This window comes from Drosophila miranda (assembly GCF_003369915.1).
Source record: "Drosophila miranda strain MSH22 chromosome Y unlocalized genomic scaffold, D.miranda_PacBio2.1 Contig_Y1_pilon, whole genome shotgun sequence".
NCBI classification, from domain to species: domain Eukaryota; kingdom Metazoa; phylum Arthropoda; class Insecta; order Diptera; family Drosophilidae; genus Drosophila; species Drosophila miranda.
Genome location: NW_022881603.1, coordinates 21,905,001 through 22,019,937, shown reverse-complemented (window position 1 = coordinate 22,019,937; position 114,937 = coordinate 21,905,001). Strand labels below are relative to the sequence as shown.

The 114,937-nt window shown below is 47.4% G+C and overlaps 4 protein-coding genes and 2 long non-coding RNA genes across 7 annotated transcripts; 4 read left to right on the top strand and 2 right to left on the bottom strand.

Annotated features, from left to right (window-relative positions):
- The first annotated feature begins 17,978 nt into the window (after positions 1 to 17,978).
- On the top strand, positions 17,979 to 19,963 carry LOC108164620. The gene is made up of 2 exons (XR_001775873.2): positions 17,979 to 18,402; positions 18,470 to 19,963. It is a non-coding gene; the product is annotated as an uncharacterized LOC108164620 (long non-coding RNA).
- Positions 19,964 to 27,793: 7,830 nt separating this feature from the next.
- On the top strand, positions 27,794 to 29,770 carry LOC117189723. Its single transcript, XR_004473520.1, has 2 exons — positions 27,794 to 27,886; positions 27,960 to 29,770. It is a non-coding gene; the product is annotated as an uncharacterized LOC117189723 (long non-coding RNA).
- Positions 29,771 to 61,765: 31,995 nt separating this feature from the next.
- Positions 61,766 to 66,530, top strand: LOC108160468 (protein phyllopod). Its single transcript, XM_017294485.2, has 2 exons — positions 61,766 to 62,227; positions 64,984 to 66,530. Exons 1-2 carry the CDS (start codon positions 62,036 to 62,038, stop codon positions 66,424 to 66,426), a joined length of 1,635 nt encoding a protein of 544 aa, XP_017149974.2. The 5' UTR covers positions 61,766 to 62,035; the 3' UTR covers positions 66,427 to 66,530.
- Positions 66,531 to 82,849: 16,319 nt separating this feature from the next.
- Positions 82,850 to 87,239, bottom strand: LOC108160845. Its single transcript, XM_017295100.2, has one exon. It carries the CDS (start codon positions 86,436 to 86,438, stop codon positions 83,874 to 83,876), a length of 2,565 nt encoding a protein of 854 aa, XP_017150589.2. The 5' UTR covers positions 86,439 to 87,239; the 3' UTR covers positions 82,850 to 83,873.
- Positions 87,240 to 101,555: 14,316 nt separating this feature from the next.
- LOC108160394 (stress-activated map kinase-interacting protein 1) lies at positions 101,556 to 103,770 on the bottom strand. The gene is given in 4 exon segments (XM_017294383.2): positions 101,556 to 102,423; positions 102,425 to 102,590; positions 102,593 to 103,199; positions 103,342 to 103,770. Coding segments are annotated over 4 exon segments (1,647 nt in total). The 5' UTR covers positions 103,627 to 103,770; the 3' UTR covers positions 101,556 to 101,834.
- Positions 103,771 to 103,953: 183 nt separating this feature from the next.
- Positions 103,954 to 105,294, top strand: LOC108160395 (zinc finger protein 239). Of its 2 annotated transcripts, none has more exons than XM_017294384.2 (4): positions 103,954 to 104,052; positions 104,113 to 104,209; positions 104,268 to 104,827; positions 104,883 to 105,294. In XM_017294384.2, exons 2-4 carry the CDS (start codon positions 104,141 to 104,143, stop codon positions 105,088 to 105,090), a joined length of 837 nt encoding a protein of 278 aa, XP_017149873.2. In that variant the 5' UTR covers positions 103,954 to 104,052; positions 104,113 to 104,140; the 3' UTR covers positions 105,091 to 105,294. The 2 variants fall into 2 exon arrangements, with proteins under 2 accessions (XP_017149873.2, XP_033251750.1); XM_033395859.1 differs by having other exon boundaries at positions 104,035 to 104,052; positions 104,116 to 104,209.
- Positions 105,295 to 114,937: the final 9,643 nt, after the last annotated feature.

Here is a 114,937-nt window from a genome sequence, read left to right as displayed (position 1 = left end):
CCGGAAAACTTGGTGCTCGTGATAAACACAACCGCACTTGGAAAACACTAAAACGCATCTCCTCCGTATGTGTATTTGTGAATGTGTGTGTGTGTAAGGGAATAAGTTTTTTTTTTTTTATATTCATATACTTATTTATTTGCTCTATAATATATACTATACAATTTATATTTACCTAAATTTAACGGACAAGAGTATGTTGGGACAAGGGGCCCCGCGGACTGCGGTACTGCCGGAAAGCATTGCTTCGCAGTGGCGTGGACACCTACTCCGTCTGCTCCTTCCGCCTTCTCTCCAAGGACCTAAGCGTTCGCATCACGCTAGAGGCGAACTCCGCGGCCGCTTCCCACACCTTCGGGTCTGCCAGCATCAGCGGCACCAGAGTCTCGGTGCTGACCCTAGACCCTGCTGCTGTCTCCAATGTCTGACGCTCGAGGTCAAACCTGTGGCAGTCGAAGAGGACGTGGCGAGCGTCCTCCTCTATGCCTGTGCCACACTCGGGGCACCAGTCCTCTGTCTCGTGGCCGAAGCGCTTGAGGTAGCCGCGGAAGCAGCCATGTCCGCTCAGTGCCTGGGTAAGGTAGAAATCCACCTGGCCGTGCTTCCTTTCAACCCAGCATGCTATGCTTGGGATGAGGGTGTGGGTCCATCGGCCTTTGGGTGAGTGGTCCCATCGAGTCTGCCATCTGTCTATGCTGGTCCTTCTGGCGGCGTCCTTAATTTCTGCTTTGGAGCGTACCTCGGCTGCACTGTCCGTCATGGCATCATGGATCTCCTTCCTCTCCCTTATCAGCTCCCTGAGCGGAACTTGCCCGGCAATGACTAACGCGGCTTCGTCTGAGATGGTCCGGAACGAGCACGCGATCCTAATGGCGCACAGTCTGTACGTTGCCTCCACTCCTCGCATGTAGCTCCTCACCTTCGCGGCTTCTGCCCACACCGGTGCGGCGTAGAGCATCTGCGACGTCACGACGCTCGTCAGCAGTTTCCTCTTTGCCTGCTTTGGCCCTCTGGTGTTTAGCAGCATCCTGGATAGCGCTCCCGCGGTCCCACCGGCCTTCGTGTGGACGGATTCCAGATGCTCTTTGAAGGACAGGCGCGTGTCGATGAGGACTCCAAGGTACTTGATGGACCTCTGCGATTCGATCGCGGTCCCACCAACCTGCACTATGGTGGGCTCGACCACTTTACGGCTGGATATCAGGACCGCCTCCGTTTTTTGGGCCGCCAGTTCCAACGTCGTGCGACGTCGTCAGCGAAACCCACCAGGTTAGTGTTGGCTGGCATCGGGAGGCGTAGGACCCCGTCGTACATGGCGTTCCAGAGCAGAGGTCTCAAAACGGAGCCCTGCGGGACTCCGGCTGAGACTTCGTATGCCCTAGAGCCCTGACATGTGTCCATTGTCAGCACCCTATTGCTGAAATAGCTGCGCGCTATATTCAGTAGGTAGCCCGGGTCCAGTCGGCCGATTTGAAGGCGTTCCTTATGTCCAGTGCCACCACCAGACAATAGGACTTGGTTCCGCCTCTCCACCTAGTCCCAGCAATGGCTTCCTCCGCCGTTTGTACGACCCTCAAGATGGCGTCCAGCGTCGACATCCCTTTCCTGAACCCGTATTGGTTCTGGGAGAGACCGCCTGCTGCTTCGAACCCTTTCGAAGACTTTTCCCATGAAGTCCAGAAGGCAGATGGGCCTGTAGGAAGAGGCCACCCCTGGCGGCTTGCCCGGCTTGGTTAATAGTAGCAGCCGTTGCCTTTTCCACCCCTCGGGGAACGTCCCCCCCTGGAGGCATTTGTTGAAAAGGCCCGCAACTTCCCTCGGGAGTAGAAGAAGTGCCAGCTTCAACGCGCTGTTGGGGATCGCATCCGGACCCGGAGCCTTCCTAGGTATCAGGTTTCTGCCTGCCTGCAACACCTCGGCTTCCGTAACCTCGCAGATGTCGCTCGGGCTATGCTCGAATCGCAGGGAGCTAGGGATCTGCCGTCCTCGAGGAAACAGTGCCCTGACTATACCCTCCAGTGCCTCTGGATCTGTTGGAGCTTTACTGCCCGCGTTCAGCCTCTTCACCACCATCCTGTACGCGCCTCCCCAGGGGTCCTCTTCGGCGGCATCACACAGCTTAAGAAAGCATTCCCTCTTGCTGTTCCTTATGGCGGTCTTCAGATCCTTCATCGCCGCTTTGTAGGTCTCACTGCATCGGGCCAAGCGCGGTGTGCCTCTGGCTCGCTGGAGCAGCCTTCTGGCCCGGTGGCAGGTTCTACGGAGAACCGCAATCGCTTCGCTCCACCAGAAAACTGGATCCTTGTGCTTCCGGAACGTCCCTCTCGGTAGCATGCTCTGGTCGCAGGCGCCTTCAAGTGCGTCCGCCAATTTGGTCGCCATATCGTTGGCTCCGTCTGCATCGTTTGCAGAGTAGCTCTCAAGGGCGCTTGCGAAGGCTTGGGCCCTCAGCGTGTCCTGGCGGTACGCCTTCCTATGCCGGAACGGGGTACCTCTCGATCGGGCAAGGGTGCCCAGGGTGCATAGTATGGCCTCGTGGTCGCTGGCAGTATATACGTCGCTGATCCTCCATCGGGCGTGCCGGGCCAGCGTGCTGCTGGCATAGGTGAGATCGATGATCGACCCTACACCTGCCCTGCTGAAAGTTTGTTGGGACCCTTCGTACAGAAGGACGACGTCCAGAGAGGCAAAAGCCTCCAACACCGTGCGGCCTCTGGCGTTTGTACGGGAGGACCACCATTCCAGGGCCCAGGCGTTGAAGTCGCCTCCGACTACGACGTTGTTCCGTCCTCGCAGATCGCAGCTCAGCTCGTCCATAATGCGGCTGAAGGTCTCCAGTGAGAGGCTGGGTGCCAGGTAGCAGCTGTAGAACCATATGCCGCCTACATACCCTTGGACAAACCCGTCTGCCGACTTGGTGTCGCGCAATTGTGGCGCGTCGACGCCACAGAGCCACAGGGCCGCTTTGCCAGTAAGGTCCGTGGCCCAATCGCTGCTGCTGCCCACCTTATGTGGTTCGCTGAGGAGTGCCACCTCAGAGCCAAGCTCGCGCACCGTCTGCGTCAGGAGATCCTGTGCGGCCCTGCAATGATTCAGGTTGAGTTGAATCAACTGCATGTCGTCCTGGTTTTGCCGACCCAGCTTCGCGTGGCTGGGCAGTTTTTAGTGCCTGCCTGGTGCGTGACCTCCTTCTTTCCAGCTGCTGAGCAGATGAAGCACGCAGGCTCTTTTTTGCATTCGGCAACTTTGTGCCCTTTCTCCCCGCATTTGATGCAGCAGCCACTCCTGTCAACTGTACTCTTGCAGTTCCGTGCGATATGTCCGGGTTCCAGGCATCGGTAGCACCTTGGGAGTCCATCTCTTTCCCGGATCCTACATATGGTCCAGCCGATCCTCACCTTGCCGCCTTTCAGGACCGCTTGGCCCAGGGAGAAGGGCAAGCTGACCACCGCCAGCTAGGACTCCGCGTATTCGCGGCGCAGACTGCGGACTCTTACTCGAGCCTCGTCAATGTTGAATTGGCGAGTTAGAGCGGCACAGATCTCCTGCTCCGTCGCGAGGGAGTCGATGTCCCGTATCTCCAATATGACCACCTTCGAGTCTTCCGTCATTGCGCGCACAGACGCTCCATCGCCGAGGACACGTGCGATGCTGGCTTTCATGCCCTCAGCACTCTCCACGCTGTCTTTTGCCACCTCCAGCAGAAGGTTGCCGTTTATGGTGCGGCGTACCTTGGAGACGCAGCTTCCCAGGTCGGAAAGCTGGTTGTCGTGTCGTCTGGTGACCATTGCCAGAACCTCGCTGTACGACTTCCCGGGGGCCTGAACTATGACCGCGTCTGGGCGAGCGCGGCGTGCTGCTCTCGGCCTCTTGGCCACCACGCTCCATTCGCTGTCCGGGATTCCGGGGCTCTTGGGCTGCCTCATGGCGCTGGTCGTCGCCACGTCTCCGTGTGGCCGCAACGGGGCCTTTTTAAGGGTCCTCTTGGTTGCGATAGCTCCTTTTCGCTGCCATGGGCGCGTAGGTGGGGTTCCCGGCTCCCCCATTGGACCTTCGGCCACGGATGGCTGGCTAAGTCTACGCCACGGTTCGGTTTGCGCTGCGGCATCTTTCCTCCAGACGGTCGTTGTCTGCTGCTCCTTGTCTGCGCTCCGCGTGCTCTGTGAGCATTTCGGGCACAGGCCTTGGGCGTCAGAGCCTTCCTGCAGCGCGCTTCTACCCGCTGCAGCCTCTTGGCTCGATTCGATGATGTTCGAGTGCAGCTCCTTCATGCGCACGAACAGTGCTCTGGTGGGCATGTTGATGTGGCGCGTATTTTTGTCCATCATCCTGGTCTGAACCTCATCAAGGATTTTTCCCAGCTCCGAGAGGTCCTCAAGGCAGGTAACCTCCTGGTGGGCCTTGCTCTTCTTGGGCTGCGTTTGCCTCTGGGAACTTCCCGGGCTGGCTGGGTCCCGAACCCTCTTGGGGGTCTCCCTAGAGTCAAGGTCCCGACTCTGCGCCGCTGCTGCTGGAGATGGAGATGGCTCGCGTGCCGGCGATCGGGCGAGCATGCTACCCTTCCTGAAGGCGAGCTTTTCATCCTCCTCCATTCCTATCGTTTACTTTAGAATTTGAATTTCGAAATTAAAATCTCCCTCCGTTGGCGCGCAACTCCAGCTCTCTCCAACACTCTGGCAGCCCTGGGTCGATCGGGGCTGTCTGGCAGCACCGTCCGTGTGGCAACTCTACGCGATCACCTGTCTGGCGGCGCGATCAGCTGCTGTGTGTGAAGCTCCGGACGAGAAGAAGAAGAAAGAAGAAAAGTTGAGTGAAAATTCCTTTTTTCCCTCCACCAACAATGTGGAAAGTGGAAGTGGAAGGCGCCAAAAACAAGGGGTCACCCCCCCTTCCCCCGCTGCCTGGAGCGCACTGATTGTGCCCCTGCAACAGAGCGGGATGCCGGTGGGGCCGGCTTTTATACGCAGTACGTACCGGTGCGACAGCAACCTGCTCTCAAAAGCTTTTCTTCCAGGTAACACGCGCAGCGCGGATGCTAAAAACGGAAAATCAGGAGCCCGTGATTCAAAACAACCGCACTTGAAAACGCTCAACTCTCTCTCCAGGGAATAAGTGCTATATGTGTATGTGTGTGTCTGGGGAGCACAAGTGCCCGACAGTGAGAGTGTGTGTGTGAGCGTTTCTTACTTGTTTTTCGGCAATGAATGGCATGTTTTTAAGCGTTTTACTCAAACATCCACTCAACACCACTACCACCCATTACCTCCACCCAACCAATCCCAACGAAAAGGTGCGCGTTCTTCCACACATACACCCATTCACCACTGCGAACACACACACACACACACACACACACACACACACACGAGGTTTAGTTGGATGATTTTCATCTATCCTTCATTTGCTGCATCGCCTTTTGGTACTGCGGGCACCTCGAACTCGTCGTTTGGTGCTTCGGGTCCTTCACCCGGTGGCGCTTGCAAAGAATGCAACTTGGTTCGTCTTTGCAATCTTTGGCCTGGTGGTCGGCTCCTGCGCAATTGTAGCAGCACTTCGTGAAGTCTTGGCTGCTCTTACAATTAGGCGCGATGTGGCCAAATTCCATGCACTTGTAGCATCTTCGGGGAGTTGACTTGGGTCGTATTCTGCAATACCCCCACCCCAGGCGAATTCTTCCTTTCTCCAGGAGGGGCTTTGCTATAGCCGGTGGAACTTTCAGAGTCAGGGTCTGCGTGCTCCTATAGGCTGGTCTGATGGAGATGGCTGCGGCCTCGCAGATTTCCACCCCTGCCTGCGCTTTGAGTTCCGCTAGGACTTCCTCTTGGGTGGACACTTCGTCTATGTCCCTTACCTCCAAGATGACAGTTTCGGTAAGACTCCTTACTTCAACCGTGCTTCCTAGCGCTTCCTTGACTGCTGCCTGCATCTCGTGGGTTCTCGGGTCCGCCGATTTTTCCAGCATCAGCAACAGCTCTCCTTTTGCCGTGCGTCGCACCCCTTGCACCGATTGCCCTAGCTTTTTAAGACTTGGCTCTGTCTTGACCTTCCTTAGGATGTCTGCATATGAGACAGTGCTGGTGGCGGCGATGACTATTGCATCGCTGCGTGGCGGTCTTGGTCGTTGCTGCTGCTTTGGCTTTGGCCTTTGCCTAGCTACGACCTTCACCCACCCCACATCTCGATCCTTTGGGGTGTCCTCCGGTCCCTTGCGAGCTACGGCGTCCCTCATTTGGCCTTCCTGCGGTTTCTTCTCCGTTTTTTTTGACTTTTTGGGTCCATGTTTTGGCTTCTTCGGCCTTGGGGACGGGGACGGGGACGGGTGGGTGGTGTTCCTGGGCTCTGGCCGTGCCCTCTTTCCCGCCCTCTCCGTCACTGCCGGCTGTGTAACCTTGGCTACAGCCTGCTCCGCAGAGATCGCCTGCCAGCACGATTCCAACTCTCGCTGCAGATATTCGATCTCATCCACCAGATCCCTCATTGGGTTCGTGATGGACCTCTTTGGGAGCACCATCAGCTTCCTCAACTCTCTGGCCTTTTGGCCCAAGCTCGCCAAATGCGCCATGGCCCTCTCCTTCTGGTCTGCTTGCTCCTCTTGGGGGCGCTGCTGCGTTGGAGGAGAGGATCTTGCGCGCTCCTCCACTGCTTCCGCCAGCTGGTTTGGCGATCGCGCCAGAGCATTTTTCCGGCGAAAGGGATTCTCCTCATCCCAGGCGAATGAGCTTGTCAGTGGAGTGCTGCAAGCCGCAGCTTGTTCCCGCTGATCGCTCATCTCCGATCTGGCCGTTGATCTGGCAACTCCGGTTGCTGTGGCCGCGCCCTCTATTGGCCAGACGCTGTCGTTTTCCCGCACTTAGCTCCGTGCCTTTAGTCAGCTGTTCTTCCGTCGTTATCCAACACCACTTGCGGTGTGCTTGGCCAATTTTGCCCAAAAACAAAAAGAAGGCAGCAACCAACAAGTGGCGCCAAGAATCACAGCGAAGAAGAATAGGAAAACAGGCACTTACCTGCTGTTCCTTCCCCCCCCCCTTCGGCCTAGGGCTCGACGGCGTCCCACTGGGATTTCGGCCAGTACTATTGGCCAGGTGGCCGCTTCTCTGCTTGCGGACTTGCGTTCCGCGCAGGTAAGTAACGCAGCACTACTATGGCTCGCGCTAACAACTCTTTGCCTCTTTTCCAGGCTAACTTCCGACGTTTTCCACTGAATTATACGGAACGATTTAAAAACACGACCGCACTCACTAGAATACACACTACAATACAACTAAACCTCAACCACTGCGAGATGGCACAGCAGCTGCTGGACCAGACCATAAGGGAGCACCGTATTGATGTAGCAGTCATAAGCGAGCAATACCGGAATCGCAACTCGGGAGAGTGGATTGCGGACTCGAGCAAGAAGGCAGCGATATGGAGCTGTGCGAGTCCCACACAGCAACTACTGCAAACATACGTCGGAGACGGATTCGCCAGAGCCCGGATAAATGGAGTGCACATATATAGCTGCTACCTGCCCCCGAGCCTCAGCCTACAGCAGGCGACGCAGGCACTGGAAAGGATTGCTGAAGATGCGCGGGAGAAACACCCTACGCTCATAGCCGGCGATTTCAACGCTTGGGCGACGGAGTGGGGATGCCCGAGAACGAACCCAAGGGGACAGGCGCTCTTAGAATGCTTTGCGACGTTGGATGCCGTACTGCTGAACACAGGCACACAGCAGACGTTCGGCAGAGCTGGAACGGGGTCTATAATAGACCTTACGTTCGTGAGCAGCAGCCTCAGCCGCAGGACAACGGGGGAAGTTAGTGGCTTATACACCGGGAGTGACCCCCAAGCCCTCATATGTGAAATCCAGGAAACGGGCGCACCTAACCCGTTCATTGGTAAGCAGATCGGTTATAAGACCGAAACGCTAGAGCCGGATATGGTCCGGGCCATGTTTGAGGACTATGAGACCAACGGTACGGCTGACGAGAGAGCACGCCAACTGGCTATACATACGCTGGAAGCATGTGATGCCTCCATGCTAAGGAAAAGAAGAAGCCTGAACAACCGCAGGCCAACGTATTGGTGGAACGCTGCAATAGGTAGCGCCAGGCAGGAGTGCCAGCGGAAAAGACGACTATACCAGCGTTCGAGAGGTTCCCCGGAATTCGAGAGGCTCCAAGGAGAATATAAGGAAAGCAGACGCTGCTTGAAGAGGCAGATCAAGGATGCCAAGCGCAAATGCTTCGAAAAGCTCTGCGATGACGCAGATGCGAACCCTTGGGGCTACGCATACAGGCTGGTAATGAAGAGACTGCGAGTGTTCAGTCCCCCGCCGCCAATGTGTGCAGATCTGCTGGTTAACATAGTAGAAACCCTATTTCCAGAGAAAGTGGCAGCCCAGAGGGTGATGGATAGAATACCGCCACCTGAAATAGAAGCCACCACGGGAGCAGAAGTCCTCGAAGCTCTACAACGGATCAAGAACGGCAAAGCACCAGGACCTGATGGGGTCCCAAATGCCGTTCTCCGCACGGCTATTGAGACCAATCCACAAATGTACGTGGATTTATTCAATGCGTGCATGTCCGAAGGGACCTTCCCCAGACCATGGAAGCGACAGCGGCTAGTCCTCTTACCCAAGGGGAACAAGCCGACCGAGGAGCCATCATCCTATAGACCACTCTGCATGCTCGACACAGTGGGTAAGATCCTCGAGCGCATAATCCACACCAGGCTGGAGAAGGCAGTAACGCGTCAGCTCTCACCGAGACAGCACGGGTTTCGCAAAGGCAGGTCCACGGTGGACGCAATCGGCGAGGTATGTGAGATAGCAAAGCGAGCTATCGATGGCACCCGATGGATGTACGGGACCAAAGAGTATTGCATAGTGGCAACACTCGATGTCCAAAATGCATTCAACTCTGCCAATTGGGATCACATACTAGAAGAATTGAGAAACTTTCAAATACCGCCGTATCTGCAGAATATCATCGCGGACTACCTAAGAGACCGAGTGCTCATATATGAGACGGATAAAGGGACACGTGAGCACCAAATCACTGGAGGAGTTCCCCAAGGATCGGTCCTCGGCCCGCTGCTGTGGAACATCATGTATGATGGAATCCTCAAGATGGATATGCCAATGGGCGCCACGGTGATAGGCTTTGCCGACGACATAGCAATAGTCGTAGTGGCAAAACAGAAAGAAGCGGCGGAAGAAATCTGCAACGACGCGGTAGAGAGAGCCAGAACATGGCTATCAGGGAGGGATCTCTCATTAGCCACCCACAAAACGGAGGCGGTGCTCATAAGCAGCAGGAAAGTAGTGGAGACGGCCACGATCCGAGTAGGAGACTGCACTATTAGCTCCAGTCCAAGCCTGAAGTACCTGGGGGTCATGATTGACCACAGACTCAGCTTCAAGCATCACATGGCGTATGCAAGCAGCAAGGCAGGAAAGACGGCAGTGGCCCTATCCCGCATCATGGCCAACACCGGAGGCCCGAAACAGCCAAGGCGAAAGCTACTAGCGAGCGTAGTTGGCTCAACGCTAATGTACGCTGCACCAATATGGGTTGATGCAATGAAGCATAAAACATATGCCCGAGAATGCAACGCAGTCCAGAGGCTGTGTGCCCTGAGGGTGTGTTGCGCATTCAGAACGGTATCCCAAGACGCCGCACTTGTGGTCGCAGGAATGATTCCCATCCATCTGCTGGCAAGAGAAGCCGCAGGAATCAGGGCACAGCGAACCCTGGGGACTACGGACCAGGACACCAGAGGTGCCTTGAGGCAGCGCACAATCCTGCAATGGCAAGATTCGTGGGATAACAGCAGCAAAGGGCGATGGACCCATAGGCTAATCCCAGACCTGAAGAGTTGGCTGAACCGTAGCCATGGACAAGTGGAGTATCACCTGACACAACTGCTGACAGGACACGGTTGCTTTAAAGCCTACCTGCATAGGTTTAAGCACGAGGACGACCCCTTCTGCGTGGTCTGCGCAGGGGTCATCGAAGACGCAGAGCACTGCTTCTTCGAATGTCCAAGATTTCGGCAAGAACGAGAGGATCTAAGCAACAAGCTTGGAAGAATGCCAGCGGTGTCAAACCTGGCAGAATGCCTGCTGGAGTCGGAAGGAAACTGGGCCTCGATTAGACTCATGGCCGTAACTATGGCTACCAAACTGCGTCGCGAAGAAAGAGCACGCAATGCAAGGAGATAAAGGATAAAGGAGATTATTAAGAGAAGAGCCCTACGGGCATCTCCCCCGGCGAAGTAATATCTCGCGACAGTACCGCCGGGATCCGGGATAGGTGTGGTTGGTTTTAGAGCGGTTAGAGTCCCTCACTTCGGCTTCGGCTGAGTCGGCATGAAGCTTTCCTGTAGTCACACAACAACAAAAAAACAAAAAAAAAAAAAAAAAAAAAAAAACACACACACACGACAGGTCACACCCGCGAATTTTTCGAGTGCGGACGCGCCAAACAGCTGCTCTGCAAGACACAGACAAATCGCGAAAGATACCTGGAAAAAAATACCCGAAATTAGCTCAAGCTCTTGCTGACACCGCGTGCTCACCTGGGAGGATCGAGTCTCACCCCGACTGGCTTCTGATCCGGGCTGCGCGTTGAACTTCCACGGTCACCCAAAGGGGGCAGGGGCGCTGGGGCCCATCGTGAGTGCTTTGGACGGCGCTTTTCACTCGTCACTTGGAGATTCCCACCTTTTTTCATCCTTTCTCTCCTTTGGGCCGGTTCTCCCGTTCTTCTTCTTCACTCCAGGCCTCGCAGCTGATCGACTGGGGTACCAGGGCTGGATAGTGCAGGCCACTAACCAGCTGATCGACTGCAGTCCACAGCAGCTAGCTTCTGTCAGCGACCGCACCTGAGGGAAGGTACTGCCTAACTCCTAGGCGGGATCACTTGCAAACCGCACACACACCTACGCATAAGTTCGATCCCAAATTCACACGCGTGGAGGAATCCTGGCGCAATCCTGGACGACCTACTCTACCAGATGAACGAGAAGGGCCAGAGGTCGATCAACATGGCCATCAAGAAGATGGTAGCACGCATGAAGGAGTTGCAAGTGGAAGTCAAATCCCATCTGCAGGCGCCAGAGGATAAAAGGGCAGCGCCACCAGGATGCCAGTGCCATGATCACACTGCAGGCCCAACTTGCCCCCTACCCAGGATGACCAAGCCCAGCGCGACCAAGGCGACGCAAACGGCATCAGGAGCCCACAAGAGCGAGGCAACACCCCGAACTGAGGAGAAGAGCGCGCGCGGAAGGCCCAGGCAAGGACACCAAGCTGACGCCACTCGACAAGAGGAAACCAAGATGCAGTGCGGCAAGGCGGAAGACACCAACCCTACACAGAGGTGGAGTGAGGTGAGAGGCAGGCGTGCGAAACGCAAGCAGACAGGCCGACCAGACGCAGTGCTGGTCAAATGCACCGAGGAGGCATCATACGCCGACATCCTCAAACTGGTGAAGGCAGCACCAACGCTCCAGAGCCTCAAAAACAAGGTTCAGGGCATCAGGAAGACAGCCTCGTGCGAGCTGCTTCTAAGGATGCAACAATCCTCAGACCCCGCCACCCAGGAGCTGCAGATGGCCATCCAGGCAGCGCTTGGGGATAAGGCAGCCGTGAAGGCCATGCAGGAGACAGTCGCGGTTGAGGTACTCAACATAGACGAGCTCACGATAGGCGACGAGGTATGTGAGGCCATAGCTGCAGCGATCGACGGCGACTTAACACAAGGAGCAGTGCCGTACATGCGGAAAGCATATGGCGCAACGCAGGTAGCTACGCTGAACCTTCAGCCCGCACTCGCAAAGAAGCTCCTGGAGCTCGGAAAAGTTCGAATCGGCTGGGTTGTCTGCCGCGTGCGGCAACGGATTGCGCCAACCCGCTGCTTCAAGTGCATGGCCTATGGACAAAATACAGCCAGGTGCAGATCCAAGCGGCCTGTGTCAAGCAATTCATGCTACAAATGTGGTGGGGAGGGGCACAAGCACAACCAGTGCAACAACCCGCCAATGTGCATACTATGCGCTGGCAAGCCAGGAGACGTCCGCTCAGCAGCCCACTCGGCCCTCAGCCGCAGCTGCCCTGAGTATAAGAAGGCACTAGCAAAACTGGTTGATGGTTAAGCTCCTGCAGCTCAACCTAAACCACTGCCGAGCTGCTCAGGATCTGTTGGCGCAAACAGTCCTGGAGCAGAAGATCGACATAGCGCTACTCAGCGAGCCGTACGGCAAAAAACACGAAGGAGTCTGGCAGCAAAGCTCAGACGGAGGAGCAGCAATCTGGAGCTGTGGCCCACAACCAGGCCAGCTTACCCACAGAGCATTCAGAGTGGGATATGTGAGAGCTAAGCACAGCGGCACTTTTGTCTACAGCTGCTACATAGCACCAAGGTTCACGCAGCAGGAGTATGAGGCGATCATCAGCAACATCGCTAACGACGCACGAGGCAAATCGCCGGTCCTGATAGCGGGCGACTTTAACGCCTGGGCCACGACTTGGGGCAGCGCCAAGAACACACCCCGTGGGACATCGCTCCTGGCCGAGTTTGCAAGCCTGAAGGTCGGTCTCCTCAACACAGGAACCACACCAACGTTCAGCAAAGCAGGGCGGGAGTCTATTATAGACCTCACCTTTGCAAGCCCAGAGCTCGCACGCCACGCGTAGTGGCAAGTGCTGAGTGCTTACACCCATAGCGACCACTTAGCCGTAAAGACGGAAACCTTTGCACCCAGGAACACAACAAGGATACAGCGGGCGCTCCAGGCCGAGTACAAGGAGGAAAGCCTGAGCAGAGCCGCGCTCCTCTCGGCAGCAGAAAACCTAAGCGCCGCCGGGGATGCTGAAGCATCCGCGCTTGCCGTTTACAGGACCGTCAAAGCGGCCTGTGATGCAGCCATGAAAAAAAGAAAGATCGGAGGAAGCAGGCACCGGCCAGTACCGTGGTGAAATGAGCACATTGCCAAGGCCAGGAGGGAGTGCTGCGCAGCTCGGCGTGCCTACCAGCGAGCAAGAGGCTCCGCCCAATTTGGCAGAAATGGCGCGGCATTCAAGGCCAAAAGAAAAGAGCTGAAGGAGGCCATCAGAAGCAGCAAACTCAAATGCTTCAAGGAGCTCTGCGATGCGGCCGATGCGGAACCTTTTGGTGGAGCATACAAACTAGTCATGGGGAGATTAAACAGACAGCCTATGCCCAAGGATCCGGTGCATATGAGAGAGATAGTCGGCACCCTATTCCCTAGACAACCACCCTTACAAGAGAAAGCTAGGGTAGAAGGAGCTAGCCTGAGGGACACCACCACCATCATCACTGCCAGAGAAGTACTGGAGGCCACGGGTAAGCTGAAGATCGGGAAAGCGGCAGGTCCAGATGGAGTCCCTAATGCAGCACTAAAATGCATAATTAGAGCCCATCCGGAAGCATTCGCCACAATGTACACCCAGTGCCTAGCGGAGCGGACAGTCCCACGAGCATGGAAACGGCAAAGGCTGGTTCTGATACCCAAGCCAGGCAAAGAGCTCAACGACCCATCGTCATACCGGCCGCTGTGCATGCTGGATACCATGGGCAAGATTTTCGAGAGGATGGTATGTAACCGACTGGAGGCGGAATTGGCTGAGCGTCGCGGACTTTCCGACCTCCAATTCGGGTTCCGCAAGCAGAGGAGCACCACTGACGCCATCGAGATGGTGACAAACCTTGCCAGGGAAGCCATGGCAGGAACGCGATGGGCTGGAGGCGACAAAAAGTACTGCCTAGTATGTACACTAGACGTACGAAACGCCTTCAACTCTGCCAGCTGGAAGAGCATCCTAGAGGCCCTGACCAGGAGGGGTATATCTAAGCAAATCACACGGACTCTGCGAAGCTATTTCACGGACCGCGTCCTGATCTACGACACGGAAGAAGGAGCAGAACATCACCAAATCACCGGAGGCGTCCCACAGGGCTCGGTCTGTGGAACGTGATGTATGACGATATCCTGCGGCTTACATTACCGGAAGGGTGCACCCTGGTGGGCTTCGCCGACGACATAGCACTGGTGACAGTGTCGAAACACGTAAGAGACGTAGAGGAGAAAACCAACGTAGCAGTCGGGATGATAGTGGCCTGGCTCGCAGCCAACGGGCTAGCGTTGGCGGAGAAGAAGACGGAGGCTGTGCTAATGAGCAGCAGAATAAAGGTCGAGCAGGCATGCGTGAGAGTCGGTAGCACGATCATCAGGACCAAGCCTGCGCTAAAGTACCTAGGGGTAATGATGGACCAGAGGCTGAACTTCAAGGCCCACCTGGAATACGCCAGCGCAAAAGCGACTGCAGCAACGGCGGCCATAAGCAGGATGATGGCCAATACAGGGTGACCACGGCAGCGTAGCAGGCAGCTCATCGCTGGGGTGGTCACCTCCATAATCTTATATGGATCAGCAGTGTGGGCACCAGCAATGATGGTTTCCACATACAGCAGAGACTGCAGAAGCGCATATCGACGCTGTGCCCTGAGGGTTACATGCTGCTTCCGGACGGTGTCTGAAGACGCCGCACTTATTGTGGCAGGCATGGTCCCACTGGATCTCCTGGCAGCTGAGCGGCAGAGCGGAGTGGAGGTAGCCAGCGAGCGGCGAGAGCGCACTATAGCCCAGTGGCAACGGCGCTGGGACCAAGCGGCAAAAGGGAGGTGGACCAGACGTCTCCTTCCCCAGCTTAGCCCATGGCTGCGAAGAAGGCACGGCCAAATGGACCATTATTTCGGCCAACTGCTGACGGGGCATGGCTGCTTCAAGCAGTACCTGCATCGCTTTAGGCATGCTGACGACCCGTATTGCAGCTGCTGCGGGCCTGGAGTCGACGAGGATGCAGAGCACGTCTTCTTTGTATGCCCCCGCTTCTCGCAAGAACGAACGAGGCTAGGGGAGACGCTTGCAGAAGTGAGTGTGGACACCGTCACCGACCAGATGCTAGCCGATGAGCAATCTTGGAACGCGGTCGCCTACATGGCAGCAAGCGTGATCAAGGAGCTGCGCAGGCTGGAGCGAAGCCGGACAAACTAAGCCAGAAGGATGACCCCACAGCCCGCACCGCGAAGTAATGCCTAGCGGCAGTCCCGCGGGAGCGGACCCCACCCCCCCCCCCCCCCCACCCACCCCTTCCCAGCCATAATTGTTATTTTATAAATATAAATTGTTTTCCCAATAAAAAAAAAAAAAAAAAAAAAAAACACACACACACACAGATGGAATCCTCAAGATGGATATGCCAATGGGCGCCACGGTGATAGGCTTTGCCGACGACATAGCAATAGTCGTAGTGGCAAAACAGAAAGAAGCGGTGGAAGAAATCTGCAACGACGCGGTAGAGAGATCCAGAACATGGCTATCAGGGAGGGATCTCTCATTAGCCACCCACAAAACGGAGGCGGTGCTCATAAGCAGCAGGAAAGTAGTGGAGACGGCCACGATCCGAGTAGGAGACTGCACTATTAGCTCCAGTCCAAGCCTGAAGTACCTGGGGGTCATGATTGACCACAGACTCAGCTTCAAGCATCACATGGCGTATGCAAGCAGCAAAGCAGGAAAGACGGCAGTGACCCTATCCCGCATCATGGCCAACACCGGAGGCCCGAAACAGCCAAGGCGAAAGCTACTAGCGAGCGTAGTTGGCTCAACGCTAATGTACGCTGCACCAATATGGGTTGATGCAATGAAGCATAAAACATATGCCCGAGAATGCAACGCAGTCCAGAGGCTGTGTGCCCTGAGGGTGTGTTGCGCATTCAGAACGGTATCCCAAGACGCCGCACTTGTGGTAGCAGGAATGATTCCCATCCATCTGCTGGCAAGAGAAGCCGCAGGAATCAGGGCACAGCGAACCCTGGGGACTACGGACCAGGACACCAGAGGTGCCTTAAGGCAGCGCACAATCCTGCAATGGCAAGATTCGTGGGATAACAGCAGCAAAGGGCGATGGACCCATAGGCTAATCACAGACCTGAAGAGTTGGCTGAACCGTAGCCATGGACAAGTGGAGTATCACCTGACACAACTGCTGACAGGACACGGTTGCTTTAAAGCCTACCTGCATAGGTTTAAGCACGAGGACGACCCCTTCTGCGTGGTCTGCGCAGTGGTCATCGAAGACGCAGAGCACTGCTTCTTCGAATGTCCAAGATTTCGGCAAGAACGAGAGGATCTAAGCAACAAGCTTGGAAGAATGCCAGCGGTGTCAAACCTGGCAGAATGCCTGCTGGAGTCGGAAGGAAACTGGGCCTCGATTAGATTCATGGCCGTAACTATGGCTACCAAACTGCGTCGCGAAGAAAGAGCACGCAATGCAAGGAGATAAAGGATAAAGGAGATTATTAAGAGAAGAGCCCTACGGGCATCTCCCCCCGGCGAAGTAATATCTCGCGACAGTACCGCCGGGATCCGGGATAGGTGTGGTTGGTTTTAGAGCGGTTAGAGTCCATCACTTCGGCTTCGGCTGAGTCGGCATAAAGCTTTCCTGTAGTCACACAACAAAAAAAAAAAAAAAAAAAAAAAAAAAAACACACACACAGACACTAACCTGGTGGGTTTCGCTGACGACGTCGCAATAGTGGCGGTAGCGAAGGAACTTGCCGCAGTGGAGGAGCTTGCCAACGTCGCCATACAAGCCGTCGAGGCGTGGCTAGCCGCCGCGGGGCTGGAGCTGGCGGCCCAAAAAACCGAGGCGGTCCTGATATCCAGCCGTAAAGTGGTCGAGACCGCCAGAGTGCAGGTCGGTGGGACCGCGATCGAATCGCAGAGGTTCATTAAGTACCTTGGAGTCCTCATCGACACGCGCCTGTCCTTCAAAGAGCATCTGGAATACGTCCACACGAAGGCCGGTGGGACCGCAGGAGCGCTATCCAGGATGCTGCTAAACACCAGAGGGCCAAAGCAGGCAACGAGGAAACTGCTGACGAGCGTCGTGACGTCGCAGATGCTCTACGCCGCACCGGTGTGGGCAGAAGCCGCGAAGGTGAGGAGCTACATGCGAGGAGTTGAGGCAACGTACAGACTGTGCGCCATTAGGATCGCGTGCTCGTTCCGGACCATCTCAGACGAAGCCGCGTTAGTCATTGCCGGGCAAGTTCCGCTCAGGGAGCTGATAAGGGAGAGGAAGGAGATCCATGATGCCATGACGGACAGTGCAGCCGAGGTACGCTCCAAAGCAGAAATTAAGGACGCCGCCAGAAGGACCAGCATAGACAGATGGCAGACTCGATGGGACCACTCACCCAAAGGCCGATGGACCCACACCCTCATCCCAAGCATAGCATGCTGGGTTGAAAGGAAGCACGGCCAGGTGGATTTCTACCTTACCCAGGCACTGAGCGGACATGGCTGCTTCCGCGGCTACCTCAAGCGCTTCGGCCACGAGACAGAGGACTGGTGCCCCGAGTGTGGCACAGGCATAGAGGAGGCCGCTCGCCACGTCCTCTTCGACTGCCACAGGTTTGACCTCGAGCGTCAGACATTGGAGACAGCAGCAGGGTCTAGGGTCAGCACCGAGACTCTGGTGCCGCTGATGCTGGCAGACCCGAAGGTGTGGGAAGCGGCCGCGGAGTTCGCCTCTAGCGTGATGCGAACGCTTAGGTCCTTGGAGAGAAGGCGGAAGGAGCAGACGGAGTAGGTGTCCACGCCACTGCGAAGCAATGCTTTGCGGCAGTACCGCAGTCCGCGGGACCCCTAGTCCCAACATACTCTTGTCCGTTAAATTAAGTTAAATATAAAACACAGACAGCGTGGAGAGTGCTGAGGGCATGAAAGCCAGCATCGCACGTGTCCTCGGCGATGGAGCGTCTGTGCGCGCAATGACGGAAGACTCGAAGGTGGTCATATTGGAGATACGGGACATCGACTCCCTCGTGACGGAGCAGGAGATCTGTGCCGCTCTAACTCGCCAATTCAACATTGACGAGGCTCGAGTAAGAGTCCTGTAGGGGGCATGAATCGCCTTTGTACGTGTTGGAAGGTGCCTGCCGATCAGCTGCCTGGGCAGCTGACCGCAAGATTGACAATTATCGAAATCAGCCGAGGTCAGGGTTGCTCCAATTTGGCAACCTAGAGGGCGTAACCTCCCCATGCAAGAGTGCATGCAAATGTCAAGTGGCCAGAGCAGGTTTCCGGCTTCGATCTTTTCCTGTGCGATAATCAAGCCGACGAGTCGTGTTTTTTCCAATCAGTGAAAAGTTTTACATCCGCGCCTAATTCCACTAAATATAGTCGAAAGTGTGTACAGTGCCGGAAGGGTTATAAGTGTGGCCGTTTTCTGCGGGAGCAACCTCTTCTGTGGGCGTTCTAACCCCGAGAACCGCCAGAGGCTGGATTAATCTGTGTACATCCACGGATACCGCCGCCACTGCGGTAAGATAAATGTCGATCCCCGTTCTCCGGGCGAATATCTAATAGAGGTAACTCGTATTTTCCGCAGCAAAAGATTTCCTGCGGAAATTGTGGACCAGCTCCTCGGGAAGACGCCGCCTTACGCGCCCCAGCCTAGCGCGACACGTGCTAAGGCGCCGTAAGGCACCCCACGTTTGCGGCACCAAAAAGTGACCAGCAAAGTGGAGTACTTCGACCCGCCTGGAAATCGCAGGCGTCTGCATACTGGTTCATCGTTTTTCCCGGATCCGCCGAGAGGCTCCGTAGATTCCACGTGCCGCATCAACAAGCCGAGACCGCGTCCACTGCTCGTGGGCTGATATTCTCGTTCCGTCGGCCGCTCCCCGTCCCCAACCGGCGCCCATGTCGCCCGGCGAGGAGTTTGTGCTGGCAAAACCAGGCGCATTCGAGCCCTGCAACGTTTAATGTTCTAAAGACTTGCAAAGAAAATACGATCTACCGTTCCCGCTTCAACAGACCCCTGTATTAATAGAGTTTCGTCGACGTAGAATCCAGATCTCGGTCCGTGTTTCAAAAATGGCGCAGTAAAGCCGGTGTTGAAGAAAGACACGGCCCGAGAGCAGCCCAGCAGAATTAAAATTAATAAATACGCTCTTCGGACCCTGATTTCAGTCCCGCCTATCCTCTCCTTGGCAGGCAGTCCGATGCGATTCGCCCAACCCAGTTAAAAAGTAATTGAGCTGCAGGCCATCCGGTCGAATTCGCCAGAGACTCGAACCAATGAACAAGACTCTAGAATCGCTCCTTTGAGCAAACAAATGAAGCTCCTAAAATTTAGCTTAAATATCAGTTAGGCCATTCCGTCGAATCCGACAGAGACTCGAACCCATGAATAAGACTCTAGAATCGTTCCTTTGAACAAACAAATGAAGTTCCTAAGATCTAGCTTTAAATACTAGTTGTACCCGTTCTAATTAAGAATTTATATGAAATATTGGAAAGAATTTAGAGGAAATTGTAAGAAATCTAAAAAGCACCCGAAACAAAACAGAAATTGATTGGATTTAGATCTAACCCCGCCTGAGGGAAATCAAAGGTCTCGAAAGCACTAATGTAAACGAAAGAAAAAGGATAACGTTCTATTTCAGCAGTTGCCGGAAGATCGATCTTTCGCCGATGGAGAAACGTAATTGCGTGAGTAAAATCCTGCGACTTTCGTTTGGTTCTAGCGGGCGCGCCCAATCCTAAGCTCTCGAAAAGTAAATAAGAAACGAATTTACGATGAAATCGCTAATGCATAGCAGCAATCTTACACTTTCCTCACTATATCCTATATTGCCAGTTGTATACAAGCAACCGAATTGAAAGAAAATTTGAATGAATTTGTGCCAGGAATACCCTGCTAACCTTAAGATACACCTTAAGTATTAACCCCACCTCATATCACTTTATATACGCCTCAGAATCTCTCATATACATATACTCGCTGTAGATCTCTAGAATTAGAAAAATATGCCATCGCTGAATATATTAGTTTTGATCGTTTATCGAACAAATATATAATGGAATTTAGATAAAGATACAAAAGGATGAACTCTGTGCCGGCGTGCGTGTAACCGCGATCTAGCTAAAGGGCCATCTGAAACTTCCGGTTTCGAGGAAGATGGTCATAGGTTGGGCGGGCAAAATAAGCTACCACACTGACATCCGTGGGATAGCAACCGATATCTCCTCCTCTTTCCCTCACTCTTCACTCTCTTTCTACTTTCCCTCTCTCTCTCTCTCCCTCATCTTCTCCTTCCTTCTCTTCTGCACTCTCCCCTATTCTTTACGGAGCGTTTCTTTTATCTTTTCGTCGATCTACCGGTAGTTCTAGCACCGTATAGTCGCAGCACGCTCAATTCTTAGGAAAATAAATCGTTAAAATTATCGCGTGATAGTGTTGCTAAATGGAGACGATCTGTACGCGCAAGAACCACCACCCCAACGCTCGTCTACGCTAGACGGACAGGAGGGGCGATCTGCAAAGGCGGGGCACGCTTTAAATGTTCCGGCTCTAGCTCGTCGGCTTTGGGGTGGTGGTTCTTGCGCGTACAGATCGTCTCCATTTAGCAACACTATCACGCGATAATTTTAACGATTTATTTTCCTAAGAATTGAGCGTGCTGCGACTATACGGTGCTAGAACTACCGGTAGATCGACGAAAAGATAAAAGAAACGCTCCGTAAAGAATAGGGGAGAGTGCAGAAGAGAAGGAAGGAGAAGATGAGGGAGAGAGAGAGAGAGGGAAAGTAGAAAGAGAGTGAAGAGTGAGGGAAAGAGGAGGAGATATCGGTTGCTATCCCACGGATGTCAGTGTGGTAGCTTATTTTGCCCGCCCAACCTATGACCATCTTCCTCGAAACCGGAAGTTTCAGATGGCCCCTTTAGCTAGATCGCGGTTACACGCACGCCGGCACAGAGTTCATCCTTTTGTATCTTTATCTAAATTCCATTATATATTTGTTCGATAAACGATCAAAACTAATATATTCAGCGATGGCATATTTTTCTAATTCTAGAGATCTACAGCGAGTATATGTATATGAGAGATTCTGAGGCGTATATAAAGTGATATGAGGTGGGGTTAATACTTAAGGTGTATCTTAAGGTTAGCAGGGTATTCCTGGCACAAATTCATTCAAATTTTCTTTCAATTCGGTTGCTTGTATACAACTGGCAATATAGGATATAGTGAGGAAAGTGTAAGATTGCTGCTATGCATTAGCGATTTCATCGTAAATTCGTTTCTTATTTACTTTTCGAGAGCTTAGGATTGGGCGCGCCCGCTAGAACCAAACGAAAGTCGCAGGATTTTACTCACGCAATTACGTTTCTCCATCGGCGAAAGATCGATCTTCCGGCAACTGCTGAAATAGAACGTTATCCTTTTTCTTTCGTTTACATTAGTGCTTTCGAGACCTTTGATTTCCCTCAGGCGGGGTTAGATCTAAATCCAATCAATTTCTGTTTTGTTTCGGGTGCTTTTTAGATTTCTTACAATTTCCTCTAAATTCTTTCCAATATTTCATATAAATTCTTAATTAGAACGGGTACAACTAGTATTTAAAGCTAGATCTTAGGAACTTCATTTGTTTGTTCAAAGGAACGATTCTAGAGTCTTATTCATGGGTTCGAGTCTCTGTCGGATTCGACGGAATGGCCTAACTGATATTTAAGCTAAATTTTAGGAGCTTCATTTGTTTGCTCAAAGGAGCGATTCTAGAGTCTTGTTCATTGGTTCGAGTCTCTGGCGAATTCGACCGGATGGCCTGCAGCTCAATTACTTTTTAACTGGGTTGGGCGAATCGCATCGGACTGCCTGCCAAGGAGAGGATAGGCGGGACTGAAATCAGGGTCCGAAGAGCGTATTTATTAATTTTAATTCTGCTGGGCTGCTCTCGGGCCGTGTCTTTCTTCAACACCGGCTTTACTGCGCCATTTTTGAAACACGGACCGAGATCTGGATTCTACGTCGACGAAACTCTATTAATACAGGGGTCTGTTGAAGCGGGAACGGTAGATCGTATTTTCTTTGCAAGTCTTTAGAACATTAAACGTTGCAGGGCTCGAATGCGCCTGGTTTTGCCAGCACAAACTCCTCGCCGGGCGACATGGGCGCCGGTTGGGGACGGGGAGCGGCCGACGGAACGAGAATATCAGCCCACGAGCAGTGGACGCGGTCTCGGCTTGTTGATGCGGCACGTGGAATCTACGGAGCCTCTCGGCGGATCCGGGAAAAACGATGAACCAGTATGCAGACGCCTGCGATTTCCAGGCGGGTCGAAGTACTCCACTTTGCTGGTCACTTTTTGGTGCCGCAAACGTGGGGTGCCTTACGGCGCCTTAGCACGTGTCGCGCTAGGCTGGGGCGCGTAAGGCGGCGTCTTCCCGAGGAGCTGGTCCACAATTTCCGCAGGAAATCTTTTGCTGCGGAAAATACGAGTTACCTCTATTAGATATTCGCCCGGAGAACGGGGATCGACATTTATCTTACCGCAGTGGCGGCGGTATCCGTGGATGTACACAGATTAATCCAGCCTCTGGCGGTTCTCGGGGTTAGAACGCCCACAGAAGAGGTTGCTCCCGCAGAAAACGGCCACACTTATAACCCTTCCGGCACTGTACACACTTTCGACTATATTTAGTGGAATTAGGCGCGGATGTAAAACTTTTCACTGATTGGAAAAAACACGACTCGTCGGCTTGATTATCGCACAGGAAAAGATCGAAGCCGGAAACCTGCTCTGGCCACTTGACATTTGCATGCACTCTTGCATGGGGAGGTTACGCCCTCTAGGTTGCCAAATTGGAGCAACCCTGACCTCGGCTGATTTCGATAATTGTCAATCTTGCGGTCAGCTGCCCAGGCAGCTGATCGGCAGGCACCTTCCAACACGTACAAAGGCGATTCATGCCCCCTACAAAGCCCCCCACCAGATCAGACTAGGGGTGGTTACATCTCCTAGACTGATACCGCATGAAGCGACTTGTTATTGTCGTATGTCCTTTGCGTGGTAGTTACCCAGCAGGCGTCCTTGCAGATCTTCCAATTCGTAGTAGGAATTACCTATCTTCCTAAGGACACGGGCTTTTAAAAAAGCAGGCCCAAACTTGGCGTTGTAGCCGGACTGAAAACAACTTTGCTTAAAATTTCTTCTAAACACTTCTTGACCTACTGCGAACGTTACTTCGCTGGACCGTAAATTGTATCGCTGCTCGTTCAGCTTGTGACTTCGTTGCATTTGCTTTCCAGCGCTCTGGCGTACTATTTCAAAGGAATCTTGCTTATCGAACCACATCGATCGATCCTCTAGCATGTTCAATTTTCTTAATAACGAATATGTCGAACCACTCGTAATCATGTGTTGACCGAAAGCTAAATAATACGGAGTCGTTCCTACGCTGGCATGTCTCGCCGATCTTAACGCACACGCTATTCTGTTTAAGCACTCGTCCCAGTTTTTCTGGTCGGGTCGTATGTAAGCCCGGATACCAGCAATCACGGAACGGTTTACCCGTTCGGAGGCGTTCGCCTGAGGTGAATGGACTGCCGTCAGGGTGTGCGTTACTTTGAACTGGGTCAAGAGTTTTCGGAACGTTTCAGATCGAAACTGCGATCCATTATCGGACACGATAGTTTCGGGTACACCAAATGTCATGAACAGCTCTCCATCGAGGTACTTGACCACCACATCTGCGCTAATTTTCTTCACCGGTTTCAGAAATACGTATTTTGAGAAATGATCGAGCACAATAAAAATGCCAATATTCCCGCTTCTGGACCGGGGATAGGGCCCCAAAAAATCAACGAATAGCCTTTGGAAAAACCGGTGGGTTTCTGGTGCTTTCCCCAACGGAGGTCGGAGAATGCGATTCGGAGCCTTAGTCATTTTACACACGTCACAGGAGTTGATATGCGCCTTGACATCCGAAACCAAACCTGGCCAAAAGTAGTGACGCCTTACGCGTTCGATCGTTTTGTGGATTCCTCCATGAGCAGCTAGCGATCTATCATGCGCTCGAACTAGGATATCCGGAACCAAACTCTTTGGCACCCAGAGCTTCCAAGCATACTCGTCGTGGATTTGCTCTCCAGACAGGTGCTCTGCACGACGGAATACGAAGACGCCGTCAGTTTTCAAATCAGGCAGCTTATCCCTATTGGTTTCTACTCGACTAACTAACTCGGTGTACTCGGGTGACTTGAATTCTGCCGATTCCAGATCCACCAGCGATCCTTCGGGTGATTCCAAAGCAGCCACCATCTCTTCATTAACCCGCGACAAGGCATCAGGAACCACGTTCTGAGTACCTTTACGATGCTCAATTTTGAATCGGTATCTTTGCAATCCCAGTGCCCATCGAGCTAGCCGAGAACTGAGGTCGGTATTAGACATGAGCCATTTTAAGGACGCGTGATCCGTTATCACGGTGAATTCGTGCCCTTCTACGTACGCTCTGAAATTCTTCAGTGATACTATGGCGGCTAAACATTCTTGCTCCGTTACTGTATAATTTCGTTGAGCTTTGTTTAGCTTTTTTGAGACATAAGCGATCGGACATTCGTCCCCTTCTTCAGACAGCTGCACCAGAACTCCCCCTACTCCTGTTTTGCTAGCATCACAGTGGATGTAAAACGGTTTCGTGAAATCAGGGCTCCTTAATACCGGGGCTTCGCAAAGGCACCGCTTCAATTCATTGAAGGCTTCTATGGCTTCCTTTGGAAACATAAACTTCCTTTTGGTTGTCATGACGTCGGTCAAGGGCGAGGCGAGTGACGCAAAATTTGGTACGAACTTGCGATACCACCCACACATTCCTATGAAGCTTCTCAGTCCCCTCAGGTTTTTCGGAACTGGGAACTCGGCAATAGCCTTTATCTTGTCGGGATCGGTTCGGACTCCTCCGTCTCCTATTATGTGCCCCAAATACTTTACACGGCGCATGCAGAAATGGCTTTTACTGATGTTGATCGTTAATTTCCCACGCCTGAGTTGCTTAGCCATCTCTAATAGTACTTCTAGATGTCGTTCGAAATTTGAAGAAACTATCAACAGATCATCTAAGTAGATGAACACTTCGTTTCGAAGGTTACAAGGAACTATTTTGTCCATTAATCGTGACATGGTACTGGTGGCGTTGCACAGCCCGAAAGGCATCGTCTTGAATTGGTAAAGGGGACGCCCAGGGACTGTAAAGGCCGTCTTATCCCGGGACTTTACATCCAACGGTACTTGCCAGTACGCATCCTTCAAATCAAGACTGGAGATGAATTCTGCTTTCGGCAAACGGCTCAGGATCCCGTTAATCTGAGGCAAGGGATAAGCATCCTTTTCCGTGAAACTGTTTACTTTCCGACAATCCAAACAGATGCGGATTTTTCCCGGCTTGGAGACCAACACTATTGGCGAGGACCAAGCGCTGTCTGACTCCTCTATTACTCCCAATTGGATCATCCGGTCTATTTCCGAGTACATCGCCTTCTCTACAGCTGGCGAAACAGGGAAATGTCTTTGTTTCACTGGCCTAGCGTTCCCCACGTCGATAACATGTGTTATCAAGTCGGTTTTTCCTAAACCTTCTTGAGCAAATGAGGGATAACACTTCAGAACATTGGATAACTGATCCCTTTGTTTCGGCGTCAGCACGTGCTGTTCAACCCCGCTTGTCTCCTGGGTCAACATATCTATTTCGGACACTCGCAACTGACTGGGCAACAGGTCATACAGCTCCCAAAAGTCAATTCCTAGGTATAGATCATGTTTGAGCGAAGGAATTAAGTATAAATCAAGAGACTTCTTCTCGTCTCCATATTCCACGTCCACTCTCATAATTCCCACTATCTCTTGAGCCTTACCATCCGCCGTTTTGGCTTTATCATTGATACGTTTGTATGGTGCATCGGCAAGAACTAATTCCTTAGCCAACTCGCCTCCAACACAACTGATAGAGGCTCCGGAGTCTAACAAGCCATAGACGGTTCGATTGAACAAACGGATTGGTAAGAACGGACGAGGATCCCTCTTTATGTCGGAGAGCGCGCTCAGATACTTAATTCCTGACCGGCATTTCTTTACCTTTTGCCAAAACCGAGTCATTCGCTTCCCTTTTCGCGATCTTGTAGCCCCTTTCCCTATATAAAACTCAATTCCGGTATTTAAATCGTCCAATCTGGTTGGGTCTGTGCAATTCAACAGTGAGCTGTCGTTGCTTTTTTGTAGGTCTGGGTAAGTCGTGGTCACTACTGGTAGTGGAAGTACATCTAATCGGTATTGGTGCCTTGATGGCGTAGCACACACGAAGTCTTCTGTTTGAACGGCAACTTCGGCGTGCTGAGCTTGGAGTTTTTTGAACATTTCTCGCAACTGGGCTTGTATGTATTAGAAGCACCACAGCCATAGCAGAAAATTCCCCGTTCAGAAACACAATCTTGATATCTGTGTCCCGTCTTCCGACAATTCCAACAGATCAATGCAATTGCGTCTACTTCCATCTCCCTTTCACTCTCTGAATATTCTTGATCCTCCATGTTCTGTTTTAGCTCCGATATGTCTCGACGAAAAGGCATTGTTTTCGCATACCCATGCGAAGTTTTAACGTCCTCTAAGAAGATTTCGCGTCTTCGACAAATTTCCCTGAGCTCCTGTACCGTTCTGATTTCTACGTTCAACAGTTCATGGCGAATCTCCGGACGCAGGTTATTCTTCAATACCCGAACCAACTTCCGAATGGTCCAGGGTACCTCCAACTGATCGGTCAAGCTAGAGATGCTATCGTAAAACCCATCGAAAGTCTCGCTTGCCTTCTGCTTCCGGTTTCGGATCAGTTCTTCGATGTCAACGTCATCTTTTTCTTGGCGAAATTGCAGTCGTAAGGCAGCACATAAAGTATCCCATTGAACTTCAACTACTGCCTTGTGATGTCGCCAGTAGAACTCGTTAGCTTTTCCTTCAAACAAAACACTCACATTCCGGCAAAGCACGGAAAAATTTCCTTCCAAAGTTTGATGGGTCAATGCCTCTACTCTATATATGAAGTTATCTATCGATACCCCGACTCCCGAGAACTTAATTTTCCATCCATTGAGTATATGGACCACTTTGTCCGGTCTCTGGGATAAATCAGAGAAACCGCTTCGCAATGGTGACGGATGACCTATGCTTTGGGGTGCTTGTCTATGGCCAGGACCAGTTCCCTCTCCATAGTTAGTTGCTTGCAACTGCTCGGACAACGGCGTTGGAGAACGGTCTAACGCTGCGGTGACAGTGGACTGACTTGAGGTTCGGGTTACCTGTTGCATTGAATCAACTACCGAGCTTTGAATCAGCTCTGCCATTCGTTTACTTAGCGAAGCGAGCAATCTCTGTTCCATTGCCAACAGATCTATATTTTTAGAAGAACTCGCTTCTTCTCCCCCTTTTGCACGTTCCTTGGACTGAGCGCGAGTATTTTGCGCTACTACCTTCGGCACAGCCCCGCTTGCAGTTCTACACCTGCTTTTACATACCGGGCAAACATTGCTAGTCTTTAAATATGTGGTCATACAGGGAAGATGGAACTCGTGCTCGCAAACCGATCGGAATACCTCATCTGTGGTCTGTATGGCTTTCTGGCACAGCGCGCACACAGGTCTTACACCTTCACCTGCCCCTTGGGCTTCCTTTCCGGGAGATCTGTCCAAACCCATGGCAAGAAAATGCTACTTATCTCGGTTGTTTCCTATCATCTATGTAGTATGGGATTGGTTTGGCAATACTACTCTGAAAGTCGTGACTATAATTCGTCCTAACTTTGTTTTATTCAACTAAAATTTCGATACTAAGTTTTGATACCAATAATGAACTCTATGACCGACGCTCGCGCACCACAATCTACATTCTACTCTTTTTCGATATCTCCTTTGAAAGGTTTACGTTTAGTTCGAACGCGACTCGCATCTACGGATCGACACTGATTCCGACAGTGGGTACCCAGATTGTTCGCCGCCGGCAGCGGACAGTAACCGATAATAAAACCTGATCTATCTGTTTTCCAGCTTCCGACAGCTAACTCTGAGACCACCGTCAGTAATTCTGGAATAAATCTCTTCTCTCCATCGTGGATAGAGTAACGCTCGAAAGCAGAATATCTATGTTCCAATGCGCTGGAGTCGAAGAAAACTTTTACTTAATAGGATGGTGTGAACACTAACGCGGTATTTCCCGCAGGGTCAGGCGGTCGACATTCGTCATTCTCGCTCTGCAATTCCACTGAAGGATTTAGCCTACGTCGCTTCTAGTTAATTGAGCCTCTTCTTGCTGACTGTCATCTGGGGTCAGAAAGGAATAACTCTGCTCCTTTATCTGGTTTCCACTTCAGATGACTAGTCCGCAAGGGATAGCGAAAGCACTTTAACGGAAAAGGAAACTTTTGTAAACGCGGAAAAGAAAATTTCTATCTAATCATCCACGGGTCCAACCGAGTATTTGAATCTACCCTGTCGGGCCCCACGTTGGGCGCCACTTATGAAAATTTCTTTAATCATTTAATAAAATTATCTTTTTAGTTATAATATTATTATAACTGTAACGTGTAACGCTCGTCTACGCTAGACGGACAGGAGGGGCGATCTGCAAAGGCGGGGCACGCTTTAAATGTTCCGGCTCTAGCTCGTCGGCTTTGGGGTGGTGGTTCTTGCGCGTACAGATCGTCTCCATTTAGCAACACTATCACGCGATAATTTTAACGATTTATTTTCCTAAGAATTGAGCGTGCTGCGACTATACGGTGCTAGAACTACCGGTAGATCGACGAAAAGATAAAAGAAACGCTCCGTAAAGAATAGGGGAGAGTGCAGAAGAGAAGGAAGGAGAAGATGAGGGAGAGAGAGAGAGAGGGAAAGTAGAAAGAGAGGGAAGAGTGAGGGAAAGAGGAGGAGATATCGGTTGCTATCCCACGGATGTCAGTGTGGTAGCTTATTTTGCCCGCCCAACCTATGACCATCTTCCTCGAAACCGGAAGTTTCAGATGGCCCCTTTAGCTAGATCGCGGTTACACGCACGCCGGCACAGAGTTCATCCTTTTGTATCTTTATCTAAATTCCATTATATATTTGTTCGATAAACGATCAAAACTAATATATTCAGCGATGGCATATTTTTCTAATTCTAGAGATCTACAGCGAGTATATGTATATGAGAGATTCTGAGGCGTATATAAAGTGATATGAGGTGGGGTTAATACTTAAGGTGTATCTTAAGGTTAGCAGGGTATTCCTGGCACAAATTCATTCAAATTTTCTTTCAATTCGGTTGCTTGTATACAACTGGCAATATAGGATATAGTGAGGAAAGTGTAAGATTGCTGCTATGCATTAGCGATTTCATCGTAAATTCGTTTCTTATTTACTTTTCGAGAGCTTAGGATTGGGCGCGCCCGCTAGAACCAAACGAAAGTCGCAGGATTTTACTCACGCAATTACGTTTCTCCATCGGCGAAAGATCGATCTTCCGGCAACTGCTGAAATAGAACGTTATCCTTTTTCTTTCGTTTACATTAGTGCTTTCGAGACCTTTGATTTTCCTCAGGCGGGGTTAGATCTAAATCCAATCAATTTCTGTTTTGTTTCGGGTGCTTTTTAGATTTCTTACAATTTCCTCTAAATTCTTTCCAATATTTCATATAAATTCTTAATTAGAACGGGTACAACTAGTATTTAAAGCTAGATCTTAGGAACTTCATTTGTTTGTTCAAAGGAACGATTCTAGAGTCTTATTCATGGGTTCGAGTCTCTGTCGGATTCGACGGAATGGCCTAACTGATATTTAAGCTAAATTTTAGGAGCTTCATTTGTTTGCTCAAAGGAGCGATTCTAGAGTCTTGTTCATTGGTTCGAGTCTCTGGCGAATTCGACCGGATGGCCTGCAGCTCAATTACTTTTTAACTGGGTTGGGCGAATCGCATCGGACTGCCTGCCAAGGAGAGGATAGGCGGGACTGAAATCAGGGTCCGAAGAGCGTATTTATTAATTTTAATTCTGCTGAGCTGCTCTCGGGCCGTGTCTTTCTTCAACACCGGCTTTACTGCGCCATTTTTGAAACACGGACCGAGATCTGGATTCTACGTCGACGAAACTCTATTAATACAGGGGTCTGTTGAAGCGGGAACGGTAGATCGTATTTTCTTTGCAAGTCTTTAGAACATTAAACGTTGCAGGGCTCGAATGCGCCTGGTTTTGCCAGCACAAACTCCTCGCCGGGCGACATGGGCGCCGGTTGGGGACGGGGAGCGGCCAACGGAACGAGAACATCAGCCCACGAGCAGTGGACGCGGTCTCGGCTTGTTGATGCGGCACGTGGAATCTACGGAGCCTCTCGGCGGATCCGGGAAAAACGATGAACCAGTATGCTGACGCCTGCGATTTCCAGGCGGGTCGAAGTACTCCACTTTGCTGGTCACTTTTTGGTGCCGCAAACGTGGGGTGCCTTACGGCGCCTTAGCACGTGTCGCGCTAGGCTGGGGCGCGTAAGGCGGCGTCTTCCCGAGGAGCTGGTCCACAATTTCCGCAGGAAATCTTTTGCTGCGGAAAATACGAGTTACCTCTATTAGATATTCGCCCGGAGAACGGGGATCGACATTTATCTTACCGCAGTGGCGGCGGTATCCGTGGATGTACACAGATTAATCCAGCCTCTGGCGGTTCTCGGGGTTAGAACGCCCACAGAAGAGGTTGCTCCCGCAGAAAACGGCCACACTTATAACCCTTCCGGCACTGTACACACTTTCGACTATATTTAGTGGAATTAGGCGCGGATGTAAAACTTTTCACTGATTGGAAAAAACACGACTCGTCGGCTTGATTATCGCACAGGAAAAGATCGAAGCCGGAAACCTGCTCTGGCCACTTGACATTTGCATGCACTCTTGCATGGGGAGGTTACGCCCTCTAGGTTGCCAAATTGGAGCAACCCTGACCTCGGCTGATTTCGATAATTGTCAATCTTGCGGTCAGCTGCCCAGGCAGCTGATCGGCAGGCACCTTCCAACACGTACAAAGGCGATTCATGCCCCCTACAAAGCCCCCCCACCAGATCAGACTAGGGGTGGTTACATCTCCTAGACTGATACCGCATGAAGCGACTTGTTATTGTCGTATGTCCTTTGCGTGGTAGTTACCCAGCAGGCGTCCTTGCAGATCTTCCAATTCGTAGTAGGAATTACCTATCTTCCTAAGGACACGGGCTTTTAAAAAAGCAGGCCCAAACTTGGCGTTGTAGCCGGACTGAAAACAACTTTGCTTAAAATTTCTTCTAAACACTTCTTGACCTACTGCGAACGTTACTTCGCTGGACCGTAAATTGTATCGCTGCTCGTTCAGCTTGTGACTTCGTTGCATTTGCTTTCCAGCGCTCTGGCGTACTATTTCAAAGGAATCTTGCTTATCGAACCACATCGATCGATCCTCTAGCATGTTCAATTTTCTTAATAACGAATATGTCGAACCACTCGTAATCATGTGTTGACCGAAAGCTAAATAATACGGAGTCGTTCCTACGCTGGCATGTCTCGCCGATCTTAACGCACACGCTATTCTGTTTAAGCACTCGTCCCAGTTTTTCTGGTCGGGTCGTATGTAAGCCCGGATACCAGCAATCACGGAACGGTTTACCCGTTCGGAGGCATTCGCCTGAGGTGAATGGACTGCCGTCAGGGTGTGCGTTACTTTGAACTGGGTCAAGAGTTTTCGGAACGTTTCAGATCGAAACTGCGATCCATTATCGGACACGATAGTTTCGGGTACACCAAATGTCATGAACAGCTCTCCATCGAGGTACTTGACCACCACATCTGCGCTAATTTTCTTCACCGGTTTCAGAAATACGTATTTTGAGAAATGATCGAGCACAATAAAAATGCCAATATTCCCGCTTCTGGACCGGGGATAGGGCCCCAAAAAATCAACGAATAGCCTTTGGAAAAACCGGTGGGTTTCTGGTGCTTTCCCCAACGGAGGTCGGAGAATGCGATTCGGAGCCTTAGTCATTTTACACACGTCACAGGAGTTGATATGCGCCTTGACATCCGAAACCAAACCTGGCCAAAAGTAGTGACGCCTTACGCGTTCGATCGTTTTGTGGATTCCTCCATGAGCAGCTAGCGATCTATCATGCGCTCGAACTAGGATATCCGGAACCAAACTCTTTGGCACCCAGAGCTTCCAAGCATACTCGTCGTGGATTTGCTCTCCAGACAGGTGCTCTGCACGACGGAATACGAAGACGCCGTCAGTTTTCAAATCAGGCAGCTTATCCCTATTGGTTTCTACTCGACTAACTAACTCGGTGTACTCGGGTGACTTGAATTCTGCCGATTCCAGATCCACCAGCGATCCTTCGGGTGATTCCAAAGCAGCCACCATCTCTTCATTAACCCGCGACAAGGCATCAGGAACCACGTTCTGAGTACCTTTACGATGCTCAATTTTGAATCGGTATCTTTGCAATCCCAGTGCCCATCGAGCTAGCCGAGAACTGAGGTCGGTATTAGACATGAGCCATTTTAAGGACGCGTGATCCGTTATCACGGTGAATTCGTGCCCTTCTACGTACGCTCTGAAATTCTTCAGTGATACTATGGCGGCTAAACATTCTTGCTCCGTTACTGTATAATTTCGTTGAGCTTTGTTTAGCTTTTTTGAGACATAAGCGATCGGACATTCGTCCCCTTCTTCAGACAGCTGCACCAGAACTCCCCCTACTCCTGTTTTGCTAGCATCACAGTGGATGTAAAACGGTTTCGTGAAATCAGGGCTCCTTAATACCGGGGCTTCGCAAAGGCACCGCTTCAATTCATTGAAGGCTTCTATGGCTTCCTTTGGAAACATAAACTTCCTTTTGGTTGTCATGACGTCGGTCAAGGGCGAGGCGAGTGACGCAAAATTTGGTACGAACTTGCGATACCACCCACACATTCCTATGAAGCTTCTCAGTCCCCTCAGGTTTTTCGGAACTGGGAACTCGGCAATAGCCTTTATCTTGTCGGGATCGGTTCGGACTCCTCCGTCTCCTATTATGTGCCCCAAATACTTTACACGGCGCATGCAGAAATGGCTTTTACTGATGTTGATCGTTAATTTCCCACGCCTGAGTTGCTTAGCCATCTCTAATAGTACTTCTAGATGTCGTTCGAAATTTGAAGAAACTATCAACAGATCATCTAAGTAGATGAACACTTCGTTTCGAAGGTTACAAGGAACTATTTTGTCCATTAATCGTGACATGGTACTGGTGGCGTTGCACAGCCCGAAAGGCATCGTCTTGAATTGGTAAAGGGGACGCCCAGGGACTGTAAAGGCCGTCTTATCCCGGGACTTTACATCCAACGGTACTTGCCAGTACGCATCCTTCAAATCAAGACTGGAGATGAATTCTGCTTTCGGCAAACGGCTCAGGATCCCGTTAATCTGAGGCAAGGGATAAGCATCCTTTTCCGTGAAACTGTTTACTTTCCGACAATCCAAACAGATGCGGATTTTTCCCGGCTTGGAGACCAACACTATTGGCGAGGACCAAGCGCTGTCTGACTCCTCTATTACTCCCAATTGGATCATCCGGTCTATTTCCGAGTACATCGCCTTCTCTACAGCTGGCGAAACAGGGAAATGTCTTTGTTTCACTGGCCTAGCGTTCCCCACGTCGATAACATGTGTTATCAAGTCGGTTTTTCCTAAACCTTCTTGAGCAAATGAGGGATAACACTTCAGAACATTGGATAACTGATCCCTTTGTTTCGGCGTCAGCACGTGCTGTTCAACCCCGCTTGTCTCCTGGGTCAACATATCTATTTCGGACACTCGCAACTGACTGGGCAACAGGTCATACAGCTCCCAAAAGTCAATTCCTAGGTATAGATCATGTTTGAGCGAAGGAATTAAGTATAAATCAAGAGACTTCTTCTCGTCTCCATATTCCACGTCCACTCTCATAATTCCCACTATCTCTTGAGCCTTACCATCCGCCGTTTTGGCTTTATCATTGATACGTTTGTATGGTGCATCGGCAAGAACTAATTCCTTAGCCAACTCGCCTCCAACACAACTGATAGAGGCTCCGGAGTCTAACAAGCCATAGACGGTTCGATTGAACAAACGGATTGGTAAGAACGGACGAGGATCCCTCTTTATGTCGGAGAGCGCGCTCAGATACTTAATTCCTGACCGGCATTTCTTTACCTTTTGCCAAAACCGAGTCATTCGCTTCCCTTTTCGCGATCTTGTAGCCCCTTTCCCTATATAAAACTCAATTCCGGTATTTAAATCGTCCAATCTGGTTGGGTCTGTGCAATTCAACAGTGAGCTGTCGTTGCTTTTTTGTAGGTCTGGGTAAGTCGTGGTCACTACTGGTAGTGGAAGTACATCTAATCGGTATTGGTGCCTTGATGGCGTAGCACACACGAAGTCTTCTGTTTGAACGGCAACTTCGGCGTGCTGAGCTTGGAGTTTTTTGAACATTTCTCGCAACTGGGCTTGTATGTATTAGAAGCACCACAGCCATAGCAGAAAATTCCCCGTTCAGAAACACAATCTTGATATCTGTGTCCCGTCTTCCGACAATTCCAACAGATCAATGCAATTGCGTCTACTTCCATCTCCCTTTCACTCTCTGAATATTCTTGATCCTCCATGTTCTGTTTTAGCTCCGATATGTCTCGACGAAAAGGCATTGTTTTCGCATACCCATGCGAAGTTTTAACGTCCTCTAAGAAGATTTCGCGTCTTCGACAAATTTCCCTGAGCTCCTGTACCGTTCTGATTTCTACGTTCAACAGTTCATGGCGAATCTCCGGACGCAGGTTATTCTTCAATACCCGAACCAACTTCCGAATGGTCCAGGGTACCTCCAACTGATCGGTCAAGCTAGAGATGCTATCGTAAAACCCATCGAAAGTCTCGCTTGCCTTCTGCTTCCGGTTTCGGATCAGTTCTTCGATGTCAACGTCATCTTTTTCTTGGCGAAATTGCAGTCGTAAGGCAGCACATAAAGTATCCCATTGAACTTCAACTACTGCCTTGTGATGTCGCCAGTAGAACTCGTTAGCTTTTCCTTCAAACAAAACACTCACATTCCGGCAAAGCACGGAAAAATTTCCTTCCAAAGTTTGATGGGTCAATGCCTCTACTCTATATATGAAGTTATCTATCGATACCCCGACTCCCGAGAACTTAATTTTCCATCCATTGAGTATATGGACCACTTTGTCCGGTCTCTGGGATAAATCAGAGAAACCGCTTCGCAATGGTGACGGATGACCTATGCTTTGGGGTGCTTGTCTATGGCCAGGACCAGTTCCCTCTCCATAGTTAGTTGCTTGCAACTGCTCGGACAACGGCGTTGGAGAACGGTCTAACGCTGCGGTGACAGTGGACTGACTTGAGGTTCGGGTTACCTGTTGCATTGAATCAACTACCGAGCTTTGAATCAGCTCTGCTATTCGTTTACTTAGCGAAGCGAGCAATCTCTGTTCCATTGCCAACAGATCTATATTTTTAGAAGAACTCGCTTCTTCTCCCCCTTTTGCACGTTCCTTGGACTGAGCGCGAGTATTTTGCGCTACTACCTTCGGCACAGCCCCGCTTGCAGTTCTACACCTGCTTTTACATACCGGGCAAACATTGCTAGTCTTTAAATATGTGGTCATACAGGGAAGATGGAACTCGTGCTCGCAAACCGATCGGAATACCTCATCTGTGGTCTGTATGGCTTTCTGGCACAGCGCGCACACAGGTCTTACACCTTCACCTGCCCCTTGGGCTTCCTTTCCGGGAGATCTGTCCAAACCCATGGCAAGAAAATGCTACTTATCTCGGTTGTTTCCTATCATCTATGTAGTATGGGATTGGTTTGGCAATACTACTCTGAAAGTCGTGACTATAATTCGTCCTAACTTTGTTTTATTCAACTAAAATTTCGATACTAAGTTTTGATACCAATAATGAACTCTATGACCGACGCTCGCGCACCACAATCTACATTCTACTCTTTTTCGATATCTCCTTTGAAAGGTTTACGTTTAGTTCGAACGCGACTCGCATCTACGGATCGACACTGATTCCGACAGTGGGTACCCAGATTGTTCGCCGCCGGCAGCGGACAGTAACCCATAATAAAACCTGATCTATCTGTTTTCCAGCTTCCGACAGCTAACTCTGAGACCACCGTCAGTAATTCTGGAATAAATCTCTTCTCTCCATCGTGGATAGAGTAACGCTCGAAAGCAGAATATCTATGTTCCAATGCGCTGGAGTCGAAGAAAACTTTTACTTAATAGGATGGTGTGAACACTAACGCGGTATTTCCCGCAGGGTCAGGCGGTCGACATTCGTCATTCTCGCTCTGCAATTCCACTGAAGGATTTAGCCTACGCCGCTTCTGGTTAATTGAGCCTCTTCTTGCTGACTGTCCTCTGGGGTCAGAAAGGAATAACTCTGCTCCTTTATCTGGTTTCCACTTCAGATGACTAGTCCGCAAGGGATAGCGAAAGCACTTTAACGGAAAAGGAAACTTTTGTAAACGCGGAAAAGAAAATTTCTATCTAATCATCCACGGGTCCAACCGAGTATTTGAATCTACCCTGTCGGGCCCCACGTTGGGCGCCACTTATGAAAATTTCTTTAATCATTTAATAAAATTATCTTTTTAGTTATAATATTATTATAACTGTAACGTGTAACGCTCGTCTACGCTAGACGGACAGGATGAACTCTGTGCCGGCGTGCGTGTAACCGCGATCTAGCTAAAGGGGCCATCTGAAACTTCCGGTTTCGAGGAAGATGGTCATAGGTTGGGCGGGCAAAATAAGCTACCACACTGACATCCGTGGGATAGCAACCGATATCTCCTCCTCTTTCCCTCACTCTCCCCTCTCTTTCTACTTTCCCTCTCTCTCTCTCTCCCTCATCTTCTCCTTCCTTCTCTTCTGCACTCTCCCCTATTCTTTACGGAGCGTTTCTTTTATCTTTTCGTCGATCTACCGGTAGTTCTAGCACCGTATAGTCGCAGCACGCTCAATTCTTAGGAAAATAAATCGTTAAAATTATCGCGTGATAGTGTTGCTAAATGGAGACGATCTGTACGCGCAAGAACCACCACCCCAAAGCCGACGAGCTAGAGCCGGAACATTTAAAGCGTGCCCCGCCTTTGCAGATCGCCCCTCCTGTCCGTCTAGCGTAGACGAGCGTTACACGTTACAGTCCGCAGTCTGCGCCGCGGATACGCGGAGTCCCAGCTGGCGGTGGTCAGCTTGCCCTTCTCCCTGGGCCAAGCGGTCCTGAAAGGCGGCAAGTTGAGGATCGGCTGGACCATATGTAGGATCCGGGAAAGAGATGGACTCCCAAGGTGCTACCGATGCCTGGAACCCGGGCATATCGCACGGAACTGCAAGAGTACAGTGGTCAGGAGTGGCTGCTGCATCAAATGCGGGGAGAAAGGGCACAAAGTTGCCGAATGCAAAAAAGAGCCTGCGTGCTTCATCTGCTCAGCAGCTGGAAAGAAGGAGGTCACGCACCAGGCAGGAACTAAAAACTGCGAAGCGGGGTCGGCAAAACCAGGACGACATGCAGTTGATTCAACTCAACCTGAATCACTGCAGGGCCGCACAGGATCTCCTGACGTAGATGGTGCGCGAGCTTGGCTCTGAGGTGGCACTCCTCAGCGAACCACATAAGGTGGGCAGCAGCAGCGATTGGGCCACGGACCTTACTGGCAAAGCGGCCCTGTGGCTCTGTGGCGTCGACGCGCCACAATTGCGCGACACCAAGTCGGCAGACGGGTTCGTCCGAGGGTATGTAGGCGGCATATGGTTCTACAGCTGCTACCTGGCACCCAGCCTCTCACTGGAGACCTTCAGCCGCAATATGGACGAGCTGAGCTGCGATCTGCGAGGACGGAACAACGTCGTAGTCGGAGGTGACTTCAACGCCTGGGCCCTTGAATGGGGGTCCTCCCGTACAAACGCCAGAGGCCGCACGGTGTTGGAGGCTTTTGCCTCTCTGGACGTCGTCCTTCTGAACGAAGGGTCCCAACAAACTTTCAGCAGGGCAGTTGTAGGGTCGACCATCGATCTCACCTATGCCAGCAGCACGCTGGCCCGGCACGCCCGATGGAGGATCAGCGACGTATATACTGCCAGCGACCACGAGGCCATACTATGCACCCTGGGCACCCTTGCCCGATCGAGAGGTACCCCGTTCCGGCATAGGAAGGCGTACCGCCAGGACACGCTGAGGGCCCAAGCCTTCGCAAGCGCCCTTGAGAGCTACTCTGCAAACGATGCAGACGGAGCCAACGATATGGCGACCAAATTGGCGGACGCACTTGAAGGCGCCTGCGACCAGAGCATGCTACCGAGAGGGACGTTCCGGAAGCACAAGGATCCAGTTTTCTGGTGGAGCGAAGCGATTGCGGTTCTCCGTAGAACCTGCCACCGGGCCAGAAGGCTGCTCCAGCGAGCCAGAGGCACACCGCGCTTGGCCCGATGCAGTGAGACCTACAAAGCGGCGATGAAGGATCTGAAGACCGCCATAAGGAACAGCAAGAGGGAATGCTTTCTTAAGCTGTGTGATGCCGCCGAAGAGGACCCCTGGGGAGGCGCGTACAGGATGGTGGTGAAGAGGCTGAACGCGGGCAGTAAAGCACCAACAGATCCAGAGGCACTGGAGGGTATAGTCAGGGCACTGTTTCCTCGAGGACGGCAGATCCCTAGCTCCCTGCGGTTCGAGCATAGCCCGAGCGACATCTGCGAGGTTATGGAAGCCGAGGTGTTGCAGGCAGGCAGAAACCTGATACCTAGGAAGGCTCCGGGTCCGGATGCGATCCCCAACAGCGCGTTGAAGCTGGCACTTCTTCTACTCCCGAGGGAAGTTGCGGGCCTTTTCAACAAATGCCTCCAGGAGGGGACGTTCCCCGAGAGGTGGAAAAGGCAACGGCTGCTACTATTAACCACGCCGGGCAAGCCGCCAGGGGTGGCCTCTTCCTACAAGCCCATCTGCCTTCTGGACTTCATGGGAAAAGTCTTCGAAAGGGTGATCGGTGAGAGGCTGAGCGCAGCCATCGAAGCAGCAGGCGGTCTCTCCCAGAACCAATACGGGTTCAGGAAAGGGATGTCGACGCTGGACGCCATCTTGAGGGTCGTACAAACGGCGGAGGAAGCCATTGCTGGGACTAGGTGGAGAGGCGGAACCAAGTCCTATTGTCTGGTGGTGACACTGGACATAAGGAACGCCTTCAACTCGGCCGACTGGACCCGTACGCTGGAGGCACTGAGGTCCTTCAACATCCCGGGCTACCTACTGAATATAGCGCGCAGCTATTTCAGCAATAGGGTGCTGACAATGGACACATGTCAGGGCTCTAGGGCATACGAAGTCTCAGCCGGAGTCCCGCAGGGCTCCGTTTTGGTTCCTCTGCTCTGGAACGCCATGTACGACGGGGTCCTACGCCTCCCGATGCCAGCCAACACTAAACTGGTGGGTTTCGCTGACGACGTCGCAATAGTGGCGGTAGCGAAGGAACTTGCCGCAGTGAAGGAGCTTGCCAACGTCGCCATACAAGCCGTCGAGGCGTGGCTAGCCACCGCGGGGCTGGAACTGGCGGCCCAAAAAACGGAGGCGGTCCTGATTTCCAGCCGTAAAGTGGTCGAGACCGCCAGAGTGCAGGTTGGTGGGACCGCGATCGAATCGCAGAGGTCCATCAAGTACTTTGGAGTCCTCATCGACACGCGCCTGTCCTTCAAAGAGCATCTGGAATACGTCCACACGAAGGCCGGTGGGACCGCGGGAGCGCTATCGAGGATGCTGCTAAACACCAGAGGGCCAAAGCAGGCAAAGAGGAAACTGCTGACGAGCGTCGTGACGGCGCAGATGCTCTACGCCGCACCGGTGTGGGCAGAAGCCGCGAAGGTGAGGAGCTACATGCGAGGAGTGGAGGCAACGTACAGACTGTGCGATATTAGGATCGCGTGCTCGTTCCGGACCATCTCAGACGAAGCCGCGTTAGTCATTGCCGGGCAAGTTCCGCTCAGGGAGCTGATAAGGGAGAGGAAGGAGATCCATGATGCCATTACGGACAGTGCAGCCGAGGTACGCTCCAAAGCAGAAATTAGGGACGCCGCCAGAAGGACCAGCATAGACAGATGGCAGACTCGATGGGACCACTCACCCAAAGGCCGATGGACCCACACCCTCATCCCAAGCATAGCATGCTGGGTTGAAAGGAAGTACGGCCAGGTGGATTTCTACCTTACCCAGGCACTGAGCGGACATGGCTGCTTCCGCGGCTACCTCAAGCGCTTCGGCCACGAGACAGAGGACTGGTGCCCCGAGTGTGGCACAGGCATAGATGAGGACGCTCGCCACGTCCTCTTCGACTGCCACAGGTTTGACCTCGAGCGTCAGACATTGGAGACAGCAGCAGGGTCTAGGGTCAGCACCGAGACTCTGGTGCCGCTGATGTTGGCAGACCCGAAGGTGTGGGAAGCGGCCGCGGAGTTCGCCTCTAGTGTGATGCGAACGCTTAGGTCCTTGGAGAGAAGGCGGAAGGAGCAGACGGAGTAGGTGTCCACGCCACTGCGAAGCAATGCTTTGCGGCAGTACCGCAGTCCGCGGGGCCCCTAGTCCCAACATACTCTTGTCCGTTAAATTTAGTTAAATATAAATTGTATAGTATATACTATAGAGCAAATAAATAAGTATATGAATATAAAAAAAAAAAAAAAAAAAAAACACACACACCATGTGTATTTGTAAACGTAATAATAAGCGTCGTCCCCTTTGACCCATCAATCCGTCGCCACTGCCTCCCCCGTTTCTGTGCCCCAACGCTTGCCACATTTCCAGCTCCCAAACGGCTACTATGCGTGTGTAGAGGGCACCGCTGAGCAGCAAGGGAGGTGGCAGAATGGGTGGGGGTGCTGGGAGCTTCGGCTGGGGCTGGGGTTGTTGTTGGAGCTTGGGGGCGGGAGTTGGTAGAAACAAAGCGCGCTTGCAACTTTTATAATAGCCATGTATGTATGTATGTTTGTGAATGTGTGAATGTATGTGTGTGTGTGGTATTAAAAAAATAATGAAATAACAAACCCGAAGGTGTTGTTAAAAGCGCAAACAATAAATTTTATCAATAGTTGCAAAGCAAGAAATAAATGTCAGACACACTGCCACCAAGAAAGAAAGATGGCCCAGCGATCGTTCAGTGTTGGTAAGTTCATTAAATGAATTAAATAAATTATTAACAGATCTCTGATTATAATAAATCTTTCACTGATTCTCGGCTGGAAACTAGAATTGCATCTCCTGTGGCCGAAAATTTGGCCTCCAGCCTTCATGTTGTCGGAAAGGACACTATATTTTTCTCTCAGAAGAGATCATCCCTCTGTCAAGCTTTGAATAATCCAATTAGCTTATGAAATAAATCTAAATACTTAAGGAACTCAAAAACTCGTTTCCTGCTAGCAGAGAAGTCATTTTTGCATCCCTATCAAAATTCTTTAAGCCAAAGCCAAACTACTCCTGAACTCATTTGAATGTCTGTGTGTGTGTGTGTGGGGAACCCTGTTAAGGAATCCTTAGAGCTGTCAAAATGCCACCACCATAGTTACCCTTGTTGCTGCTGCTGCTTTCCCAAAGGTCCCAGGATACCTTAGGAGCCCACACCACACCATAGCAACCCGCTCCCCATACGAGTACTCATTGCCATCGCATCGCCCACAGCAGATTATATTTACCACACTAGTTACCGCTAGACGCAGCCAATATCCCACATTATGTACACCAGCAGAGCAGAAGCCATTGCACATGGCCTATGCCCAGAGCGGATTCCTGCTGGCTCCTGCTACTCCTGCTTTTAGTCCTGGCTGCTCTTGGTGGCTGTTGTTCTTGGTGTTACTGCTATTTTTGGCGCGCTTTCGCCCTGCAATGGCAAATATTTTGCAAAAATACACAAAGGACTCGCGCTCACGTTGACGATGAGTGGGGATTGGGTTGGTTGGTATGCGATGGTCAGGCAGGGGCATGGGGTGACCGTGGAGAACGATGGCGAAAGGAGCCTGAAGGCAACGACAACTTATGGCAGCTGGAATCCTAAGCCTTTTGCCCAGCTATGGGAATTCGCAACAGCAGGACCTGGCATTTTAAAGCATTTTGTAACCGCACAGTGTCTGAAAATAGTACTCAGCCCTTTTTGAGAATGTTTCATATAAATTATAGGTGGAGTGAAGAATTGCAGACACCTATACTTAGCTCTGATGCCAACACATGTCTGGGCGCATACTTGTTGCGGACACTGTACATATTCGAGAGGTGCAAAAATAAAGGCATTTCTTTGGTGTAAAATTATGTCTTTTCTTTGATTTTTTTGCGGGTTGTCAATAAAATTACCTTTAATTGTGGGTGTGTGTGTTTGGGTGTCTGCACACATACCCGCATACATATATACATGCAAACTGGCTGGCAGCGCCGTCAGCAAATGAAAATCCCCCAGGGAGTTGGCGCATGTTTGTTGCTGCTGCCACTGTGCTATGCCGCACTGCTGTTGCTGTGGATGTGGCCCTGCCTCGTCGTTGCCTCGTCGCTTGGGATCCCATGGGATTGGCCGGAGAGCCTGTTGCCGACTCCCCCGAGAAATACATGGCAATGGGTTTTCTGTGTTTTGTGCTTTTTTCCCGCGCCGCACACACGACCAACAAAGGGGGCAGAACGAGGCATAGAGACAGAGAGAGAGGGCGAGTGAGAGAAGAGCAGAAAAAGAGCAAAGCCAAAGTTCGTTTTTTTATACTTTGGGGAAGTTTTCGTGCCCCAGCATGAGGATATCTCTCGCTCTCCCTCTCTGTGTCTCTGTGTTTGTGTAAATTTGTGTGTGCGCCAGCTGTCTTTGGGGGCTTCGAGCAGACGAGATCCCTAGCCCATCCCGCATTCAATACCCTTCTCCACACCCCCCACTCTACCCCATGCCCCATGCCCCATGCTGCATGCACATGTGTGCATTGGATTTATTGTCAATTTTATTTGTTATCATTGTTGTTGCCGTTCTCTGCTGTTTCTGCCGCATCTCACTGCTATTACTTACCCTGACACAATTTCAAATTGTATTAAAAATTAACGGCACTTTGGTTGCCTTGACTGGGCGCCCGGCAGCCGTAGGAACAGGAACAGTAAATTGAACTGTAACCCCTGGAACCCCCAACAAGCAGATCACAAAAATGCCCAAGCTGCAAGCTGCGTTTGGGCCAAACAACTTTTTATGGTCCTGCAGTGAAAGGTATTATAGGGAGTTTTTTTTTTATACCCGATACTCAAAAGAGTATTGGGGTATATTAGATTTGTGGTAAAAGTGGATGTGTGTAACGTCCAGAAGGAATCGTTTCCGACCCCATAAAGTATATATATTCTTGATCAGCATCAATAGCCGAGTCGATTGAGCCCTGTCTGTCTGTCCGTCTGTCCGTCCGTCCGTCCGTCCGTTCGTCCGTCCGTCCGTCCGTCCGTCCGTTAGTCCGTCCGTCCGTCCCCTTCAGCGCCTAGTGCTCAAAGACTATAAGATCTAGAGCAACGATGTTTTGGATCCAGACTTCTGTGATATGTCACTGCTACAAAAATATTTCAAAACTTCGCCCCGCCCACTTCCGCCCCCACAAAGGACGAAAATCTGTGGCATCCACATTTTTAAAGATACGATAAAACCAAAAACGCAGAATCGTAGAGAATGACTATATGTTCTAGAGTGTAAGATCTCAACCAGATCGTATAATTATTATAGCCAGAATCAAGAAAATAATTTCATTCTTTCTCGCTCTGTCTCTCTCTAACACACAGGTTTCATGGTCGGTTTTGTCAATTGCAAAATATGAGTTCAAGGATCTCAGAACCTATAAGAGCCAGAGCAACCAAATTTGGTATCCACACTCCTGTGATATCCGACCTTGACCGTTTCCTGTCCAAATTTCGAAACACCCCCTTCCGCCCCCGCAAAGGACGAAAATCTGGGGCATCCACAAATCTCAGAGACTATTAAGGCTACAGTAACCAAATTTGGTATCCGCACTTCTGTTAGATCTCACTATAAAACGTATATCTCAGAATTTCGCCCCACCCTTTTCCGCCCCCACAAAGGAACAAATCAATTTGCACTGGCTACGCAGCGCCCGACGTCCCGCTCAGACTGATTTTCTGTCTCTCTCGCACGCACTCCTTGTCGTGTCGTTTAATATTAGCGGCGTCTGCCGGAGGAGAGCCATACTGACTTAGTATCGGGTATAACTGTAGAGTTGCGGTCTCCGCAGCAACTCACAACGTTCCCCCTCGTTTTTATACCCGATACTCAAAATGAGTATTGGGGTATATTAGATTTGTGGTAAAAGTGGATGTGTGTAACGTCCAGAAGGAATCGTTTCCGACCCCATAAAGTATATATATTCTTGATCAGCATCAATAGCCGAGTCGATTGAGCCCTGTCTGTCTGTCCGTCCGTCCGTCTGTCCGTCTGTCCGTCCCCTTCAGCGCCTAGTGCTCAATGACTATAAGAGCTAGAGCAACGATGTTTTGGATCCAGACTTCTGTGATATGTCACTGCTACAAAAATATTTCAAAACTTCGCCCCGCCCACTTCCGCCCCCACAAAAGACGAAAATCTGTTGCATCCTCAATATTGCACATTCGAGAAAACTAAAAACGCAGAATCATAGATAATGACCATATCTATCAGATTGCTGAATCTGGATCAGATCAGATCATTTTTATAGCCAATAGGAACAAATCAATTTGCAGTGGCTACGCAGCGCCCGACGTCACGCTCAGACTGATCTTCTGTCTCTCTCGCACGCACTCTTTGTCGTGTCGTTTAATATTAGCGGCGTCTGCCGGAGGAGAGCCATACTGACTTAGTATCGGGTATAACCGTAGAGTTGCGGTGTCCGCAGCAACTCACAACGTCCCCCCTCGTTATACCCGATACTCAAAATGAGTATTGGGGTATATTAGATTTGTGGTAAAAGTGGATGTGTGTAACGTCCAGAAGGAATCGTTTCCGACCCCATAAAGTATATATATTCTTGATCAGCATCAATAGCCGAGTCGATTGAGCCCTGTCTGTCTGTCCGTCTGTCCGTCCGTCCGTCCGTCCGTCCGTCCGTCCGTCCCCTTCAGCGCCTAGTGCTCAAAGACTATAAGAGCTAGAGCAACGATGTTTTGGATCCAGACTTCTGTGATATCTCACTGCTACAAAAATATTTCAAAACTTCGCCCCGCCCACTTCCGCCCCCACAAAGGACGAAAATCTGTGGCATCCACATTTTTAAAGATACGATAAAACCAAAAACGCAGAATCGGTGAGGATGACCATATCTTCTTCAGTGCAAAATCTGACCCAGATCGAATAATGATTATAGCCAGAATCAAGAAAACAATTTCATTCTTTCTCGCTCTGTCTCTCTCTAACACACAGGTTTCATGGTCGGTTTTGTCAATTGCAAAATATGAGTTCAAGGATCTCAGAACCTATAAGAGCCAGAGCAACCAAATTTGGTATCCACACTCCTGTGATATCGGACCTTGACCGTTTCGTGTCCAAATTTCGCCACACCCCCTTCCGCCCCGCAAAGGACGAAAATCTGGGGCATCCACAAATCTCAGAGACTATTAAGGCTAGAGTAACCAAATTTGGTATCCGCACTTCTGTTAGATCTCACTATAAAACGTATATCTCAGAATTTCGCCCCACCCTTTTCCGCCCCCACAAAGGACGAAAATCTGTTGCATCCACAATATTGCACATTCGAGAAAACTAGAAACGCAGAATCATAGATAATGACCATATCTATCAGACTGTTGAATCTGGATCAGATCAGATAATTTGTATAGCCAAAAGGAACAAATCAATTTGCACTGGCTACGCAGCCAGTTGCGGTCTCCGCAGCAACTCACAACGTTCCCCCTCGTTTTTTTTTATACCCGATACTCAAAATGAGTATTGGGGTATATTAGATTTGTGGTAAAAGCGGATGTGTGTAACGTCCAGAAGGAATCGTTTCCGACCCCATAAAGTATATATATTCTTGATCAGCATCAATAGCCGAGTCGATTGAGCCCTGTCTGTCTGTCCGTCCGTCCGTCTGTCCGTCTGTCCGTCCCCTTCAGCGCCTAGTGCTCAAAGACTATAAGAGCTAGAGCAACGATGTTTTGGATCCAGACTTCTGTGATATGTCACTGCTACAAAAATATTTCAAAACTTCGCCCCGCCCACTTCCGCCCCACAAAGGACGAAAATCTGTGGCATCCACAATTTTAAGGATATGAGAAAACCAAAAACGTAGAATTGTATAGAATGACCATATCTTTAAGACTGCGGAATCTGAATTGGATCGTATTATTATTATAGCCAGCATCAAGAAAACAAAATCATTTTTTCTCATCCTGTCTCTCTTTAACACACAAGTAGCATAGGCGGCTTTGCTTAGAGTAAAAGATTAGCGCCTAGATCTCAGAGACTACAAAAGCTAGAGCAACCAAATTTGGTATCCACACTCCTAATATATCGGACCGAGACGAGTTTGTTTCAAAATTTCGCCACACCCCCTTCCGCCCCCGCAAAGGACGAAAATCTGGGGATATTCAAAAATCTCAGAGACTATTAAGGCTAGAGGAACCAAATTTATTATTCGCACTCCAGTTAGATCTTACTATAAAACGTGTATCTCAAAATTTCGCCGCACCCCCTTCCGCCCACACAAAGAACGAAAATCTGTTGCATCCACAATATTGCACATTCGAGAAAACTAAAAACGCAGAATCATAGATAATGACCATATCTATCAGATTGCTGAATCTGGATCAGATCAGATCATTTTTATAGCCAATAGGAACAAAACAATTTGCAGTGGCTACGCAGCGCCCGACGTGATGCTCAGACTGATTTTCTGTCTCTCTCGCACGCACTCTTTGTCGTGTCGTTTAATATTAGCGGCGTCTGCCGGAGGAGAGTTATACTGACTTAGTATCGGGTATTACCGTAGAGTTGCGGTGTCCGCAGCAACTCACAGCGTTCCCCCTCGTTATACCCGATACTCAAAATGAGTATTGGGGTATATTAGATTTGTGGTAAAAGTGGATGTGTGTAACGTCCAGAAGGAATCGTTTCCGACCCCATAAAGTATATATATTCTTGATCAGCATCAATAGCCGAGTCGATTGAGCCATGTCTGTCTGTCCGTCTGTCCGTCCGTCCGTCTGTCCGTCTGTCCGTCCCCTTCAGCGCCTAGTGCTCAAAGACTATAAGAGCTAGAGCAACGATGTTTTGGATCCAGACTTCTGTGATATGTCACTGCTACAAAAATATTTCAAAACTTCGCCCCGCCCACTTCCGCCCCCACAAAGGACGAAAATCTGTGGCATCCACAATTTTAAAGATATGAGAAAACCAAAAACGTAGAATTGTAGAGAATGACCATATCTTTAAGACTGCGGAATCTGAATTGGATCGTATTATTATTATAGCCAGTATCAAGAAAACAATTTCATTTTTTCTCGCCCTGTCTCTCTCTAACACACACGTAGCATAGGCGGCTTTGCTTAGAGTAAAACATTAGCGCCTAGATCTCAGAGACTACAAAAGCTAGAGCAACCAAATTTGGTATCCACACTCCTAATATATCGGACCGAGACGAGTTTGTTTCAAAATTTCGCCACACCCCCTTCCGCCCCCGCAAAGGACGAAAATCTGGGGATATTCAAAAATCTCAGAGACTATTAAGGCTAGAGGAACCAAATTTATTATTCGCACTCCAGTTAGATCTTACTATAAAACGTGTATCTCAAAATTTCGCCGCACCCCCTTCCGCCCACACAAAGAACGAAAATCTGTTGCATCCACAATATTGCACATTCGAGAAAACTAAAAACGCAGAATGATAGATAATGACCATATCTATCAGATTGCTGAATCTGGATCAGATCAGATCATTTTTATAGCCAATAGGAACAAAACAATTTGCAGTGGCTACGCAGCGCCCGACGTGATGCTCAGACTGATTTTCTGTCTCTCTCGCACGCACTCTTTGTCGTGTCGTTTAATATTAGCGGAGTCTGCCGGAGGAGAGTTATACTGACTTAGTATCGGGTATAACCGTAGAGTTGCGGTGTCCGCAGCAACTCACAGCGTTCCCCCTCGTTATAGATAATGACCATATCTATCAGATTGCTGAATCTGGATCAGATCAGATCATTTTTATAGCCAATAGGAACAAAACAATTTGCAGTGGCTACGCAGCGCCCGACGTGATGCTCAGACTGATTTTCTGTCTCTCTCGCACGCACTCTTTGTCGTGTCGTTTAATATTAGCGGCGTCTGCCGGAGGAGAGTTATACTGACTTAGTATCGGGTATAACCGTAGAGTTGCGGTGTCCGCAGCAACTCACAGCGTTCCCCCTCGTTATACCCGATACTCAAAATGAGTATTGGGGTATATTAGATTTGTGGTAAAAGTGGATGTGTGTAACGTCCAGAAGGAATCGCAAAGGACGAAAATCTGGGGATATTCACAAATCTCAGAGACTATTAAGGCTAGAGTAACCAAATTTGGTATCCGCACTCCTGTTAGATCTCACTATAAAACGTGTATCTCAAAATTTTGCCCCTCCCCCTTCCGCCCCCACAAAGAACGAAAATCTGTTGCATCCACAATATTGCAGATTCGAGAAAACTAAAAACGCAGAATCATAGATAATGAATCATATCTATCAGATTGCTGAATCTGGATCAGATCGGATCATTTTTGTAGCCAAAAGCAAAAAATCAATTTTCAGTGGCTACGCAGCGCCCGACGTCACGCTCAGACTGATTTTCTGTCTCTCTCGCACGCACTCTTTGTCGTGTCGTTTAATATTAGCGGCGTCTGCCGGAGGAGAGCCATACTGACTTAGTATCGGGTATAACCGTAGAGTTGCGGTGTCCGCAGCAACTCACAACGTTCCCCCTCGTTATACCCGATACTCAAAATGAGTATTGGGGTATATTAGATTTGTGGTAAAAGTGGATGTGTGTAACGTCCAGAAGGAATCGTTTCCGACCCCATAAAGTATATATATTCTTGATCAGCATCAATAGCCGAGTCGATTGAGCCATGTCTGTCTGTCCGTCTGTCCGTCCGTCCGTCTGTCCGTCTGTCCGTCCGTCCGTCTGTCCGTCTGTCCGTCCGTCCGTCTGTCCGTCCCCTTCAGCGCCTAGTGCTCAAAGACTATAAGAGCTAGAGCAACGATGTTTTGGATCCAGACTTCTGTGATATGTCACTGCTACAAAAATATTTCAAAACTTCGCCCCGCCCACTTCCGCCCCCACAAAGGACGAAAATCTGTTGCATCCACAATATTGCACATTCGAGAAAACTAAAAACGCAGAATCATAGATAATGACCATATCTATTAGATTGCTGATTCTGGATCAGATCGGATCATTTTTGTAGCCAAAAGCAAGAAATCAATTTTCTGTGGCTACGCAGCGCCCGACGTCACGCTCAGACTGATTTTCTGTCTCTCTCGCACGCACTTTTTGTCGTGTCGTTTAATATTAGCGGCGTCTGCCGGAGGAGAGTTATACTGACTTAGTATCGGGTATAACCGTAGAGTTGCGGTGTCCGCAGCAACTCACAACGTTCCCCCTCGTTATACCCGATACTCAAAATGAGTATTGGGGTATATTAGATTTGTGGTAAAAGTGGATGTGTGTAACGTCCAGAAGGAATCGTTTCCGACCCCATAAAGTGTATATATTCTTGATCAGCATCAATAGCCGAGTCGATTGAGCCCTGTCTGTCTGTCCGTCTGTCCGTCCGTCCGTCCGTCCGTCCGTCCCCTTCAGCGCCTAGTGCTCAAAGACTATAAGAGCTAGAGCAACGATGTTTTGGATCCAGACATCTGTGATATGTCACTGCTACAAAAATATTTCAAAACTTTGCCCCGCCCACTTCCGCCCCCACAAAGGACGAAAATCTGTGGCATCCACATTTTTAAAGATACGATAAAACTAAAAATCGTAGAATCGTAGAGGATGACTATATGTTCTAGAGTGTAAAATCTCAACCAGATCGTATAATTATTATAGCCAGAATCAAGAAAACAATTTCATTCTTTCTCGCTCTGTCTCTCTCTAACACACAGGTTTCATGGTCGGCTTTGCCAATTGCAAAATATGAGTTCAAGGATCTCAGAACCTATAAGAGCCAGAGCAACCAAATTTGGTATCCACAATCCTGTGATATCGGACCTTGACCGTTTCGTGTCCAAATTTCGCCACACCCCCTTCCGCCCCCGCAAAGGACGAAAATCTGGGGCATCCACAAATCTCAGAGACTATTAAGGCTAGAGTAACCAAATTTGGTATCCGCACTTCTGTTAGATCTTACTATAAAACGTATATCTCAGAATTTCGCCCCACCCTTTTCCGCCCCCACAAAGGACGAAAATCTGTTGCATCCACAATATTGCACATTCGAGAAAACTAAAAACGCAGAATCATAGATAATGACCATATCTATCAGATTGCTGAATCTGGATCAGATTGGATCATTTTTGTAGCCAAAAGCAAGAAATCAATTTTCAGTGGCCACGCAGCGCCCGACGTCACGCTCAGACTGATTTTCTGTCTCTCTCGCACGCACTCTTTGTCGTGTGGTTCAATATTAGCGGCGTCTGCCGGAGGAGAGCCATACTGACTTAGTATCGGGTATAACTGTAGAGTTGCGGTCTCCGCAGCAACTCACAACGTTCCCCCTCGTTTTTTTTTATACCCGATACTCAAAATGAGTATTGGGGTATATTATATTTGTGGTAAAAGCGGATGTGTGTAACGTCCAGAAGGAATCGTTTCCGACCCCATAAAGTATATATATTCTTGATCAGCATCAATAGCCGAGTCGATTGAGCCCTGTCTGTCTGTCCGTCCGTCCGTCTGTCCGTCTGTCCGTCCCCTTCAGCGCCTAGTGCTCAAAGTTTATAAGAGCTAGAGCAACGATGTTTTGGATCCAGACTTCTGTGATATGTCACTGCTACAAAAATGACCATATCTTTAAGACTGCGGAATCTGAATTGGATCGTATTATTATTATAGCCAGCATCAAGAAAACAATTTCATTTTTTCTCATCCTGTCTCTCTTTAACACACACGTAGCATAGGCGGCTTTGCTTAGAGTAAAACATTAGCGCCTAGATCTCAGAGACTACAAAAGCTAGAGCAACCAAATTTGGTATCCACACTCCTAATGTATCGGACCGAGACGAGTTTGTTTCAAAATTTCGCCACACCCCCTTCCGCCCCCGCAAAGGACGAAAATCTGTGGATATTCACAAATCTCAGAGACTATTAAGGCTAGAGGAACCAAATTTATTATTCGCACTCCAGTTAGATCTTACTATAAAACGTGTAACTCCAAATTTCGCCGCACCCCCTTCCGACCACACAAAGAACGAAAATCTGTTGCATCCACAATATTGCAGATTCGAGAAAACTAAAAACGCAGAATCATAGATAATGACCATATCTATCAGATTGCTGAATCTGGATCAGATCGGATCTTTTTTGTAGCCAAAAGCAAGAAATCAATTTTCAGTGGCTACGCAGCGCCCGACGTCACGCTCAGACTGATTTTCTGTCTCTCTCGCACGCACTCTTTGTCGTGTCGTTTAATATTAGCGGCGTCTGCCGGAGGAGAGCCATACTGACTTAGTATCGGGTATAACCGTAGAGTTGCGGTGTCCGCAGCAACTCACAACGTTCCCCCTCGTTTTTTTTTATACCCGATACTCAAAATGAGTATTGGGGTATATTAGATTTGTGGTAAAAGTGGATGTGTGTAACGTCCAGAAGGAATCGTTTCCGACCCCATCAAGTATATATATTCTTGATCAGCATCAATAGCCGAGTCGATTGAGCCCTGTCTGTCTGTCCGTCTGTCCGTCCGTCCGTCTGTCCGTCTGTCCGTCCGTCCGTCTGTCCGTCTGTCCGTCCCCTTCAGCGCCTAGTGCTCAAAGACTATAAGAGCTAGAGCAACGATGTTTTGGATCCAGACTTCTGTGATATGTCACTGCTACAAAAATATTTCAAAACTTCGCCCCGCCCACTTCCGCCCCCACAAAGGACGAAAATCTGTGGCATCCAAAATTTTAAAGATATGAGAAAACCAAAAACGTAGAGAATGACCATATCTTTAAGACTGCGGAATCTGAATTGGATCGTGTTATTATTATAGCCAGCATCAAGAAAACAATTTCATTTTTTCTCGCCCTGTCTCTCTCTAACACACACGTAGCATAGGCGGCTTTGCTTAGAGTAAAACATTAGCGCCTTGATCTCAGAGACTACAAAAGCTAGAGCAACCAAATTTGGTATCCACACTCCTAATGTATCGGACCGAGACGAGTTTGTTTCAAAATTTCGCCACACCCCCTTCCGCCCCCGCAAAGGACGAAAATCTGGGGATATTCACAAATCTCAGAGACTATTAAGGCTAGAGTAACCAAGTTTGGTATCCGCACTCCTGTTAGATCTCACTATAAAACGTGTATCTCAAAATTTTGCCCCTCGCCCTTCCGCCCCCACAAAGAACGAAAATCTGTTGCATCCACAATATTGCAGATTCGAGAAAACTAAAAACGCAGAATCATAGATAATGACCATATCTATCAGATTGCTGAATCTGGATCAGATCGGATCTTTTTTGTAGCCAAAAGCAAGAAATCAATTTTCAGTGGCTACGCAGCGCCCGACGTCACGCTCAGACTGATTTTCTGTCTCTCTCGCACGCACTCTTCGTCGTGTCGTTTAATATTAGCGGCGTCTGCCGGAGGAGAGCCATACTGACTTAGTATCGGGTATAACCGTAGAGTTGCGGTGTCCGCAGCAACTCACAGCGTTCCCCTGGTTATACCCGATACTCAAAATGAGTATTGGGGTATATTAGATTTGTGGTAAAAGTGGATGTGTGTAACGTCCAGAAGGAATCGTTTCCGACCCCATAAAGTATATATATTCTTGATCAGCATCAATAGCCGAGTCGATTGAGCCATGTCTGTCTGTCCGTCCGTCCGTCTGTCCGTCTGTCCGTCCGTCCGTCTGTTCGTCTGTCTGTCCGTCCGTCCGTCCGTCCCCTTCAGCGCCTAGTGCTCAAAGACTATAAGAGCTAGAGCAACGATGTTTTGGATCCAGACTTCTGTGATATGTCACTGCTACAAAAATATTTCAAAACTTCGCCCCGCCCACTTCCGCCCCCACAAAGGACGAAAATCTGTTGCATCCACAATATTGCACATTCGAGAAAACTAAAAACGCAGAATCATAGATAATGACCATATCTATCAGATTGCTGATTCTGGATCAGATCGGATCATTTTTGTAGCCAAAAGCAAGAAATCAATTTTCAGTGGCTACGCAGCGCCCGACGTCACGCTCAGACTGATTTTCTGTCTCTCTCGCACGCACTCTTTGTCGTGTCGTTTAATATTAGCGGCGTCTGCCGGAGGAGAGTTATACTGACTTAGTATCGGGTATCACCGTAGAGTTGCGGTGTCCGCAGCAACTCACAACGTTCCCCCTCGTTATACCCGATACTCAAAATGAGTATTGGGGTATATTAGATTTGTGGTAAAAGTGGATGTGTGTAACGTCCAGAAGGAATCGTTTCCGACCCCATAAAGTGTATATATTCTTGATCAGCATCAATAGCCGAGTCGATTGAGCCCTGTCTGTCTGTCCGTCTGTCCGTCCGTCCGTCCGTCCGTCCGTCCCCTTCAGCGCCTAGTGCTCAAAGACTATAAGAGCTAGAGCAACGATGTTTTGGATCCAGACATCTGTGATATGTCACTGCTACAAAAATATTTCACATATTTGCCCCGCCCACTTCCGCCCCCACAAAGGACGAAAATCTGTGGCATCCACATTTTTAAAGATACGATAAAACTAAAAATCGTAGAATCGTAGAGGATGACTATATGTTCTAGAGTGTAAAATCTCAACCAGATCGTATAATTATTATAGCCAGAATCAAGAAAACAATTTCATTCTTTCTCGCTCTGTCTCTCTCTAACACACAGGTTTCATGGTCGGCTTTGCCAATTGCAAAATATGAGTTCAAGGATCTCAGAACCTATAAGAGCCAGAGCAACCAAATTTGGTATCCACAATCCTGTGATATCGGACCTTGACCGTTTCGTGTCCAAATTTCGCCACACCCCTTCCGCCCCCGCAAAGGACGAAAATCTGGGGCATCCACAAATCTCAGAGACTATTAAGGCTAGAGTAACCAAATTTGGTATCCGCACTTCTGTTAGATCTCACTATAAAACGTATATCTCAGAATTTCGCCCCACCCTTTTCCGCCCCCACAAAGGACGAAAATCTGTTGCATCCACAATATTGCACATTCGAGAAAACTAAAAACGCAGAATCATAGATAATGACCATATCTATCAGATTGCTGAATCTGGATCAGATCGGATCATTTTTGTAGCCAAAAGCAAGAAATCAATTTTCAGTGGCTACGCAGCGCCCGACGTCACGCTCAGACTGATTTTCTGTCTCTCTCGCACGCACTCTTTGTCGTGTGGTTCAATATTAGCGGCGTCTGCCGGAGGAGAGCCATACTGACTTAGTATCGGGTATAACTGTAGAGTTGCGGTCTCCGCAGCAACTCACAACGTTCCCCCTCGTTTTTTTTTATACCCGATACTCAAAATGAGTATTGGGGTATATTAGATTTGTGGTAAAAGTGGATGTGTGTAACGTCCAGAAGGAATCGTTTCCGACCCCATAAAGTATATATATTCTTGATCAGCATCAATAGCCGAGTCGATTGAGCCCTGTCTGTCTGTCCGTCCGTCCGTCTGTCCGTCTGTCCGTCCCCTTCAGCGCCTAGTGCTCAAAGACTATAAGAGCTAGAGCAACGATGTTTTGGATCCAGACTTCTGTGATATGTCACTGCTACAAAAATATTTCAAAACTTCGCCCCGCCCACTTCCGCTCCCACAAACGACGAAAATCTGTGGCATCCACAATTTTAAAGATATGAGAAAACCAAAAACGTAGAATTGTAGAGAATGACCATATCTTTAAGACTGCGGAATCTGAATTGGATCGTATTATTATTATAGCCAGCATCAAGAAAACAATTTCATTTTTTCTCGCCCTGTCTCCCTCAAACACACACGTAGCATAGGCGGCTTTGCTTAGAGTAAAACATTAGCGCCTAGATCTCAGAGACTACAAAAGCTAGAGCAACCAAATTTGGTATCCACACTCCTAATATATCGGACCGAGACGAGTTTATTTCAAAATTTCGCCACACCCCCTTCCGCCCCCGCAAAGGACGAAAATCTGGGGATATTCAAAAATCTCAGAGACTATTAAGGCTAGAGTAACCCAAATTTGGTTTGGAGATTTTACTATTAGATAGTAGCCCCACCCCCTTCCGCCCACACAAAGGACGAAAATCTGTTGCATCCACAATATTGCACATTCGAGAAAACTAAAAACGCAGAATCATAGACAATGACCATATCTATCAGATTGCTGAATCTGGATTATAGCCAATAGGAACAAATCAATTTGCAGTGGCTACGCAGCCCCCGACGTCACGCTCAGACTGATTTTCTGTCTCTCTCGCACGCACTCTTTGTCGTGTCGTTTAATATTAGCGGCGTCTGCCGGAGGAGAGCCATACTGACTTAGTATCGGGTATAACCGTAGAGTTGCGGTGTCCGCAGCAACTCACAACGTTCCCCTCGTTTTTATTGGGAAAACAATTTATATTTATAAAATAACAATTATGGCTAGGGAGGGGGTGGTGGGGGGGGGGGGGGGGGTGGGGGTGGGTCCGCTCCCGCGGGACTGCCGCTAGGCATTACTTCGCGGTATTATAGGGTGTATAAATTCGGCTTTGCGCTTTGTAAAGTGAATGATAACTGCTTCTTCGGAAGTGGATTTTAAGGATTAAAAAAGAATATATATGTGCACTGTAGTTAATAACAGTCAAAAAGCAGTTTCTATAAAGGGTTTCCGTTAGTCGTTGCCGCTCAGAATATCTATCCATTTACTTGTTGGTTCACCAGAACACTCAATGTTTCAACCTTTGTTTTGGTTTGTTTGGTTTTTCAGGGTCTCTGAGCGCACAGCCCCCCCACACTCTACACCAAAACCCCACTCTGGGGGCTCCACTGCCATGTCTGTCCATCTCTCTTGCTCTCGCTGGCTCTCTATCACTGACAGTTAGGTGTGTGGGTCCCCAGGGATTGGCCAATGCCTGCAAGCTGCAGCATGGTCGGTCGGGCGGAGAGACTTCGGAGTAGGAGCTTCAGCTGGAGCAGGAGCATAGCACCGGACGGAACGGAAAGGGACGGTGCCTCATCGCAGGCGGAGGCCATTTGCATTTGTCACATTTTGTGGTCCCGCGAGCAAAGTTTGGCAGAGTAATGCTGTGTCCTGTGCTGTGTCCACGTCCACCCCCACTTCCCTATTTCCCCACTCTTCCTGTATCCGCCCCTGTCCATGTGTCTCCTAGGGTTATGAAAGCAAATCAATCAGATGCACACCAGCCCACACGGCTACGTATGGATACACGGCACACAGGGCACAGGACACAGGACATGGAGTCGATGTCAGGCCAGGTTCACTGGGGAGCAACTGACCAACCAATTGGGTTTGCCCAACTTACGTTTGAGACAGGCGCGCGGCTTGGCCTGTTTGCGTCGGGACATGGCCAGGATGAAGGCGTCTCTGGAGGGTTAGCACTATGCAAATCACTTTTTAACACACAATTTCCTTATGCCTATATCGGTATAGGTCTCGGTTCATCAGCTGATATCGTTTCGCGTTGTTTTGGTTTCGATGGGAATCCTGGCAAGCGCTTCGGATATCCTTGCGCCTTCAGCGTCGGCAACTGACTGAATGGTGTCCGCATCTTTGCCCACAACGTCGCGTTGCCTGGCTCTCTGGCATAACATCACACATCCAGAAACAACCGAAACAGAAGCAGAAGCTCTTAAAACAAAATGGAATTCGCACAGAGCAGTCGGAGTGAGAGTGAGAAAAGAGAAGAGAAGCCACGACGAAGAGCCCGGAACGGGGAGAGGAAGCGGGAGAGGTAGAGGCAACAGCCACCCAAGCCCTCCCATTCCATCCATGCATGTATCAGAGCTAGCCGGCAACTGAACCTTTTCCCCAGAGGGTTGCTTCTGTTTCATCCCCTAGAGACTTATGCGACCAGCGAGTCTGGGGCGCGCACCAATCGTGACGTTTCTGGGTGCCGCATTGCTCTGCCACTGCCACACGGAACCTCATGCTGGCCGGGCACAGTAGGCGACGCAACCACCGTTCTTGTTCGTCTGTTGCAATTATAAAATCAAGTCAATTATTTTATAGCTACCGCTGGGCAAGGGGCGCGATCTTGTTGAGTAAGTCCCAAGGTGCCTCCCGAATTGCCATTTCTACTACCAGGTTTCTCAGCAGCGGGATAACATACGAACACACGTAACTCCTTGGTGGGCCGTGAGAAACGTGGCCAAAGGAGGGACACTCCGAAGTGAGAGTCGAAGGAGAAGGTAATGCTCTGGCAGCGGGTGACGACATTGAGGATTAATCTTTTGTTGTGATTTCCACTCGACTTTCGAACCGAACGCATGGCTTACGAAAGTTGATGTAGTAGTCTTGATATCGGGATATTAATAGAAGTTCTATAGCCGGAAACTGGCGGGAAAGAAAGAAGGAGAATAGTGAAAAAGTAAATTTTAATCACTGATCGAAAATTATATTCCTCGATTTAAATATGCGGCTTAGTATTACTAGCTAATTTGGACCCTCAACACTAAACATATACATACATATTTGTATCCGCTAAATTGATCAGTTTTCTTTAATATTGGCTCCGCTTTGCTGTATGCGAGGCCCTCGTGACATGTTTTAGACCCATTATGCATATAATTAGTTTTCTATAAATGTAACTTGATCCCATTCACATTAGGGTACAAAAAATGCAGTTTCAGCGGCTAAACTGTGTAGGCTTACTGTAGCCGGCATACATGGATATATTGTGTGTGTGTGTTGGTGTCTTACTGAAAACCTTAGGAAAAATAAGATGTCAGATGTAAAACCTTAAATGTTGGTACATGATTTATACGTTCTTTCTACATAGCGACACAACCTTTCCACTTTTCTCAGTGGCGACCCCTGACAGATGGGTCTTTGAATATTCAACCACAGATGGCGTCACTCCAAGTCCAACGAGCGATTTTAAATTCAAATTTATATTATCCAACTGGAAAATTATAAATTCAAATTTAGTTTAAATTGAAGTTTTGTGATATACTGATTTTCCTCGAATTTTAGTCTATCATCTATCTTTTCTGTTTGTATGTGACCGGTTCGGTTATATGCGTCGCTCTTCATGCGGCAGCGATCGGATTGGCGGGAGGGGATTTTCTTGGGATTCAAGCGTAGCACGCTTCGGCTTGTTGTCCCATATCCCAATTGATGTCACAGTCATTGAATAAATTACAAAATAAAAGAATGGTTCATTAATCATATTAGATAATTACATATATGTACATATCTTTATAAGTTAACACCTTTAAAGTCTTAAAACCACAGATGGCGTCACTCCAAGTCCTACGGTCGATTTTAAATTCAAATTTAAATTATCCAACTGGAAAATTATAAATTCAAATTTAGTTTAAATTGAAGTTTTGTGATATACTGATTTTCCTCTAATTTTAGTCTATCATCTATCTTTTCTGTTTGTATGTGACCGGTTCGGTTATATGCGTCGCTCGTCATGCGGCAGCGATCGGATTGGCGGGAGGGGATTTTCTTGGGATTCAAGCGTAGCACGCTTCGGCTTGTTGTCCCATATCCCAATTGATGTCACAGTCATTGAATAAATTACAAAATAAAAGAATGGTTCATTAATCATATTAGATAATTACATATATGTACATATCTTTATAAGTTAACACCTTTAAAGTCTTAAAACCACAGATGGCGTCACTCCAAGTCCTACGGGCGATTTTAAATTCAAATTTAAATTATCCAACTGGAAAATTATAAATTCAAATTTAGTTTAAATTGAAGTTTTGTGATATACTGATTTTCCTCTAATTTTAGTCAATCATCTATCTTTTCTGTTTGTATGTGACCGGTTCGGTTATATGCGTCGCTCGTCATGCGGTAGCGATCGGATTGGCGGGAGGGGATTTTCTTGGGATTCAAGCGTAGCACGCTTCGGCTTGTTGTCCCATATCCCAATTGATGTCACAGTCATTAAATAAATTACAAAAGAAAAGAATGGTTCATTAATCATATTAGATAACTACATATATGTACATATCTTTATAAGTTAACACCTTTAAAGTCTTAAAAGCTTCAAAATATGTATATCTTGTTGTTGGCAGTTGGCGAATATGTGTTTCCATTTACAACGAGGGGGAACGTTGTGAGTTGCTGCGGACACCGCAACTCTACAGTTATACCCGATACTTAGTCAGTATGGCTCTCCTGCGGCAGACGCCGCTAATATTAAACGACACGACAAAGAGTGCGTGCGAGAGAGACAGAAAATCAGTCTGAGCGTGACGTCGGGCGCTGCGTAGTCACTGCAAATTGATTTGTTCCTTTTGGCTATAAAAATTATCTGATCTGATCCAGATTCAGCAGTCTGATAGATATGGTCATTATCTATGATTCTGCGTTTTTAGTTTTTTCGAATCTGCAATATTGTGGATGCAACAGATTTTCGTTCTTTGTGGGGGCGGAAGGGGGTGGGGCGAAATTTTGAGATATACGTTTTATAGTGAGATCTAACAGAAGTGCGGATACCAAATTTGGTTACTCTAGCCTTAATAGTCTCTGAGATTTGTGGATGCCCCAGATTTTCGTCCTTTGCGGGGGCGGAAGGGGGTGCGGCGAAATTTGGACACGAAACGGTCAAGGTCCGATATCACAGGAGTGTGGATACCAAATTTGGTTGCTCTGGGTCTTATAGGTTCTGAGATCCTTGAACTCATATTTTGCAATTGGCAAAGCCGACCATGAAACCTGTGTGTTAGAGAGAGACAGAGCGAGAAAGAATGAAATTGTTTTCTTGATTCTGGCTATAATAATTATACGATCTGGTTGAGATTTTACACTCTAGAACATATAGTCATCCTCTACGATTCTACGATTTTTAGTTTTATCGTATCTTTAAAAATGTGGATGCCACAGATTTTCGTCCTTTGTGTGGGCGGAAGTGGGCGGGGCGAAGTTTTGAAATATTTTTGTAGCAGTGACATATCACAGAAGTCTGGATCCAAAACATCGTTGCTTTAGCTCTTATAGTCTTTGAGCACTAGGCGCTGAAGGGCACGGACAGACGGACGGACGGACAGACGGACAGACAGACATGGCTCAATCGACTCGGCTATTGATGCTGATCAAGAATATATATACTTTATGGGGTCGGAAACGATTCCTTCTGGACGTTACACACATCCACTTTTACCACAAATCTAATATACCCCAATACTCATTTTGAGTATCGGGTATAATAATTCAATTACCGCTTTTGATTTTGGATTCTTTAAATTATAATAAACTTTGCTCTCCCGGTTAACCCCGGTCACGGTCCCGATCCCAGCCACCAGCAGCTTGGCTACTTCATTGCCAGATTTCTTCCAGATATGGAAATTTGCTACGCATATGCCAAGAAAAACGAATGAGAGGATGCGTTCGTTCCGCTGCTCGTTCGGCGACTCCTTCCCAGCCAGCCAGCGCCCATCGACCATTCATCAATTCATTCATGAACAAAATCGAGGGTTAGTGAGTGGAGTGTTTTACTCCTTTGCTTACTATAGACCCAAGACGAGTAGTGCGAGGCGAGTAAAAGTAGCGGCAGGAGGCGCAACGTAACCCAGTCCCCGAAATCAAGGTGGAGGCGCAAAACGAAGAAGTCGCAAAGGCGAAGAAGGTAAAAACGAGAGAAAAGGAAGAAAACATCTGTCGCCAGCAGCAGCTGCCGTCTGTTGTCGCTGCCGATGTCGCTGTCGGTGCATGGATGAGTCGCAGTCGCAGTGGCGGTCGGAGGCAGAGGCACAGTCAGAGCTGAGATGGGGACAGGGACAGACAGCCTGTTGATGAGCCCACAATGCACACATGCTCAATGCTCCATGCCACACGGTGTTGCCGTGTCTTCCATAATGATAAGTCGTAGTTGAGGAAGCCGGCCGACACATTAAATTTGGAGTATTGTCGCTGGGCAACAGCAGCAGCAGCAGCTGCTCGTGGGGCTTAGGACCCCCGAGCCTAAAGAGGTAACTCGAGTGGCAAAAGTTCAGATAGGTCAAGTAAGCATTGGGTTGTCAAAATATTTGGGGATCGATAATGATTCCCTAATCCTGACAAATTGGGTGTTCAAAGGAACGTCAAGTTATGATTTTACAAAATATTCCCATTCCCTTCCACTCTACGTTTACACTTTTAGTACAGAAAACTAATCAATTACGATTCTGTAACTAAATAAGTTGAAATAAAAGCTACAGTATGCTCAAATAATTTTCAGTACAATTGCCTAAATATTTATGCTGGCATTTCGTTTCCTCTAATATGAACATATGTTGGCAATGCTCTCAGTATTCGCTATTCAAACCCAATCCAGAAACAAACAGCGATGTACGAAGTCCTCCCAAGGTATATAGGGCACAAAAACCCTACCTGCCTGTTGCGATACCTTTAAAAAACATACTTCACCTCTTCGGTGAAAACGCAAAGAAGCAAAGAAGAAAACGAAAACCGAAGACAAACGTGCCACATTCAAAATTTGTGCGTGGAATCGAAAGGACGTTCTGCTCCGTCTCTCCGTACGTGCTCGCTCTCTTCTCTCTCTGTGCGATTCGGTGGTATACGACCTTTTTGTTTGTCTCGTTTCGCGCCACCAACCCACCCCCGTCGGACACAGTAACAGTTACGTTGGGCAACTACGGTTACAGCTCGAGTTACCGTTAGTTCTGTAGTAACGTCAAAGGCCGACGAGGACGTGTGTCAGTGCGAAAAGCGTATCGAGGAAGTTGCAAGTGTCGCCAAAATGTCTGCCAACAACCATCACCAAGTGGAGCCAGCCGCAGCAGTGGCCACCGCCCAAAAATCCGCCTCCTCGGAATACCTGAAGCGCACCTGCCTCATCTGCGGATGCCACACGAATCAGACCATCAATATCTACGAGCCGCGCTCCGGGACCAACATAGTGCAGTTGATCCAGGCGAAATTCAAGTTTCAGGTATGGAGTATGGATTTTTCCCATCTAACAAAAATCGATATTTGTACACGGCTCGTCAGATGAGTCATCGTCTTGCAACAACAGCATGACAGCAGCAGCAGCACCGTTACAACGTCCTTCGGCAAAAGTTCTCTGCCTCTTGTATGTGTGTTGTGTGTTGTGTGGGAGTACGCGTGTGTGCCTATTTGCATGTGTGTGCGAGTTTTTGGGTTAAAAGGGGATGAACTCCACCAGAGGCTGGGGCTCAGCAAAAGGGTGGCACGACAAGCCGACAGGCCGACAGGTAAAGGTAGCTCCCACATCATCCCAGCGCTCTCCGAAAGTTTTCGCTGTTTTTCCGCTCTCTCCCAGAGTGCATATCCTGTCGGGGACAACAGGAGCAGTAGTACGGTAGGAGCAGCTGGTGCATTTCTCTTCGGTAATTGGACACTTTGCATATGCCGCCACTTAGATCGATCCGGTGCCTTTCCCATATTCATAATTCCCAACAGCTTTTTCTAATGTGTGATGGGAATGAAAAGTGGAACATGGAAACGATCCTTGACCCGATCCTTGGTTTATTTTCTGTGGAATTGAGTTTCGGGTATTGGATTACACAAATACACTCTCCTACCTGTTTCCGAACCTGCTCAAGGGCTGGGGGCAGTGGCAGATGCAGATGCACGACAATTCGGCCACTTCCCAGTGGGAAGGAGAAGTCGAGGAGCATTGATTGCTCCAATTTCTGCGGGCAGTGAACCTCAACCTCAACCTCAACACATCAGGGTTCCAGTGCTTCCCTGCTGCTGGCTGCTTTATCGGTTCCCTCTTTGGGTTGTGTGTTTGTTATTATCGCATATCAGCTATTGAATACCTGAGGCTGTGTCTGGGTTTTATAGTGTGTGTGCACTTCAACGAAAATTACCGAGTGATTTTGGGTTAGACGGAACTATGTACATACAGCCATGCATTCATACATATGTATATACGGGACACGGTGGTGGTTGTGTCCTGAACAATGCCAAAAACCTGAAAGAGATTCCGGTTCCGAAAAAGGCGCAAATCCAAACAAAAGTTCTTAAATATCCCTATCCCTATCCCTTCAACCCCATAAAACAAATAACTTCTAAGAAATTCTTTTTGATTTAGATTCTCTGCATTTCCCAGCAGAAGCCTTAGAAAGGAGCCTCAGAGTGCCCAAAACAAAACAAAGCCCAAACTAGTCTTGCCTCCTATTTTAAGGTCTTCGTCTACTCTGTTATTTCGGGGGCGCATCTTTTCTAGGGTTTCTTAGATATGGATTAGGATTCCCCAATCACAACGGAATATGGGGCACTGACAGCTGAAGGAATAACAGTATCCTACTCAAGCACAGGAGTATTTTTGAAGTGGTTGCAAAAAGATTGAAGTGGGAATCCTATCAAAATACACTTTTAAACATTGTAGAAGCCTGAAGTTTAACTGCGCTTAAGTTAAATATGTATTAATAGAAATTATCCAGTAATTCTTATGATCATAGGAGTAACTGCCATGTGTCCACTACTCACAGAACCTCCCTCTGTTCTCACCCCTTAAAAAAACATACCCGTTAAACATACCCTGTGGCTTTGCCCTCGAGGATCGTTGATTGCTTAGAGCCATTGTTGCGAAAGCATATACCACCACCTGCCGCGATCGTAGCGTGGCAACCAGAACTCCACCCGCACCCTCGTAAGCCACCCTGCCGCCGCTTGAATTCAGGGAAACCCAACTGAGACCGTTCTCTAGCGTGTGCTGTGCTGGGACAATACTCATAAAGCCCACAATGACATTGCTATAAACTTCAGTTGCAATCAGTTGTCTGTCTGCTCCTTACCGCTAGCCTCCACCGCCTGCTCCCTCCATCTCTCTCTCTTTGCTACCTTCTCTTGTCTCCCGTCTCCTCTGGCTCTGACCGTGTGCGTGTGTGGCTGCCTGGATGCCTGCTGCTGTCTGAATTGCACCTGGCCTGCAATTTGCATTATTATACCGTTTACACATGGCTCTTTGAGCTCACCTTTTCATGTCCGAGCAAAGGTAAACAGGGATCGACAATCGTTCCTGATCCTGGCTCCCTACAGTACCCCTTCTACCCTTCCTTCCTTATCTAATGCGCCGAGCAGCTGTCGCGCCTGCGCGTGCCTAATGCCATAGTTCTCGTTCACCCAGTTCCCGGCGCGGTTCCACTGCGATTCGACGGGGCGCGTGTCCGTTGGAGAAACGGGTTTGCTTCTGGCTAACCGAATATCCCTTTGGCTTTGACTGGTTTTTGGGCCTTTTGGGCCAGCTGCTTCTGCCTCTGCCGCGGCCGCTGTTAATGCTGCCTGGGCTCTTCTTGGGCAGGTGCACGAAATTATTGATATCCGAGGAATGTTGGCTCTTGGGTAATTAATATGCCTGCCCTGCTCAAGGCTCGCCTGGCAGTCGCTTCAAAATTGCTATGATATGTTTTGCACCTTTGACTGCAGATACATAGTTCTCCACGGTTCGGTTCGAGCTCGAGCCTCATTAGTGGTCACTCGGAGAGCGATCACTAAGTGCATTGGCGTATCGTAATTTTCGAAAGGTTTATTCTGTGGTTATGCTTGGCTAGAGGTGACAGGACATGAAATGGGGAGGACTAACGACACTTGGGTTACCAAACATTCTAGGATTACAAATGGTTATGCAGCTCGACGATGAATCGAATACGAGTATCGATCTATTTACAATCTATTATCTTTCAATGTCTCACCCGCATTCTTCTTCTCCAATTACAGCCCCTCAATGAGGATAAGTTTCTGTGCTTCAGCTGCAACAACTGGCTTATCAATTGGCACTCCCTGCAGGCTCTCAACAGCAACGATGCCGACAGCCAGAGTCGGAGCCCCTCCGCCCAAATGGGCAACAACAGCAGCGGCAGTCTATTGCCGCAAGACAGGGCGCGTCGGATGGGTCGTCCGGTGGCCTATGTGCAGCCACAGGTACGCGTTAGTCCCCGGTCTCAGCCTCTGGTCCGCGTCCAACCCCAGCCACAGCCCCAACAAATGCGAGTACGCGTCCAACCTCAGCCGCAGCCCCAACCACAATTCCAGCAGCAGCCTTTGGTACGAATCCAGCCCCAGACACAGTTCCAGCAACAGCCCCATATACGTGTGCAGCCCCAGGCGTTGTTTCCGCAACATCCCCAGCCCCAGCCACAACAAGCACGTGTGCGCGTACAGCCCCAATCCCAGCCAAGGATTCGCACCCAGTCCCGGGTTCGCGTGCAGCCCCGATTACGCGGCCCGAACCAGTCACAGCCCCGTAACAATGTCAATCTTGCTCCGGCGGCCATCACCTACAGAAAGAGGAGTAGCAGCAGAGGCTTTGGGTCCGTCGATGGTATGAGCAAGATTCTCCGCCAGTGCTACCTGGAGAGCGTCAAGTTCTGGTCGCAGCCAAAGAAAATAACCCAACAGTCGCTTAATGACCACCTCCGACAGTTCCAGGAGAAGAGTAATCTTCTGGGAAAGGTGCAAGGTGTGGCGCCTCGGCGGAAGCCAGCTGTGGTGGCCATGGAGAGGCCAGCAGCAGGTGCCACTGCTCACCAGTTAACCAATGAGGACACCTTACCACCGGCACCGGCAGCGGCACCGGATACGGCACCTGCTCCGACTTCAGCTCCATCTCCGACTCACCAAAGATTCGCCCAGCCGAGTGTCGATGGCAAGGTGGTGGCCATGTTCCGACGATTGGGTACCACGCTCAGCAGAGAGAGCTCAATGGATGGGGAGCCATCAGAATCGTCAGCACCCACCACCTCAACCGCATCTCCACCTCCCCGCCCTCCGCAAATAATGAGCCCCTCCAAGCAGCGACCGCGCTGGACGCGAACCATCGACGATGATGAAGTCCTGCTGGAATTCGATAGCGTCATATCCGAGGTCCTACCAGCACCAGTGGCGTCATCATTGACAACATCCCCAACGTCAACCACCGCAAGGCGATGCCTCCGCTATCCAATTACCAATGAAAGGGAGGAGGACGAGGATGGGCAAGGGACAGCAAACGAGTTGGAGGAAATGGAAGTGTTGCAGGAACAGGAAGTGCAACTGGAGCTGGACGAGGAAGAGAAGCCGCAGAGCCACGACGAAGAAAGCAGCGTGGAAATTTCCCACCAAGCCAGCCTAGAGCATTCTGGCCTGCGGCTGCCCCGAGGTCTGAGCATCAGCCTGATCTAAGGGGGCAGATCGACTACGCACACACGGGTGTGGGTATCAGTAGGAGTAGGGTCCCCCAAGTGGGCCGAAAACCATCAAAAGAATAGTCAAATTGAATGCACAAAGCATAAGTATATTAATAGGCATTAGCTAATGTCGTATCTATTTATTTATTTATTAAATTAACAAATTATCTGTTAATAATGGTACTTAGTTACTAAAGGCAGAAAAAGATAAGTTAAAAGTTAGCTAAATTTAAATGATTATAAATATTGCATGCAATTAGTTTAAGAGACAGTTCAGGGGATAGGGTTAGACAGAGGGAGTTATAATTATGGCATAAAACCCTAAAAGGTTCATGATCAGCATAATTAGACCTACATATGGGTAGACGGATAGGCCTAAAAGTACGGGTAGGTCTGGATGGAACGGCCAAGTCAATCTGACCCAAAAGAGATTGAGAGTAAACAGACCCAAGCAGCAGCTTGTGCACGAACATTACGCCATTGCATATTCTGCGATGGTGCAACGACGGCAGGTCAATAAGATTTAGCCTAGACCGGTAGGGTGGCAAGATTCTACCCGAGTCCCAGTTAAAGTTCCGAAGGGCAGAAATTAAAAATTGCTTTTGCACGGATTCAATAACAGCCTGCTGCTCTTTATACTGCGGGCTCCACACACAAGAACAATACTCCAATATAGGACGTACTAACGAGATGTACAGTTGTTTCGTAACGTACGGGTCGTCAAACTCCTTGGACCAACGCTTGATGAACGCTAAAACACCCTTAGCTTTATTTACAGTTGCAGCTATATGGGTGTTGAAACACATCTTATGATCAAAAAGGACTCCGAGGTCATTTGAACTCGAAATTCGCTCAAGGACATGATTTCCTAGAACATATGAGACAAAATGAGGAGCGCGACGGTAAAATGTCATAAGTTTGCATTTGGAAAGGTTCAGAAAAAGAAGATTAGTTGAACACCACAATAGTAGTTCACTTAGATCAAGTTGAAGGCGTGTGTGCAAATACCAATCAGAGTAAGAAAGACAGATTTTGACATCATCAGCATACATTAGTGTAGTAGAGTATGTTATAACTTGAGGAAGGTCGTTCACAAATAAAATAAACAGAAGCGGGCCCAGATGACTTCCCTGTGGCACACCTGAAGTAACATTAACAGTATTTGACAACACGTTAGAAAACAAAACACGTTGAGTACGGTTAGAGAGATAGGACAAAATCCAATCTAGAAGATTCGTTGGGAACCCTAATAAGGAGAGCTTTTGAATAAGCAGAGCATGGTTCACAGAATCGAATGCCTTGCTGAAGTCCGTAAAAACTACATCCGTCTGCAAACCAATTTGAAAACCACGGTGGATTAGGTTAGAAAACTCAAGAAGGTTAGTCGATGTTGAACGATGTCTGAAAAAACCGTGTTGCGACGGAGATATCAAGCTGCAACAAAGATGTTGCAGTTGCCGGGTGACCAGGAACTCAAGAAGCTTCGGGATGGCGGAAAGCTTTGCGATACCACGATAGTTTTCAATGTTTGATCTTGAACCTTTTTTGTGAAGCGGAATGATGTAGGACTCATTCCAAATTACTGGGAGACAAGACTGTTCCAAGGAGAGGTTGAAGAGAAAGGTCAAGGGCTTGCAAAGGGACTGGGCACAGTGTTTTAAGATGCAACTTGGTACCTTATCTGGACCCGCAGAAAACGATATGTCCATAGATGACAAACCTTCAAGAACAACGCTTTCCTCGAAAAAGGGCAGAAAAATACTGTTAGCTTGAGGTAGCTGGTACGGATACGGAGTGGATGCGTTGTAAATATGAGACGAGTACGTTGTTTGGAAAAAGTTAGCGAATAAATTTGCAATACCAACAGCAGAAGCTTCTGTTTTGTTCTGGTAATGAAGGGACGGAGGAAAAACGTTTGACTTGCGCTTAGAATTAACGAACGAATAGAATTTTTTAGGATCACTACGAAAATTACTACTACATTGTGAAAGGTAATGATTATAACACTGACTATTGACGGCAAGGAACAGAGAGCGAGCGGAGGAGTATAGAGCTAAGGCCAACGTGGAGCCCGACTTCTGGTACTTTTTATAGAGCCGGGATTTATTATTTTTTAAGTATGACAAATACTTGGAGAACCAGGGAGGCTTGGACGATACAGGTACAGTGATATCTGGAACAAACGTATTAAGGGCGGAGTAAATAGAACTATAAAACGAGTTAACAGTTGCATCTATGTTCGGTAATGAATAAAGAAACGACCAATCAACACGCGAGAGATGTAGATCTAAATCAATAAAGTTTGTTTTGCGAAAACACTTTATGTGACAAGGAGCCATGGAACTGTCAGCACCTCCAGATTGTGTACACTCCAGTGATATCAACAAAGTTGGATGGTAAGGATCTTCAGGGAGAGATATTGGGCTTGCTCTAGATACAGTAGTAAGAGAACCATCGTTAACAAAAACGAGGTCAAGAAGTCTGTCCCTAATGTTTTTAACGGCATTAATTTGGACAAGGGAAATATCCGTTAGCCCATTGATAAAGTCATTATGGCAATTGGGAAACAACAGGTTAGCGTCATTACAAGGCAGCCAAGAAAGAAATGGGAGGTTAAAGTCCCCCATGACAATAATTCGATCATTGCACCCTAATGTAGAAACAACATTATTAATTGCTGAAAGGTGGTGTAAGTAAAGCTCAGCATCAGACCTGGGAGGAATGTAAGAGCAGGTTAAATAGAAAAATGCGGAGCCAACACGAACTTTGACTGCAACAAATTCAATTCCATGAATGTTATTGAATGGGAATAACTCAGATGAGAAAACAGATTTAACTGCAATCAGAACCCCACCTGCAAAAGATGGGCGGTCCATTCTATAAATAGTGTAACTATCAATGAAAATTTCGTGATCATTGACAGAGGAGTTAAGCCAGGTTTCGGTAAACGCGATGGCATCGAAATCAAAGGACGCGCTATTAGTATGAATTTGACGCAACTTTCCCAGCAAACTGCGAACGTTCTGATAGTGCATGGAAAAATAGTACATTAGTTTTTTGGAGCATGTTCGGTAATTCTTGGATTCGAGTTCGAATCTTTGAGAAGGAACTCATGCACAATTGTATGCTCAGGCCATATTGACGGTTCTAGAGAACAGGATAGTAAAGAATCAGGGAGAAGAATTTTAAATGATGATATGTTGCGCTTATGTTTAAATGAAAATTTAGTCACAACTATATCAACAGGCGAAGTGTTAAGTTTAGTGGCAAGATGTTGTTTAACATCCTCCGTTGTAGCCTCAGGAATAAGACGAGAAACAAATATTGCTTTCCGAGGGACCACTGCTTTAAGTTGAAGTCCCGAGCGAGATCGAGATGGTGGAGCCACACCTAAAAGAGATCTCGGTACAAGGGCAGAGGAATTGGCAGCAATGGCTGTAGCAGGAATTGGAGTAGGAATTGCAGCAGGAATTGGAGCAGGAATTGGAGCAGGAATTGGCAAGACGTCGTCAGCAACCAGCACACCCGCACTAGGAGCACTCACCGCGTCAGAAGTGACGGCCACAGAAACTGCAGGGATGGGATTGATGCTGTTGGGGAGTTGGGTGCTCGAAGGAAGCACATTGCTCGGTGTAAAGAACTCCGGAGCCACCGTTGGCGGATTTACAGACAACGGCGTGGCATGCCTACACGGAAATGCTTCCGATGGATGAAGGTGGGAGGCAGGCGTACCAATCGGATTAGGTTGCAAGAGATTGGTATCATTATGCGGAATTTTCCGTCTAGGCGATTCGCTCAAGAGTTTGAGCCCAAGAAACTGTGATTCAAGGGCAAGAAATTTCTCGTTGAGAGCCACAAATTGTTTCCGGACATCCAGAAACCCAGTTCGAGTCTGTCTCATAAATGTGCGCATTTCGGCCTCAATCTCCCGACAAGCCAGACATGACCAAGACAGGCCCATGCGTTTCGAGATCAGATCATTCAGCCGGCCAAAATTTCCACCACCAGCACATTTTATGTGGGCAAAATTGTCGCACAGCCAGCAGCTAAGAAATGAATCACCAATGATAACACCACCGAATTCACATTTCTTTGCACTACAAACGATTGCCATTATTGACAGCAGTAGAATCACTGTGCACGAATAATAAGAGAACGGAGTGAGATCGCAGGTAAAGTAGGAGAGCAGACAGCAGAGCGAGCCAGACAATCAGCTGCAGCGGCAATAATTCAAAGCAGATGATCCAACGAAGTGCAGAAAACGAGCGGTAAACTCACCAAAGCAGAGACACAAAAGAAAAGTCCACAGAGAGGGAGAGTGTAGGCAATCCAGAGAGAGTGAGAGCAACAATGCGAGAAGCCCGCGTATGCTCACGAGAGAGTGTGGGCGATGCAAACGCTGATGCGCGAGAACAGTGCACACCGAAGAAGCGATAACGAAAAGCAGACTGGGCAAAAAACAATAACAAATTGCCTGCACGAGTCCGATGTGTTACGTTGCAATATTGAATTTATATTAAACACTTGTTTACAAACAAAACACTGGTGGTTAACACAAAGTAGAATCAAATTAAAGAGATGCGATAATAAATCAAAACAAAGACACAACAATGTTGTATGATATTTAGGCAAAGGGCGGAGAATGCGGGAGCAAGAAAAAAACACAACCGGCTTAAGCAAGAGCTAGAAGCGAATAGTACCTTGAATTATGTTAATTGATAGTCAATATATGTATTAGCGCCTGATTGATCGAAAGCAGCAGACAAAATACCTAAGAATGTTAAGTTAACGATGTGGAAAGCTATATTTAAAATATATTAGAGTTAATCAACCTCCACTACCAATCCCCCCCCCCCCGCCCCGTCCCCACAAGCCAATGTAGTTGAATTTGTGTCTTTCCCACAAAAGATAAAGTATTACAAAATATGAAAAAATAAAAGTACATAAATAGCACAACAGCAATCAAAATTTACATAAATCTTTGTTTTTTTTTAAACTATTTTCTTTTAGATATTTCGGGGACCTTTGCAATAACATTATCTATTCAAAATTAAAACGAGGGGGAACGTTGTGAGTTGCTGCGGACACCGCAACTCTACAGTTATACCCGATACTAAGTCAGTATGGCTCTCCTCCGGCAGACGCCGCTAATATTAAACGACACGACAAGGAGTGCGTGCGAGAGAGACAGAAAATCAGTCTGAGCGTGACGTCGGGCGCTGCGTAGCCAGTGCAAATTGATTTGTTCCTATTGGCTATAATGATCTGATCTGATCCAGATTCAGCAATCTGATAGATATGGTCTGCGTTTTTAGTTTTCTCGAATGTGCAATATTGTGGATGCAACAGATTTTCGTCCTTTGTGGGGGCGGAAGGGGGTGGGGCGAAATTCTGAGATATACGTTTTATAGTGAGATCTAACGGAAGTGCGGATACTAAATTTGGTTACTCTAGCCTTAATAGTCTCTGAGATTTGTGGATGCCCCAGATTTTCGTCCTTTGCGGGGGCGGAAGGGGGTATGGCGAAATTTGGACACGAAACGGTCAAGGTCCGATATCACAGGAGTGATATTACAGAGGATACCAAATTTGGTTGTATTAGGTATTGGTATTAGGCAATTGGCAAAACCGACCATGAAACCTGTGTGTTAGAGAGAGACAGAGCGAGAAATAATGAAATTGTTTTCTTGATTCTGGCTATAATAATTATACGATCTGGTTGAGACCTTACACTCTAGAACATATAGTCATCCTCTACGATTCTGCGTTTTTGGTTTTATCGTATCTTTAAAAATGTGGATGCAACAGATTTTCGTCCTTTGTGGGGGCGGAAGTGGGCGGGGCGAAGTTTTGAAATATTTTTGTAGCAGTGACATATCACAGAAGTCTGGATCCAAACCATCGTTGCTCTAGCTCTTATAGTCTTTGAGCACTAGGTGCTGAAGGGGACGGACAGACGGACGGACGGACAGACGGACAGGCGGACATACGGACAGACAGACAGACAGACAGGGCTCAATCGACTCGGCTAGTGATGCTGATCAATAATATATATACACTAATGGGGTCGGAAACGATTCCTTCTGGACGTTACACACATCCACTTTTACCACAAATCTAATATACCCCAATACTCATTTTGAGTATCGGGTATAATTACTGCCTAAGATAACAGAACTGCCAGACTACTTGAACTCTGCGATCAGTAGCGCCCCAGCGGCGATTTCTTGAACTATTTGAATTTTTTTGCATACAATACATAGCTCGTTGCTGCAAAATTGCAGATGGCGCCAGTCGCATCCCCGGCACCAGCTACCATCTGATTTTTAAAGTGTGCTGTCAGGCGCAATCAGCTGCTCTTCCTAACAGTGTTTTGTTATAAAAAATAGGCTCGCTTTTCAAAAGGGATGTTACTGGATTGAAATGCCGGCACCTTGTCGTGAAGGCCTTCAATCAGCTATTGTTGGAGAGCTAACCAAGATTGAGGTGAGCGAAATGTCGGCAATTCCAATTTCCCACTTAACAAACGGCGTATTTCCAGTTGACCATGGTCCAGGCCGATCCTCCGATTCTGTAGTCCGCACAGGGATCAAAAAGCGTGCCATATTTCACTTCAGCGATACGGAGGATGACCAAGATGATGTGCCATTAAGGCAGCGCATTACTGACAGCCATGCGAAAAGCTCGTCAGCAAAGCTACACAGGTCCAATCTGTGCGGCAAATCTTTCAGATACATCACAAATCTCTATCGCCACAAGAAAAGAGATCACGGCCATCCACAGCATTCAAAAGGTGAGAGCTCCGAATCATTCCGAACAAGACAAGTAGATCTCTATTAAAAATGCATGCAATTTCAGACAATCGTACAAGCACATAATGTTGCTTATCAAGCACAAGCTAATTAACTGCCAAATCCAATCCCATTTCCATCCATATATCAATACATATAACATTCAGCATCCCTAATATTTGGTCATTAGGTGTCCATCCATCGTATATATTGTTCTAGAATGTGGTACCAGCAGATACCCAATCTGTCGGTTGGGCTAGGTCAGTAATGATTCACCCACAACTGCGGCATACTTTTGCAAAAAACAATTCTAGAGACGCAGTCGATTTCGGGATATTCCCGAATATCATTTTTATGGCTTGATTCTCAGAATTATAATTTGCTTTCGCCTCATGTACAAAGAATAGAATTGTAATTTCGTTTTGTGATTATTTTAGTGGACTCGTATTTGTTTTAGTTAGCCAATTGCGTAGTGAGAGCGAACGTGTTCAGGTCATCATCGATCGTCGCGATATTTATGCAATTGAGACTGAAAAATAAAAGTACGCACAGCCCTCATTCATTCTGGCATTACAATATTATATCAAGGCGAACCAAGCCGAACAGAAATGATGACTGACGACATGACTGGCAATAAATATTGTATCAATTTGTCCTGAACTTGAAGATGACTTGGCGCTACATCGCACAGAGAAGAGCAGACCAGAGATGAGCGGAGGAGCGCATGCGACTGCCGGAAGTAAAGCCCCATCGAGTATACGCAGTGTGGCCGTGTAATGTGGTTAAATTTCTTAATGCCACCGCCAAATGACGGCCAAGGTTGAGGCTGGCACCACTTGCCACATGGCACGTTCTACGCTCTGCCACCGATCTGCCACAGAGGCCGGCATTGAAGGCTTTGAGACATTTTTTATCCACCTCAAGGATGCAATATCTTGCCAAAAGTGTGGACCTGGCTAAGGTCAGGCAGCATCGGCATCGTCTCCAAATGGAACGAAAGCAGAGAGTCGAGCCAGCAAATGTCAGTTCAATACACATCAGATTATGTCATCCGTGGGGCAGTCTCCAACTCCCCACCAACAAAATGGATGCCATGGCCGACTCGTTTTTTATAATTTACATCATTTATTTTTAGCAGAGCCCACACAGGTCCATCAAGATCGGGATGAACCCTTGCCATTAAGTTGTTCTGGAAAATTCCATTTTCGGTTCCTGTTTCAGTACATTTAATTAGCATAAATTTAAAAGGGAATTTAGCAACCTCCTGGCAGGAAGTTTAATCATCCGATCACATAAACCCCTGCTCTGTGATTACTCTCCCAATTTGGCTGGCTATGGATGTGGCTGTGGATGTTATGCAAGCGGTACGCACAACACGCTTCCCGTTGCCCACCGGCAACCATGCATCCGTGGCAGGATGGGATCTAATATTGGGGCCGGCCTGCTTCTGGCCCGCACGGTGAAAAATTGTGCGACAATTAGTTCAGGCATGCAGGCAGCCACTGCCGCTGGCCAGGCTTCCAAACGGGTTTCTTCTTGGCCCGGAGAGTGCGAGTGGGCGGCACTGCCCGATGCGTGTGTGCAAAAATCCCATATATCATACACGAGTATACCTATGGAAATTGTTTAATAAATCGAAAAATGAAACAAAAAACGAGGGGGAACGTTGTGAGTTGCTGCGGACACCGCAACTCTACAGTTATACCCGATACTAAGTCAGTATGGCTCTCCTCCGGCAGACGCCGCTAATATTAAACGACACGACAAGGAGTGCGTGCGAGAGAGACAGAAAATCAGTCTGAGCGTGACGTCGGGTGCTGCGTAGCCAGTGCAAATTGATTTGTTCCTTTTGGCTATAAAAATGATCTGATCTGATCCAGATTCAGCAATCTGATATATATGATCATTATCTATGATTCTGCGTTTTTAGTTTTCTCGTATCCTCAATATTGTGGATGTAACAGATTTTCGTCCTTTGTGGGGGCGGAAGGGGGTGGGGCGAAATTTTGAGATATATGTCTTATAGTGAGATCTAACAGGAGTGCGGATACCAAATTTGGTTACTCTTGCCTTAATAGTCTCTGAGATTTGTGAATATCCCCAGATTTTCATCCTTTGCGGGGGCGGAAGGGGGTGTGGCGAAATTTTGAAACAAACTCGTCTCGGTCCGATATATTAGGAGTGTGGATACCAAATTTGGTTGCTCTAGCTTTTTTAGTCTCTGAGATCTAGGCGCTAATGTTTTACTCTAAGCAAATCCGGCTATGCTACGTGTGTGTTAGAGAGAGACAAGGCGAGAAAAAATTAAATTGTTTTCTTGATTCTGGCTATAATAATTATACGTTCTGGTTCAGATTTAGCACTCTAGAAGATATGGTCATTGTCTACAATTCTACGTTTTTGGTTTTCTCATATCTTTAAAATTGTGGATGCCACAGATTTTCGTCCTTTGTGGGGGCGGAAGTGGGCGGGGCGAAGTTTTGAAGTAATTTTGTAGCAGTGACATATCACAGAAGTCTGGATCCAAAGCATCGTTGCTCTAGCTCTTATAGTCTTTGAGCACTATGCGCTGAAGGGGACGGACAGACGGACAGACGGACTTACGGACAGACGGACAGACGGACAGACAGACATGGCTCAATCGACTCGGCTATTGATGCTGATCAGGAATATATATACTTTATGGGGTCGGAAACGATTCCTTTTGGACGTTACACACATCCACTTTTACCACAAATCTAATATACCCCAATACTCATTTTGAGTATCGGGTATGTTCGGAGCAGAACCCAGCCGATTAGCTGGTTGCCAAATAGCACCTAATTCTTGGCCCTCAGCCGCTTATTTTGTTTGTTACTTATGTCTATGTCACTCATTTGTTTGTTAAAGCTCTGCGCTTGCTTGCCCTGCTAAACGCTCTCTGCCAGCTCGCTCTTCGCTATCTCCGCTTTGCTTCTGCCTACCGACGTCGGCCGAGCGAAGCTGCGCTTAGCGATCGGAGCGGCAAGGAAAGGGGCAGGCACGCCACACTTGCAATTTGGATGTCACGCATTAAAGAACATATCGTAATTTTATTTCTGCGCCGAGTTTTATTTAATTTGAAATAATTAGTCGGCCGATTGGGGATAAAAAACATTATCTCCACATAAAATTTGGTGACCCCGACGTGATCTCTGAGTTGCAGTGTCAATTAATAATCATTCGCGATCGACATTCGTTAGCCCTAGCAAATTTTCGGCGGTTAAGCACAATTCGGTGCTAAAACACACTTACATACACGCATTGCTGGCTATTAATTTCTCTGTCGCGACAATTCGGTCAGTGCAGTGCGGTAGGCAGTGCAGCGAACTCACTAATACACACAAGCGGAGTACAAAGCGGAATCGGACAGCTCACACAGCCGCACAGCTAAAGGCATTAGCTGTAATCCCTTTGCTTTCGGTTCCCACGTTTATACGTATACAGGGTGTCTTTTTCGGTCGTGCTGAGTGACTCTTTTAAAACCTCAACATGGCAGCACCTGAGCCTACCAATGTCGCGAACGCAGCAATGCCGAGTGATGTAGATTTCTACAAGCACAAGGCCGAGTCCATCGCGCGCCAACTAAAGGCCATGGATCGCTTTCTCACCAAGGAAGAGCTTGCCGAGTTAGATGAGGCAGAACTTCAAGCTCGCTTAGAGCAGATCGAGCGAATGAATGCGGATTTCGATGCCGCTCAAACGAGCCTTGAAAGGCTGGATTTCCTGCAGTTAGCCCATGATGCCCGGCTGGACTTCTCGAATGTTTATGTCAAGGTTAGGTCCAGGCTGTCGCGGGAGTTGATGGCTGCTCGCACGGTAAATGTTGCCAATTCAACGGCTCGGCATACTCTCGAGGGGAATTCGTCGTTGTTCGCCTATAATAGTATAGGCCGTTCTCGAATGCCCGAGTTGCAGCTTCCGCGATTCGGTGGGAACTACATGGATTGGCCAGAATTCCACTCGATGTTCTCGACAATGGTGCACAAAGACCATCGTATACCAATCATCGAAAAATTCCAATATCTTCGTGGATGTCTAGATGGTGCTGCGCTGGATACGATTCGTTCCTTGGAACTTTCTGAGGAGAATTACGACAAGGCGTTGAATTTACTAATGTTGCGATTCGATAATAAACTGTTACATTTTCAGGCACACGTCAAGGCTATTTTCGGGCTGCAAGGGGTGGAGAAGGGCTCTGCTATCGGCTTGCGCGCGCTCAGCGACAAAATCAATTCGCACTTGCGTGCACTTCAGACCTTGGCGACCCCGCAGGAGATTTCCGATGGGTTGCTGATCTTCATCATAGGCACGAAATTGGACCACAAAACCAAGGAGAAATGGGAAGAGAACTTGCCGACGTCAGGATTGCCTCGGTGGTCAAGCATGGCCTCATTCTTGGAAGCAAGATGTCGGATGCTGGAAAATTTGGGATCGGCTATGGTAACAATTCCTAAACTAAACATGTCTAAACTGCCTCAACAAAGGCCATTCATTGCAACGCTGCAAGTCAGGGGCATGTAGAAATTGCCAAGCCAAGCATCACACACTGCTCCACATGCAGTCGGGCGCTGACGCTGAGTTGCCGTCGCCGAGCACGGAATCGACCCAGCATGATCCTGCAAGTGCCCTAGTAGCAAGCAAATATATTAGCCCTCCCCCCTCGAGTCAAAAATCTTTGCCTAGCCAAAACGTGCTGCTAGCTACTGCAATCGTATATGTCAGGGGCCGTTTTGGATCGCTTATTCCATGTCGTGCCATTTTAGATTCCGCTTCTCAGGTTAACTTTATAACATCGAGACTCGCCAATCAGCTGCAGTTAGATCCTCACCCGTCTCACGTTCAAATCGCCGGTATTGGAGAGTCAATTCTACCATCCAGCAAGGCTGTGGACATCGTCCTGCAATCTCAAGACGAAAGCTATCGCGGTTTCCTCTCTGCAATTATCACTGCCTCAATCACAGGAATGCAGCCTAACTTCGGCCAAGACGCAAAGGATTGGCCAATGCCAAATAATCTAAAACTGGCTGATCCTAATTTCGCCAAGCCCCAGCGTGTCGATCTGTTGATAGGTGCTGGTTTGTTCTTCGAATTAATGTGCGTTGGACAGATTCGACTGTCAGACCAATTGCCAACATTGCAGAAGACGAAACTTGGCTGGATAGTGTCAGGAAGTGATAAAAACTCTGAGAAAGCCCGTGCGGCGCTAGCAGCCGTTGAAGATCCCCCTGTCATCTCCACTTGCGAGACTAATTTGTGCGATATTGTAAGGCGGTTTTGGGAAGTCGATGGAGATTATTCGCCCTCATCAATTTCGGAGGAAGATGTTCATTGCGAACAGCATTTCGTCACAAACTGCATTCGCCTATAGTCCGGAGCTTACTCCGTGCGTTTGCCAACCAAATTCAGTCTAGAGGAATTAGGAGAATCGTATCAGCAGCCGCTACGTAGATTTCTCAATTTGGAGAGGAAGCTAGCAAAAAATGCACAGCTTAAGGCAAAATATATGGAGTTTCTCCAGGAGTATCGTGATTTAGGACACATGTCGCCAGCTTCGCGGCAGTCAGACCTCCCGCAGTACTTCTTGCCTCACCATTGCGTCCACAAGCAGGATAGTACAACCACCAAATTACGCGTAGTGTTCGATGGATCTGCCAAAACAGCGTCTGGAGTATCACTGAATGATGCGCTAATGGCTGGACCCACCATCCAACCTAAAATTCTGATAACTCTGCTTCGTTTCCGCTTTTTTAAAGTCGCCTTGTGTGGCGATATCTGCAAAATGTACCGCTGTGTACGCGTTTCCCATCCCGATACGCACGTGCAGTGCATCCTATGGCGCAATGACCCGAAGGAGGAGATTCAGGTGTTCAAGTTGGAGACTGTTACTTACGGAACCAAACCTGCCGCTTTCTTAGCAATTCGTGCTATTCATCAGTTGGCAAATGATGAAGAGTTGCGTTTTCCGCTTGGCGCTGATGTTGTTCGAAGAGATTTCTATGTCGATGATCTCATATCTGGAGGGGACAGCATTGATTGTGTCATCAAGATTCGTCAGCAGATAAGGGAGCTACTTTCGAAAGGATGTTTTCCCATACGTAAATGGTGTTCCAATGAACCCGCTGCTTTGGAAGGCGTATCGGAGGCGGATCGCGAAAAGTTCCTTACCTTTCATGACGGGACTGGAGTAACCAAGGCGCTTGGTCTTGTTTGGTATCCCACCACGGACAATCTTCTGTTTAGCTTCGCTCACGTCGGAACCGCTGCAGGCCCAATATCGAAGCGTTCGGTCCTGTCTACACTAGCTAGGTTCTACGATCCTCTAGGGCTCATCTCTCCCATCATCACAAAAGCTAAAATATTTATGCAGTCGCTATGGAACGAAAGCCTAAAGTTGAATTGGGACGAAAGCCTGCCCCAGGATCTACATACGACTTGGATTGAGCTGACTTCGCAGTTGTCGATGGTTAAAAACTTTAAGTTTCCACGTCACGTGCTTCGGCAGCAAGCCAGATTAGAAATGCACGCGTTTTGTGATGCGAGCCAAGCAGCATATGGCGCCTGTGTATACATGCGTTCGGAAGCTCTTGGCATTGTGCAAAGTCATCTCTTATGCTCTAAATCCAGAGTCGCGCCCTTGAAAAGTATGACTATCCCCAAGCTTGAGCTGTCCGCTGCCCTCGTATTAGCCGAACTAGTGTCCACCATAGTTAAGGGATTATCAGCTCCATGCCAAATACATTGCTGGTCGGATTCGTCCATAGCCCTTGCCTGGATTCGAGAATCACCATTGAATTTTAATATATTTGTTTCTAATCGAGTTCAGCGGATTCAGGAGCTCACCGCTGGAATGACTTGGCATCACGTGCCCACAAAGTTGAATCCTGCCGACATCATATCACGTGGATCCACGCCCGCTGAACTAATGGATAGCAGCCTTTGGATCTCTGGACCACCATTCTTGCGTCTTGAGAGCTCAGAGTGGCCTGCAGGCTTGCAATTGCCGACCGATGTACCAGAACGTCGTCATGCAGCATTGGTTGTTTCAAACGAAAGGGATGTATCGTACGATTGCAAATTTCAAAACTCATTCGGATCCATGCAGCGCGTCTTTGCTTACATATATCGATTCTACATTCTCAAGGACAAAGGCATAGCGCGGTCGAAGGGTCAACTCACCGTAATCGACATCAAAAATGGTACGCATTTGCTCATAAGGGCAATACAGCAGCAACAATTTTCGGAAGAGATAAGGGCCCTCGCCAGCAAACAGGCCCTACCCCCAAAAAGCACGATGGCCTCACTGAATCCATTTCTGGATAGCTTTGGATTGCTGCGTGTTGGAGGCCGGCTCCAAAATGCCGAATTGGACTACGACGCGAAGCACCCGATCCTGCTTCCTAAGGGACATCCTGTCACTGTCTCTATTATTATCTTCTTTCACGAAAGGTTTCTCCACGCAGGAGCTCAAGGATTGCTCGGACTGCTTCGGCAAAAATTCTGGCCTATTGGTGGACGCAAATATGTTGCGGGAATCATTCGCAAATGTGTTAGATGCTTTCGTTTGAAGCCAGTGCTGAGGGAACATATCATGGGAAACTTGCCTGCGGATCGCGTAAGGACTAATCCAGCATTCCACACAACGGGCGTTGATTTTTGCGGACCCTTTTATCACAAGTCGGAAGTCAGAAGCAGGCCTCCTATCAAATGTTACATCGCTGTCTTCGTATGCTTTAGCACCAAAGCAACTCATTTGGAAGTCGTTCGGGATCTATCTACAGAATCCTTTCTGGCAGCATTAAGGCGTTTTATAAGTCTACGTCCCAAACCTCGAATCATCTGGTCAGACAACGCTACAAATTTTGTAGGAGCAAAAAATGAGCTTTTGGAGCTTCGGCAAATGTTCCTCAGCGATCCTCATACGTCGGCTGTGTCACATCTCTGCGTTTCTAGTGGAATCGACTGGAAATTCATCTCCCCTCGCTCACCTCATTTTGGGGGTTTGTGGGAGGCGGCTGTTAAAGCAGCTAAATATCATTTTCATCGCATCGTCGGGACCTACATTTTTACTCTTGATGAAATTCAGACCTTGGCTTGTGAAATCTCTGCTTTGTTAAATTCCCGTCCGCTTTATGCAATTACAGAAAGTCCCGATGATCTAGATGTGCTCACGCCAAACCACTTTCTCAATGGAGCCCCGAAAGCTGCATTCGACGAGCCAGATGTGGCGCATCTCCGGGTCAACCTACTTAGTTGATGGCAGCGGCTGTGTCAAATGAAGCAGGCGTTTTGGAGAAAATGGAGCACGGCGTATCTTTCGATTCTTCAGGAGCGGAGCAAGTGGCGGTCATCGTCTCCAAACATCAAGCTAGGAGCGCTCGTCATGATCAAGGAGGAAACGCTGCCACCATTAAGGTGGCCGCTTGGCCGCATTGAGAGCGTCATCCCAGGAAAAGATGGAACCATCAGAGTAGCCGTCATCCGCACTCAAAAAGGCCTTTTCAAGAGGGCCGTTGGAAAAATAGCGGTTCTGCCCCTTCAGGATGGATCTGTTGAAAGCCTTTGCCTTCCAACGGGGGGTGAATGTTCGGAGCAGAACCCAGCCGATTAGCTGCTTGCCAAATAGCACCTAATTCTTGGCCCTCAGCCGCTTATTTTGTTTGTTACTTATGTCTATGTCACTCATTTGTTTGTTAAAGCTCTGCGCTTGCTTGCCCTGCTAAACGCTCTCTGCCAGCTCGCTCTTCGCTATCTCCGCTTTGCGTCTGCCTACCGACGTCGGCCGAGCGAAGCTGCGCTTAGCGATCGGAGCGGCAATGTAAAGGGCAGGCTCTAAACACTTGCAATTTGGATGTCACGCATTAAAGAACATATCGTAATTTTATTTCTGCGCCGAGTTTTATTTAATTCGAAATAATTAGTCGGCCGATTGGGGATAAAAAACATTATCTCCACAGGGTATAATGAACTGAAAATTGAACAACAAATACCTTGGAACCGCAAAAAAAATACACACACAAATCGCACGCATGGTAACGATTAAGATACGAGTGTGAGTATGAGTGCGAGTACAAATATGAGTATGGGTATGGGTACTCGAAATACGGCTCCAGCGGCAGGCAGCAGAGGCAGTAACAATGCTAACGGCCGCTTTATGAACAATTATGAACCGCGGGCGAGTTCGGATCCGAGTTGGGGGCGCATGCGTCACGCTTTTTGCGGCGCTCGCTCGCTCATGTCACTTGTGTGAAGACAAATTTTTCGGGCAAAAAATCAGAAATTACGTCTATTATTGAATATAATTCAAATTGTTGCTTTCACAGGCAAGGCAGACTGGTTGAGATCTGCTGTACGAGTACCAGTATATTGTGTGGCTATTTCGTTTTCGTTGGCCTAGTTACCTTCGGTTCTCGAGTGGCGCGAATTTCAATTTCGCTTTCAGTTTGGGGGCTGGCTTCGATTGCGCAAGATTCGGTTCGGTTCGGTTCGGTAAATGATTTGGCAAAAAGACAGCAAATTGCTGGCTAAGCTCCATTTCAAGTTCATTATTGTAACAATGGACTTAATAATAATGCCCATACGATCACCGGGGCGAAAAAAAGCGATGTTTTTGTTCGAATATATTTATTTATGGCTAACACACATATAATACGAGTATAATATTGCAATGCTTCTGTAAGAAATCAAAATTAAAAGCTAAAAGCTAAAAATGAAAAATATTTTTATTCTCTCCTGTAATAATCCGTTTTGCTGTTTCCTCCGTCTCCATGCGAGAGGACAATCAAGTCTAAGCCTAGTAGATACACATATAGATAATCATTAGTCTAACTATAGCTACAACTGAAGAAAAATATTGAAAATGTGGAGCTGTAGTTCCTCTTGCCCAGCGAATGATTAATCTATGGACCTGAGACTCTAATCAAGTTAATTTTGCGAACCTTTCTCCAACTCCAACATCCGTATTATGGCCACATTTCTATAACTGTTTTTTATGGCAGCCACTCGTTATTCCACTATCCTACATCTAAGCTAATTAAGTTTTTTTATTAACGATAAAAAACACTAGTAAATCTTCATATAGATTGGCCATAAAGTGTGTTAACCCATTAGGAAATATGTATCTAATGGTGTATTTATCTTCCTATATAAGTAGTCAACAGGTTATAAAATAGTTTGTGAAAACATAACGATTGATATAAAATATAATTTATAGAACCTACCAGCTATCAACTCAACTTAGTAATGCATTAAGAACCCTTATAATAACCAAGAATCGTTCCTCTGATCTTAAAGTATTGGCAGCGTTGCGTAAAAGAATGATATATATGGATTATAGATTTGATCTTGAGCAAGAGAACTCCACATTAACTACCCCAAGACCCCATGAACTTTGAAGGTAAACTTATGAACTACAAATTCGATTACTATCCTAAGTTGGGCTATGGACTGGGGGCGTGGTTCGGAACGGAACGGAATCGGATCGTGTGAGTGGGATATATAGTACATACATATTACAGGGTGGACAGCATCACAGTGTACAGCCATTAATTTCACAAACTAGTACGAGTACGAGTAGTAGACAAAGAGTTCCCACTAAAAGTAATCAACAATTCCCCCCACTCAGCCGTGTGTTCTAGTTAACGGGGGACACGTCCTGGCCGAACTTTCTAGCCCGCTGTCCGAACCCCTTGCTCCCATCCGGACCTATGGGAGTGCGGACGAGGCTCTCAGCAGCCCGCTGTGCAAAGGATCCGGACCTGGAGCGTGATCCGTCCAGAAAACTGCCAGTGCGAGATCGCGGCTGGCCGTCGTTTATATCGCCACCCCCATGTTTGTAATTGCTCAGGAAGCTGCCAGACCGTGGCGATCCCTCAAACTCCGATCCAAAGGAGTAGCGGCGATCGTAGCCAGAGTCCGTGGATATGCGCCGTCCTCCAATGTACTGAGCATTGTCGTAGGCCGCCAGCTTGTTGCTCAGCTGCTGGAAATTATTGGAGTAGCAGCGGGGCCACACCTGGTAGCCGCCACCTCCTCCACCCACCATCTGATCGGTGGGGATCGGCTCGCGGTCTAGGTTGAAGTCGTTGGAGGGACGACGATAGAACCCATTGCTCTCGCTGGCGTTCGAGAAGGTGCGCTCGAACTGCATAGATCCGTTTGAGAAGCGACGCTCCCCGCTATTGCCCTGGCAGCTGCCATTCGAACAGACGGAGGTCTTGCGGTATGCCGCGTCCGCCTGTCCAAAGTCAGAGACTCTCCTAGAGAAGGGACAGCTGTCCGAGCAGTGGGAGTCCCGCCGCTGAGGAGCACCCGTCTCCGAACAGTTGCTGGTCCTGCGGGACAGTGGGGCATTCGCCTCCGCGCTGTAGTTCTGATCCGAGCAGTTGGACAGGCGGCGCTGCAGGCTGCTCATGCTGGACACCGGTGGTCCGACGACAGCAGAGGGCGAGGGCAAGGCATCGCCCAAGGCAGCCGCCGTGTTGGCTGAGACGGTCGACGTATTGCTGTACCGTCTGGGTGCATAGGAGAAAAAACCAGCCGGAGCGCTCTCCTGGTTCCCGATGCTGCCCCTGGGCTGATAGGGATTTCCGTGGCTGCCGTGGAAGTGTGGGGCTGCCGCCTGGTGGAAACTCTGCTGGAAATCCGAGTGGTTGCGCTTGAGCTTGAATCGCAGGTCTGGCACGGTCTCGTGGCCGGAGAAGCTGCCGCCGCGGGACCTTTCGTAGCTGGCATCGTTGTAGTAGCGGTAGTTCTCCACCATGCGGGCCACGGGTGCGGCGACCTGTATGACAGCCGCCTTCTTGCCCGTCTTCTTCTTGGGGGCCACCATTTCGTAGACCTGGAAGGGACCGCTCAGGTAGCGAGCGTCGCGGGCGGAGGAGGACTCTAGATACTCCACCAGTGCGCACTCCTTTTGCTGCAGCTCTGGATACTTGTTCATGAACTGGCGTACATCCACAGGTATGGCCATCCCTGGCTTGAGGATGCGGATCAGGGCGATCTCGCCGCATCTGGAGAACAAATCGGAGACCTTTTCGATGGTTAGCTTGTTCATAGGCAGATCGCAGGCCACGATGGTGCGCGAGGGCATCGTCTCGTCGAAGCTGGGCAGAGCGTCGATCCGTCGCACCTTTGTTCCCTGGTCGTTCATCTCGATTTTCCTGGACTTGCGACGCACTGCATCCCCAACGGTCTTCCACTCGCGGGTCAGCTGGCGGACACGCTTAAAGCTGGAAACCAGTTTCAGGCTCACGTATCCCTCTTTGTTGCGCCTCACGTGCTTCAGCAAGAAGGCGTCCTTCAGGATACTCTCGTTGGAGAAGTAGAACTCCACCGCGTCCGTGATCTCTGCGGCCAACTCCTCACTCGGAATAAGAGAAGGATCCATGTTGTCAATTTCGTTGGGCAGTTGAGATGTCGCCTCCACCAGCTCCATTACCTTCTCCACCACTCTCTCCTCCACCTCCTTGTCCTTCTTCATGGAGAGAAACGAGCGGTGCTCCCTGCGAGGCTCTGGCACGGGAGAGTTGGCGGGGGCCACAGCGGGTGGCGGAGAAGTGTCCATGGTAAAGTTCGGATGGAGGTAGATGTTGTCCATCTGGTGCTTGCGAAACTTCTCGAGATTAGCCTCGCTGAGAACGGCCGTAGGTGTGGTTTGCCGCTCGGACAGATCCACCTCGTGCATGATGTGGTTGTCTACAGCCAGGGGCTTCAGCTCATCGTCCTCCTCCGATTCTTCGGAGTCGCCAATGGAGGAGCCCATGCCCACATCCACGAGCAGTTGGTCGCCGTTTGGCGGCGACATTGGCGGGGCACTGGGCGAGGTGTCCTCCGAAAAACTTCCTCCACTGCTGCCCAGCTGGGAGTCCAGCGATTCCATCTGGCGTAGCAGTGCCTGGGCCGAACGTTTGGCGTGGAAACGCAGCAGCTTCGAAGGCAGCGATGACGAGAGTGGCATTATTGCCTGGGAGCTGCAGCAAGGTTGTTCATCTTCGTCTTCCCTCTGCCTCACCTCGGCTGGCGGATCCCGGGGCCTCATCACGGGCACAGCTGTCAGAATGGGAACAGCTGGCAATGGAATTGGTGCTGGCATTGGCGCTGATGCTGGCACGGGACTTACAACGAAAATGTGCACCTCCTCGCCGGCATGGGGCGCCTTCACTGCGTACGCGTGCTCGGTCTCCTGGGGATTGCTCATGTTGATCGAATGACCTTGGCTGATGCTCTGAGATGTCGTTGGCACTCCAGCAAAAGCTACTGCGACTGTTACTCTCTTATTCGGCAGCTTCTGCTGTCTTTCTTTTTCGACTCTCTTATTCCGGTAGCAAGCTTCTGCTGCCAGTCTCTTACTCTCTAATCCCTGCTCTAAACTCTAAGCGCTTCGTTCAAGTCTCTCTCTTGATCGTGCTATATCTCTCGCCGCAGCTGCTTCTCTTTCTCTTTTTCACTTTCACTTTCAAGTTCAGTTGGAAAAGCTCTTCTCTCCCTCGAGATGCACTTACATTGAAAAGTCAAATTGAAATGGGAATGGAAATGGAAGCGGAGAGCTTTCTCTGCATTTGTGTAACTTTTGCCTCTTTAACTAGCAGTTCATTGAACGAAAGTCAGCTGTTCAAATGTTGTCGTTCTTGCTTCTGTTGCTTTAGTTGTTGTTTGCGTAATGTTGTCTGCAACGTGCTCGGAATTTGTATATTCGGGGAGTTTTATTTCATTTTATTTCTTTTTCTAGGCCGCGCTTGACACCAATTGCCAATGTTGTTCAATAAAAGTTCAATTTACAATTTCGAATGCGTTTTGGGGAATTTTTCCCGTTCCGTTTTATTTAGGATATTTTTCTTGTTTTAGATTTTGTAATTGTTGTTACTGTTTTTGTTGTTGTTGTTGCCCGTTTCCTCACTTATTATTTCCGTAAGGTATTCACCGAAAACAGTTTATAATTTTTGCGTTCAACTTTCTGTTTCGCACGAGAGTTTGATTGAGTTCATGCAACGCTGCAGCGCGGAGATCGACTGAAATTGCAAATTGATTTGAGGTCGGTTAAATACCCTCTGCTTTCGTCTCGATTTTTGTTCATGCTTTTTTCGTGTGTTGGGGCTTACAGCGGCAGTGGCAGCGGGCAGCGGCAACAACCACATGAGAGGGAGACGGCGACGGTGACGGTGACGGCGACGGCGACGGCAAGCAGCGTTATTGAGAGTCCAAGTACGCACGATAGCAACATCAACAACAATTGGGGGCCGAAGCTTTTGATACCCTCGCAGATCGATGCATTTATCGATTTCAATTGATTTTCTTAAAGCTATCAAAACACAGCCAAATTGGCTGGTTCATCAGAAAAATTTATGTTTTTCGGCACAAGTACTGACAAAACGACCAATGTCAGCTATATGAAACATATATTTTATTATTTTTGGACCACTTTGTATATACAAATTTAATGTATTTTTCAACCGATCCTTTCCATGTCCCCTTGTGGGAGGAACTACGACCAACCATTGGCAAATTAATTAATATTATATTCTGATTAATATATCACAAATTATATATGATCTCTGTATACACTATGGGGTCGGAAATCTATCCTGATCTGCTTGGCAAACATCTGCTCTATATCATTATACTCTCGGCAAGCGTATCCCAAGCAAGCAGACAGCCGCCTTGAAGAGAGAGAGAGAAGTCAGCAGAGGCGCAGGCGTCGTCGACAGCGACAACTTATTGGCGACACACACAGAACTTCTTGCGTTGCCAACAACAAAAGCAACAACAAAAGGCAACAAACACCGACAATAACAAAAGCAACAACAAGCGGTGCGACAATCGCATTTGCTCAATGCATTTGTCAGCTTTTTGTTGTTGCCCGATTTTTTATGAATTCTATTTCTTATAAAGTGTCCTCTGTCCCACACACACACACAGAGACAAAACACACTGCTGCGCACACACATGGGTACACAATTCGAGGCACTTTCGATTTGCATTGATCGTTCGCATTTTGCGAAAATTGGAAAAGTGCTTTTCGTTTAGCAATAGTAAATGTTGATAGCAGAGATTTTGTTGCTGCTGTCGCGACATCGCAGTGACCTCGTTGCAAGCACACACAATTGCACACTTACTATGCAACATGCAAGCTTACAGTCGGGTCCAGGTCCAGCAGCACTCTATTCACCCGTATCTATAGGGGAAGCAGGAAGGAAATGGCACGCTTGAGGGTTAGACACTCGAGGCAGAGTGTCCAGTGGAGGAGAGGCAATCAATCAATGGCAGGGGCGCTGCCGGTCCGGCCAGTTCCGCCTAGAACCACTTAATCTGTTAGGGGTGTCCTCCCCAAATAGTTAGTGGCACTGTAGCATTCAAGACTCGCATCTCATTTATTCTACGAGTGCAGCGGCTGGTCTCTGCTCGGCAATTTTCATGTCAAGTGCAAGTTCAAGTGCACGACTGTGTTCTCTCGGCTTTTGCTTTGCAGTGGGGGAATGATTTCAACCATTATATCATCGAGTTTATGCATATGGAAATGTAATCCTTTTAGCAGACCGGACCCCACTTTTATGAAACATTCTGTGGCACTGTCGTCTTTTTATTGCTTCAGCCCCGCTGGTCCCCATGCTACGAGTATCTGGTGTTTACTTAACAACGAAAACTGAACTGATAAAATTCAACAAGAATGCAAGGATGCGCAACAGCCGTTTGCAATCCAATTATGCGGTAAACCGTCCATAGTGCCGATGCGGCTGCGGCGGCTGCTACTGCAAGTGCCGGCCAGGCCAGGAGGCGTATACTTAATGTAAGGTCGAATGGCCATCGAATTGACGACAAGCATTTCATTTCGGTTGGAGTGGCAGTGGCACTGGCACAGGTCGTGGTCTCCCATAACAATTTGATTTGCCAACAAGTAAATTATGTTGCCGAAAAAGCAACAAAAACCTAAGACCAAGACTTGCAACCTTGCGTTAAGAGATACAGACACACTGGCACACAAAGCCACAATAATAACTTTGATTTCTTATTGTTTGTTTGCTGCTGTTGCTGCTGGTAGCACAACAGAAATGGCAAATGATTTATTTAATAAAAATAAAAATATGATTATGTTTCTTTCTTCCGTTTGGAAGCCTCCAAGCGAGAGGCGTGTCCATCTGAGATAGATTAATAGAGCTTTTGATTGTTTGCCAGAGCTCGAGTTAATCCAGGAAGTGGAGATGCACATTAAGGTAGGTCAACGGAGGGTGCAGGTGAAGGCGGGGGCGCGTAATCAGGCTGACTCCAAATTGCCTCTAAAAGCCAGTTTTTAAGCCTTATGCTGCATTGTTGCTTGTTTGCTTTGTTCACGCATTTATTTGCCTTTATTTAGCGTTTACTTTACTTACTTTTTGCACTTTTTTCGACACGAGCCCGAGCCGAAGTTGCGTTGCGTTCAGGGCCATCAGGGCAATCACCACCACCTGTATATAGGGCCAGGCAGCACTGACCCGGTGGCATCCACTTGAGATTGTGGTGCGAAACCAGTTCCGAGTCCGAATCGAGTGAAGTCAAGTGCCTGCAACGAACCCAGGTTTCGGCACTTCATTAAGGAAGCCTCCACAGACAATTTTAGTTTTGGGCTTTTCGGGTTTTGGGGAAGGAAGACAACACCGCCGCCGGCCATCGGCATCGGCATCGCGATTCTCAGATGTAACTGGTTGCGTCCAGACGGTGGTCAGTTGACGACCTCCACAATTGGCGTTACATATTTTATATAGTTTTCATTCCATTCCACCGCACGCTTTTAATTAAACTCCATCGTTCAAAATGGTAATCGTAGAGTGCTAGTGGTGGTGCTAGTGCGAGTGCGAAGTGCGATTTCCCCTTCTCGAGCGACAGAATTGGGTTACAAGTGTCTCAGGCTCGAGAGAACAAGCCTGGGCCTCGCACTTTTCAGCCCCGAATCCGAATCCGAAATTGTTGTGCAATTAAAATTGCATTTTGGTGCCGCAAACGTTTTGTGAATGCCTCCAGTCAGCTGGAGTCGCCGCCGACCACAGAATCGAGTCTGTGGTGCGTGCAACGCATTGGGGCAGGGCCGGGCATGGGCAACGCCTGTCTCCCTGTGGGTTGGTCTATGGTATGTGCAAAATGTTATGGCCATAATGAAATAACCGACATGATCATAATGTACGGCACGCGGTTAAAGTTAACCCAACGTTTATTGCCCCTGCAACAAATCTGTTGACAACAGAAAGGGAGCTCTGATCTATGAAATTGGATAATTATTCCAACAATTCTCAACAGTATTCAATGCATGCGAGTTCCCGTTAGACAATATGTTATTATTCTCTATCAATAGCTCAATTATTTCTCAGATTCTGATCCCACGAACATTAAGCCATTAAAATTCTCACCGCATTTCATAAAGAAAACGGAAGCAGAGTTTCCAGACATTCGACACTGAAAATGTTGAGTAAACAACACATAAATCTGATCGAAACGTTAAGGTTGGTTATGGCACTGCTCAAAAATATTTATAATTGGAAGTTAAACTGAGGGGTTATGTAGTGTTCAATCTTCGCCAGTGAGTTAGGGCCAGAGCCTATTTAGGCTCTAACTCCGACATTGGCCAATAGATGGTTTTTTCCTGACCTCATGTTAATAGGAAGCTAGGTTCGAAGGCGCGCATTCTTGCTGTGCTCGGGTCCAGCTCGTCGGATTGGTCGGGGTTCTTTCTCCCCTAGCTACACAGTTTTTCTGACACAAATCAATATAATGCGCTTCAAAAAAAATAAACAGGATCTCGACGTTAATATCAATAACCAAAAAAAAAAAACTCATTTCCACTCTGCGCCGATACGCATTTAGAAAACGCTTAGAAAAAGTGTAGTTCGTCTTCTGTCTGATGGAGGGAACAGCGGTGATGTATGTCCCTAGTCTTTCCCCCCCCAACCATGACAAACGCGTTTACATTCGGGCGTTGTCCCATTTCAAAGATTCAACATCTTCTAGTGCATTTTGAGGGAGATAAGCATAAGTACTTGACGGACGGAGACAATATTTAGTTTAGGCAGACATATTCATGATTACCAATTCATTTTATTTTTTTATGTTAAATGTCCCTAACCATAAGAGATTGTATTGATATTTTTTACATAAATTACAGATATAATCCGATACCTTACATTTACAAATAAACAAAAATATACAAACTTCCTTCTTCTTGGATCAGCAAAAAAAAAACTTAATTATTTGAGCATTTGAGGGGAGAAATATTCTTTCAAATCAGTATATATATATCTACTTCAACAAACTTACGCCTGCATTGGTGTATAGGCATTGTGGTTTCAGCCACTAGTGGTACTCACAGTAATTAGTTAAACTCATCGGTGTATCGTTGGGCCCAAGATGACTTTGACGGATTCATTTGTATTCGCTGTGTAATTTAGAGGTTGGTCAGTATAAATGTATATATATATATGAAGAGAAACACATTATCCCAAACTCATATTGCTCAGTTTTCAAAATCTTCAGTTACTTTACAAATTTACTCATTGGAGGAAGCTATTTAGTTACTACATTAATCAACACAATGATAAACGAGATATGAATATGTGGATCTAAACATCTGGTTCTTAGAGCAGCAGCGTATAGATTTTTATGTGATAATGATAAAGGCAAACGGGAACTTGCACCTGAAATTTAACTTGAGAAACACGGGAATCAAAATAAAACAAAAATCTGCTGACAGCAAGAGTGGTTCTGAGGCAATGTGGTTTAGGCTAGCCTCATTACTCAATCCTTTGTAAATTTTCGTAGGTTGGTGACGATTATGTCCTCCGGCTTTTTGAGATCGGCAGGTTCAAACTGAAGTTCGGACATCCAGCAGTGGTGTATGGTGGTTGGTCTTTCACGAGCCGTAAATGATTTCCGATATTGAGCTAGCCCAACGTCAACGGTTCAGCCTTCACTTTGCCGCCGTGGATGTGCACTGCACTAACTCCCAAACGGTCAGCTTTGTTGTTTTAGTAGTTGATACCGTAGATTGGTTGGCCAGCTTGGCTGTATTAAGATTTTCCAGTACTCCTATCCCTTTGCTTCTTTCAAGAATTTCACTTTATTTGCACTTTTCCCTCGGGTAGTTCAGCTAACGCCACTCTTCGGGTTTATTAATCCAAATAAACAGTGGATGATTGGATAATAGCGAAAAATTGGAAGTTATGTAACTCCACGTGTCTTCACCATTCACTCTGCGATTGCTATCACGAAAATCTATATATACGTGTGCCGTAAGTGAAACTATGCAGGGGAATGATTTCACATGAATAAAGTCTATTCGCCTGTACCTATTGCATTCCCAAGTTGAGCTTTAAGCTTTAACATAACTGTGCAATCGGATGATCTTCTGGATCTCCTGCATTCCACCAATTTCTTCGAGCTATGCTAGCGATGGCGGTATGAAAAGTATCTTTCTAGAAAGTGTACCTAACTTGTTCGACCTTTTCCTTTTTCTTTTGATTTTCGAATAGTTGGACACTACAACCACAGATAATGAAACAAGACCTGCTCGAAGGTACATTATCTGAAAAAAATGCTGTTATTTATTCTTCACCTGAATATCTTTGAGATGGAAAACTCCAATCTTTTTCCCTGCTGGGTTCACCAACTCATAATAATAGGGGCTTCTTTTTTTGAGAACCTTTGCAGAAATGAAAACCGGAGCTAACTTCTTCGCGTTAAGCTCATGTGATTTCTTTGTTTTTCTTAGCGTCTTGTCTTGCCAGTTGTAACAGATCGGAGTGTTCTAATCGGACGTCGTTGCTTAGCAGATCCATGTTTCGCAATAGGGTATAATCTTCTCCGTTCAGAATCATGTTCTGACCAAAAACAAGGAAATAAGGTGAATAACCAGTACTTCGATGCACCGCTGCTATAAGTGCACCATTGATAGCGTTCAAATTAGCGTCCCAATTGAAATGGTCACTTCCAATATAAGCGCGGATGGCTGCCAGAACCGATCTGTTTAATCGTTCACTAGCATTGGCCTGAGGAGAATATATAGCCGTACACCGATGTGTAATGCCAAAACTTGTAAGAAAAGCTTCGAAAAAACTAGATTTGATCTGCGAACCATTATCCGTTAGAACAACTTCCGGCACTCCAAGGGTGTAGAATATGGAGCTTTCCAGGTATTCACACATTTTTGGCGCCGTGAACTTCTTTAGAGGGCTAAGAAAATGGAATTTCGTGTTATGGTCTACTACTATAAACAACCCAATGTTTCCATTTTTAGTACGGGGGTACGGACCTAGTAGATCCATATACAAGCATTGAAAGGGGCGGTCTGATGTTAATGGTCGGCCCATCGGAGGTTTTAACATTTTGTTCGGACTCTTAGTAGATCGACAAATATGGCATTCTGAGATGTACTCTCGAATTTGGCTTACCATTCGGGGCCAGAAGAAATACCTTTTGAGTTTTTCTACCGTCTTAGCCATACCGCAATGTGCAGAGCTTGGCGCATCATGTGCTTGTTGCAATACTTCGGGTATCATCGCGGAGGGTACCCAAAGTTTCCAGGATTCCTCGTGTCCGTCATTATCTCTATTGAACTCGGTTCTTTTATAACCATATCCACAAATAACTTTTAAGTCAAGCAGTTTTGACTGATTCTCTTGTATTCGTTGAATCACTCTAAGATATTCCGGCGACTTAAAGTGACTTGACTGTAAATCAATCATGGGACTACTGGCAACGAATTCTTCTATAGCAGGTTGGTTACGTCGAGACAGGGCGTCAGCAACAACGTTTTCTGACCCTCGCCTATGTGTAATAGAAAAATTGAATGATTGTAATTTCATCGACCACCTCGCTAGTCTTCCAGAAAGATCTTTCTGCTTCATCAACCATTTTAAAGACGCATGATCCGTTACTACCACAAAATCTTGACCTTCTATTTATGCACGAAATTTTTTTATACCCTTGATAACGGCTAAGCATTCCAGTTCGCTAACGGTGTAGTTCCGTTGGGCTTTCGATAATTTTTCCGACATATACGCGATTGGGAGTTCCACACCCTCACGCTCTTGCGCCAGGACACAACCTATCCCGTAGGTACTTGCATCACACAGTAAGATAAATTGGCTTGTGAAGTCTGTGGTAATTAAAATCGGAGCTGATGTTAAGCGCAATTTTAGAAGATTGAAAGCTTTTTCGGCATCATCATTCCAAATTATAGACTTTTTGTTCTTTAACAATTCCGTCAGTGGAAAGCTTATGGTGGCATAATTTTCGACAAATCGCCGATACCAACCAGACAATCCTAGGAACCGACGCAACTGTTTTATAGATGTAGGAACAGGAAACTCATTGACGGCCTTTATTTTCCCTGGATCAGTCAGAATTTGTCCTTCTCGAATGATGAATCCCAAATACTTTATTTCGCGCATACAAAACTTGGACTTCTCAATATTAATGGTCAGATTAGCCTTTTTTAGGCAAACCGAAATTTCCTGAAGCGTGACCAAATGCGACTCGAAATCCTCTGACAGCACAAGTAAGTCATCTAAATATACAAAGACGCATTTTCTTAGATGGGCCGGTATAACCTGGTCCATTAGTCGACAGAGAGTTTGCGCAGCATTGCAGAGCCCGAACGGCATTGTTTTATATTGATATAGTGGCCTGTTTGGCACTGTGAAGGCCGTACATTGCCGTGACTTTTCGTCGAGTGATATCTGCCAAAAGGCGTGCTTCATATCTAGGCCTGTTATGAACCTAGCTTGCGGCAATCGACTCAAAATACCGTCTATATGAGGTAACGGATAAGCATCCTTTATAGTGACCTTATTTACCTCACGCGAATCTAAGCAAAGCCTGTTCTTTTCCCCTTTCCGCACCAACACGCAATTACTGCTCCATGGACTTGAAGACTCTTCAATTACGTCTAGGGCTAACATATGATCGACTTCGGCAAACATCAGTTTCTCTATTGCTGGTGACACTGGCCAATGTCTTTGCTTGATGGGTGTTGCGGATCCGACTTCTATTTTATGCGTTATCAAATTTGTTCTGCCTAAACCTGGTTTGGCAAATGATGGAAAAACTTCTACAACGGCCTTTAGGCGACTTTGTTGTTCATTTGACAAAAGATGCCACTTGGGGAGTTCTTGGTCATGAGTCTCTCCACCCACGTCTAGCTCGGAAATCTGCGCGTTGCTGATGCTATCTGTTAATCCAAACTGATGCCAAAAGTCTATCCCGAGATAAATATCTTGTTTGAGACCTGGGATAATAAAAAGATCTAACCATGCTGTTTTCTTTCGATAAGTAATTTGAGTTTGTAATTTGCCAACAACCTTACTTAGCGTTCCATTAGCAGTTCGTATGTTGCCGGAGCACTTTTTGGTTTTTCCTAACGCTAGGAACTCCAGTGCTGCCTTGCCTCCGACACAACTCAGGGTTGCCCCAGAGTCTAGGAGCGCAGTGTACTTATTCCCTTCAATGCATACTTCTGTGTACAGTCTGTTATCAGTTTTACTAAAAATCGCGGCTACCAGTTTTTTTCTGTCAGAGCGAATCGATTTCCAATACTGTCTTAATCGTTTCGTCGACCTTCTTTGGGTCTGATGGATTTTGGAATTTATAGTCTCGCCAAACAATTTATCGCGAAGCTTATTGTAATTACCTATCCTTACATGTAATGGAATAGTAGAGAAATGGGGTTTGGCTTCTTCTAACTTATTTTCTAAACTAGTTTTTGCCTTTGTTTCATTTGACAATTTTACGGGTATACTAGGAGTCTTCACAGTTTCGGGTGCGTCCAGGTTTTGTCGATCGACACACCCGCCGGTCGGTTTCCCGCTGGATTACATCTGGGACATTTCGGCCTGAACGTTTCCTTAGCGCCACAACCATAACAAAATATAGAGCGCTGCTCTAGACAATCATCAAATCGATGACCAGGTTTTTCACAGTTCCAACAGGTTAGGTTTGATGGCTTCCGTTGAATCGCGAGGACTTCTGGATCTGGCGCATTCGATTCTACCTGAGTTTGTTTCTCGTACGCGTCAGTTAGCTCGTTAATATAGGAACGCAAAGTTCGTGGCTTACAAGCTTTTATGTCATTGTAGAATTGTTCATGTTTTCGCACTTCGACACGTAATTGTGACCTATTTGATATTCTTAAATGAAGTAGCTCATGGTGCAAACTTGGTTTACCATTCCTAATCAGCAACTCGACTAATTGACTTTCGGACATGCCTTGTTGAAGTCTATCTGCTAAATCCTCTATTGCGCACTGATAATCATCAAAAACTTCATTTTCGCCTTGTCTGCATTTCCTTATCTTTTCCCATATGTCAATTCAAAACAAAAGGTTTCCCAAGAAAAATTGGTATGGTTACGGTGGAATTTCCAAAACCAATCACTGGCCTTATTAGCGAACAAGAGATACAGGTGATCACAAAGTACCTGATAATCATTACTTAAGTTCTGTTCAGTTAAAGAGCGTATTCGATATATAAAATCTTCCATCCTCATACCATTCTTCGATCCGTCAAACTTTATCCGCCAATTTTGAATTATGTTAGCTGCCTTTGCAGGTGCTAACTGTGCATTTGTCCTACTTCTACTACTACTGTGACTTGAGATGTTTCCTGCTAACGAAGCACGGACGCCGGACTTCCTATTCCCAGTCTCCACATTTCCCACTGCTTGTGTGGCGATGTTTAGATTGAGTGTAGCCAGTTGTCTCTGAATTGTCTCTTCGATGTTTTTATTCAAAATATCAACCATGTCATCTATCATATTTTCTTGTTGAACGCTTAAGGCGTTTTGTATGTATTTTACTATGTCGTCTGGCGATTTTCCCGATAAATTTTCGTCTTCTGTCTGATGGAGGGAACAGCGGTGATGTATGTCCCTAGTCTTTACCCACCCAACCATGACAAACGCGTTTACATTCGGGCGTTGTCCCATTTCAAAGATTCAACATCTTCTAGTGCATTTTGAGGGAGATAAGCATAAGTACTTGACGGACGGAGACAATATTTAGTTTTGGCAGACATATTCATGATTACCAATTCATTTTATTTTTTTATGTTAAATGTCCCTAACCATAAGAGATTGTATTGATATTTTTTACATAAATTACAGATATAATCCGATACCTTACATTTACAAATAAACAAAAATATACAAACTTCCTTCTTCTTGGATCAGCAAAAAAAAACTTAATTATTTGAGCATTTGAGGGGGGAAATATTCTTTCAAATCAGTATATATATATCTACTTCAACAAACTTACGCCTGCATTGGGATATAGGCATTGTGGTTTCAGCCACTAGTGGTACTCACAGTAATTGGTTAAACTCATCGGTGTATCGTTGGGCCCAAGATGACTTTGACGGATTCATTTGTATTCGCTGTGTAATTTAGAGGTTGGTCAGTATAAATGTATATATATATATGAAGAGAAACACATTATCCCAAACTCATATTGCTCAGTTTTCAAAATCTTCAGTTACTTTACAAATTTACTCATTGGAGGAAGCTATTTAGTTACTACATTAATCAACACAATGATAAACGAGATATGAATATGTGGATCTAAACATCTGGTTCTTAGAGCAGCAGCGTATAGATTTTTATGTGATAATGATAAAGGCAAACGGGAACTTGCACTTGAAATTTAACTTGAGAAACACGGGAATCAAAATAAAACAAAAATCTGCTGACAGCAAGAGTGGTTCTGAGGCAATGTGGTTTAGGCTAGCCTCATTACTCAATCCTTTGTAAATTTTCGTAGGTTGGTGACGATTATGTCCTCCGGCTTTTTGAGATCGGCAGGTTCAAACTGAAGTTCGGACATCCAGCAGTGGTGTATGGTGGTTGGTCTTTCACGAGCCGTAAATGATTTCCGATATTGAGCTAGCCCAACGTCAACGGTTCAGCCTTCACTTTGCCGCCGTGGATGTGCACTGCACTAACTCCCAAACGGTCAGCTTTGTTGTTTTAGTAGTTGATACCGTAGATTGGTTGGCCAGCTTGGCTGTATTAAGATTTTCCAGTACTCCTATCCCTTTGCTTCTTTCAAGAATTTCACTTTATTTGCACTTTTCCCTCGGGTAGTTCAGCTAACGCCACTCTTCGGGTTTATTAATCCAAATAAACAGTGGATGATTGGATAATAGCGAAAAATTGGAAGTTATGTAACTCCACGTGTCTTCACCATTCACTCTGCGATTGCTATCACGAAAATCTATATATGTATACGTGTGCCGTAAGTGAAACAATGCAGGGGAATGATTTCACATGAATAAAGTCTATTCGCCTGTACCTATTGCATACCCAAGTTGAGCTTTAAGCTTTAACATAACTGTGCAATCGGATGATCTTCTGGATCTCCTGCATTCCAACAATTTCTTCGAGCTATGCTAGCGAGGGCGGTATGAAAAGTATCTTTCTAGAAAGTGTACCTAACTTGTTCGACCTTTTCCTTTTTCTTTTGATTTTCGAATAGTTGGACACTACAGTTAGGAGTATGGTTATTTTTGAGTACGATAATCAAAGTAATGCCAATGCCCTGGGTCTGGCTCTGGATCAGGCTCCGGTTGCGTGACTCAGTTTGTGGCTGCCTCTGTCCAGCGATTTCTTCTAGCTGCATCGTGATTAATCTGCATATATTTTACTGAATATATCTATATGAATATGAATATCGTACAGCATATGTACAGCGGCGGTGGCCTTCAGAATATGGCAAACAAACAACGCGACATTAAATTATGCGCTTAGGCCTATTATTTTATGCAATTGATAATTGACAACGAGGTCCGCTCACTTTTTTCACATTTCGCTGTAGCGTCGGTCTCTGGCCCCGCCCACCTCAGCATGGCCCCCTGCACCTGGAAAATGCCTGGCAACTTTCATATCGAGTGAACTTTTCGCCAACGTTTGTCATTCGGTTTCAATGTCAAGGTTGCTGCCGCCTATACATTGTGCACTTATTGACTTTCAATTAGCTGAAGTCGCAGTTGTAGTGCAGTGGCCGTTGCATCCTTGTAACCACACACAGACCGAACGGAACAAGTCGTGTCTGGGTCTGTTGCATGCCATTAGGCAAATGAGCTGGCGATTATGCTTCATTGCGTGAAATGTTCTGAAAGCCCAAACTGAGAACCAAGAAAAGCCGCAGTCTGAAGGCAATTTGTCGCACTCAACGCACTTGCCGACAATAAATTCAATGTGGAAGTGTGAGAGGGGTGTGGTATCATTGAACTCGCGACATGTATTTGAAAAATCGCATGAGATATTCAAATTTGTCTGTGGAAAGAATGGGCCTGAGTTTCAGCCAAGGCTGTGCGCGATAGACATAAATCATTTGACTCCAACTGGAGAACTGGAGAAGTGGAGCCTGGACAAGACACTACAGGCATTGTATGTGGCCTGGGAATAGTCGTTTTTTATACCCGATACTCAAAATGAGTATTGGGGTATATTAGATTTGTGGTAAAAGTGGATGTGTGTAACGTCCAGAAGGAATCGTTTCCGACCCCATAAAGTATATATATTCTTGATCAGCATCAATAGCCGAGTCGATTGAGCCCTGTCTTTCTGTCCGTCTGTCCGTCCGTCCGTCCGTCCGTCTGTCCGTCCGTCTGTCCGTCCGTCTGTCCGTCCCCTTCAGCGCCTAGTGCTCAAAGACTATAAGAGCTAGAGCAACGATGTTTTGGATCCAGACTTCTGTGATAAGTCACTACTACAAAAATATTTCAAAACTTCGCCACGCCCACTTCCGCCCCCACAAAGGACGAAAATCTGTGGCATCCACATTTTTAAAGATACGATAAAACCAAAAACGCAGAATCGTAGAGGATGACTATATGTTCTAGATCGTTAAATCTCAATCAGATCGTATAATTATTATAGCCAGAATCAAGAAAACAATTTCATTCTTTCTCGCTCTGTTTCTTTCTAACACACAGATTTCATGGTCGGTTTTGCCAATTGCAAAATATGAGTTCAAGGATCGCAGAACCTATAAGAGCCAGAGCAACCAAATTTGGTATCCACACTCCTGTGATATCGGACCTTGACCGTTTCGTGTCCAAATTTCGGCACTCCCCCTTCCGCCCCCCCCCCCCCCCCCCCCCCCCCCCCCCCCCAAACGACGAAAATCTGGGGCATCCACAAATCTCAGAGACTATTAAGGCTAGAGTAAACAAATTTGGTATCCACACTTCTGTTAGATCTCACTATAAAACGTATATCTCAGAATTTCGCCCCACCCCCTTCCGCCCCCACAAAGGACGAAAATCTGTTGCATCCACAATATTGCAGATTCGAGAAAACTAAAAACGTTGAATCATAGATAACGACCATATCTATCAGATTGCTGAATCTGGATCAGATCGGATAATTTTCGTAGCCAAAAGCAAGAAATCAATTTGCAGTGGCTACGCAGCACCCGACGTCACGCTCAAACTGATTTTCTGTCTCTCTCGCACGCACTCTTTGTCGTGTCGTTTAAGATTAGCGGCGTCTGCCGCGGTGTCCGCAGCAACTCACAACGTTCCCCCTCGTTTTTATTACTTATCAAGAATTTAAGATCTTGACCGATTGTTAGTCATTCAGACATATTTGAAATGTTTTTGGGCGTATGAGCGATGCCGAGCCCTGTCTCATTTGCGAAACTTGCATTTCACCTTTCCGACTTCCTCTGGGAATAGCAGCTCCCGTGAATCATTAGCCATAAATTGAGTGCTGTTCATTGTGTCGATATGGTCACGCCAGCACCGAGCGGCATCATCATCATCATCCACATGACCTCAATTGTCGCGCGCTAGTCGCGACTTTTTGGCGTGATTTTGTGCTGACAACCTTGGCCTTAGAACGAATCATTATGATGGAACAACCGATATAATAGTATGCGACTGGTAAATACATATATTTATGTATATCTATGGCAATCATCTAACGGCAGTTGATCAATTTTCACAGCTACAGCAGAACGCTGAAAATCTATTAACAGGGGAACACAGGCGCCCAACCCCAACCCACACACAGCGATCGCGCTGACATTGCAAAACTAAAAATAAACTTTAGAAAACGAACAATATGCAATAATACAGACTACCGTTAGGCCCGTGCCCGTCTGGGGCGGCTGCTAGATTAATTGCACTTTGATTGCGGGCCATTGCAATGCCAGAGCGAGGGAGCGAGCAAATCGGAAGCACAAAACACTAGTAAGCCGCATGGTAATCGCGCTGCAGTCGCTGGAAGCAGTCGAGGCGGAAGCTGGCGCTACACCGCGTCTCTGACTTGGAGATCGGGTCGACAGTAAACACACGTGGAATGAACTTTAATGCTTGGGTTTATCTTCAGGATCGGGCTTTCGTAGTTAAGTGAGTTCAATAAATACTTACAGGCTATTTTAAACATGTGTAACACAATCTTTAGTTAGCAACTACATAATACAACTTATCGAACAGTAGGCGCAGGCGCAGGCGGAGGCTTAGGCGTAGGATTTAGGCTTAGTCGAAGGAGGAGGCGGTGGCTCTGGCGAATACAGAGGCCCGCTTGCTAGGCACACGAGCAGCTTTTCTCGCAAGAGACGCCGCCACAGGAATAAATACTACAACTTTGGCTGCTTTTTCACCTGCTGTCGCTCCTCTTTGCGCTCACGCTGCTGCAGGAACTCCCGCCGCAGCTCACTGGACAGCATCTCCAGGATGCAGTTAAGCTTGCTGTTGATCTGCTCGGCTGTGTGGGTGTCAGTGTCGAAGTCGTAGTGCTTAAATCGAATATTGCTGGTCATGAAGAAGCCGAAAGAGTTTCCCGGACTGCTTGGGGAGTGGGCGATCCCGGCACTGCTGCTTCCCGTGCCCGTGCTTAGCGTGGTCACGCGGGCATTGATGGGAGCCGAGGTGCAGCCGGAAGGCAGGGAGGAAGAGGAGGAATTTGACTTTAGCCAGATACAAAGCAGAGCCTTCAGGTGACGCCTCTCCACAATCTCGCAATGGGCCACCAAATCGATGGGCGTGGAAACGGGCTTTTTCTGCGGCCAGAACTTGGCATTCTTATACTGGTCGATATCGATCCTCTCGCCGGAGATGCCCAACGTGACGTCGGACTTGAAGAAACGCTTGTCGATGATTTTTAGGCGGAAGCTGCGATGCATGGGTGCCTCCAGCATATCGTTGTGATTGAGCAGGCACTTCTGCTCCTCCACCTGGATCGGCTGCTCCTCCGTTTAACGTGATATTCTTCAGAGCCCTTAACGCTGCATCCGCCAAAGTGGCCTTAACGTCCTCGGAGGTCATCGATTTGTTGCCCAGCAGTCCAGGGTAGTCCACCCTGGTGACGGGCGCCAAGGGACGCCGCTCTGCGAGAATCCAAACTTGGAGCAAGGCTCGCGATTGTCTAGAGGCGGGAAGTCTTCCATGTCGTCGTTGTCCTCCGTCATGTAGAGACCATAGTGCTGCAACGATTTCAGTGGCACATCTGGATACTGCAGGGAGGTCTTATAGCAGACGAAACCAATCACCTCCTGGATCTTGGCAGTGGAGAGCATGCATACCTTTAGGGGATAGTTGCGGTCTGGCTCTGGCAGCATGTTTAGATAGACATTGATGCGCTTCGTCTGCATGCCTACCTGAGAGGTGCCATCGATACGGGCGAACTCGATGAATTTTTTTTGCGTCTGCTTGGGGCTCTTAGCCAGTTGTTCCGTCAACACCCCTTCGTCGGACAGCTCATCATCGTTCGCCTTTTTCTCCTTTGGGATGGTTGGCTTGATATTTGGTATTTCCTTGCGCTTAAAGAAATCTTTGTCGTCGGGCGGCTGCACTTCCTCGTTGTAGTTAATGCTCTTGATGCGCGCCGCCCTCCTCTTGGCAATGTCCAGTTTCTCCAGCTTTTGGGCAGTGTTGGACCGAAAACGGTGCGCCCCCAGCTCGGGGTACATCTGAATGTCGAACGAGTGTGTCGACATGTCCTCCTAAATAGAAATTCATTAATTAATTAAAAATAGGTGCATAGTTAGGTTCGTTAGTTAAGGCGGCCAGTCGAAAGCAGATCTAGACGAAAACAAATTTCACACGCCCGTAGTTTGCTCCAATCGCTGGATTATTTGATATTACCTCATCATCGCTCAGGTCCAGTCCGGGGTAGCACATAAAGTCCACTTCCTGCATTGGCGCATCCGGATGGCGTGTATTTCTGTCCGGTAGTGCACTGGCCAGCGGCGGCTTCAACGGTCTCCGCCTGTGAGATTCCACCCCAGCCGAAGAGTTGAATTTTCTCAAATAATGCTTTGGCATGTCATCGCTCAGCATCACGGTCTCGCACATCCCGGTGTCGTCGGTTGAGATGAAGGAGTTGCGTATGTGGGACAGCAGCCAATGCTGGTTTGAGTAGGTGGCCATGTTTGAAGACAAATGGTTTCATTTTTGTAAATTACTTTTATTTCTATTTATCTCTGCATCGAGCAAAATACACTAGCGCGTCCCACAAACTGTGAACCACTGACTTATCGCAGGTATTTTTATATAGCGCAGTCACGGCTACCACACTATAATTAAAGAAAGTAGTCCATGACAAAAACCAAATATAATTGAACATTTCGCAATGAACTAGATGTAAAATCTGAATTGTCTATGCATTAGATAACCATTACAAGTGGTCCAGTAACAAACGATTTCGATCCAGAAGAGTATTTAGTATGTATATCGCAGTGAAAAGTGGCGTGGTATTTTTTCGGTATTTTCTTCGGCTGCTGTGGTCACACTCTTGTCCACCATATGACTTTTTCCAGACGCGAAAATTAGACAATTTCAGAATTTAGTTTCAAAGTAAGTTTTCGCGATGTTCTCATGCACAGACTGCAATTACAGTATGCTCAACTTTTTCAGTAGCCTCAATGTTGTAGCAAGGGTTAAAATGGCGGGCATCGAGGTTGAATTCGACGAGACTGCGGGCAATCAGTTTAGCTGCAAGCGTTGCGACCGCGTAAGTATCTTCAAGAATTGGTGTATTTCCTAAACTCACGAACGATTTCTTACTGCAGACGTTCAAGAGCAAACGCGACCAGACCCTTCACCGCCAGGAGGTTCATAATCACAACAATACTACCTATGAATGTAAGCTTTGTGCAAAGAGTTTTTGCAACTCGGGCAACCTGGATCGCCATATGAAGGTGCACAACGACGTGCGGCCGTTTGTCTGCAACATATGCTCGAAGGCGTTTGCCCAGGCAGTCAACCTTCAGCGCCACTTCGCGGTCCACAGTGGCGAGCGGCCGTTCACGTGCAACTTCTGCAACAAGTCCTTCACGCAGCAGAGCAACATGAAGCGCCATAAAATGACACACACCGGTGAGAAGCCGTTCCGCTGTCAGCGGTGTGGGCGCTACTTCTCCCAGCTCGTGAACCTCAAGAAGCACAAGCTCGGACACTTTAACGCCAAGCCCTACCAGTGCAATTACTGTGAAAAGGGGTTCACCCAGCTCTCAAACTTCAAGCGTCACCTTCAGTCGCACATCAAGGAGGGCGTGGACGTCGATGTGCCCGCGTCGATTCAAGCGGCGGCGGCCCTGGCGAGGGAACGTCTCGAAGCGGAGCAGAAACCGTAAGGAATCTACGACCATCCTACTGCCAAGTACTAATGTATTTCCCTCTTTCAGGAGTTTCTTTGAGTGCATGCTTTGTCGAGCTATTTTCGATACGTTCATTGACTACGAGAATCACGAGAGCAAATGCAATGAGGATAATGAGCGGGACGCACTAGAGGTCAATCAAATGTCCCACATGCAACCCGATGACTATTTGCCCATGAAGTTTGCGGTGCCCGACCTGGACACGCACGAGATCATAATCGAGACTACACATTAGAGTTGCGATAATGATAGACACACGGTCATAATTACAGAAACAACCACACACAGAGCTACACCTACACCTACACATACAAATAGCAATGAAAACGCGTCTGGAAAATTGTAAAGACCATTGCATGAATTATTCATACTATATACCATAGTATGCCAACCCAACCTAGTTCTCCACTGAAATACAGCAATAAATGCAGTAAATATACTTAATATTTTTTTATTATACCCGATACTCAAAATGAGTATTGGGGTATATTAGATTTGTGGTAAAAGTGGATGTGTGTAACGTCCAGAAGGAATCGTTTCCGACCCCATAAAGTATATATTCTTGATCATAAAGTACATATTCTTGATCAGCATCAATAGCCGAGTCGATTGAGCCATGTCTGTCTGTCCGTCCGTCCGTCCCCTTCAGCGCCTAGTGCTCAAAGACTATAAGAGCTAGAGCAACGATGTTTTGTATCCAGACTTCTGTGATATGTCACTGCTACAAAAATATTTCAAAACTTCGCCCCGCCCACTTCCGCCACCACAAAGGACGAAAATCTGTGGCATCCACATTTTTAAAGATACGATAAAACCAAAAACGCAGAATCGTAGAGGATGACTATTAGTTTTAGAATGTAAGATCTCAACCAGATCGTATAATTATTATAGCCAGAATCAAGAAAACAATTTCATTCTTTCTCGCTCTGTCTCTCTCTAACACACAGGTTTCATGGTCGGTTTTGCCAATTGCAAAATATGAGTTCAAGGATCTCAGAACCTATAAGAGCCAGAGCAACCAAATTTGGTATCCACACTCCTGTGATATCGGACCTTGACCGTTTCGTGTCCAAATTTCGCCACACCCCCTTCCGCCCCCGCAAAGGACGAAAATCTGGGGCATCCACAAATCTCAGAGACTATTAAGGCTAGAGTAACCAAATTTGGTATCCGCACTTCTGTTAGATCTCACTATAAAACGTATATCTCAGAATTTCGCCCCACCCCCTTTCGCCCCCACAAAGGACGAAAATCTGTTGCATCCACAATATTGCACATTCGAGAAAACTAAAAACGCAGAATCATAGATAACGACCATATCTATCAGATTGCTGAATCTGGACCAGATAAGATAATTTTTATAGCCAAAAGGAACAAATAAATTTGCACTGGCTACGCAGCGCCCGACGTCACGCTCAGACGGATTTTCTGTCTCTCTCGCACGCACTCTTTGTCGTGTCGTTTAATATTAGCGGCGTCTGCCGGAGGAGAGCCATACTGACTAAGTATCGGGTATAACTGTAGAGTTGCGGTGTCCGCAGCAACGTTCCCCCTCGTTTTTTTTAGGATTTAAGTTACCAAGCTACCCGTGAGTAGCGTGGGATTATTTGGCCGCCCGCAAATATACTTAATATATGAGTATATTATCAGTTTTTGTCTTTTTAATCAGCCCGATTTCTGTTTACATTGTATGGGGATAATGGATGATGGCTGCTATGGCTTTAGTAGCTCTAAAAGCCCTTAACTACACGGTTTATGTGTGATTTTATGGCCCATATGATTTTTGCTGAATTTCATTGTCACATCATTAAACGGAATCGCTCGTGCGTAAGTTCCGAACATTTGCAGTGCGTAAAGGCACGAAAAGTCAATCGCAACGTAGAGAGATGGTTAAAGAGAGATATCTGCCGTAGCTGCCTGACAGGGTGGTAATTTATACATATGTTCCACTGATTTATCCTATATTCTTGTTTTTTTGATTGAAACTAATTAAGGGCACGTTCCGGACTTGTTTACAAGCCACCAGCAGCAGAAACCACAGGAACCATACATGGAACCATAATTGATCGGAGAGTCGTTGTTATCAGCAACCTCTCCTCTGCTACTTTCGCTCTCCGGGCAATAATATTTCATGTTCACATCGTTGTCCTGCTACATTATCCCTCTTTACCCGCACGTATATGCTTGTGGATTGTGTGTGCGTTCAATTGGCTCGATTCGCCACTGCCTGGAGCCTCGGACTAATAGGTCCACATTTATTAGGCTGGCCAATGTCATTTGTTATAAATTTATTAGTGCCACTGCCTGGCGAGTTCTCCAAATGCAATCGCCCAAGAGCACTGCGGTTTTTGCACGCTAATATGCCACAAAAGTCTAACATAATTGAGTCTTACATGCCCCGATGCAGCAAACCTAACAAAACCGATTGCGTGCTGGTTCTGTTATTTTCTGCTTCGGGCCATCGGTGCGGATGAACTATAATTAGACATATGGCAGACGGCAATTGAATTTTATTGCAGCAGAACAACAGAAATAACGGCCATCCGAACAGATACGAGAATCCCCATTGGATTGTCCAAAGTATGTAAACAGATTTCAATAGAATCGTATGGATCTGGGAGGTACATACATATGTACATTTGTGCGAAATCTATCCAAATGAAGTCATTGCTTCGCCAGGATATTCGTATTTAGGAGTATTTGATATGTTTTTGCCTTTTGTATTGGCCTTGTATTTTGCGTATGCCACTCACAGCTGATGTTTTGACTGTCGAAACGTGACAATCACAGACGGTTTGTCCTTGTCAAACACGCATCCCGCTTAAACTAACGCCTCCGCCTGGCGCTGTGTGTGCGTGAGTGGGTTTCGGGGCAGGTTAATTTGGGAAATGTGCAAAGCACCCAGCGGGCAGAAGGCCAGGTGGCAGAAACACTCGTATCCCACCATTGTGTGGAGAACTGCCACTGGCTTAATCGGGGCCCGCCTCTCGGTGCCAATATAATTGCCATGAGCTGGAATTTCGGGTGTCATCATTTTGGGGCATGAAATGGAACTTGAGGCAATTGCTTATGACTTCGTTTGCCTGAGTGGCTGCCTGTTTAGGCAATCAACACATTGGACTCTGACACTAACGTAATGTGATTAGAGATAGATCTGAATACAGCGAAGGGAAATCTAAAGAGCCGAAACTATAAACACCCTCGCAGAAGCGTATCCTCTCGTTTATCTGAGAATCAGTTCATTCGCTTTTGACGCCTTTCACTCGGCAAATGAAGATAAAAGTGTTAAGCGGGTACGTGCCCCAACAATGACCACAACTTAGCCTTGGATAATGGAAATTTATGTGCGTTAAATAGTCGAAATGTGCACACCCATCACTCATGGATGGGGCAGGATGCTGTTGTGGTGTTGTCGTCCAGTGCGCCACTTGACACAGATTGAAACGAAGCGTCCAAGCTGTTGACCCGTTGCACATGCAAAGTAGAGGACTGCACAGCAGGCGACACACATATTTGAATAAATTAGGTCAACAGATATTAAATGGCATTCGTTTGTTTCATTCATTGCATTAAATCCCCTGGTGGCATTAAACAAATTAAATTCTCGGCTGCCGGGAATGCCGCCTTCCACTCCCTTTGCATATCAAAGGGTTGCTCGGTCATCTGGCCCATCGTCCATGGTGCACATAGTTCATACATATTTTATGAGTTGCTTGAATGCCGGACATCCCCTCACCTCCGCCCGCCCTTACATTCGCTGTCTAATTTGTTATTCCGCTTCGGACATGAAGATGAACTACCTGGAGAACAGTTGCAAAAGAGATTTCCACAATTGTGCAATAGATTAAGTACAATAGAGACATTCACATTCGGAAAACGGGATTTTGTACCTTTCTCTGTGTGTTCTGTGATGGCAATTCATTTAATTGTTGCGGCAATCGAGTTGGTTTGTCCGTGTCAGTGGCAGCCATCTTCCCACGTCCGCTTCGGTGCGTGTCTGCGTCCGGTTCGAGTTCGGGCTCCAATCCTTGAGTGCTAACTACGAGTATCTCCGTTGGGGGTACAGCGGTCTTCATTATGAGGATTGTTTATCGGTTGCATAGTCTGTTTGCCTCGTTGATTGGAAGGTGGTGCATGGCAGTGGCATATGGGGTTGTGCAGGAGCCAATATTGCGTATACGCCTGCTGGACGCAGCTGTGGAACTGCACTAAAAGTTTGAAGCTGTGAGTGGGGGTATTCCCTTCTTTGTTCTATCGGTACTTATTGCTTTCTTTCCCATACTCTCCGTTGAAAATATTGATTAGCTCTGCAGATTTTGTCATTGATTTGAATTTTAAATGAGAGCCACATAAAATTCAATATATATTCAAATATGAGCAACAGACTGAAGTAGAACCACAAACCCCAGACCCAGCCACAACCAAACACTGCATAACGCTGTTATTTGGACTACAAATAATACAGAAATTACAGAGAGTCGATCGGCACCCGCTTCTAATTACAAACGAGATTACTGCGTATTAATGTCTCATTAAATATTTCATTTGATTCCCTTTTCATATTGTATTTGCTGGCTCCTCTGTTATTAAAACTCAATTTCGAGTGTTTGCATTCTATTTTTGTGCGGCGATGGCATAAATTTCGAAAGGAGCTTTGCGTTGACAAAGAACATACTTTGTTCGGGGATAATTTTAGATAAATACATTTTGCTCGGCCATTAAGGGAAAGGAGTCCCGGGCACATGAGTCCATGAGCTCCAGCTCTGGCTTAGGCCAAGATTTATGGCTCACAGAAGTTTGAGATCCGAGTCGAGTATGTGGAGAGAGAGAGAGAGAGCCTAGGTAAGCCGAGGAACATTTCAATTTGCTTGCCACATTTTTAATATACAAGCGGAAATTGCAGACAATTTTCCCTCCATCTCTCGCACGCCATATAAGAAAAGAAAGTAGAACCACTCTCTATTATGGCTTCGGTGATTGCCTCAAATATTTTACAGCTGTCTGAAAGCTGCCGTTGATGTGGAACTAAATGCTCATCGATTAGGGCAGAATGGGGGCAGAAAGCCAGTCAGGATGCCACACATTCGAGTCCATTTGGGGCAAGTCAGACAAAATGCGTGCCAGAAATTTTCGCACACAATTTTTAAATGAAAAAAGGGAACATCTCTGACAGTATCCCCCTCTCGTTGGTCTCTACTGAACACCAAAGAGATGGAGATTGAGAATTTGGGGAGAAATCTCTGAGGATTCGCACATCAAACATTTTCATCGCACTCGATTTTCGATTGGAATTCCGTTTGTCATCTTTGGCAGCAAGCAATATGCTTGGCTAAATCTGTAATCTGTGCCTGGTTGAGCTTGAGGGCCACTCCAGCGATGACTCAATCTTTTCCAATCATTTATCATCGAGTGGAGATCCTAGCCATCTCAATCGAGCGACTGACCCCGATCAAAGCTAATCAGTTGGGTGGAAACTAGGACTTGATTTGATACTGATTCCTTGATCCCGTGGCTTATGAAGTTGGGGAATACCCCTTCACATGGGAAATCGAGATTTTCTCTGCGAATTTCTCTTTCGGTAAGCCCTTTTCGTTTACATTCTAATGAGAGGCAGCTGCTCGTAAACAGGAAAAACAACAGGCAGTGAAAATAAACAAAAAGAACTGCAAGAAAATTTTGCAAATTTAAAGTTTTTAAGGAGAAGAAGAGAGGAGAGTTTTGAAAAAAAATATATATATATAGAGGGAGAGAAAGAGAGAGAGAAAGTGGGTCATGTTGGCAAACAAAGAAACTCTCTGGGGAAAACTCTCGACGCGTGGCATGTTTTTCTTCGCTACAGTTTAAACCGTGAGATGCCTGTACGGGCTTATTTTTACACTCGCGTTGCTTTTATTTTCAATGTATTTTTTATGCTGGTCCGAAATGAGTTTTCCCCGAATGTCTGGTGGGAAATTATCCAGCGCTATCGGACGGCCATAATAAGCGTAATTACTGCCCCCACTTTGGCCGACAATTTTGTACAAATTTAACTAGTCATTTTCATTAATCATTACGGCCGGAAGCACTGCATTAAATTTTCAGTTGTAAACTTTTAATAGCACGGTTTTATTATATGTTCTTCTTTCTTGATCGGCGTATTCGAATGAATGTGTGTTGGCATATCGATACTTGTCGAGGACAAGTATCGATATATCGAGTACATTGGTATTTCTTATAATACTATCGATGAGTACATCTTTAACTAATATTCAAATCTTATAAACTAATATTCATATCTTACATTCGGGCAACCTGACTACAGATCGCCCACGATCTACACACTAAGGCATACAGTTGGTTAAACATTTCTTATTCGGTATTGTCTTACTTAACATACTATTTCATCGATTAACAACATGAGACCATGGTTTTATCCTTACACTCTACCCAGGGTTTAAGCCTTGCTGGTTCTAATATACTTCGGAATGGCATTTGCGTCAACTGACAGTCCTCAATGTCGACAACCTCATAACGATCATTATCCAATACTCTATTGATCCTGTACGGTCCTCGATACTTTGGTGCGAACTTCTTATTGATCCCCGGTGTTGTGTCCACATGCCGGACTGCTACATAGTCACCAGGTTCATACTTTAATGGGGCTCTATGTTTGTGGGCATACATCTTCTCATTTCTTTTCTGCGACAACCGTATGTTCTCACTTGCTATTTCTCTTATACTTTCCAACTCTCTAAGTTCTGACGCTAACTTCTCCTCTAGGTATTCGGTTAATTCATCTACAACGGGTCCTTTCTGGGATATTCCAAATAACAATGTGCTAGGTGTCTTTTTCGTACTGCTGTTAACGGAGTTATTAATGGCGTGCTCTACCTTGCTCATCAACCTATACCAATCGGCTTGCTCAAGGGGCTCTGACAGTTTTCCTAGGAGTAAGAACACGATTCACCCGCTCCACTCGGCCATTCGCCTGCGGTGCACCTGTAGCTACCTTAATGTGCTCTATCCCTCTCTCCTGCAGAAAACTAGAGAACTCTAACGAGGTGAAACAGGTCCCACGATCTGATATTATCCTAGTAGGGCGACTATAGAAATCAAAATATTTACTTAAGGCATCCTTCGCTTCCCGCGTGCTGGTACTATTAACCGGGAACAATTTTACAAACTTAGTGAATGCATCTATTACCACAAGGAAGTGTTTTCGCTTAGATCTAATACTCGGCAGCGGACCCAAATGATCAACATGTAGGGTATGAAAAGGAACACACGACTTTGGGATACTATGGAGCGTTCTGTTATGGATTGTTTTAGGCATCGAGTGTAGTATACACGGTAGACAGTTTCTGATGAACCTTGCCACTTTACTTCTCATTGACGGAAACCAGTAGGTCCTCAAAAGGTCACTCACGCACTTCTCTGCGGCCAGATGTCCTAGTTTTTCGTGTGACCGCCTTATCAACTGCTCTTCCATACACATTGGTACATAGAAACATAGTTTGTTTTCACAACTCCTCTTGTAAACAATACCATCTATCAATTCAAAATCTACTTCAATTCCATCCTCTAGCATTTTTCGAATCCTAACTACTTTCTTGTCTCGCATCTGTTCTGTTTGCAATATCAAATCAACATCTTCTGGCATTGCACCTACTACCCCAACTATCAATGATTTTAGTAATCTTTCCTCCTGAAACTCTAACTTGTCCCTCTCTACTGTATTCTCAACACATTTTTTCTCTTTATCTGAATTCCTACTACTAATGTACTTTACTCCCCCCACCACATCGTTAACGCTTCCTCTACATTGGCTCAAATCTCTAATTTCAATCATCCATCCATCCTTTTCCCTATATTCACTATTCTCTATGTTATCTCTACAATCACCACCAAGGTTCTCTATATCATCAGACTTCCACCTATTTCCCAATCTACTTCCTACTGCACTTGATTCTCCACACTCAATCGCAGGGTTCTGTACGGTACTACTACGCTCTCTATTGATATTTAATTCTCTACACTTAATCACAGGTTTCTCTACCAGTGTTGTCTCTACTTACACTATTCCTTGTATATTGCTTTCTACTCTCATCTTTTTCTAAATTAGACTTTTCTAAACCGTATTTGACTCTATAACCATCCTCTAACATATTCGTCACTTGATCTTGTCTGCTCAGCGCATCAACGTGCGCCATACTGGCCCCAGGTCTGTGCATAATGGAGTAATCATAGTTCTCTAACTCTAGGGACCACCGTGCTATCTTAGGACTAATTGACTTTCTGGTTAACGTCTGTACTAACGAATTACAATCCGTGATTATTTTGAAGGACCTATGCTCCAAATATGCTCTAAAACGCCTCAATGCATAAATTATAGCCAATGTCTCTAGTTCGAAACTATGATAACGTGATTCTCTTTCTGTTGTTTTGCCAGAATAATAGGACACAGGGTGCATCTTCCCATCATCTTGTCTTTGCATCAGTATTGCGCCATAACCGTATGAACTTGCGTCTGTATGTAATTCCGTTTCTCTATTTGGGCTAAAAATGGCTAATACCGGAGGATTTGCCAACGCATTCTTAAGAGTTTCAAACGTCTTCACCTGTTCTCTATTCATGGGAAACGGACCACCTTCTTTTAACAACTGCACCAAGGGCTTAGCTGTCGTCGCAAATGACAACATGAAACGTCGAAAATACGAAAAGAATCCCAAGCATGAGTGCAGTGCTTTTACATTTTGTGGGACTGGGTATTTTTTCAAGGCCTCAATATGGGAATCACTAGGAACTATTCCGTTTTGATTAACTTTATACCCCAGGAAATCGATGTTTCGATTGACAAACCTACACTTTTTTAGATTTATCTCTAAATTTTGCTCGCTAAACCGAATGCATAGTCTTTTTAATATATCCATGTGTTCTTCAACTGTTTTAGTCGCTACTAATATATCATCCATGTACACTACAATGCTTTTGTTCCTAATAAAGTCTCTCAAGAGCTCCGCAATAAATCTCTGAAAAATAGCGGATCCATTTTTTAACCCAACGGGCATTCTCAAGTACTCATACTGTCCTTGCGGTGTCAGAAACGATGTATACGGAACTAATTTTTCTTCTACGCCTATTTGATGATACCCACTTTTCAAATCTATAATGGAACGAGGTGGAACGTTGTGAGTTGCTGCGGACACCGCAACTCTACAGTTATACCCGATACTAAGTCAGTATGGCTCTCCTGCGGCAGACGCCGCTAATATTGAACCACACGACAAAGAGTGCGTGCGAGAGAGACAGAAAATCAGTCTGAGCGTGACGTCGGGCGCTGCGTAGCCACTGAAAATTGATTTCTTGCTTTTGGCTACAACAATGATCCGATCTGATCCAGATTCAGCAATCTGATAGATATGGTCATTATCTATGATTCTGCGTTTTTAGTTTTCTCGAATGTGCAATATTGTGGATGCAACAGATTTTCGTCCTTTGTGGGGGCGGAAGGGGGTGGGGCGAAATTCTGAGAAATACGTTTTATAGTGAGATCTAACAGAAGTGCGGATACCAAATTTGGTTACTCTAGCCTTAATAGTCTCTGAGATTTGTGTATGCCCCAGATTTTCGTCCTTTGCGGGGGCGGAAGGGGGTGTGGCGAAATTTGGACACGAAACGGTCAAGGTCCGATATCACAGGAGTGTGGATACCAAATTTGGTTGCTCTGGCTCTTATAGGTTCAGAGATCCTTGAACTCATATTTTGCAATTGGCAAAGCCGACCATGAAACCTGTGTGTTAGAGAGAGACAGAGCGAGAAAGAATGAAATTGTTTTCTTGATTCTGGCTATAATCATTATACGATCTGGTTCAGATCTTGCACTATAGAAGATATGGTCATCCTCACCGATTCTGCGTTTTTGGTTTTATCGTATCTTTAAAAATGTGGATGCCACAGATTTTCGTCCTTTGTGGGGGCGGAAGTGGGCGGGGCGAAGTTTTGAAATATTTTTGTAGCAGTGACATATCACAGAAGTCTGGATCCAAAACATCGTTGCTCTAGCTCTTATAGTCTTTGAGCACTAGGCGCTGAAGGGGACGGAC

Coding starts and splice junctions, on each gene's coding strand:
- LOC108160395 (XM_017294384.2), top strand. CDS start 104,141: ATGGCGGGCATCGAGGTTGAATTCGACGAGACTGCGGGCAATCAGTTT. Junction 104,210..104,267: donor GCTGCAAGCGTTGCGACCGC/GTAAGTATCTTC, acceptor TTCTTACTGCAG/ACGTTCAAGAGCAAACGCGA. Junction 104,828..104,882: donor CTCGAAGCGGAGCAGAAACC/GTAAGGAATCTA, acceptor TCCCTCTTTCAG/GAGTTTCTTTGAGTGCATGC.
- LOC108160468 (XM_017294485.2), top strand. CDS start 62,036: ATGTCTGCCAACAACCATCACCAAGTGGAGCCAGCCGCAGCAGTGGCC. Junction 62,228..64,983: donor AGGCGAAATTCAAGTTTCAG/GTATGGAGTATG, acceptor CTCCAATTACAG/CCCCTCAATGAGGATAAGTT.
- LOC108160845 (XM_017295100.2), bottom strand. CDS start 86,438: ATGAGCAATCCCCAGGAGACCGAGCACGCGTACGCAGTGAAGGCGCCC.